This window comes from Cricetulus griseus, chromosome 7, assembly GCF_003668045.3.
Source record: "Cricetulus griseus strain 17A/GY chromosome 7, alternate assembly CriGri-PICRH-1.0, whole genome shotgun sequence".
NCBI lineage: Eukaryota > Metazoa > Chordata > Mammalia > Rodentia > Cricetidae > Cricetulus > Cricetulus griseus.
Window position 1 is genome coordinate 97,055,882 of NC_048600.1, and position 144,179 is coordinate 97,200,060.

The 144,179-nt window shown below is 45.1% G+C and overlaps 2 protein-coding genes and 1 long non-coding RNA gene across 6 annotated transcripts in view; 2 read left to right on the top strand and 1 right to left on the bottom strand.

Moving 5' to 3' along the window:
- Window positions 1-47,277: 47,277 nt before the first annotated feature.
- Window positions 47,278-99,923, top strand: Hnf1b (HNF1 homeobox B). 4 transcript variants are annotated; one of them, XM_027426440.2, is made up of 9 exons: window positions 47,278-47,621; window positions 52,241-52,440; window positions 57,471-57,735; window positions 59,402-59,637; window positions 77,370-77,530; window positions 83,068-83,203; window positions 87,020-87,214; window positions 89,630-89,748; window positions 98,932-99,923. In XM_027426440.2, exons 1-9 carry the CDS (start codon window positions 47,278-47,280, stop codon window positions 98,950-98,952), a joined length of 1,677 nt encoding a protein of 558 aa, XP_027282241.1. In that variant the 3' UTR covers window positions 98,953-99,923. The 4 variants fall into 4 exon arrangements, with proteins under 4 accessions (XP_027282241.1, XP_027282242.1, XP_027282243.1 ...); XM_027426441.2 differs by having other exon boundaries at window positions 83,071-83,203; XM_027426442.2 differs by having other exon boundaries at window positions 57,549-57,735.
- Window positions 82,110-89,001, bottom strand: LOC118239212. Its single transcript, XR_004770885.1, has 3 exons — window positions 88,784-89,001; window positions 83,044-83,229; window positions 82,110-82,231 (listed from the first exon to the last, which is right to left on the bottom strand). It is a non-coding gene; the product is annotated as an uncharacterized LOC118239212 (long non-coding RNA).
- A 33,383-nt stretch (window positions 99,924-133,306) lies between the features above and the next one.
- Ddx52 (DExD-box helicase 52) overlaps window positions 133,307-144,179 on the top strand; it is a 23,838-nt gene continuing 12,965 nt past the window's right edge. Inside the window, exons 1-6 of the mRNA XM_027426439.2 lie at window positions 133,307-133,459; window positions 134,544-134,742; window positions 138,936-139,072; window positions 140,724-140,909; window positions 141,921-142,064; window positions 143,049-143,160. Of these exons, the coding sequence (XP_027282240.1) occupies window positions 133,373-133,459; window positions 134,544-134,742; window positions 138,936-139,072; window positions 140,724-140,909; window positions 141,921-142,064; window positions 143,049-143,160 (865 nt within the window). The 5' untranslated portion in view covers window positions 133,307-133,372. The remainder of the gene's footprint in view (window positions 133,460-134,543; window positions 134,743-138,935; window positions 139,073-140,723; window positions 140,910-141,920; window positions 142,065-143,048; window positions 143,161-144,179) is intronic.

The following is a 144,179-nucleotide window of genomic DNA, read 5'->3' on the forward strand; positions in this document are numbered from 1 at the left end:
CATACAAGATGGCTGAATCTTAAGCAGGACATAAAAAATATAAACCATTAAGAAAAAACTTAATGAGTCAAATTAAATTAAAATTTCAAGTTGATTTAATGACATTAAATGAGTTTAAAGAAGATACCACGTTATATAATATATAGCACAGATACTCATCTTTAAAAAAATACAAAGCATTTTTCACAATAAGAATTAAACAGGCAATGAAGACTTCCCAATAGAGAAGCCAGTAAGGGATTTTAGAAGATATGACACAAGTCAAAGCTATCCACATGAAAATAGTGTTCAAGAGCTGGGGTGGTGGCTCTGTGGTGGAGTACTCGCCTGGCATGTTCAAATCCTGGGTTCAATCTCCAGTATTGCAAAATGAGGGAGGGAAGAATAGAGGGAAGAAAGGAGGGAGAAAGGGAGAAAGGGGTTGATTTCATTTTTATTCAAAAGATGCAAATTTAAAACACAGGACCCTGTCGCTACACATTCACCAGACCAGCTACGGCGAGAAAGACAAATACTGTTCTAGAATTCTTCTGAGCTATGGTAGAATGTATACTTATCAGTCCCTTTGGAAGTACGCATTAAAGTAGAACATATACATATCCTATGGCTTAGCAATTCTGCTCTTGAGTAGACATCCAATAACACATGTGTGCAATGTGTTCACCAAAATATATTTATGAAAAGGATGTTCAGGGGGCTGGAGAGATGGCTCAGCAGGTAAGATCTCTTGAGTTCAAATCCCCAGCACCCACATACAAAATTAGGAGTGGCCACAGGCTCCTATAATCCCAATGTTTGGGAGATGGGAGGGTCACGGGTTTGCTGGCTGCCACCCTATGGAAAAAAAACAGCCAACTCAGGGTTCAGTCAGAGTCCTTGTCTCAATGAAATAAGGCAGAGAGTGAGCAAAAGACCTGACATCCTCCTCTGTGTCACATCTCCACATGTGTCAAAGCACATATACCCACATACGCGTGTGTGCACATACCATGTGCAACGCCCCCAACACACACATGGTTTTTAAGTTGATATTTCCATTGGAATCATACCCATTCTAGACATCACTTTGAGGAGAACAATGTGCTTTGTATATGGAGTCACCCCCAATACAGAAATGACAAAAATGAGGTTTGGAGAGACTATGTAGCTTGTTCAAGGTCATGTGATCAGGGTTTCAACCCAACACAGCACTTTTCTATGTCTGAATTCAGAGCCCTCCGCATTGGCAGACTAATGTATTTTTACTGTTGCTGTCACCCACTGCCACCTGAAGACACATTATATTTTGCACAGTTGTGTCTCCCTAGCTCCTACCAGGTCCTGGGACTAAGAAAGCCCTCAACTTAAATGACTGCTTATTCCAGCCACGGAGTGAGGGAATGAAAAGCCTGATAGATACCACACTGGCAGCTAAAAGCATTGGTATTCCCTAATTAGATGTTGTTCTATGATATTTAACCCCACTAAGAACCTAAGTCTTACTACCTGACTATTTGATGTCCTCTAGGCCTCTATGCAACTCCTTCCTGACCACAGCTGATGTGGGATAGTAGCCATACTTTGCTGCATTTAGACGGACTGTCCTGTGTCCCCTTGCCATCTAATGACATCCTTGGTTGTTTTTTGTTGTTGTTTTTGTTTTTTTAGGTTTTTCGAGACAGGGTTTCTCTGTGTAATTTTGGAGCCTATCCTGGCATTCACTCTGTAGACCAGGCTGGCCTTGAACTCACAGAGATTTACCTGTCTCTGCCTCCCAAGTGCTGGGATTAGAGGCGTGTGCCACCAACGCCTGGCTCCTTGTTTCTTTTTAATTCTGCTGAGTGTGTTTGCACAGGTGTATGTTTGTGCATGTGGGGATGAAGGCCCGAGGTCAATGTCAGTGTCTTCTTCAACTTACCTCCACCTTCTTTTTGTTTTTTAATTTAATTCAATTTTTTTCCTTTTCATTTTATGTGTATGAGTGTCTTGACTATAAATATATATTTGTACCACATGCAAGCCTGATACCCATAGAAGCCAGAAAAAGATATTGGATCCTTTTGGAACTGAGCTACAGACAGTTGAGGGCCTGTGTGTGTGTGTTGGTAACTGAACCTGGGTCCTCTGGGTGAGGGGCGTTATCGCTACTCAACTATCACTCCAGCCCCTTGGCATTAGTTTTTGAGACAAAGTCGATCACTAAACCTGGAGCTCACTCTCAAATTGGCAAGACTAGTTATCCAGCAACCCCCAGAAATCCCCATCTCTGTCTTCCTAGTGTCGGGATTGCATGTTTTTAACATGGGCATTGGGAGTTTGATCTCAGGTCTTCATGTCTGCACATCACTGACTGAGCCTTCTCCCCTATCCTCTTCTTTGTCACCTTTACTGGCTTTTCCTCTTCTGCACCAGGCATGGTCTGGTGGGTCCTACTGAACAATAGGGGAGGTGACAGATCAACCTGATGTTCCTTTCTTGGGTTGGAATCTGAACAAAGAGCAAATAAGCAGGGATTAGCTGTTGCACTCTGGCAAGCACTGACAAGCGAAGGCCCTCCCTGGGTCCATGAGGAGATTTTCCAGCCTCGTCCTCTAGCTTCCTGCTAATGTTTTTAAGCCCCTGGTAGCCTGCCTTGAAATCCATTCATTCATCCTCTCTGTCCGTTTCTGTCTTAGTTAGGGTTTCTATTGCTGTGAAGAGACATCATGACCACAACAATCTTATAAGGGAAAACATTTAATTGGGGCTGACATACAGTTTCAGAGGTTTAGTCCATTATTGTCATGGTGGGAAGCATGGTGGCATGTAGGCAGACATGGTGCTGGAGAGTTAGCTGAGAGTTCTACATCTGACAGGAACAGGAAGAGAGGAGAGAGAGAGAGAGAGAGAGAGAGAGAGAGAGAGAGAGAGAGAGAGAGAGAGAGAGAGAGACACGCAGGCCTGGCTTAAGCATTTGAAACCTCAAAGTTCATCTCCATTGATACACTTCCTCCAACAAGGCCACACCTCTAAATCCTCCCAAATAGTGCCACTCCTTATGAGTCTCTGGAAGCTATTTTTATCCAAATCACCACAGTTTCCTTTTCTCTTTTCTTCCCTCCCCCTCTCCTCTCCTCTCCTTATATTACCCAGGCTGGCCTCAGATTCCTGGACACAAGTAAGCCTCCTCCCTCAGCCATCAGAGCAGCTATACACCATGCCTGTCTAATAAACCTTTTCGCTTAAGTTCATTTGAGTGGCAATCCAAAGGCTTCTGGTTAATACAAGATCTAGTATCAGGAGTAGGGTGTTCCAAAACTAAGCTCTGGCATTTGAGCAGAAAGATAAGATGGATAAGGATAAGAAAATTTCCATCTCAGGAAACAAATGAATTGTCTATCAAGCCTTTCCTGGTTTCCTGGGGCTGTGACTTCGAAGGATATGGTAAGGAAAGTTTTGAATTTTAGAGTGTGCTGAAGAAAGAGAAGGGTAAGAGCAGGCAGAAACAGGCTACCCTGAAAGTGTGAGAGGAAGACATACAGTATCTGGGAGCTGCTTATATGCCAGTGACCTGCAGTCGTCTGGGAGTGGGGGGGAAAGCCATATTCGCTACCTTCAGGTTAAAATGAGCAGAAGGAATTGGAAACAAGGGGCCATGTCATGCAATGTCTGTTTCCTGATTTTTTTCATTGCTTTGTGACTAGTTTTCCTAAACTGCCAGTGCCACCAGTTTCCTATCTCATGGGATTGTTGTGAGGCTTGAGAGAAGGAAAGTCAATATTGAGTGATCAATAAATGCCACCCTCGATATTTTTGTGGTTGTTGTGAAAAATGGGTGAATTTGTAAGCTATTCACTGCCCCCCCAGCCTATTGTTTTACATATTTTTGACTATAGGCCAAGACAGAAACATTGTGCTCAAGGCACAAGGGGATGCCAGGGCACCTGGGCCAATGCTAACAGAGCAACAGAGCCAGGGAGGTTCTTCTTTCAAAGCTGGGATGTGATAAGATCTCTGACTCTGGGGTTCCATTTACAGTGTTGGCCAGAAGCCCCAAAAGCCAGAATCTCATGAATGTTTTAAGAGTGTCATTTGGCCAAAGAAGCCTCAATCCTGGGGTGCAATGGTCTGTGATAATGATTTCAGACCCCCCAACTCACATTCACAGGCAGAGACCTAACAGAACAGTCTGATATTGAGAGGCCACACACTCCCAGGTGTGCACCTTGTATAATCCCATAAAAGACAACCCACAGGAGAGATTTTCCTAGAGAGAAAAACTGGGGCCACAGGGAAAGGGAGCCTTTTACAGGGGAGACTTGGGGAAAGCCATGTCCTCATGCCCAGGGCATGACATCTGTGTGGTTTCTGGCAGAAGCCACAGCAAATGGCTTCGTTTCAAATGAGGTCGGGGTTTGGGGGCATTAGTGTGGTATCTTGGCTGCATGTATGTGGGCACACATGTGGAGATGTTCAAGTATGTTTGTGTTACATGCATGTAGAAGCCGGGGATGACATTGGGTGCCATCCGTGATCACTCTCCACCTTATTTTTTGAGACCAGATCTCTCACTTGAACCCACAGTCTCTGATTCGACTAGTCTAGCTAGCCAGCTGGCTCTGGCCATCCCATCTCGGCCTCCTGCGTGCTGGGAATATAGGTGGACCACTGCACCAACTGGCATTTACATGGATGCTAGAGATCTGAACTCAGGTCCCCGAGATTCATCAACTGAGCCGTCTCCCAGTACCCTTGAGAGTTTTTAATCACAATTTCTTTTTGTCTCCTCCACTTCTGTTAACTGAGTGCATTGGTGGTCACTAGACATAACCATTTAGCCTCCCAGGACCAAGGAGCGCTCCACTGGGGAGGACTGCATATCATCCAGAGAGTCACCATTGGGTGAATTATACCCTACTTCTGGGGAAAGAGGTTGACTACAGAAGGTGGACATTTTTGAAGGGATGTTTCTAGCATGGATCTGGACCAGCTAAATGGGTGGACGGTGTGGGATTCACGTGGATTTTTTTTTTAAAGATTTTATTTATTTATTTATTTATTTATTTATTAGGTATACAACATTCTGCTTCCACTTATATCTGCACACCAGAAGAGGGCACCAGATCTCATAACAGATGGTTGGGAGCCAACATGTGGTTGCTGGGAATTGAACTCAGGACCTCTGGAAGAGCAGTGAGTGCTCCTAACCTCTGAGCCATCTCTCCAGCCCAATACATGTGGATTTTGCCACCCGGAACGACCCTTCTGATGAAGTACCTCCAAATGTAGCCAGGCTAGCATCCCCATCCTGTCTGCAGACCCAGGACCCAGCTTTGACAGCCTAGCGCCCCCCCTCCCGCCCTCCCAGTAAACAGAACTACTGACATCTGAAACAGAAGGTAAGTTTGGAAACCAAGTTTCCCTACTATGAGGAAATCACTAGGGACAGAGAAGACTTCTCCTGAGTGGCGTCCCATGGGGACTCGAGACTTTTGGTCACTATGGGTATTTGTGACAGAGGGTGATAGCACAGAAGGCAGAGCAGGGAGGTGGTGAAAAGACCGTGGGGAAATAGCTTGAGCTTAGTCTCATCTGAATGTCCCATCTCTGCTCTTCTCATTGGTTAAGTCAAAGGATCTCCTTGCAGAAGTCATACTGGCCTCAGATTCCAGACTCAGCACAAGAATTTGTAGCAGGAACAAGAGCAAACTAAGTGCTTTTTTACTTTTAACAATATCTTTTCATAAAACCTGCTATGTATCAAGAGCTTTATAAGACATTGGCACAGACATCTTTTGATCTTACTGCCTCTCTAATAAGACAGGTAGGATTCACACACCTGTCTTCATTTTCTACATGAAATTGGGCTTGGAGAATGTCTACCTTAACCTAAACACTAAGTCAGTAATCACTGAGGGAGAGCCTAAGCCCAGGTCTAGTGAGTTTTTTGTTGTGTTTTGCTTTGTTTTTGAGACAGGGTTTCTCTGTGTAGCCCCAGCTGTCCTGGAACTCACCATGTAGACCAGACTGGTCTTGAACTCACAGAGACCCACCTGCCTCTGCCTCCTGAGTGCTGGAATTAAAGGCAGGGGCCACCACACCCTGCAAACACATCTCTAATGCCAAGCAAGTGTTGCAGTAAAGAAATGTAGCTTCTGCTCTCAGTTCTGCAAGTAAAATGAGATCAACGTGGACTAACCCACCCGATGTCCTCACAGCTTTAGAATCTCTCTCTACACAGTGCCTGGGTTTCAAATCCTGAGCCCTGGAGCAGTCGGGTTTGCGGGAGGGAAAAGGACTGTCTGAGATAGCTGTGGGGCAGTCATGCAGGAGATCATCGTCCTTGCGGTTTCATTGATTTTTGTGGAAAGGGAGTCTGTGATCTTAGTTGGAAATATTTATGCTCCAAGGAGAGAAACTTGGGAGTCTCACTGGTGTCATTAGGCCACTCGCTCCCAGCGACCTTCTTAATTCAGCGAGTCCTCCCCTGTGTCTCCAGCCTCTGTCAGTCTTTCCTTACACAGGGCAGGGCTGCGTGGGGCCCTGTATTTATGAGCACAGCCTCCAAAGCCCGAATGGAGGAGTAAATTATAAGTGATGGCACCTACAAGAGGGGCAGCCTCCCTATCCAGGGAGACACTTCAAAGCTTGCCTCCCGGCCCCCAGTCTCAGCAGGGGGCTTCCTGGGCCCTCTCTTGTCTTCTCAGACACCTGTCCACATAGTCTCCAAGATTTACAGAGCTCAGTTCATGTGTCTGCATTAGCCTTTCCCAGTCAGCAGGGGCCCCTGCTGAAGGAGACACTGAGCGAGACCCAGTGATGCCCAGGTTGCAGATTTAGCCCAGAGGGAGCTGAACCCATACTCCAAAATGCCAATCTGTGGTTCCACTTGCCAAAGTCACCCTCTCCAAAGGTCAAGACTGTGCCTTATATATCTCTGACTACAAATTATAGCCAATAGCTACGGCTGTATACATATTTTTTGTGGCAATAGCTGACTTACTTTGCTGTCTGGGTCTTTAGGCCAAACTTGATTCAAGTCCAAAATTTGAATTTGTAATTCCTTCAGGCCTCTGAGAACAAAGAACATAAGGATGCATACCCACAGACATTGGATAACGTCCAATCTGATTCTCCAGTCCAAATAAAAAATTCTTTATATTAGTAAAATTGCTTGGCAATTCTCAAAGCTCTTCTGTTTGAACCGGCTAGTCATCCCTAAAACCACAAACTAAGCACAGAGACGGGGAATGACACAGAGAGACAGGAAAACAACACAGAGAGACATTGTAATTTACCCAAAGTCACACAGCTGAGTCCAGAGCTCTTCTTTCTGCACCTGCAGCAAAGGCACATTTTCATCCATTTTCTCAGGGCCAAGGGGGGTACTGGAGTTAGAAGAAACTGACACTAGGATGTGATGAATCCAGGGAAGTATTGGAGCAGGAAGATGGTGGTTATCTCTGAGTTACTCCCATTTCCCAAAACCTCCCCCATACCAGGTCCTGCACTGCACTTGCAAGAAGAGGGAGGGTTCCCAAATTTGACAACAACCTCGAAAGCATGTGTGACATGACAGATAATGAGCTGTGACTCTGAGAGATAAGCCCTTAATGGAAACCAAATTTTGATCAACTGTGATAATTAAAATGCAATGACCTTTCTCGACCAAGAATAGAAAATGATACAAATCACTGTCATTTTGGACAGTGCTGAGAAATTATGTAGTGAAAGCTAGACATGGTGGTGTGGTGTGAACTCCTGAAACCCCAGCACTCGGAGGCACAAGCAGTCGGATAAGGAGTTTAAGGCCAGTTCAGCTATACAGAGAGTGAGGCCAACCTGGGTCGTGTAAGGCCCTGTCTCACAGAGACAATATAGGAATTTATTTCAAAGATGTGTACAATTGGTTAATATTTTAAATTGCAATTTCTCTGGATTTTGTGATGTTTGTGCTATTTGGTGACTTTAAAAATATATTCTTTTTCTTTTTGAGACAAGTTGTCACTATGTAGCTCAGGCTAGCCTCCAACTCACAATCTCCCTGGTTCAGCAGAAGCCTGAGTAGCTGCACATTCCTGCTGTCTGTCCAGTTTCCTTTGCCTGAACCAGAGCTGTCAGGCAAGGAATATGTGTGTGTGTGTGTGTGTGTGTGTGTGAGAGAGAGAGAGAGAGAGAGAGAGAGAGAGAGAGAGAGAGAGAGAGAGAAACAGAGACAGAGACAGAGACAGAGACAGAGACAGAGACAGAGAGATCACGTTTTTCAGGACAGCTTTTCAGTAATCAGTTCTCTCCTTCCACTTTGTTTTGAGGCAGGATCTCTCTTGTTTGTGTTATGTACTCCAGGCTAGCTGGCCCTCAAGCTTCCAGCCCATTCTCCAATCCACAGCTCCTTTTCTCCTTAAGAGTGCTGGGATTACAGGTGTGCTCCTCTGGGTCCAGCTTGTGACCTGACTTCCTTGGGTAGAACTCAAGCCATTAGGCTTGCCTAGCAAGCTGAGTCACTCTTAGCCCTTGCTTTTCCCCCTTGTACTCAGCCTCACATGTTATGCAGCCAAGCCTGTTCATTTCACCTATGGAGAGCAGTTGCTAACGGTATTGAAGTTCTTTTGAACCTGTTGAGTCTGAATGGAGTTTCCCCTGTGGTTCTCAGGAAAGGAAGGGTAGGACTTTCTTCTCTGCTGTGCCTGGGAGATGCTCAGGGTTGCAGTGAGAAGCCAAGGCTCCATCCCAGCCAGCAGAGAAGCTGGTTGCTCAGGTTTGGCCTGTGGAAACAACCCCACAGCCTTACAAATCCAGCCTCAAATCTCACACTGCCCATGTGGCTGGGGCTCTCATCTGGCCATGGAACAGATCAACGTGGGCTGCATTCTCTGTGACCAGAAACTTCTCATGCAGCACCCCCACTGGGAGGTCTGAGGACATCACAAATGCGCAAGACCTTTAGGTCCTGAGGAAGTAGATAGACAGCTGTAGATGGCCAACGCAAATGCACCGACAGGAACTTCTGTGTGAAGGGCTGTGTGTTTGCTTGGAGACAAATCTCAGGGCCCCTACCCAGGCAGACAGATTCGGGGAAGCAGCTGGGGTTTGTTGTGGGACCTGGAACCTAACTCAGTCAAAGCAATGACCTTCTTCGGGAATGTGTGAGAGGTGTGGCAGGCCCTTCATATGACCCTGTTAGAGACAGTCCTCTTCTCACCTGCCTCCCACTTCTTCATTAAAGACTAAAGCATTCCCTGCAGGATACCCTGAATTCCGACTCCTCAGGGTCAGGCCTGCCAAACCTAGAAGATGGGGAAAGCAAGGAGACTGATGCCATTTGTCTTTCCACCCTAGACAGTGCCTTCTCCTGATTTCCAAGTAGTGGACACACTTCTCCATCAGTGCTAGCCTCCAACTCACAATCTCCCTGGTTCAGCAGAAGCCTGAGTAGCTGCACATTCCTGCTGTCTGTCCAGTTTCCTTTGCCTGAACCAGAGCTGTCAGGCAAGGAATATGTGTGTGAGAGAGAGAGAGGCTAGGGCCAGCTAGCCTGGAGTACATAACACAAACAAGAGAGATCCTGCCTCAAAACAAAGTGGAAGGAGAGAACTGATTACTGAAAAGCTGTCCTGAAAAACTGTAACACGTGATCTCTCTGTCTCTATCTCCATCAGCACCCCTGGGATTGGCAGGTCCACCTGACTGACAGAGTTGATCCAGGACAGTAGAGGCATCTTAGTTTTCCCAATATTGCCAGGTTTCCCAGGAAGTTAGGTTTTCCATGCTCAAACAGTGGCAATGCCAGGAAAATTGGATACTGTTTACCCTAATGGTATTTAGATCACTGGGAAGTGCAGATTGCTATTTTCAAATAAAAAGCTAATAGGAAAAATCTAAATTTTACCACTCACCTTCAGGAAATCCTGTGTAACAAGAACACAACTCTGCATCTAACTCCCCCTGGGGAAAACAGAAAGGGCAGATTTCTTTACCTTTGCCTCCCTGCCTGCAGGCTCAGCTCTTTGTGGGCATGCTTGCAAGTGACAACTAACCCCGGGACTTGGTTTTCTAGGAAGTCGAGCAGGTGACAGGTACATTGTCCTGTATATAATAAACATGCCTGGTAGGGAGAATAAACAATGCTTAATTTTAAATGTTAGCAAGGCTCCCCTAGGAATATCTGGTTTCCCTTGTCGAATACGAATTTCACACAAAATCGATTGTGCAAAATTGAGTAAATGTTTTGTTTCAAAGGATTAGGAGAGAAGGCTCCAGCATCGTAGGTAAAGTGCTGACCACCTCTTAGTTTGTTTTCCTGTCGCTATGATAAAACTCCCTGACGAAAGCAACTTAAAGGGAAGAGAGTTTATTCTGACTCAGGGTTCAGGGAAGCCAAGGCTGCAGGGACTTGGGACAACTGGTCATGTTGAATCCACCATGGGAAAGTGGAAAGTGATGATGCTTGCCAAGCACCCAGCTTGCTTTCTGCATTTCATACTGTCCAGGATCCCCTGCCAGGGAAGGAGTCTTTCCCCATCTGTTAACATAGAGATAAGCCCTCACCCTCAGGCATGCCTAGAGGTCCACCTCCCAGGTGAGTCTGCACTCACTCAAGTTGGCAACTAACACTAATACATTTCACAAGCATGAGCTCTTGGGTTCAATCTCCAACATCCTCTTTTTAAAAAGTCTGTGAACTCAGCCTTGGGAAGGTGGAACTGTGTGGCTCCTTAGGGGCTCACTGGCCAACCAGCCTACCCTAACCCATGAGCCCCAGGTCCCATTGAAAAATTCAGTCTCAAAAACAAGGTGGACAGATCCTGAGGAATGATACTTGAGATTGGTTTCTGGACTCTATCCACACACAAATATACTCTAACACACACACACACACACACACACACACACACACACACACACACTGTTCTAAAGCCTGAGGAACATTGAGATAGGTAAGCAGATAAAGGTGCCTGCCGCCAAGTCTAAAGGCCTGAGTTCTATTCCTAGAAACCACATGGTAGAAAGAGAGAACCAATGCCTATTAGTTGTCCTCTAACACGTGTGCACCATGACATATGCATTCGTGCATGTACACATGCGTGTGCACACACACACACAATTTTTAAAGGCCTTAACTTAATTTCTATCAGGTCCCCGTTGCGCTATAGTGGAAGCCCCATCTTCTCTTCAAAAGTGACATCTAAACCTGAGTCAAGTATGGGAGGTGCTGGTTCAGGGTGGGGCAGCGACATGGACTGCTAGTAAGAGCACCAAGTGCTCCACATCCATCCACCTTAGTAAGAAGTAGCCCCATTTTTATCCCCATTTTACAGATGAGGCAAAGAGAAAGCAGAGGGTGGCAGAGATAGGAAGAGGCACAGTGAGGTCTAAAATCAAAGACCCAAGGCTAGAGCTGTCACCAAGTATCATTCAGCCACCTAATGTTGACTGATTGCTGTGGCCTGACCTAGGTGGACAGGACAGAGCAGTGAAGGAAGCAGATGGAGGTCCCAAAAGAGCTTTGGTTTGGCTAATTCCAGCCACTTCCTGCTTACAGCAACTATGAGACATGTTCTCCATTTCCTGGTCCCAGACACCACTTCCCCGGGGCTATGTTTTCTTCTGCTCCTGTTGTAAGCTCTAGTAACTGTCATCTTGTTCCACACTTCTAGAAAGATATGTGTTCATTTCACTGGCTGCTGTGTTATGCTAGAGAGAAACTTCTGGGATAAAACAGCCCTCCCTCCTCCCATCTGCTCTCAGACCCACAGCAGCACGCTCTCACCCCTACAAGTTCCCAGAGAACAAACTCTGTGTGCTACTTCAGGCACAACACTCAAGCCAACACTGCTCAGGGTTCTGGCTTACAGAACCCACTGGACACCTAGCTCACATGAGATATAGTCCTTAGAAAGCTAGAAGCCTCCTGGGAAAACATCCCATCTTAGTTTACAGAGAAAAATCATGAGCCCAGAAAGGAGATAGTGTTAATGATCACCTGATTTGTAGGAAAAGGAGGACTCAAAATCAGAGAGAAGGGGATGTTTCGTCGCGTCTTTTGTGTGGCTATTTTTGAGCCTATCCTTTCCATGTACTCCTGACTCACTGATGGACCTTAACCTATACTTACTGTCATATGGAAGAAGTAGAGGCTATAATGCCCAATAGACCAGACCCAGTCCCACCACTTGGCATTGTATGCCCCTGGCTGAGCGAAGACTTACTTTCTTCATTCATGACGTGGGACAACAATGCTGAGTCTGCAGCAATTTTGTGGGGATTCAGTGAACTGATGGGTTCATGCTTTTAGCACACTTGTTTCTCTTCCTTGAATCCCAGTATCACATTAAAAATAAAAAAAAATCCTATTCCTCAAGTTTATAATCAAAGCTATGGCTGTGAATCTGTACAAGATGAAGGGTGGAAGAGATAAGCTAGCTAAAGGGTAAATCAAGAAGGGATGAAAAGGTACTTGGAACACTTTTAGTCAAAGAGGCAATCCATGCTTGGAAGTTGAGAAACAAGGGTGAGTTGCCAGAGTGTATTGGGACAGTTTTCCAGGGAGGTATTCCCCAAGTCCCTTCCTAAGGCTGCCTCCATCTTCACCCTGGGCACCTTTTCTGGCTGTGTTTGCTCACAGGATAACACTAGATACATTTGTCCTGCAGTAGAAGGTAAGCTCTCCCAGGGAGCAAAGAATGTTCCCAATGGGATGAGGGACCACGTCTAACATAGCGAGAGACACAGTGGATAGGCTAATACTCTGGTTTCTAGAGGCAGAAACGAACCTGTTCTACGGTGCTGGGGAGGGACTGCCGTGTCTGGAAGGGCCACATTCCTGACCATTGGCTGGCTTCTTTTGTTTTCATTACAACTATTGAGCCCAAAGATACAACCCTCCACCCACCCTAGACTTTGGGTGCCTGGAAGTTGGCCCTTGACATGGGGATTATCAGAAGTCACCGGGAGCTCTTGGGTGCCATCCAGTTGTGTTGCATATTGGTCCAGCAAATTGTTAGAGAGATGTGTGGCTCAGAGCTTTCGGGGACACCAAGTCTCTTTTGTTTGTGTTGGATAGTGAGATGAAGGATCGGAGCCTTCACCCATAAAACTGACTGCAGCATTAGAAACACGCTTCATAAAAAACTCCCTGGTGACCAGGAATGTACCCCTCTAAGATGGGAGTTGGCTGAAACTGCTTTCAAAAATAAACAAATGATCGGTGCTTGTCCCGTTGCGCGGTTTGGCGGTAGGGGGCGCTGTTGATGCAAAGTCTATCAGTAACCCGTTGACTCCATTACAGGGACTGCAGACTGAATAATTAGCAATTGTGCCTGGAGAAGAATGTGGCTCTCTCAGTTTGAAGGGTGATCTTTTCTGGTTGGCATCCTATTGGCTGGGGCTAGATATCCTTTTACAAAAATGTCTCATTGTTATTTTGAACTTTGCCACACAATAAGCCTTGCTCCCGAAGAAGTTATCGATGTCATTTGTCTCAAGGACAAACATTTGGTGTCCTAAGAATCCTTATGTTGGAATGTTGACCTAACTGGAATGAGGGAACCCAAGTCTCACTCACTAGCTTGAAGGCAATCTAGACAAAGTAGGGTCAAATGCACCCCCTTCCAAAGGACCTCAGAGAGCTGCAAAAGCACATTAAGAAAAGTGCTCTTGGGTTCACCTATAACCCCTGGGAAGAAAGCTCCCCCTAGAAGTGCACAAAAGTGGTTTAGTTTTCATGAGAGCGGAGAGATTGATCTCAGCATTTCATTATCCAGACATAGTAATATTTCCTATAATCTCAGCATTTAGGAGGTGAAGGCAGAGATTATCAGAAGTTCAGGATTATCCTTGGCTACAAAGTGAGTTCAAGGCCAACCTGGCATACACTAGACCATGTCTTAAAAGAGCAAAACAAAACAAAACATTGTTTTTGTTTTCTGTCTTCCATTCTAAAGACTAAAGACTAGCTACCCACACAGGCACAGAATTGTGCATATCCAGATGTTCGATCCTTACAGCCTGAGGGATGAACAGGAATGCCTTTCTTACCTCCAACCCTTCACCCTTTCTTAACCAACCAGCCTCCAAGGCTAGCTCAGCTTCACCAGGTCCTGCATGGGTTACTTTGGGATGCCCAGGTCACCATAAAATACTGACATGGTTGGGGCTATGCCAGTATTCTGATCTTTTCTGGAGTCTAGAACCTTCACTGTCCTGAGCAGTCTTCTAGTCCTTCTGCAAAGGAAGACAATAAGTTCCCAGACAGTTCAGGTACTCTTCACTGTCCAAGGTCCTTGAGACTCAGGGATCCAGGCTGAGTCCATGTCTCAGGACCCTCACCTCCCTGCACACAACAGGATTCGTGGAGGTACCAGAGAGAGGCTGGGAGACAAAGGTGGCTTTCACCCAGAGCCAGCCGAGAGGGGATGGCTGTGGCATGGTCTGTAGCCCCGAAGCAGGGTGCTGTTCTGTGACTCTGAGCTCAAAAATGTGTGAAATTTCTTTTTGCTGGGCATTTTACATCAAGCGGAACCTGTTCTCAGAGAAACATTCCATTTCACAGACCCTAATGGTTTTCCTCTGTGCCGATGCATTAATGAGGCTCCGGCTCATTCTAATCAGAGGGAAGCCATGCAGATAATTGCCTGAATTTTTAATTCAGGGTTATGATAGGAGAATCAAAGTCACACTGCAGTTGCTGAGGCTGTCTTTGGTTCCAGGCCATTGACTTTTGCAATTTTCTTTGATTTCCCCCTCCCTGTCTCTTTCTCCGACTCCCACTCCCCTCTCTCTCTCTCTCTCTCTCTCTCTCTCTCTCTCTCTCTCTCTGTCTCTCTCCCTTCTCTACTCCTGGAGGCAGTTTCGAGTTGGGTGGCATAAAGGAAAAACAGGGGCAGCCCTTCGGATCTTTCTTCCTCCTCCTCTTTTTTTTTTTTTTTTTTAATTCCTCCCTCCCCCAACACTGAAGGAGTTGATCTCTAACACACCTGTCACCCCAGGGCTGGTTCTGGGAGAGTGCCCTGCCACTGGCCTCCCCACTCAGGGTCTCCGTGCTCATAAGTGAAGACAGGAACTCTGCCCCAGGGGAGCACCTCCTTGGCAATTTACTTTTCATTTCATCTCAGATTTTAGGGAAAGAGGGTGAGACTTAAGGGGGAGGGGCAGGGGACAGGTGCTCAGGGAAACTTCTTTGCCAAGACTGTGGGCTCTCGACTGCTGCTGTGAGGGCAAGAGGGATGCTGGGGTCCTTTCTGAACATATTTACCTCCTGATGTGAGTACCATGGAGGGCTAGACCCTTAAGACCTTCCAGAACTCTGGGGAAGCACCGGTGATAGAATGAGGTAAAGGCAAATTGCTTGTACTATATATACCACCACACAACACCCAGAGGTGGTGCACATTGGGGTCCCCTGACATTGACCAGTTGACCCCACTGTCTGGGACCTGGGTCTGATACAAATTTTGCTAGGGAAGAGAGTCAGCCTTCTTGGCTCGCTCCAAAAAAGGCAAGCTGGCTCTTCGAGGACAGTGACTTGAAAAGGGCATGTCTTCCCCCATCATCCCCCACAGTCACATCACCAATAGATGTTGACACTTGAAGCCAATAGCAGCAGAGTGAGTGAGCCTTTCCCTTGCACCTGGGCTCTGAACCAACGCCCACAGCTCACGTGGCCTTAGGTGCAAGTTGTATCTCCACATCAGGCTCTATGATGGACAGGAATCTTTAAGAGACAGATATTTGCACCATGTGTGAGCATCTTCTAGCTGCCAAGGACTTCCCATGCCATGCGGTCATTAACTCCTCACAAATACCTCGTGAAGAAGACATCACCATCTCTACCCACCAGGAAGTGGGTAAATCAGCAGGAGATAGAAGTCTTACTGCCACCTGCCTCTTACTTCCCAAGTAGAAGATGGTGTTTGTTTGCTTTTGTACTTTTGTTTCAGGAGAATACAGAAATACCTTTTAAAAGAATTGCCTTCCCAGGACATAGCAACACCACTGCCAAAAGTTTTTCCCATTGCAAGAAAGAAGACATTGTGAGGTGCAGTTGCCTTTATTATCCCTACGGGGCTTTCTTTTCCTCAATCAAATGTGGCCTCATGCTTGAATAACACCTGTGTCTGGAGAATGCCAAAGCAACTTCAGACATATGCTGTCTTTCTTCAGATGTTAGGGACAAAGGGGAGAAGACTGCCACCTATTTGAGATCAGGGGACTTCTCCCAGGTTCTGATATTATACAAGAGGTATTCACAGCTCTGTTGAAATTTTATTATTGCTGCTGTTAGTTAGGGTCTCACTGTGCCCCCTGCCTGGCCTGGAACTCTCTATATAGACTAGGCTGGCTTTGAACTCAGAGAGATCCTTCTGCCTGTGCCTGAGTGCTAGGATGAAAGGAATGCTCCGCCAGGTCCTGTTCTAATGAAATTTTTAAATAAAATCAGTTGTTTGGCTTAGTGGTACAAACATGTAATCCTAGCACTCAAGAGACTGAGGCAGGAGAATATCGGATTTGAATGCAGCCTGGGCTACATAGTGATACTCTACTTCTAAATAAATAAATAAATAGATAGATAGATAGATAGATAGATAAATAAATAAATAAAATATAAAAACAAGCTATGGTGGTGCTTCATATCTGTACATCCAGTGCTTGGAAGGCTGAAGCCCATGGACTGCTTTGAATTCTGCCTGGGTTGCAGAGTCAGGCTTTATCTCAATAATAATAGGAAAATTAAAAAATTAGTTTCCATTTCTTTTTTAAAAGGGGACATTAAAAAAAAACACTTTTAGGCAGAGTTGGGGCTTCTTTCAATCAGCAAATATCTAATCAGCACTAATTATAATCCCAGTTGTACTGGGCACTGAGGCTGCCGGGAGGGAAGATGGGGTCCTGCTCTCCATGGGCTACATGGAGTGGGGCAAATGGGTGGGTAAATCTTTATCCTATTGGATGAAGGCCATGGCAGACAAAAGTACAAGCTACCATGAACCCTGAAAGGACATCCGGCAATCAAGCTGACAAAACACTATAAACTCCAGCAAAACTGGGTCACAGCCAGAACCCTGGTCCCTGTGCTCAGGGTGTATCCATTCAGGGATGAGCAAGCCCATTCTAAACTTTGCCCCCTTCGCCTGCAGAACCATCTTTCTCCGGCTCCCTAGAGACCAGGCTGCTCCCCAGATCCTGTGTACTCCAGTCCTGTGAACCCGGAGTTAATGATTAACCTTAGCGTCGGTGCTGTGGCTGGAGGCCGAAGCTTCCTTAGGGTGAGCTAGGCAGCTCAGTCTTGGAAACTGCCCGGGTTCCTGGCTCTGCTCCAGCCAGGCACAGGCCGGAGACAGATCCAGCTCCCACACCCACAGGCAGTACCTTCTCAAAGTAGTCTGGAACCTCAACAATGTGCAGTCAGTCTCTGGCCCTTCTGGAGCAAACCTAAGGCTCTGGGGCCCACTTAGGGTGTGTGTGAAGAAAGGAATCTTGGGACAGATTCTAGTTCTGCTACTAATTAGCTGGGTGACCATGGGGGCATTCTCCTTGCTTTTTTGGGGCTTCAAACTCCTCATCCGTAACAAAAGAAGACTGTGACCAGATTGGGTCCTGTTGCGTGCTTTTGCACCAGCTGAGCTGTCACCCTGGCCTGGTACGTTGTATTTCTCCTGTCTTTGCACTCATCCTTCAGGATACAGCTAAGGGGTCACCATCTTCAGAAAGCCATCCTTGGCCCTCTCCCCATGCTCCTCCCCTTAGCCTCAGGGCGCTGCTTCCCTTTCATAACTTAGCCTATATCACTTGTAGTTGTCCCTAGCTAGACTGAGCTTGAAGAAGTTGTTTTCGTGTCTGGCATTGCCAGAACTGTCTCCATTAGTGGTATCCATTTTATTTTTTATTTATCTTATGTATATGAGTGCTTTGCTTTGCAGGCATGTAGGTCTGTGCTCATATTCGTGCCTGCATCCCAAGGAGGCCAGAAGAGGGTGTGGCTGGAGTTAAAGACCTTTGTAAGTCACCTTGTGGATGCTGAGAATCAAACTTTGTCCTCTGAAAGAGCAACCATTGCTCTTAACCACTGAGCCTTCTCTCCAGCCTCTACGTATCGTGTTTTTTTATCTTTTGTTTTTGTTTTTACAGTCTATGTCTCTCTTTCTACCTTAGCAAATGAATCCTATTTCCTTTTGGTTTGGAAACTCTACATTCCATTTCTTGGTTTTATTTTCTAAGGTGGGAGCCCTTGAAATATTAATATAAATGCTTAACGAGTCTGAAGTTTTTATCTCTAACTCTTTTGCCCCAAATATAAAAATCTTAGAATACTTTAGTCATTCTCAAGTCTGTACCATGTCTTGGTTCTTCAGTTTCATCTTATTTGTTATATCCAACAAAATTATTGTATGAAATCATTTTATAGTCGGTATTTAAATATAAATGTATGAGTATATATTCATTTTATTTATTTTTGTTTGTGTTGCTTCTTACAGTGCTACTTCATATAGGTTCAGTGGTCTGAAGCACACCCTTTATTAATCCTTTCATTGAAGGATTATGACAGATGATCTCTTCTTTACCTGAAAAAAACGCCATTATATTATCGTCACTCTTGACTAATATCTTAGCTAGGCATGAATTTGTACATTAATAACAATTCTGCTTGAACATTTTAAGAATCACTCCCACTGGCTTGTAGCATCTTTGATAGTTGATAAACCTGCTGTCACTCTGACACAGCTGCATAAGAAGCTGAGTGTCAGCAAACAGGCAAGTGGACCTCTGTGATTTAAGACCAGCCTGAGACCCTACCTGAAATTATATATATATATATATATATATATATATATATATATATATTCATTCTAGAGGGGTGGTGGTGGCACACACCTTTAATCAGTACTTGGGAGGCAGAGGCAGGTGGTTCTCTGTGAGTTCAAGGCCAGCAAGGTCTACACAGTGAGTTACCCTGTCTCAAAAAACAAAAAGCAAAACCCTAGCTTGAAAAACATATATATGTTCTCTGCATAGCACAAACTGGTCTTGAGCTCAAAGCAATCCTCCTGCCCATACTTCTTAGGTGCTGGGGTTATTTTATTTATTTTTTTTTTTTTTGGTTTTTCGAGACAGGGTTTCCCTGTGGCTTTGGAGGCTGTCCTGGAACTAGCTCTTGTAGACCAGGCTGGTCTCGAACTCACAGAGTTCCACCTGCCTCTGCCTCCCGAATGCTGGGATTAAAGGCGTGCACCACCAACGCCCGGCGGTGCTGGGGTTATAAACATGAGTCATCATTTTTAAGGTTTTTGTTTTGTCTCTGTTGTTTCTGCTGCTTCGTTGTGTTATGTACAACTGTGAAGTTGTTTTCATTTTTCCTGCATGGGACTCAGTTCATTTCTTACCTGAGTTCTCTCACTTCATTTTTCATTGTTTTAGTTTGGAAGCCAGAGTTAGTTTAAAATTGTCACCTGTACATTTTCTCAATGTCGTCTCTTGGAACATCTATCAGAAGCACACTGGGCCTTCTCATTCTGTCCTTCCTATCTCCTAACCCCCTTCTCATAATATCCTCCTCTTTAATCACCCGTGTTTTGACTGAGATGACTTCTTCAGGTTCACACTTTATATCACCAGTTCTTGCAATGGTATTTTATACTTTTTTTTAAGATTAAAAAAAAATATATGTGTATGCTTGTGTGCCAGTGTGTGTATATGTGCATGTGAGTGCAAATGCCAAAAGAGGCCAGAAGGGGGAGTCCAATGGAGTCAGAAGTGATTATAAACCACTCAGATACAGACAGAACTCAGATCCTCTGCAGGAGCTCATCAAGTTGCCTGGGCCTCCTTGAGCTCACTCTGTAGCTCAGGCATGCCTTGAACTTTGAATCCTTCAGCCTTACCCTCTTTAGTTGTTGGCATTACAGACATTCACCATGAGACACACTTTTTAAAAAATCGTTTTGTTGCCAGGCGGTGGTGACACATGTCTTTAACCCCAGCAGTCCGTGGCAGAGGCAGGTGGATCTCTGTGAGTTCAAGACCAGCTTGATCTACATAGTGAGTTCCAGGGCAGCCAAGACTCCACAGAGAAATCCTGTGCTGGAAAAATAAAACAAAACATTTTTTGTTTTGTTTTGTTCTGAGAGAGGGCCTTGTAGCCTAGGTTGGCCTGTGTTGTATAACAGTTTCCTTTGATACAGAAATATTCCATCCTGCAGGGAGGCTCCTTAAACGGAAAGGTAAACAAGTCAAAATAGCTTCAGGAAGTGCCTGAAACTGAACAGATTCACTAGGCCTCTCCCTGTCCAAATAAGCAAGAGAAGTTAGAGAGTCTCTCTTAGAGACTGGGGGAAAGAGCTGCAAGTGAGACCCTCAGACCAGCGGGACTGTGAAGAATCCCAGAGGAGCCCAACAGCAGAGATCAGAGCAGCTGCCTGGGAGAATCGGAAGCCAGCAGAGCTGCCTGGAAGGTTTAGACCAGAGTCACTTAGAAAGGACACTCCAACCTCCTGAGCTGCCTGCAGGCTGTGGTGCTCCAGGTTCCCAGCTTTGTGCTGGGATGGGTCTTGATAATGAAACTGTCTTTAAGTCATTTCTGCTCCTGTAAGTAACCCCAATAAAACTCATGGTTTACCAAATTGGACTTTGATAGTATACATACTTTGGTCTGCTGTGGGTCCCCTATCTGGGGTGTGTGTTGCATCTCCCTAGGAAAAGTGTAGTCACACAAAATCCAGTGTTTGAAACCCTTCAGCATCAACATCCTCAGTGCTAGATTATAGGCACATCTACCACCTCCAACAAAGTCTCACCCACTCTCTATTCATCTGTAGTTATTCATCTTTCTCATCAAAAGGTTGGAATTCCAATAACTATATTTTCACTTTAAAATGTTCCCATTTTCCATGTTTTTCCTTTTTACTATTCTGCTCTTGCCTTGTTTTAAATATTTTTTATGTTCATTTAAATAATTACCTTTTATTTTCAATAGAATCAACAACTGTTATCATTTAAACTACTATGAAACGTTTTTCTTTGTATTGTGACAATAATTTTATTATATTCATTTCTTTTGTGCGTATGTGTAATTTTTTCTTATATATTTGTATATATTTATATAAAAAGAGCAATAATGGCAATATGTTATGCATCAATAGCAGCAACAGCTTTTCCAGGTTCTGTAGTCCTTTGAACAAAATTGTAGAGACATCCAGCACACTCCATTTTAAAAAAACAAAAAACAAACAAAAACAAAAAACAAACAAACAACAACAACAAAAAAGTAAAAAACAAAATCCCAGAAGACAGCACAGAATAGCTGTCTATTTGTAATAGCCAGAAACTGGAAGCAGCCTAGATGCCCCTCAACTGAAGAATGGATAGAGAAATTGTGGTACATTTACACAATGGAGTACTACTCAGCAGAAAAAAAAACAATGGAATCTTGAAATTTGCAGGAAAATGGATGGAACTCAAAGAAACCATTCTGAGCGAGGTAATCCAATCACAAAAAGACAAACATGATATATACTCACTCATATGTAGACCTGCTTTATGATACACAGTAGTGACCATGCTTTATCAGAGCTGTTTTTAATGATGTTGTTCAGAATGGTTTCCTCCCAGATGATGACTGAGAAACTAATTAAAAAAAAAAATGGTGCCAAGTACCACAAGAGTAACAGAAATGTGCTGTCTTCTGGGATTTTGTTTTTTACTCTTTTGTTTTAAATATTTTAAAACATATTTAAAACATATTTTAATACATTTCACAATTTTTCTCAGAATACTCTGTTTTTGCAATTCTGTTGACAATGATGCTCTGTTGACTCAGAGCACTTGTTCCTGGTGTATTTTGAAGTGAGAAGGAGGGAGAGAAGGAGGGAGGGGGAGGGAGGGAGGGAAGGAGGAAGTGAGGGAGGGAGGGAAAATGCTCTATCCCTGAGCTACCCTTCCAGCTCAGCCCAGTTTGTAATTTCCTGTGGGTTCTCCTTCAGCAGGTGTGTTCAGGCTGTTTCACCGACTTTTTGGGCCCTGGGGAGTTTAGACATATGAACTAATTGCTTTACTACCCCTCCTGGCAATTGTGATTCAAATGCCACACCTTCAAATTAGATGGGTCAAGGTGGATTTTTTTGCTCAGTATCTGTTTTTCTACTGAGTCCTGAGCATCAAGGTTTCTTGTATATTCCCCATGCTGGGGCAGCTTTTCAGTCTCAACCCTTGTAATCCAGGCCTCATCTCCACTTCTCTCTGTCCTCAAAGTTTATCTTCTGTGCACAGTTGAGTATTTAAAACTTAACTTCTAGGGCTGGAGGGTGTACATGGCTTGCCCATGAAAACCATCTGTTGGAATCCATTCTCTGGGGAGATGTTTTTGTTGTTGTTTATGGTACTAGAGATTGAATCCAGGCTTCCCACATGCCAGGCAAGCACCCTAACATCAGAGAGCTACATTCCCATCTCAGTTTTGGTCCCATTCTACACATACTGACTGAGTTCTTGCTGGATCCTCCTGTCCTGTGCCACGCCCTGGGGTCATGGAGATGAGCAGGGAGGAGGCCTCTGCCCTCACAGCACCTGTGGGTTGTATGTTATCAAACATGGGTAGAAAGTGAAAGATTTTATGAGCTTTCATTTTTCTTTTTATTTCCATTTACTCACCAGGTTAGAATCTGTGACACAAACCTAAACAATGCTCTTCGATCAGTCCCACAGCCATTTCTGTGGCCCTTAGGACTTCAGGCTGAGCTGGCCGGGGCTCCTCCCTTCCTGAGTCCTGGAGCACCACTGTGGCTCTTCTTCTGGGACACTTCCGTTTTTCATCTTGTATTATCATTGCTGATATATCTCCCTTATCCCTACTCCAGGGTTGTAAAGCTCCCTAAAGGTAGGGCTCATGCTGGTCCATCTTTTATAGATGCTCAAAAAATTGCTTTTGTGTCATTTGGTGCAGTCCAAGCACCTGCTGTCAACATGAAAAATGCAAGGCCTAACGCCATTCAGTGACTTGCTCAGTCTTATGGATAGATAGTGTAGCCGCTGGATGAGCCGTGCCTCTTGCTGAGCTGCTATCCTTTTACACTCACCAAACATCGGTTTCCAAACCAAACATTCTGTGCTTCTCACACTCCCCTGGAGGGCTTGGTGAAACATGGCCCCTCTGGGGTCTAGGTGGGGCCTGGTGATCTGCATGTGTAATCTATAACAAGCTCCCCGATGACTGGTGCCTTGATCGATGGACCAAACCCAGACCAGCTGTGGTCCAATACAAGCCAAACTGTAGTAGGTGCAGAGACAGTGATACGTAGAAAAGAGCAGCAAAATTTAAAAAGACAGATCCAGACTCTGAAGCTTTGAATTCAACAGGCTTTGGGAGATTGCAGGCTGGACACGAGTATGGTGATAACAGAGACCTCTTTTCCACGTATAGTATCCTAACCACCCCCCAAAGGAAGAACAGATCGTTTTTCCTGGGTGAACCACTGAAAAACAGCCTTTGTCTATTCCCCCACCGGTCAGTGACTAACGCTGCGGTTTCCCCCTTACTGAGTCCTCAAGCTGAACTCTACAGAGGCAGCCTTCCTCATCATGTGACCAGGGTCAGGGGCTCCATCTTCACATACACTTAGAAGTGATGGGTTTAACTATACCGCATCATTTAAGCACATGGCAGTGGCCTGGGCCCTCCAAGCACTCTTGCTTGGATAGCTATTCTCTGAAAGTGCCTGAATTCTTGGGCTGGTGTTGAAACGGGGAGGAGTTACAATCTGAGTCATCATGCCTGAAAGCTGTAGTGTCCCAGTGAAGACCTCCCCACCCCCGCTACTCTGACACCATGAACACATTTGTTTTTATCTTAAAAAGTTAAAAAATGTTTTACAATAGTTTCATTTATATTTGACTACATTGCCCCTAGGGATTTTTCTTTCACCAGCAATAAATGTGGTCTTCAGGTTCTGTCTGGGGCTCTCAGTCACTTCCTGATTGGGTCCCTTGAGAGTTCAGAGCTAAGCAGAGCCTGCATGGGTCCCTGGTGGGGTGGGCACACCCAGTCTATCCATGAGATCCCCAAATAGCTCCTGGAAGTTGGTCTAAGAAAGAGAACAAGAATGAGAAGGAAGTTCTCCAGAGGGCTATCCAGCCTAACCTTGTTAGCTTACAGGGTCCTGCTCCCATTCTATGTGTTTAATCCTTCCTTCCTGGAAGATCAGTGGGGTATAAAGCTAAGATAAGTGAAGATCTAACACTACCACAGATCCCAAATACAAGATCAGAAACAGAACCGTGGTCACCGTTTCAGGGGAGGGGAAGGGTACCTTCCTTGCAGATGATACCCACAGAGTACTTAAATACATTTATTTATTTAATTTACTCTCTCTCTCTCTCTCTCTCTCTCTCTCTCTCTCTCTCTGTGTGTGTGTGTGTGTGTGTGTGTGTGTGTGTGTGTTTAGAACAGAGGACAACTTGTGGGAGTCAGTTCTCGCCTTCAATCATGTGGGTTCTGGGGATCCAACTCAGGTCCTCAGGCTTGGTGGCAGATGCCTTTATCCAGTGAACCATCAGCTCTCTGGCATATAAATGCATCTATTGAAAGATGGATTATTTTATTCAAATCTGCCTGGTATATATTACAAGAACTTAAGAACTGATTCATAAAAGCTCAAAAGCTATAAACCATCTGTCACTAGGAACAGGGCCACCCAGCACGGAGTCCCCACTCAGAGGACATCAGAATCTGCAAAAGTAGATCATCCTTTGTTACACATGAAGTGATGAAAGGTCTAGCCCTGAACCTAGATCACTCAAGTCCCCGCCCAGTGCTTCCCTGCCCACCTGCTGAGATGAGCCATGAATACCAATACATATGTGAAAACAATATAGTTCCAACTCCACACCCCAAAGAGGAACATCGGAGTTGTGTACCAAGACTTACTGAGTGACTAAGTAATACATATAAACAAGCAAACTGGAAGACTGGAGAAGCCAAGCTTCAATGTATTATAAGAATCAAGATTAGACCAGCGTGACACACTCAGGAGGCAGAGGTAGCCAGATCTCTGAGAATGCAAGGCCAGCTTAGTCTGCAATGAGTTCCAGGACAGTCAGGGCTATGTAGAGAGACCCTATGTCAGAAAACAAAAATAAAACAAACCAAGAATCAAGGTTAGATGTTTGGAGGACTTGTTTTCAATGCTGGGATTGAATCTGAGCATTCTAGATTCGGGACAAGTGCTTTCCTATAGCATCACACCTTTATTTGTTTGAGACAGGGTCACTTTGTAGCCCACAATAGCTTTGAACTCATGAACCTCCTGCCTCAAATTCCCAAGTGCTGAGGTCACAGGCATGGGCCACACTACATCTGACTAGAAACTTGGTTTTACAGCTTACCAAGAAAAGAACCAAAGATACAAATGAAGGGAGAGAATTTACTATAAACTCAAGACTTGGGCAAATTCCATCATGGGCTAATAGCAGAAGTCAATGTAGGATGAGCTGTGCCTTAGAATCAAACCCATAAAGGCCCAGATGGTGCATATGGATTCACACATACCAGGAAATTTTTCAGTAGCTTCCCCTGTCAAACATCTATCTCTGGTATTTCCCTTCTGTCCCCAAATCCCTGTTTCCACCCACTGCTGCATCCCTGATCCTCAAGACCTTGCTTGTCTTCACAAAGTTTGTATGATAATGGGCCTCCTCTCAAGTCTTCTTGGGTTGCTAACTTTGGATCAAATACTCCATACACTGCCAATGACTAACTGAATTTTTAGATGGCAGAGACAATGCATCCTAAAAACCACAAAAATGTCTATGTCTTTGAGCTCAATAATGCCACTCCTGGTACTCCTTTCCCAAGAAGAATGTCAAAGGAGAAGAAATGTCGTTGAAGGTGCCCACCGTGGTGTTATTAGAGACAGCTCAACTCCAACCGTAGCTACGAGTTACTGACATTCCCAGCCAGTGTGTACAGGGTCAACTTCTAACCCTCTCAACTGTGGTCTCATGTCTGCTTCATAGTGTCCTGACTGAGGCTACAAACACGATGGCACTAACTGTATCAATGTCACATGAACAGCAAATGGCAGACACAGGACTTGAATTCACAGCTTAGTGACCTTTGAGGTCTCTGCTGTTTCCATCTCCCCCAACCCCTGGGATTGCTTGGAGACTGTGGTCTCCACAGGAGCAGCAGTAACAAGCACAGAGGAGACATGGCAGTATCTATATATTTGGGGGCAAATGATGGGTCTGGATTAAACAGTTGCTTGTCATTTTCATGAAAATACCTTTAAGAACTGAAAGTACTCTCAAAGGGAAATTGCTGGGCAAGCATTTTGGAAGGCAGGGGAAGGGTAGGGGCTTTATTATGCTTTTATTTCCTTAAATGTGGCTGTAGTGAAGTCTCAACAGCAAGTCTTTTTAAAAAAAAAAAAAGCAAAGGAAAAAGGCCGGTGTGGTCTGTGCTTGCTAAAACACATGAGTGGTTTTTCTCTCTCCTACCTTTGAGTAACTTCTCTGCTCAGCCACTTCTCTCTCGGTTTCATGATGCCTGCACCTTGGTGAAACCACAACTCCCCCGCTGGGGAGTGCCTAGGAGGGAATCACAGCCAGGTCGTTCTCAGTAGAGGCTAGAGGATATTGAAATAATGAGGTCACAATGCAAATGGTGGAGGATGGGAGGAGTAGGGGGGGCTCACCAGCTAGGAGAAAACCCATGGCTTTGGGGTTCCATGTCGAGGAAGTGCCTGGCTAGTTGAAAGGTCAGGTGCTGACGTGTCCATCAGCCCTGGAGCATTACATGAAATTGTAAAAAATAGAACCTCATAAAAATTCATAAGCTCACAAACACACACTTGACCATATAGGTTAGGGGTACCAAGGTCAGGACTTTTCCAGGCTCTAGACAAAAGAACCTTCTCCTGGTCAAAAATAAATAAACAAAAAAATGATGCTGATACAATTACACATTGAGTGCCTACTATATACACTGTGTGGAGCTCCTCCTGTATCTGCTAACTCAATCCTTATGGATAACCCTGGTAGATACTATTGGCTTGCAGATGAGCAAATTGAGAACTGAAGAGATATTAAACACTTGCCAGGCTCAGGTCTGCAGCCTCCCATGTCAACATGCCCCAAAGGCCAATTCTATCTGCTCCTCTCAGTACCATGTGTGACACTTAGGGCTGCCTTCTTGATGTGGAGGATGTAGCCCATCCAGTGTGTCTAGATGTGAAGGAAAGCTCACTAGGCCTTCTGCCTTTTTAAACGTATAGTAGATGATGGATAGAGAGATGACTGCAGATTAGATAGATAGACAGACAGACAAACAGAAAGATAGATAGATAGATAGATAGATAGATAGATAGATAGATAGATAGATATCAGAGAAAGCTCACTAGGCCTTCTATCTTTTTAAATGAATAGATGGATGATGGATAGATGATAGATAAATAGATGATAGATAGATAGACAGACAGACAGATAGATAGATAGGCTATAGATAGATTGTGTGGGTGCTTGTGTGATGTACATATGGTGACTGCATGTGTATGTGTAACTGTACACACTCTTAGACATATGTACAGAGGCCAGAGTAGGCCATACTATTCCTCTATTGCTCTCAACTTTCTACCTATGGCTTTGAGACAGGGTCTCTCACTGACCTTGCTGCCCCAATGGCTAGGCTGTCTGGAAAGCTAGCTTTTGGGATATCTGCCTGTCTTTGCCTCCAAATGCTGGGGTGACAGACACATGGAGCCATGCTCTGTTTTTTACATGGATGTGGGGGCTTCAAACTCCAAGCATCATATTTTCACACCAAGCACTTCCCCTCCTCAGTTAGCCCTTCCTCACAGCCTTTGTTAGTGGGGAAAAGAGGCACCATGACCTGTGATAGAAGGAATGTGTCCCTTGGAGGTCACGCTAGCCAGGCTTGCATTCTGACTTCTGTACTTAGGAGTTTGTTTGAGTCATGGAAGGCCTTAGCCTCAAGATTCTCACTGGGAAATGGGGACCCACTGTCAAAGGTGATCCAACTGGGATCCAAACTGGGATCCAACACAGTGCTTGGCTCTAACAAGAGCTTTTGCACTTAGTTACACTTGTAGAAGAATCCCTAAGGTCTAATGAAGGGTCTGTGAGAAGCAAAGTAAGAAGAGCAGTCCAGCAACCTCGTGACAACAGGCCCTGGGTACCGGGATGCACCCCAGGCCACTATTCTTGGCCACTTCCTTCCCCTCCATATTGCTACCAGGCTTTGCCTGACCCATTCACCAATGAGGTTTCACTCTCCTTTGAAGGGAGGGCATCATCTGTCTTCTGACCATCCGAATCTTAAGATGTGTCTAAACCCTCATTGTAACCCGTCGCTGATGTCCTGGGTTTGTGTTCCTTTCCAAGTGCACACAATGTGATGGGCTTTGACTCTCCACACTGTCCCTTGTATCTAGGACAACTGACAAGAAAATGCCAGGAGGGTTTTCTACACTTTATAAAGCCACTTCACTTTACTCCCCTTGTTTGCTGCAGAACAAACCGACATAATCCTTAACTGCTTGAGTTCCAAAGGTCCATTCAGTATGGCTGACATACGCTAGGGTGTTCAATAAACAAGTGAATGGAAGAACGGTAACTCAGTGGTTAGGGGTGCTTGGGGCTCTTGAAGAGGACCTGAGTATCGTTCCCAGAACCCGCAGCTCTCACAACCGCTCACACACATTCACAAAAATCTTAAAAATTATTTTTAATGAGTGAGTGAATGCCTGCAGAGATGGCCCTATGGTTAAGAGCACTTACTGCTCTTGCAGAGGACCGGGTTTGGTTCCCAGAATCTACACAGTGACTTACAACAGTTTATAACTCCATTTAGAGGGGATCCTATGCCCTCTTCTGGCCTCCATAGGCACCAGGCACACACACAGTGCACTTACATGCATGCAGACAAAACACCCACACCTAAAGTAAAGTAAACAAATCTTTATTTTAATAGGTAAATGAATGAGTAAATGGTTAGCAAGTAGCTCATGAGGCATGAGTGGAAAGAGGCTCAACCTTACAGAGGAGGCGGGTGGTAAGCCACACTGCCTGGAAGTTTGAGGCTGGGGAGGTGGCTCAGTCATTGAAGGGCTTGGTATGCCAGCATGAGAACATGAGCTTAATGCCCAGAACCCAAATCAAAAGCTGGGGGCGCCCCCCCTCCCCCGCATACCTGTAACCCCATGACTGGGGAAGTAGAAACAGAAGAATCCCAGGGACTTGTTAGTGAACTCCAGGTTCAGCAAGAGACCCTGTCTCAGAAGAACAAGGTGGAGAGTGATGGAGGGTGACGTTTGACATTGACCCCTGATCTCCACACTTATGTACACACAGAAACATGTACAAAACACAAGCACACAGAAGAAAAAAAGAAAAAACAGTGGGATAGGCTCTGTGGGAATAAGTATGAGCTTACTGTGTACAGTCTTTCTGTCACGTGTTTTACAGGCTTCATTTAATACTCAGAAGAACCTAGATGAGCAAGTAGAAGCCTCCATTAAAATTAATTTAATTGATTGCCTCGATAAATGGAAATGCTAACCCCATGACCCAAAGTCACTGTCACTTTGAAATCATCTCCCAGTCTGCTTCTTAAAAACAGTGGGAGCTCTGACAATGCATGGGGTTCTCAAAGTCTTCATCATCTTGTCTGTAAAACAAATGTAATAATGTTTCCAACTTTTAGGTGGTGAGAATTAAGTGGGATAAAGCAACTCAGATGCTGTAAGCCAAGCACACAGTAAGACTTCTGTAGCTGCAGCAGCAGGAGAGGGAGTCATAGTAGTTCCAGGGTGATGATCACCTCTAACCTTTACAGTTTAACATGGACTTTATTCTGGGAGTCTGAGAATGGGAGTAGGGCCTGGATTCAAATCTTGGGATTTACCCAACTTGGCCCCCTGAACATGGTGGCTGCAATTCCCAAACACCACCACAAGGTGGGGCAGGGCTTTGGAGCTCATGGTACCTGAACTCTCCTCCTAGGAAAATGGCTGGGTTGGGACATGGAAAGAGCCCTAAGGAAATAGGCAAGTCCTCCTTGGTCTGTTAGGAAGGGCTGGCTAGCAGATCTTTTGTGGGGGATTTGTCTCTAGCACTCAAAGCGGGCTCAGGAAAGCAAAAAAAGGTGTATGTGTGCTTGTGGCGAGAGAGCTTACTGAACTGGTATTTTGCAGGTTGAACAAGGCAGTAGCGGTGAAGGTCCTGGTGTGTTGCCAGTAGTAACCACAGCAACTGCTCCAAGAAAGGCAAGTGCGGCTGTCACTTGTCGGAGTCCCATGATAATGAAGAGGGTTTGCCACTGCTTTGGCTTCATCAAGGTTAGAGTCTCCTGTGCTGTTCAACATGTGTCGAAGGTGACAGTCCTGGCTTCCTGGTGAAATTTCAAGGCCCTCAGGTCAAAGACTGAAGAACACAAACACGTGTTTTGACTTGTGCACAATTTCAGCTATAACTCTAGACCGACAGTAGCTGGATCAAGACGCCTGACCGTGGGTCTGCAGTGAAATCTATAGCCTACCAGTCTTCCTGCACGGGGTGTGTGACAAAGCGACCAGGCACACATTGGCTGCAGGTAGCTTTGGGGAGGCTGCCCTGGGTGACCCTCTGCTCTCAGTCTAAACCACAGCTCTGGGAGAATGTGTTGACTCTGACCAAACTGACCCTAGCCCTGGACAGAAACACTGGTATGGAACAGAAGGGACAGTACAAGAAATTAACTTGGTTGAGTGCTTTTAGGCCATGTGGGTTTTGTTTTTTTCAAGTTCACAAGACCATTTCCTGAGGGACAGGATGAAACTGATGTATAAGTGACTCTTGACCCTGAGGGAAGATGGAGAGGGAGAACTAGGAGCCCACTAAAGCAGACAGACGCAAGAGAGGCAGAGGGCAAAGGTCTGCTTGAAGTATATTCTCTGGCCTCTGAAGTCCACCTTGGCCTCATTGCCCCTTTGGCCTGATGTATCTCTATTCTCTCATCTGAAACATGAGGGTGACAGAGCAATGGGTCACCAAGGTCTTTTAAGGACCCTGGACATAGCACCTGATAGGGGCTTGAAGTGAGGATTCTGGCTTCTTGTGGGCGGTGACCCCAGAGCCGTGCTTCCTGTCTATGGCTCGGCTTCTCTGAGTGCAGATGGCCTCAAGGTCACTCCATATGATAACCTCTGAGGATGTGTTCATCAGGGACACCCATGCCACTTCTAAAGTTCCCCATCCTGACTCAACATTGTTTGGGGGTAGAGTGGCTGGTGAGTTTCACTTCTCTCTCTTTGTTCCTCAACTATGGGAACTTTCATGATGACATGGTCCTGCAGAGATGATCAGGAAATTCAGTGGATGAAGGTGAACATGACTGTCCCTTATACAAAGGAGAGAATCCATGGGGATGTTGGAAAATCACTGTCTTTCCATGTAGTTGTTTCCTCTATCACAAACAAGAGGGCATGTTTGTTCGTATTCAGCAGTATCACTCTCTGCCCCAAAGAAGTCTCATCTAACTCTATAATTAAATGTCTCAAGGACAACCGGGGATATGGCTCGGTGGGTAAAGACAACTGCTACCAAGGTTGCCACATGGTAGAAGAGAACTGACTCCCTCAAGAAGTCCCCTGATCTCCATAAACATGTGGGCAAAAATACAAACAACAAACAAACAATAAGAATTTTAGATGTCTCCAGAAAAAATAAACAAACAAGAGTCAGCCCTGGCAATGCAGCAAGGAAAAGGGTAGGTGGGGGTCTAATTTTTTAGATTGAGAACACCAGGCTTCAAGTCTCACCTTCCAGCTCGATCTCATCGAGGGATTTGGGGGCAGATTTTGGAATCTAAGGGCTCTGTGCTTCCACCTACTCAACTTCAAACTCTGCATTCTGTGATTTGAAAAATGCAAAACCCAGAAGCAGAGCTGGGGCAGAAAGACCTCAGATCCCAGGACAGAAGCATGGGCCGGCTGGAGTCTCTTGCTAGCGCCATGGTTTCAGGCAAAAACCTCCGCCTCACCAGGCTGTCCTGTGAGCTTCTCACCTCAAGCTTGAGTCCACGATGAGAGTTCAGTACATACAGTGCTTATTATACATAGAGCTCCCGGCTTGATGTGATGTTTATTTAATGTATGTGAACACCTGTACATGAATTCAGGTGCCCAGCAAGCCTGGAGACAGATTTTTTACCAAGCAATGAATGTGACTTCAAAATGTGATTTATTACACGCCTGTCTCTGGCTGCCCTATACTCTGTAGGTTTTGAGCACCCAAGAAGTTTCTCAAAGATGAACACAATTAAGTTTAAACAGCAAACCAAGCGTTCGTGAGACAAGGGACTCCATCTTGTTCTTTTGTTTCAATCTTCCACGGCAAGCCTGTTTTCTTAACCCTGTCTGAGAGGTGCTTAAGGGATAGATAGATCGGATCAAAGAAAAGGACCTTGGAGGTCATTTTTCTCAACTGCCTTCATTAAACCAAGAAAACCAGAGCCCAGAGACAGCGTTTGCATGCCCTAGTGACCCAGTGTTTGGGAAGCAATGGAGAGTTAGTATTTAGTGCTCCTGACTCCTGGGTCAATGGTTCTCCACTGTACCTCTTTGGGTTGAGGAATAAATGAAGCCGGTTAGCGGGGAATCAAGATTTTTGGAGGTGGGGGCTGAGAGTGGAGGAGTGGACTTGGACCCTTTGATGGGCTTGCTGTATCTGACAAGAATCTGAGGGCTTCCTTATGGGGACAGTGGGATAGAGCAGGGGTCTTGAATGGCCCCCTTGAGCTTCTGGGATTTCTCTGGGGCCTGCAATGTTTGCACTGGTCTAGACATTTTCTACCGAACCTCCCGGCAAATATTTGAAGGCCCCGATACAATGCCACACAAATAACCATATCTAAAGCTCTCACGTGTAAACAGCCTGAAGTCCTTGGTCAGCCAGCAGGGATCAGAGAGAAAAAAACAAACTCAAGCTGGCTTCTTCCTCAAAGCAGTTTTTCAAAGAAAAACCTCAAAAACAACCTCAAAAAAAAAAAAAAAAAGTGGTGGATTTTTGTTGTGGCTAAAGTCAGGTGTGTGTGAGGGGGAAGGGTTACTATTTACAGCTGGGAGGGAAGGGTGTGTGGGTGTATGTATGTATGTATGTTTGTGTGAGTGTATTTGTATGTGTGTATGTATGTATTTGTGTGTATGTATGTATTTGTGTATGTATGTGTGTAGTATGTATATTTGTGTGTGAGTGTATTTGAATGTGTATGTATGTATATTTATGTGTATGTATGTATTTGTATGTATGTATGTATTTGTATGTATGTATGTATTTGTGTATGTATGTATGTATTTGTGTGTATGTATGTATTTGTGTGTATGTATGTGTGTATGTATGTATATTTGTGTGTGAGTGTATTTGAGTGTGTATGTATGTATATTTGTGTGTATGTATGTGTGTGTATGTATGTATGTATGTATTTGTGTGTGTATGTATGTATTTGTATGTATGTATGTGTGTAGTATGTATACTTGTGTGTGAGTGTATATGAATGTGTATGTATGTATATTTATGTGTATGTATGTGTGCGTGTGTGTGAGAGACAGAGTTAGAATTCCACTCTCCCTTGAGGCTGACTGATGTCCATCACAGGCATATGTGTCATTTTGTCTGAAGATGCACCACTGGCCTGCTTCCACATTTCAGCTGGTATGAATCAGGCAGCTATGAACATGGGTGAGCAAATATCTCTTCTATACTTTACTACATTTGAATTTTTAAGATTCATATTGAGCTTTCTATGTATGTGTGTATGTCTCTCTCTTTGTGCATGTTTTGTGTATGTGCACATGTGTGTCCATGTGAGTACATTTGCACACTGGCTCACGGAGACCAGAGCTGTCAGATCCGTTGGCGCTGGATATATAGCTGTGAGCTCCCTGACAAGACAGGAATGCTGGAATCTGAACCCTGCACCTGCTCCAGAGGAACAGCAAGAGCTCTTAACCACTGAGCTGTCTCTCTAGCCCTATATTTGTCATTTTTTTAAAGTTTTTTCTTGTTGTTGTTTGGTTTGTTTTTTGTTTTTTTCCGAGGGCTCACATAGTTTAGAGAAGTATCCTGTCATGAGACAAGGAAACAATAGTGACAATGACAGGTTCAGAGCTCGGGGCAGACTCCATAGATTGTGAGTGACCAGAGGGCAGAGGGCAGCCGGGCAGTGGTGGAACATGCCTTTAATCCCAGTACTCAGGAGGCAGAGGCAGGCGGATCTCTGTGAGTTCAAGGCCAGCCTGGTCTCCAGAGTGAGTTCCAAGACAGGCTCCAAAGCTACACAGAGAAGCCCTGTCTCAAAAAAATCAAAAACAGAACACAGGGCAGGGTCTACCCTGTGCCCAGCACCATGGCTGTCTTATTGTAGGCACTTAATGAATACGCACTAGATTCCATCGTCTAAAAGGAGTAACGTCAAAACAACACATAGGCTAGTGACAGAGCTTCCCAAAAGAAACAAAAGGGACACAGAGAAGCAGTGCGGTGGTGACAACAGAGGAGAGGCTAGCACTGCATAGCCCCCTGTGTGACCACAGGTCTTAAATTCTAAAGCCCCATTGCCTCAGTCTCATTTCCTCAGACACTGTCACCTGGAGCCTGTTCGTTTATTATATTTGAGAGTTTCACTAAGTTGCCCAGACTAACCTCGAGTGCATTCTGAAGCCAAGGCAGGCATTGAACTCATGATCCTTCTGCCTCAGCCTCCCAAGTAACTGGTATTACAGGCCTAAGCCACCAGGTCTAGTGACACTGCCTACTCCATATGTCACAATACTGTTGTAAAATTTCACCTTTTCATAATTCAGTCCCCATAATTCAGTTCAGGGTTCCATCAAAACTAAAATAAGAGAATGCCATCCGATGACACCGAGTGTATTTTCATTTCGCTATTTTAAGTATTATTTTCTTTTCTATTTGTAGAGTCATTCTGCAGCGATGGGACATCTCTTATTGTTATTCTGAACAAAGCTCTAATTTCAAAGATCCTAGGAGCCTGGAGCATGACTCTGTCTCAGGACAAGGCTTCTGGGAACCCAGTCCCTGCTCCTCTCTCTGCAGACCGGGAAGCTTCTCGGCTCCATTGTGGCCAGCTCCAGGTGCATGGAGAAATTAATGAGGTGTGGGGGACAAGGATGGGAAAGGTCAAGTTCTCCATTGCTGCTGACACAACTGCCAAGAGAGGCCATGGAGGGGAACTAGCTATAAGAGAAGAGATGCGGACCAGAAAGCAATGGCCATTTCATTAACCGGTGGTTCTGAGTGTGTGGAAAGAGGCCAAGGTCCAGCCTATAGACTGTGACCCGCATTCCTGAAAAGATGAGGGCTCTGAGCAGAGGCTGGCCCTAAAGTGGACAGCTGCCTCTGAATAGTGGCACCTAGGGGCATCTCTCCTCTCCTCTCCTCTCCCCTCCTCTCCTCTCCTCTCCTCTCCCCTCCCCTCCCCCCCTCCCCCCTCCCCTCCCCTCCCCTCTCCTCTCCTCTCCTCTCCTCTCCTCTCCTCTTTCCTCTCTTACTTTCTCCCTCTCTTCCCCTCCCCCTCCACTATCTTTCCCCCTCTTCCTTTCTTCCTTTCTCTTTCCTCCCTTATCTCTCTCGCTTTTGTCTCTTTCTTAGTGTCTTCCTCCCCTCCCTGCTTCTCTTATCCCATATTGCTAAGCAATTCCACACACATACACACTTTTTTTTCCCTTCAAATCTTAACAAGATTCCTGAGAAGTAGCTATCCGATAACTTCTATCTAGGTTTCTGTTTATCTAAAAGTAAAACAAGGGGCTGGAGAGATGGCTCAGTGGTTAAGAGCACCGTCTGCTCTTATTAGAGGACCCAGGCTCAGTTCCCAGAACCGGCATCATGGCTCACAACCTCCTCTAACTACAGTTTCAGGGAATCCGATGCCCTTTTCCGACCTCCTGGAGTACCAAGCACTCAGGTAGTGAACCTACATGCAAACAAACATTTACACATATAAGATATATAAAATAATAATCTTTGAAATTAAAAGAAAATTTGGCAAAATGTGATGACACCTGTGTATGAAAAGGCCACAGTGAAGCCCATTACTTTGCATGCTAGCAGTAAACTTAACCGATCTTGTGCATGAGAACAGGAGTCCCCGAGTTGGGGTGCGCAAGACGGTGTACAGAAGAGATGCGAGTAAGTCTTGTCTCCCTCACGTTTGTCAGCGCCTTTATTTTTATGTTAGTTTCATACATAGAAGAGCAGCGCAGTGACATGTGACATAGGTTAATTTGTAGCAACATCATGTAAGGGTGCCCAGATGGTCTCTCTTTTCTAACTGCAGCTGCTCTGCCAACAGACCTTCGCCACCTCCTGCCTGAGGAAGGGCAGAAGGTCCCTGAATACTTTCCATCTAATAAGTCCCTGGGTCCCTCTGCCTGAACATGTGCCATGCCACCTTTGACAGTTTGGTCAATCTTTAATTTTTTATTTTGACTCTGGGTGTGTGGTGTAAATATGCCTGTGTGCTTGCGGGGGTGGGGTGCGTGCATGGGGGGGGGACACATTAGGGGTTGGTGGCAGGTGACTTCCTCTAGCACTCTCCAACCTACTTGACTTTGAGACAAAGTATCTCATTGGACCTGGAATTCAGCGATTGGCTAGGCTGGCTGGCCCGTGAGCCTCCCTGTGCAGCGATGACAAACGCCTACCTCCATATCCAGTTTTTTACATGGTTGCTGGGTATCAAAACCCAGGCCTTAGGCTTGTGCACTTTACCAACAGAGCCATCGCTACACCCCCATTTTAAAGATGGAAACATTGAGGCCCAGAGAGGTTAAATAACGTTTCCATATGTAGTTAGTGAATCTGAAGTCTGAAGCCTGATATTTTTGACTCCAGAAAAAGAGTCAGAAATCGTTTCCCTAATCTGTCATCCTAATTTTGTAGGAGGGACCACAGGACATCGTAAGACTCGCCTAAGATAATGGTCTAAATCTTAGCACAGTAATGGAAGCCCGTGAAATCACCACTACAGTTACTGATGTTATAAGGGACTTGTGTAACCCAGGCTAGCCTCAAACTCTATGCAGGCAAAGCTGGCCTTGAACTCCTGATCTGCTAGTCTCCACCTCCCAAGTGCTGGAATTACAGGTGTGTGCTGCCATGCCCAGCCCTAATGAGGGAACCACAGGCCTGGCAGCCAGTGTCAGTCAATAGCAGCTCTGCCATGATTTCCTGGTGTCTCCCTGGTCCACACAGACAGCTGGCCCCACACCCATCCCATCCTTACCTGCTTTCCCAGCTAAACCTCAGCTCAGCTTTTCTTTCTCCCCGAAATGCTATAGAGCTTTACTTCAGTACTAGAATCCTGCTTCATCCTTTAGGGTCTTCCAAGAATTCTGCTGCTTCCCCGTGTGTGTGTGTGTGTGTGTGTGTGTGTGTGTGTGTGTGTGTGTGTGTGCATTTACTTGCATGTGTGTGTATGCATACATATGTACACATGTGTATACACATGCATACATGTGTGTGTACATGCATACCTATGTGCGTGCAGTTGCACTCAGGTGTGTGTGTGTGTGTGTGTGTGTGTGTGTGTGTGTGTGTGTAGGACAGAGGCAGATGCCAAAAGAGGATTTTTAATTTATTTTGAAACAGAATCTCTCATTGAACCTAGGGCTCACCCATTAGACAAGACCGACTGCCCAGCAGGCCCTGGCGACCTCCTGGCTCCACCTCCCCAGCATCAGAATTACAGGCAATAACCCAGCTGGGAACTGGATTCAGGGCCTGATGTTGATTTAGCAAGCACTTTACTGACTGAGCCATCTCCCCAGGCCCTGTTTCCCCTATTTTTAATTAAGATTTGCTTCTATTTATTGATTGTGCCAGGCAGTTTATCTATAGCATGTGCCTTACAGATTTTTATAGTGTCTATTTTATAGATGAACAAACCAAGGTTAAGAGTAGCAAGCTGCCCAAAGGCACGTATAGAGGGCAGCAGAGACAGGTGTCAGATCCACATCATCTGGTGCCAACCTGGTTTCCCTGTGGCACCTGCCTCTTGACTGGTATGGAAACTGAAGCCAGGAGGAACTGCTTTTGAATCTCAACTCAGTATGAGAAGTTCCCTGCAACTCAAGCTCTCTGAGCATCAGTTAAGAAAACTAGCCAGGTGGTGGCACACGCCTTTGATCCCAGCATTTGGGGAGGCAGAGGCAGGTGGATCTCTGAGTTTGAGGCCAGCCTGATCTACAGAGTGAGTTCCAAGACAGCCAAGGCTACACAGAGAAACTTTGTCTCAAAAACAAAAACAAATTTAAAATGTAAAAAGAAAGAAAAAGTTGGAGGTGGGGGAGAAGGAATGGGGGTGAGGGGAGGGAGAGGAAGAGGGGAATTACATGTGAAACAAGCCTGTTCCCTAACTTGAATTAATAATAATAATAATAATAATAATAATAATAATAATAATAATAATAATAAAAAGAGAAAAAAAGAAAGAATAAGAAAGACAAAACAACAACAACAAAAATACCAGGTGGTAGTGGCACATGCCTTTAACCCCAGCACTCAGGAGGCAAAGGCAGGCGGATCTCTTGAGTTCTGAGTTCAAGGCCAGCCTGAGCTACACAGAGAAACCTGTCTCAAAAAACAAAACAACCCAAAAATTTAAAAAAGAAAGAAAAAGCAACAATAATACTGTCCCGAAGTCAACTATGAGGAGTAAATGGATGCCTGATACACATTGTAGAGGCAGTAGAGACAGGTGCACACGTGTCTGTATCTCTCATGCCAACTCATTACAGCAGGAATTGAATCCAATTTGTCCCAATAATGCCAGACCCCTAACGCTCTGCCCAGCATGTGACTCATGCTTAGGAAATGCTTGCTTCACTGACTCAGCATACCCAGAAGCTCTTTACCCCCAGGCCTGGGAGCTGAGTCTGCATCTGGTCACGAGGGCACAAAAGGGTACCTTGGTCATCGCTAGCGCAAGGCTGAGTGGCCACATGTGTGCAGGGGACAAACTGTGGCCAGAGCCCTCAAAGGGCACTGTAGGCAGAGTATAGAGGAAGGGCTCACTGCTCAGAACTAAGAACTGCAGGGTTGAAGAGGAAGAAGCTTCATTGAGTGAGGAGGCACAGGGTAATGCTGAATGGGTGGAGATGTCTGGCTCATGGAATGACTCCTTTCAGCCCCAGGAAAGGGAAATAGTTAAGATCTCATGGGTAAACTGGGAAGGAGAGTAGAAGGGAGGGGAATGGGGTTCAAGATGGCTGAGTTGGGGGAGGGCTGGAGCAATGAAAGAGATATCTTGATAGAGGGAGCCATTAAGAAGTTAGGGAGAAACCAGGTGTTAGGGAAATTCCCAGGAATCCATAAGGATGACCCTTGCTAAGACTCCTAGTAATAGAGAGAGTGAGCGAACTGGCCTTCCCCTATAATCAGATTAGTGACTACCCTATTTGTTATCATGGAATCTACATCCAGTAACTGATGGAAACAGATGCAGTGATCCACAGCCAAGCACTGGGCTGAGCACCTGGAGTTCAGTTGAAGAGAAGGAGGAGGGATCATACGAACAAGGGGGTCAAGATCATGATGGAGAAAACCACAGAGACAGATGACCTGAGCTAATGGGAACTCATGGACTCTGGACTAACAGCTGGGGATCCTGCATGGGACTGAACTAAGCCTTCTAAAAATGGTTGGCGGGGGGTGGGGGTGGGGTGGGGTACCTGGCAGTGGGACCAGGATTTATCCTGGGTTCATGAACTGGCTTTTTGGAGCCCATTCCCTATGGCGGGATACCTAGTTCGGCCTGGATGCAGAGGGGAGGGGCTAGTCCTGCCTCAGTTTGCTATGCCAGACTTTGTTGACTACCCAAGGGAGGCTTTACGCCCTCTGAGGAGGGGATAGGGGTGGGATGGGGAGAGGTGGGGGTAGGGAGAAGGTGAGAGAGGGGGAACTGGGGCTAGTATGTAAAATGAAAAAAAATTAAGTTAAAAAAAGAAAGAAAGAAAAAGGAAGCCATAGAAGAAAAAAAGAATGGGCCCTTCCCTGGCACACTCTCTTGGAGAAGAAATAAAGGAGCTATTCTATTTCTAGAGCATGGCATTAGGAGTGAAATGGGCATTTCTTGTGTCTTACTCAGAGACCTTTTTCCTACACCTAAGCTGTGCTTTGTGCTCAACCTGTCATATAGACAATGTCATTAGAAAAAAAAAACAACACAAACAAACAAAACCACTTAACAGGTCACTGGTGGTCCTCAGTTCAAATTGCAGGTCCCAGTCCTTATCCATGTATAGGTTATTGGTCAAATCGTACCCTCTTGGGGCTTCTGTTTCCTTCCTATTAAAGTGAGAATGGTCTGTCCAGCTTTAGAGAAGAAAATTCATCTCATTACAATCTTTTTATTATGTTTTAGTGTGTGTGTGTGTGTGTGTGTGTGTGTGTGTGTGTGTGTGTGTGTGTGTGTGTGTGTTGGGATGTACGTGAGCCACAGCCTGAGTGTGGAGGTCAGTCAGAGGACAACCTGCAGGAGGAAACTTTCTCCTTTCACTCTGTGGGTCCCTGGGGTCAAATTCATGCCATCAGGCTCTGTGGTAGGTGCCTTTACCCACTGAGCCATCTCGCCAGCCCAGAACTTACTTTATTTTCTGTGTGAGTCGGCTTATATGCATTTCAAAAATAAACTTTAATATTAAAAATTTTGTAATGAAAACATATGCAAAATCACATCCCATTTAGTGTGTGGGCCATCTGCCTGTGTCATCTGTCACCCCACTGATCGCCAGGCTTGAGTGGCTGATCTGGCTGACTAGGTAGCTGTCCATTCCTCCCTTAGCACTTCATGTGCTTCCAAGCATCCAGGCTAAAAGAGGACAACTTTCCTCTACTAGGGAATAAGTTGTAGGTCAATCCTCTACTAGGAAACAAGTTGTAGGGGCATTTGCCTGCTAAATCCTCCAAGCAAGCTCTCAGAATTTATTGTAATATTAATCTGAGGACAGATTCCAGGAAACATCAATAGAAGTTACATGTTGTTTTTTTCTGTACACTTTGGTCTATCTAATATCATTTACCCATTAACACTCTGGTCATACCTACTGTACATGAAGCCCTTGATATATTCTATAAGAATCTGAGAACCATCCCTGTGTCCTATGCCCATCACCCTTCTCACTTCTCACAGGTGTTGCAGAGGAAGGAAGAAGTGTGGGCTATTGTTCTGCAAAGAAGGTTCTCAATGCTAGGTGTAGTATTTATTAGTTTAATATCACACTAGGCTTCCGGTTTTCAATTTAATCTTTTACAAGCTGCTGGGAACACCCTATTTCTAAAACTGACCCAGTAGAGGATATGGGTTGTTGAATCAAAAGACGAGAACTATCTGTCCTTAGGAGTTTCCCTAGCTAAGTGATCTCAGCAGCAGGCTTGAGGAATAAGGGCTTGGAGCTGGAAGTGACTTCTAGAAGGCGAGGGTTTGGGATTTGGTGATTCCTTCAAAGGGCTGCACACATTGTGTATACTTACTGAATGTTTGGTATGGAGCTTACCTGTATGCTGGGTGGTTAGAAAGGAGGGAGAAAGTTGGGTGGAGGGAAGAAGAGAGGGAGGGAGGGAAGGAAGGAGGGAGGGAGGTAAATCTTGAGCCATGTGTTATGACTGAGCAAGCACTTGCTTTGGGTCCTGCTCACACTAACCCATTCAAGATATTTTTCTGAATTATGTTATTTAACTCTTCCAACAACCTAATGCAGCATAAATTCCACTGTCATCAATGTTTACACATGCTCGTGATATAAAAACTAAAAGAAAAGGAGCAACTTGTCCAAAGTCAAACTAGGCATTTCCAGAAAGCAGCTGCTCCACTTGATTCCAAAACTGGACTTCCTAATGTCCTGGGTTATATTTCTTGGGAAAGTCATTGCTTCTCTCAAATAAGACATCTGCTTATTTCTTTATTTCTTCCCCATGAGGGAACAAAGGATGTAAGACCACTTCCAAAGTCACTATGTATCTACAGCTTCTTGCCTGCAAAAGTGTTTTACCCAGAGATTGATGAGTGTGGCTCATGGACCAAATATGTTGTCAACCAATTTTTTTTAATAAATAAATTTTTCACGGGACAGCCATGGGTTTTCATTTTTGCATTGTGTGCAATAGAATGGAGTAGTTGTTACAGAGATTTGAGTGACCACAGAGCCTAAAATATTTACTATATAACCCTTTATGGAAAAGGATTGTTGACTATTAGAACATACTAATGTCTAGGGTTTCGTTTGGCTTGGTTCTAAGTTTTGAGACTAAGTAGTGCTGTGTAGTCCTGACTGGCCAGGTGTAGTAGCTCACACCTTTAATCCCAGCACTTGGGAGGCAGATCTCTGAGCTTGAAGCCAGCCTGTCTACAAATCGAGTTTCAGAATAGCCAGAGCTACACAGAGAAACCCTGTCTCAAAAAACAAAAAACAAACAAACAAACAAAACAAAAAAAAGAAAAAATATTCTAGAAGACCACATATCACCTGTAAACAATTGGTGGGTAAGTTAGTGACAACTGTTTACATTTTTATATGCTGGAATTTTTTATATGTTGGAATATACATGATTTATATGTTGAATTGTTGTCATGTTGTTTTTGAGACAGGGAATCATATAGTTCAGGCAAGCCTTGAACTCTTTCAAACTGGCCTTAAATCCCTGATGCTCCTGCTTCTACCTCTAAATTAACACCATACACAACTTTGCTTTTTTGTTTTGTTTTTTGGTTTTGGTTTTGGTTTTTCGAGACAGGGTTTCTCTATGTAGCTTTTACATATAAAGTAAAAATATTTTAGGCTGGAGAGATGGCTCAGAGGTTAAGAGCACTGAACTGCTCTTCCAGAGGTCCTGAGTTCAATTCCCAGCAACCACATGGTGGCTCACAACCATCCGTTATGAGATCTGGTGCCCTCTTCTGGTGTGCAGATATATATGGAAGCAGAATGTTGTATACACAATAAATAAAGAAATTCTTTTTTTAAAAAAAAGTATTTTTTTAATTGGGGACTGGAGAGATGGTTTAGCATTTAAGAGCACCAGCCTATCTTGCAGTGGATCTGAATTCAGTTCTGGCACCCACATGGGGGCTCACACCCACCTGTAACCCCAGCTTCAGTATCAGATGCCCTCTTCTGGCCTCCCTAGACACTGCATGCACATGGTGCACAGACATTTGGGCACACCCATACACATTAAAAATAAACACAGAAAAATGGCTCAGTGATTAAGGGCACTGACTGTTCTTCTAGAGGACCCTCGTTCCCTGTTCTATTCTCAGCACCCACATGGCAGCTCACATCCATCTGTAACTCCAGTTCCAGGGGATCAGTGCCCTGTTCTGCCTTCCACTGGCACCAGGCACACACATGGTACACAGACATACATGTAAGCAAGACACTAGTAGACATAAAATAACAAATAAGTTCATTTTAAATATAAAATAAGAATGAATTATCATTTAAAATAAGTAAATAAGCAAACATTAAAAAAAAATAGAACCTTCCTGCTACACTAGTGTCCTAAAGGACTACGGGTTTGCTTTCCTAGTTGACACAATACAAATGAAACACACAGTACGTACATATCTATCTGTTTGTGCCTAAGAGTGTTATTACTTTGAGTCTACAATTCCATTGCTGATGACCAGGAAAATTTGACAAGTCAGCAAAATCTTCCTTTGTGGTACCATCCAAGGTGCCCACTTGCTCCTTCGTTCCACAGATATCTTACTGAGCAACTGAAAATTTCAGCAGCTCTCCAGGCAATGGCAAGTAAGAGGCGAGAAGGCCCTATTTCTCTGGATCTTATTCTCTGTGATGTAATTTCTCATGGGCCCCTGAAAAATCCCACGTCTCCCACTATACAGAGGACTGGCCTCAGTTCTTTGACCACCTGCCCAAAGATATGGAAGTGGACATCTCAGGAACTTAAGGCCTTTAAGGAATTTCATATCATAGAATTTAGGTGGTCACTCAATTCCCCACCCCACAAGACATAAATAAATCACAATGATGAATCTTCGTCAGGATGCAGTTGCGGTCTGTGACTCCAAAGCCTGTCCTCCATCCCTATGGTGTGTGCTCCATCTCCCTCCTGTAGGACCCTCCCCCACCCCACCCCCCCCAGCCCCACCCCCACCTTCTCATTCATCCTGAAACTCGTCTTCTCTTAGGGAGAAGTTTTTTGTTTTGTTTTGTTTTGTTTTTTGTTTGTTTGTTTGTTTTTCGAGACAGGGTTTCTCTGTAGCTTTGGAGGCTGTCCTGGAACTAGCTCTTGTAGACCAGGCTGGCCTCGAACTCACAGAGATCCGCCTGCCTCTGCATCCTGAGTGCTGGGATTAAAGGCGTGTGCCACCACCGCCCGGCGTAGGGACAAGTTTCACTGTAGAGTGAAACTTTCATGGGGTGGCTCATGTAGTCATGCAGTTCTAATTGTATTTTCCTTTTTTTTTTTTAATTTTCATGACACGGCTGGAGAGATGGCTCAGTGGTTAAGGTCATTTATTGAGCTTACAGAGAGGACCTGGGTTCAATTCCCAGCACCCACAAGCCAGCTCACAATTGTCTGTAACACCAATTCCTCTGACCCAACCGCAACACTCTTCTGGTCTCCAAGGACATCAGGCACACACATGGTGCACATACAAACATACATGCAAGCAAAACACTCCTTCACATAAAAAAAAAAACCAATACATGTTCATGGGTATAAAATCTGCTAGCAAATCTGTAATTGCAATTAACTTGATTTTGACTTATATTGCCTGCCTGGAGTAGTAAATAAACTGTAGGTCTGGGTAGGACAATCTCAGGGCAAGAATAGCCAAGTTACCAGGGAGACCTACCTGCACACACATGGGAACTGTTCCCTGCACTATAGGTGTAGCTTCCTGCATATTTACTGCATATACGGGTGCCTGGTGTGTGTGTGTGGGGGGGGGTGTTAACACTTGAGTTTTGAGAGGGGGGGAGGTTTGGGTGTCTGGTGGCCCACGCTAGTTAGAACTACAAAGTCAAAGCTGTGTTGATAAGTAGACGGTGATGGTGGCTTTTTAATGCTTTTTCCTGGCTTAACACAAACTGATGGGCATTATTCTTATGATATTGAGTGAGAGACAGGGGAAACAAGGCTTTCAGCCAGAGACATTTACTCTGAACACTTCATTATCCTGCCTGAGTGGTGCTGGGAGTCAGAGAGTTCTCCTACAGGGCAGAATCACAAGAGGCAAGAATCTGTCACATGTCACAACAAACTAGAAAGCAAGAAGGTGAAACGAAGGGCCCCACTTCTGTGAACTTGTAACCCCTTTCTTAGATAAACAGTGCTAGGAGTAAACCTTGGGTGGGATTCCACGCATGCACCCACGCCCTTCGGAGCACAGGTGATCCGATACCGGTCACTGCTCTGCGTTTCACAGAGTCTTCCTGACTCAGAATCCCCGAGTCTGCTCACCAGGAGGTCTGACCCCGTGCCTAGCACATGGGGGCTGCGGGCCTCTCTTCTCCCTTGCGAATATTCATCTCTACCTCTGACCCAACCGCAATTTCCTCCCAATCCGTTGCGTTTGAAAGTGCAAGCAGTTAAGAGACTGTACTTAGAAGTTCCTTTGTTCAAAAGTTACGAATCCGTAACTTTTGTCCTTCTTTGCCCAATTCTTCCAACCTGATTCTGAGAACCCTAAGCTTCCAAAGGGCTATATTCTACCCCTGGGAAGTGGCCTCCCATTTTCACTGACTGGAAAGTGTGAACAAAGGTGTCAGCCAGCTTTGCACAGGTGATCTCCCTCAGTGTCTATACCTTTACTGCATCCTGGCTATTAGGAGTATATTTCACCAACGGAGGTTCAAAATGGCCTCTGCCCCGGGAGCTACTACTGTTTGTGGATCTAAGCAGCCTCTACCCCTGCAGGTCAGGTCCAAGCCTGGAGGTCTGGGTGCGGCCTGCACCTCCTTTCTTCCTCTCCGGGTCCCAGGGGAGATGTGGCAGAAACTCCTGCTGCGCCGAAAGGCTCATGGCTTCCTTCCGGGCCAGACCTGGGTGGGAGGAAAAAGTTTCTTCAATGGCTTTGGGGGTGCCTGCTTTAGGTGACAGGCAAGACCACCGCCACAGTGAACTTGAGTTTACTAGAGCGCGTCTCTAACTCCCGGCACCGATACCGAGGACCTCCTAGAACTAAGAACCAGAAAAAGTGGGTAATCCGCAGCTGCAACAGTTGGTACAGCCACAAGCAAAGCTAAGCAATCATCGGGGTCCCTCCAGCCCTAGCGCGTTTATTATGTTCCGGGTTTAGGCTACAGAGCGTGCCCCAGGTGTCCTGCTCCTCCAGGCTTGGCGGGGCTAGTGCAGCCCTGCTGCAGCGGAGCTCCACTTTCGCTACTCCCTCTGGCCATAAATTAGTCGGTGGGCGCCTCCTTTCAAGGGTCCTAAAGGCCTCTAGCACCCTAACTACGCGATATGGGCCAGCTGTCCTGCAAATCCGAACAACCGGGCCTGACTGAGGAGAGCCTGGAGAGCAGAACACAGAGAAAAATAAACGGGGTCCCTCCAATTCGTTCTAACCGTCCCCAGAGCCACTCTCTTCTTCCTGGTGCCCATTCCCAAAGGATCTAACTCTCCACCACCCCGCTGCATTTCCAGGTTTGCTACCTGCGGACACCTTGGAAACTCTCTGCTCTCTTCATCCTCCCCTTACTCCCCTCTTCCAAGGCACCCCAACTTTCTCCAGCTCTCTCACCTGAACCCCCGAAGCGCAGTTTCTTCTTTCTGGACTAAAGTTGAACGCGCTGCCCGTGGAAAAGCCCCCCCACCCCACCCAGCCTAGGCTGCAAACCACTTGCTGAACAAGTCCAAAGGTTAGCTAAAGTTTGGCTGATAAACAGAATCGGTAGAGAAGATTTGGAGCCCCCCCAAGGGTGAGTACAATGGGCTCTGGCAAGTCCCGATCCTGGCCCAAGTCTCCGGCTCCGTTGGGTTGTCCCTTAGGCTCTCCCACTCTCTCGGTTTTCCCCCTCCCCGCCACCATTTGCATCTTGCCGAAAGCCGAGCCCTTCCCACTCATTTGCATATCTTATATGGCCTAATGGTGGCGATCATGGCAAGTTAGAAGTTTTCTGACTCCTCTCGGAGGAGACTCCGGGACCCCAGGGAGTAACAGGTGTCTGGAGGCTAAAGGGTGGAGGGGTTCCAGGACTCGGGGTTCTCTTGTAAAACTCCCCTCCACCCTCCTCTCTCACACCCACCCATCCCCTCACCCCCTTCTTTTTTCGTCCTTGGAAAATGGTGTCCAAGCTCACCTCTCTACAGCAAGAACTCCTGAGCGCCCTGCTGAGCTCTGGAGTTACCAAGGAAGTGCTGATCCAGGCCTTAGAGGAGTTACTGCCGACCCCGAACTTCGGGGTGAAACTGGAGACACTGCCCCTGTCCCCCGGGAGCGGGGCCGATCTGGACACCAAGCCGGTTTTCCATACTCTCACCAATGGCCACGCCAAGGGTCGCTTGTCTGGGGACGAGGGCTCGGAGGATGGGGACGACTATGACACTCCTCCCATCCTCAAGGAGCTGCAAGCACTCAACACCGAAGAGGCCGCGGAGCAGCGGGCAGAGGTAGACCGGATGCTCAGGTAGGCAGCAAGCGAGGTGCTGGGTACGCCCCGGGCCACCCCACCCCCCCATCCCCCCGGGTCCCTGGAGTCAGTTTCTGGCCCGGCGCTGGAGGCGTGTGGTGCAGACTATTCGCCTACGAGCCCCTTTCCTATGGGAAAAATTCCCCGAGGGTGCTCTGCTTCTCTGCTAACAATTGAACCAGTCTCTCAGCCGGGTGACCTGGAAGCCGAGACTTCATCTGCTTCTACCTAGGCCGCTGCCCTGGACGCAAGCACCTTTTTGGTGGTACCCAGGCGCGAGAACCGAAGGTATGAAGCCTCAGGTCACACGACTAGAGGTACAGGTGGGTGCAGTGAAGCAGCTGTGAATTTCCTAGGACCTCAAACTATGCCCCCACCCACTTCTAAAACCTCAAGCCACGCGTTTCTCCCAGAGACCCGCCGCTCTTTGCAGAGAGGCTCTGGAAGCATGGGTGGCTGAGGCCTGGGAGGCAAGTTCTTTGGGTTCTTGCTTCTACAGCTCCAGTGCGAGCGAGCGAGATTCGGGTTTAGATTTGTAAAGCGGCAAGCTTGCTGTAGGGTCACGATGGACCCGTGCTGGGCAAAAGAACCCACGAATGAAAGGAAGAGAGAATAGGTGGGGTCCACGCTCCTAAGGCACCCTCGGCCCACTTTGTGGAGCACCTGGTCCCAGTCTGACTGGGAAAGGTGGGCGTGTATACATCTTACTACAGACACCCCTGCGATCCCGGGGGATCCGGCGGGCTGGCAGTCAGTCGGGTGGCTGGGATCACTTGCCTGTCCTCTCGCACTGGCCTACACTTTGACAGCTAGTTACTAATTATCCAAGGAGCCAAGTGATTTCCCTTAGACCACACGTCGTTCCGGAGCCACTTGGCTTCAGGAAGGAGCCCCTCGCGTGGCCTCTGACTCTTAAGCCCGGAGGCTTTAAAGTTTCAGGATCCAGAGTGAATGCCCGGCCTTGGAGGCTCGACTCTCTCTCCTCTCCCGCAGGGCAGTGCGCGCGCGGGCTGGGATATGACCTTGCATTTGAATTTGCGCTTTGGGGACCCGGCCGCTTGCCCTCTAGTCAAGGCAATCTGAAGGACTTCTAGTTTTGTTTTTTAATCCCCCTAAATATTTTTTCTCTAATTCTCAAGCTTGAGTTTCTTCCCTCGCTGTTTCTCCATGTGGCGGTGATTTCTCTCCGGCCGGGTTTAGGGGCCTGGATGTTATCAGGAGTAGAGGGAACGGACTGGGGAGCGGAGCCCCTCCGAGCGCTTAGGGAGCCAAGGTGATAGGGAGGTTGTCCTGGGCCCGGCTAAGCTACCTAGCACCCCATCGCCAGACCCGTGGGGCCTGGGTCCCTCCTCCTGGCTGCCCTTCCCCGCTGTCTAGTTGGCCTCGGAGCCGACCTAGGGAAGCCGGGGAGGCCTAGTGCATCTCTCTACTGCGATCCCCACACCGTGCTGGACACAGCGGAGATGTAACATAAACTGCAGCACGTGGAGTTAGGGTGTTATTAATTTATTCCTATAAATCATCAACAGAAAGTACACAAAGACCGTGATTAGGTTGAAAAGAGAGGCGGGTTATTCATTGGTGAAGTTGTAAACTCGGCTTAGAAGGGAAGGAAATCAAAACGCAGGAGGGGGTGCTCGCGGGGCGCTGGCACGGCACACGCACTGCGCCGCAGGGCGCGCCCCCAGGTCCCTGTGTCACTCCGGGAAGCCAATACCCGCAGGGCCCCGCAGGCACAGAGCCTGTCCGGGTCGGAGGTCTTAGGACATGGTCCTTCCCTCCCCCAAGCTGGTGGAGAGCAAAAGGAGAGGAGCCCAGACTCCAGCTGGGGTGAGGACCCAGGACACACCCTAAGGTTTTTGTCCCTTTCACAAGCTGGTGCCGCCTTCCCTCCCCCGGGCCTCCTGAAGCTTCCGACGTTATTAAAGTAATTTTTCAAGAAATTGCTAGCGGCTCCCCGGTCGCTACACAGCCGGCTGCAGGGTACCAGGCATCTCCCCCGCCCCAACCCTCCTTGTTCCCCTGTAAGTCAGAAAGAAAAGAAAGGTGAGCGGGGGAGGAGGGTCACACTGTGGTGCGCCTGGACGCCTTCACCCTGGCTGGAGGAGCTTGGCCTGAGAGGAAGGTCGCAAACTGTAGCGTCCTGCAGTCACCGACTGCGGGCCTGGGGGCTGATGTGTCCCGGGCACGTAGGAGAATCAGCCGCTACCTAGGAAGCAGGAACGGAGGCTCCTGGCCCGCGCGGTTGGGGCACAAGGCTTCTCTGTTCTGGGCAACAAAGTCATTGTTGAGGAAGGAGCCGGTCGGGCGGACAATGTGGCCAGCGCGGGTTGGCGTTTGACAACACCTGCTCTGGCTCCCAAAAAGCCAACTTTTACTGGTGATCCCGATTTTATCCCAGAAAGGAAACTATATTTCCCAAAAACTCCTTCTCGGGGCCTCAGAGCTCTCTCCAGGGAACACGCAGGACAGACATTAAGGGGTCTGAGAGGTTAAAAAAAAAAAAAAGAAAAAGAAAAAAAGAAAAAAGAAAAGAAGAAAGAAAGAAAAGAAAAGAAAGTGTAGCTACGCCATCTTACCCCCAATTCAAAACTTGTAATTCCGGGCCTGAAGGTTTTGTCTCAACGGTTTTTGTGCGGGTTTTCTTTTGATTTTTGTTTTGTTTTTCTCTTTCTTTCTTAACTGTTGAGTTAATGTCCCCTTTGCACAGAACCATTCACACTTGGAACACAACCTATTTTGCTAGGTTTCTTAGGCACGCAGAATACAGGTAAAGCAGTTCAACAAAGGAAAAACGCCCAAATAATCTGTTAAAGCGGTACCGTATTAACTTTTAAAACCCAAATACTGTTTTCTCTAACTTTTGGAGCTATTGTTTGTACCTGTTAGAAATGTTTTTCTACTCTAAAAATATCTTTGGAAATGTTAGCCAGCAATGAGTGTTTAGACGATCACTGGTATTTATGTGGTTATGTCTAAAATGTTGATTGCCGTGTTTTTCTCTCGCTCACGGTGAATTCCTCCAGGTATGACACTGGAACGCATTTCCTCTGCTTTTGTTTTTATTATTTCATTAGGTTGTTTTACTTTATGTGCCTTTATAAATGCTTGAGAAATTTGTTAACTTATGTGTAATTCTCAAAAACATCTCTTTTAAAGACTGCCTTCTCACAAATTCAATAGCCAAGGCATGCTGAAATAGTCACAATGCAGATGCCTACAATATCTCCCTTGATTGCTGGAGATTTTTAATACATTAAGCAAATTAATTGATTTTACAGGTACCATTGAAAAATAATTGTTTTACCACTGTGTCTAATTTGGTCTCAGCTTTAACGCCAATTTTTATTGTTTCATCCGAACCCAATTTTTTTTCAGGTTCTATTAAGGTAATATATATCAACAAGTAGTGAAGGACTGTTTCCATAACTGCATTAAATAAATTGTACATACATTTGTATTGTTCCTTTAAGACTCTTGATCTATGCCCTCTGTTTTACTTTCTTGGTCTCTTAATTTAAATGACAGTTCTCATTCTAAGTTTTCCATTTAACAAGCAAGAAAGAATAACAGTGAGGAGGTTGGAAACATTCTAAATAAAAAAGCCTCTGTGCCATCCCTGTGCCTTGTTTATAATGGCAAGCTGTGCCTGTGTTTGCAAGACATAAGAAGCCTGACTACATTCTCAGTCCAAACTTGAAATCCACAGAACTGTCACCTCCCAGGCAGCTTTTCTGTATCAGAGAGATACAATCGCACAGGCAAATGGGGCATTGAGATCATTAATGTCTCACTCCCCAAACTGAAATTACTCTTCTTTAATACGATGTATTTGGGAGGCAGGCCTGTGGATAATTAAGAAACAAAACAAAAACAAAAACAAATACTTTACCTGCTTTGCAATGGTCCTGATTCTTAACCGGAGGGAGTGTTGCCATTGTATTTGAAAACACTTTTCTAAAATTCCACTAACAATGTAATATTTGGCTACAAAAGGAATCACAACTATACAAATGTTTATGAAATATCTCAGTTTGACTGAGGGAGGTTTCTAAACAATTTTTTAAACATCCAGACACTCTTTGGAAGACTCCTTGCCTCCCAGGAAGTGGGCACACAGGCCCACCCCTCCTTTAACAAAACTGGGCCTCCTTTTGAGAAGTAGAAAACCTGCTGGAGAGGTTTAGACTGAAACAGGGTGGGTTGAAAAACTCATTTGGCTCCGTGTCGAATCAGCTTGGCCAACTGGGGCCCTAGCACCTCCACTTTCCTGTGGGGCTCTTGCCTTTTAGTCTCTTGAAACCCAAAGAAAGCAGAATAAAGCAAGAACTTTAGCTTCTGTGGCATGCCGGGTGGGGAGTGTGATGGGGTGGGAGTGGGCTTAAAGATGAGCATTCTTCTGTGCCTGTCTCAGAAGGAAAAGCTAAGTCGTGAGCACACCACTGGGGAAGCGTCTAACCCTCTCCCATTTTGTTTCCTTTTAGCCATACGCCCCTCTCAAGGTTGTCATTTGGACAGGTAGAGAGATATGTTAGGATGAGTTTTGTACTTAGCAGGTGAATATTTTTCCCTGGGCTTTCCCCACCAGCACCCTAATCGTCTGCTTATCTGTCTAGCGAGGACCCTTGGAGAGCTGCCAAAATGATCAAGGGCTACATGCAGCAACACAACATCCCCCAGAGGGAGGTGGTTGATGTCACAGGCCTGAACCAATCCCACCTCTCCCAGCACCTCAACAAGGGCACCCCCATGAAGACCCAGAAGCGAGCTGCACTGTACACCTGGTACGTCAGAAAGCAACGGGAGATCCTCCGACGTAAGTGTTTTAAACCTGCCTCTGCTTCAACCTGCAGTGACTTTTGTCCTCACTCTGACCCCAATGGGCTGCCTCAGTTTCCCCTCCATCCAGAAGGCCTTGTAAAGTAGTTGGAAATATAAGAAGGGGGCAGGTAGCGTGGCCTTACTTACAGTTGCTGCACAGTGGGTTATCTTGTATGTTTCCCTCTCGCACCTCGCTACATAGCTAGTTGCACTGAAAAGTCCTTCAGTATAGACAGTATACCTTTTAGACTTTCTTTCCAACATCCCTTTCTTTGTCTCTGGTTGACACACGGCCACAGGTCTGAGTTACCAAGAAGACATTACATAGTGGTCAACAATATTGATCATCATTATTGTTATTTTCCTCCCCTCTGGGAAAAATACAAATATCTAAGGGTTTGTATTGACAACCAGAACCTGACCCTGATCCTTGGAAGGGGTGGCAGAGGGGTGGGGGTGGGGAGCTAAGTCCAGAGACAATTTAAAGTGCTTGCCCACATTTACCAAGATTAGAAACTGGGGCTCAGCTGTGAGTGACTCCATCTAGTGAAGACGGACTTTCTGTCAGAGGCAGAATACAGTTAGAATGTCTGCACTTGGAACCAGTTTTTTTTTTGGTTTTTTACATACTTAATTTTAATTAAATGTTCTTAGCTTTTGAAAGAAATTATTAAAGAAAAATAGAAAAAGATTCTCATTTTGCAGCAAGTTGCCCACATACTAGGTTATCCCACACGTTTCACAAAACCACCAAATTTACCAGATTACTTTTGAAATGCTACTACCATCTAAAAGTCAGATTTTGTTCCAATGTCATCAGTTATTGCATTAACAATGTTTACGGTGGATTATCTGTGCAGAGTGACATGTGGTGGTTTGCTGATTCAATTCTTATCACTTCAGGGTTTTTGTTTGTTTAGGATTTTGGTTTTATTTTGTGTGTGTGTGTGTGTGTGTGTGTGTGTTTTCAAGACAGGGTTTCTCTGTGTAGCCCTGGCTGTCCTGGAACTCACTCTGTAGACCAGGCTGGCCTCGAACTCAGAGATCTGCCTGCCTCTGTCTCTCAAGTGCTGGGATCAAAGGTGTGCACTAGGCCAGGTTTATTACAGTTCTTAACCCAAGGTCTCTTTTCTGTCCCAAGATTCCTTCCACCCAAGAATGCTGAGGATCCTGGGTCTTTAAGCTGAGAGGGGTTTGAACCTTGAGCTGTTTTTACTGGGGGAGACCATACTTAGCCATTCCACTTGAGCTATTTGGACCCAGTCCTTTATGTAGAACACTTTCAGCTGCTGCCTCTCTATCTTCACTCAGCCCACCACTGTCACTCCCCAACTCACCCCCCCCCCAACTTCCCTCCCTGGGCTAGGAGCCTCTGTGTCTTTTTGCCAACATTTTCATCCCCATCATTTTCTTGATAGGATTTTTCTCTCTTGCTGGACAGTTGTTTTTCAAATTGCTCTTGGATTTGTTTTTTCTTACACACTGCTCCAAAATGATCATGTTTATTGTGCCAGTGTCTGTGGGCAGAAAGGCCATCAGTGGCAGGAAAGGTTTGGGGCAGTTGTCTCCAGCTGAGGTTAACTTTCTGGAGTTGGAACATTGTATGGACAGGAGTAGAAGCCACAGCAAGGCTGTCTGCTGTGTCGAGGACTCAGTCCTTTAAAGTATGGGCTCACTGCCACCCCCACCTCCCACCCTCATATGGGTGATATTTGAGGGATTGACCTCCTGACATGAAGCAGCTCTTCAGTTTCTGCATGGCTCCAAAACATTCTCAGGGGCCACAGTCTCCAAAGGCCAGACAGCCCTAGGACTGGCTCAGCAGTCAGGGTGGTATGCTCTCAGCTCCCCCAGGACAGACAAAGTGACACAGAAGACACTGGACGGTCTAACAAGACAGGAGTCCCAGAAAGAGTCTCGGGATGCTCAAGAAGGGGTCATTGACCAAGTGGACGGCAGTCTGCAAGGGACATTTTGTTCAGTGTTATTGTTTTGTGGGCTTAAAGTTACAGGAGACAGAACTTAGGGACATGTTCCCCCTCCTGTAATTATCATGCACACACCTTGTCATGTCCCAAGTACTATGCTAGCATGTAGGGTACACAGGTCCTTGCCTCCAGGGATTTATACTCCCTTGAAGGAGGTGAGAAGTTTGAGCAATTAATGGCAACTGCTTTCCAAGTGCTCTCTAAAAGGCATGCACTGGGCTGCAGTGATTGCAATATCACCTGGAGAAATCCTGGAGGACTTACTGGAGGAGGTAGCATTTGCATCAATTTTTAAGGATAAAGAAAGGACACACCAGCATGGGACAAAAACTGAGGATAGAAACAAAAGAAAGACCAAGTGAATGGGTTGAATGGAAAGAGAGAGGGGGGAATGAAAATATGATACATAAAAGTTTCGTGAAAAACCAAACTAATAAATGGTACTATTCAAAGGCTTTGTCTATACATATACAACTTTCTGGACTAGCTCCCAAGCCTAGGATGAGTCTGTTGGAACAAGTGCTCCAATGTTGTTTTAATAGGTATCAAACATCTTCTGTTTAGTTTGAAAGAAAGTGGAGGGGAATTGGTGGAAGTGGAGTACCTGTGGGAGTCTAGTTCTTCAAACACTGAGTGTGCCTAGGCCAGGTCCCTGAGGCCTGTAGGCCCTGACTGGCCCACAAATGCTCTGGGTTCAGACCTTGTGCAGACTACTGTCTCCCAAAAGAGCAGCCTCATACGGGGTCTGCCTGCAGCAAAAGCCTCCTCTACCTAAGTCAGATTTGGGGAGCTTGGGGTATTGCTATTTGGATGATTAATAAGCTAGTGGCTAGGAGCAGTCGAGCATTCTAGGCTCCTGTGACTTTGGCTATGTCACTCTGCATTCTGAACTTCAGTTTCTTTATCTGCTATTGGAAATAATGACACTTCTCCTGTAGAAAGGCTTCGAGAATTACACAAAGGGTTACATGTAGACACTGTTGGGCTGTAGAGATGGCCCACTTCCTGTGAACTGTAGTGAAGTCTGTTTGTTTCAAATGAAAAATCTCAAATGAATCCCAGACATTTAGGGTTATCCTCACTGGCTTCTGCCATTACTCATAGGGACTGTACAGATGCCATGCAGGGTCCACAGGGAGCAGGGGAGCCGTTAAATAGTTCCCTCCCCGGCTGCACAGGAGACTTCTGTCTCTACCTTCACCCTCAAGTGACAGCATATTGAGAGCTGCTGTGAAGACTGAGGGATATAAGGACTGAAAACACCTGGAAAAATCTGACTGTGGGAGGAGTTATCGTTTTCCCACATCATCCCAGGGAAGCTCATGGCATTCTGCTTTTGCATTTAGCAGAGTCTGTTTCTGGTGACTAAAAACACAGTGGGCATCAGTGCAAACAGAGCCCTAAAGTGGCTCAAGGACCATCTCAAATCAAAGGCTCCAGTGAGAGAGGCCATCCATCCACCCATGAGGCTACTGCTAAACAGTCACTGGCTAGACAAAGGCAGCCCCATCCACAGCTGGAATCCTAAGTCCAGGCTGGGTGGAAGCCCACCTCTTCCGTGGGACGGCCAAAATGGAAGTAAAGGCTATGACAATCCATAAAATCCCAGGTGTACAGACTGGAGACACTAGGATGGGTTTGTGGAGGGGTTCAAAGTGTTGTAGTAGTGTGGATCTGTGATCCAGTTGTCTGAGATTATGACACACCCAGAGGCATTACCGCAGGGTTCTGGAGGTTGTGGCTGGACACTCTGAGAACTGTGAGTTACCCTGGGAACTGAAAAGGGAAAACATCAAGGTCCGGAACATGGGGAGCAGGGCCTAGGAAATGAATTTGCTCTATGTCCTGCTCCTCTGCGAACCCTGCTCCATGCAGATAGGAGGTAGAGGACAACATAGTTCCCTTCTTAATAAAGTGGACATCAAAACTCATTCCAACCATATCGGCCAGGTTGTCTTCCACCTTCCGTTCATTCGGTGAAGGTAGACTGAAGGTGGCTCAGCCCCAGCTAGGTGTGTCCTTCCACCTTTCTCCAGCCCCTTTCTCAGCCCTTCCAGTCCTCTGTTTTGGACTCTGCATTTCCATCTTTCAAATTGTGTGGGCAGATCTTGAGCCACCTCCCTCATTAAAGGTCCCCTGAGATACACACATGCACCCCCCATACACATGACACATATCACACACACACACACACACACACACACACACACACACACACACACACACACACAGAATAGCGCCATACAGAGACACCTCATAAAACACACACATACACACACTATTGCCTTTGCAGTCATACTAGAAGTCTAAGGAACATCTTTTGTGGATACAAAGCTCCATATTTATTTCAAAGCATGATTTTAAAGGTTTAGGGTTTCACGTTTTTCAAAGAACCTCACATTAGAATACAGGTGCTCAGGATAGATGAAGAGCAAAGAGTGGGAGGGAGGTCTGCACACTGCCTCCAAATGTGGTAGGTAAGTGTAAATTACAGCTTTGAACAATTTTCTTCTGGGGCTGAAACTTGACTGGGTTCATCCCTTGTCATCAAAATACAAGCATTCAGAGCCGGGTGGTGGTGGTGCACGCCTTTAATCCCAGCACTTGGGAAGCAGGGGCAGGTAGATCTCTGAATTCAAGACCAGCCTGGTCTACAGAGTGAGTTCCAGGACAGCCAGGAACACATAGAGAAATTATCTCTTGACACTCAATCCTCAGAGTGTCACTTAATGTCAGAAGGTCAATGAGTCAAAGGAAAAGAATTAATTTTCTCAAAGCACTGACTTGGCTACATCTAAGCTCTATCCATGAAAGGAAAGGGTGGCTTTGTTGGGCACACAAGACAAGCAGAGAGGAGCCTGCCATCAGGTGTCCCTCTCTATCCCTACATGAAATTAGAACAGATTGTAAAGCTTAAGGGAGAGGAATCTTGCCCATTGACCCATCTGTCTGTCTGTCTGTCTGTCTGTCTGTCTGTCTGTCTGTCTGTGGAGTGAAGGCTACAGGCTCTATCAAATCTACTCCTTTCTCTTTTCAGAGTTCAACCAGACAGTCCAGAGCTCTGGAAATATGACAGACAAAAGCAGTCAGGATCAGCTGCTGTTTCTCTTTCCAGAGTTCAATCAACAGAACCAGGGGCCTGGGCAGTCCGAGGACGCCTGCTCTGAGCCCGCCAACAAGAAGATGCGCCGAAACCGGTTCAAATGGGGGCCCGCATCCCAGCAAATTTTGTACCAGGCCTACGACCGGCAAAAGAATCCCAGCAAGGAAGAGAGGGAGGCCTTAGTGGAGGAGTGCAACAGGTAATACCAGGAACCCACTCGAGCAGTCAGGGGAAGGATCCCTCTCAGTCCTGTGACATTGAGATATCGGTTATCCAGCTAAGTGAGGCTAAATCAGGGTCTCCCAAAGTGTGTTCTACAGAACCCCAAATTTATTTTATTAACTAATAGGCTTAAGACGCATCACAAGAGTACTTCTCCAGGAGCCACCGCATATTTTAGTATATTAAAAACTCTGAGGGGGACTGGTAAGATGGCTTAGGGGCTTACGGCATCTGCTGCCAAACCTGACTGCCTGAGTTTGATCCTCAGAATCCACATGGATGGAGAGAGAACCAAATCTTGCAAATTGTCCTCTAAATTCATTCATGCATGCTCATGAACACACACACACACACACACACACACACACACACACACACACACACACACACACACACACAATGTTTAAAAGAAGAATGAGAAAGAGCTAAGACGTCTTGCATTTAAGGAGCCTGTGTAGCATTGTTGTTTGTCAATCGTGGAGTCTCACCTCTGTGAAATACTAAATTATTATTCCCATGAATGATTATTTTAGGGGAGATATTCTGACATGAAATATGATGCTGGAGAGATGTGTTTCTGCTCCAAACAGTCAACACCAAACTGTCCCTTAACTCTGGCCTCCACTAACTGTATCCCCATGTGACTGGAAAGAAACCGGGGCCTGGCCCAGGTTTTATGAGGATTGGCATAGGGGCATGCACCTGTAATGCCAGCACTCAGGAGGCAAAGGCAGGAGGATGGAGAGTCTGAAGACCATCAGGGCTTCGGAGTGGAACCATATCTCAAGCAAACAATTAAGGAAATTTAGCGGGAGAGGAAGAATTGTTTAGATCTGTTTGGTCTGCTCTGTCTACACTGACTCAACAGACTCCGTTCTGTATTTTCACTATGTACAATCTTTTAAAAAGCAAACACTGGAAATCCTTGGAGAATCATTTTGGCTTCATTCTTTCTCTATTCTCTTTCATTCCAATTTTGACTCTAGAGCTTTTGCTCCTTGTTCTGGCAGAGGCCTATGGGGCCTTTGCCGTGTCTCTGAGCTGAGCATAGAACCAGGAAAGCTGAGCAGGGAAGAAGCCTGGGTTTGACACAAGGTCTTCCACTGTGTCCAAGAGCATAGCTCACAGTGGGCTAAGGGTTTCATTAGTGCTCATAATCAGAGACCTGCCCTCTCTGGCTACCCCTTTCCACTAGCTCTTTGCCCCAGAGTATGAATGTGGAATCCATATTCCCTGTACCTTTTGGAGGTATTCAAAACCCCAAAGCCTGGATGTCTCTCAAAGTGCCTGGAAGAGATTGAGATAATGTCAAAAAAGTACTGTACTGCCTTTTGTGAGGCAGTAAATAAGTGTCAGGAAGCCAGTCACTGGGCCTTCTCTTGAAATTGCTGATTCTTGGCTTGTCCTCATCTAATAGGAGCCATATAGGGACCTATGCTCAGCCTTCTAGGTAGCGTGGTTTACCCAGGGCCCACACTTCTCTCCAGCCCTCTCAGATACTGTGAGGATGGCCTTTCTCTGGACAGGCTTCTCCCCAGCCTCTGCTGACCTTCAGCCCCCTACCATGACTGTATGTTTGGGGCCCAGCACACACAATTCCCCCAGCCACCCTCACTCACTATCTTCCCTTCTGTTCTTTGCAGGGCAGAATGTTTGCAACGAGGGGTCTCCCCCTCCAAAGCCCACGGCCTAGGCTCCAACTTGGTCACAGAGGTTCGTGTCTACAACTGGTTTGCAAACCGCCGGAAGGAAGAAGCGTTCCGACAGAAGCTGGCCATGGATGCCTATAGCTCCAACCAGACGCACAATCTGAACCCCCTGCTTACCCACGGCTCCCCTCACCACCAGCCCAGCTCCTCTCCTACCAACAAGCTGTCAGGTAAGTGGAGACCCAGGCCTTGCACTGCCTTGGAACTGGCTGTCGTGGTCCTCGCCAGTCTCACTCTGTTCATGGTGCTTCAGGGGAGCGGATACTTTGAGATGGTGACAGACCTGCTTCCCTCCCATTTCTAGAACATTCTCATGAGAGAGAAGTGTGTGCCTCTGGTCAGGTCTCCTCCCTCTCCTTGCTCAGCTGCTTGGCCCTCAAGGAGCCCTTTGCCCTTTTCTTCTGTCTTCATTCTCCCTGGGTGGTTGCTGACTCGGCCACCCAGATTATCCCCAGAGAAGGCTGCCTTTTCGGGGTGCTAGGTCCAAGCTACAGGTGGGGAGATAACAATGATGTATCACTGGTCACTATGATTGAGAATGGCATTCTGGCCACCCTCTGCCAGGCTGCACCATAGCTTATCTGGCACTGTCTAGTTTCAACAGGAAGAGTCAAGTGGCTATTAGGGAAGGGACTCTTGGGTGGCAGTCTCTGTTGTGCTGAGCAAGGATTAAAATGCTGTCCATCACTTGAATCTTCTGTGATGAGCTGGCTAAGGATCCATGTACTGGATCAGATTATCTCTGCGGTGGGGGTTTGAATGTGTCAGGATAGAAGCCTATATCCTCACGTGGAAAAGGATCCCTATATGCTAAGCACTGTGTCAGCCACGTCTTCTTCTCTGGGCCTTCGTTCTCCCAAGAAAGTCAGCTTAACAGAAACGAGGAGGTGCTTACAGATGGTTGTTTGGTGCTCATGTATACCAAACAACGCTGCTTCCTGATCTGAGAGGAAAGGCTTGAGAAAGGCAAGCCAGTCATTGTTGCAATCTACTGTCCCTTTCTCCCCTCTCTTGCTAGTTACCTTTTTGATGGGAAAGGCCCAAGAGCTGGGAGTTGACCCATGTGTTGGGTAATCCAAATCATCAGGACAGGGACTGAGTTACTAGTTGGGTGATATGCAGACATTTGTTCCATGCCGGCCACTTACAGGAGACACAGCCTAAGACCTGAAATTGGCCATCATGAATCCTGGGACTGGTTTGAGTTTCTCTGGGACCTGCTATGAGCGCAAGGAAGGGCTCAGATACCCCAAAATAAAGTTGGCTTATTCATGAGAAGCTAAGAAGCTGAGGGCAGTGAGGGGAGCATACGTTGGCCTGACCACAAGTTACTTAACCCCTTTACAGCAATACAAAGCAAGGTTTAGTGGGTAGGTAGGTGGTAGGTGGCTTATGGCCAGTACTGAGCAGGGCTGGAGCATTCGCCCACCATGGTGATCCATGGAGCTAAATCTGGAAGCTGTGGGGGGCGTGGTCGGGGCAAGGATCATTGTTGAGAAGACAATGGCCATTGTGCTAGGACCTGTGATCTCCACACCAAAGTCAGGGAGCCCGCAAGCCAAACAAAGACTCAGCAGCTTTCTGACAACCTGGGGTTGTACTGAGGTCACCAAAGGGTCGCTAGCTTAGGTTCTCTGTGCCCTGGCTGCCCTAGCCAGAGAGCTAGGGCAGCAGGACCAGGCATTAGAAACAGCACAGAGGTGGGGACAAGGACAGGAGACAGTCTCAGACGGGCATCTGAGACATGTATGGTCCACTGAAAATGGAGTCTCTTGGATTACCCCAAAAGTCTGGACCTTTATGACAATCGAGAAGGATAGTGCCCAGAAGGACTTCAAAGAAAGAAACAGGGGCTTAGAAACAGATAATCTGTCCAAACTCACACGACGGTGATTAGGCATTGAGTCTGCTGATTCTTGCAACATAAATATGCATTAAGGGCTAACCGGGTCCTGACAATATAAACTGGGAACATAGCTTCTTGATGGAGCACGTTCCTAGCCGGTATATTTAAACAGGGAGAAAAGGGGAAATGCTGGGGACACAGGGCCCCCCATCCTCAGGATTTTCTATCTTGTAGGACGGACCTCTCGCCAGCATGGAGACTCCAGAATCAGCTTGGGTTCAAGGTTATCTCTGGGGGGGCATCGTGGGCTTTTCTAGGGAGAGAAAGAGCCTACAGCTGTCACAGGGAGATTCTTAGGAGACACTGGATATTTTCAGTGGTTGTTTAGGCCTTCGTTTTCACTCAAGGTCCATCAAGGTAATCTTTGATCAACCAGGGACTAGATTCTCTGGTGTCATTTTGAAACAGTTCTAAGTAGACAGATGATACATGTGAGTAACTCACATAAGTTCTGAGTTTCCTGTTCATCAAATGGATGCTGGGTGCATTCGAGGATTAAATGGGTGGACCTGTAAATAACCACTTTTCCCCACAAACCACAGTGAGATCACTCCTGTAGTCTTGGTATTGCAGAGGATAAACGAGGCAGTGGGAACAAGGGCAGGAGACAGGAATCTGTTTTCTTTTTTAATTTCACACACATGGACATTAATCCTAAGAGGCAGTGAGATGAGTTGTCATCCTGGGACTGGCAGAGAAGTGACCACTGTGCTCTGTGATGCTGGAACTAGAACCCTAGATGCCCTTCTGAGGCTGTCAAGATGGCTCTTAGGACTTTCCCCAGGGCTTGTCAGCAGTGCTCAAATTTGGGCTGCAGAGCCTCACTGTACCCTCCCTATCGTGGGGCCTCCCAAGTCCTTGGCTACATCACAAACTTGGAACCTAAAACTTTGAACCAACATCCAGTATCAGCACTAGTTATCTCTATCTATCTATCTATCTATCTATCTATCTATCTATCTATCTATCTCAATCTTGCTCACTCTCTCTTATTCTCCATGTGCATGTATGTGTATGGCATGCATATATGTGTGTGTGCATACTCACATATGTATGGGCACACACCCACTGTGTGTGTCTAAACCATGGGGTTAGACATTCCTGAAAGCCACTGGAGATGCACTGTATGGGCACACACTCTGTGTGTGTGGGGGGGGGGAGGGTTGTGGTTGTGTGGGTGTGTAGATGTGGTGTCTAAGTCATGGGGTTAGATGTTGCTGTAAGCCACAGAAGATACAGTGCAAAGGAGGCTAAGAGAGGAGCAGGAGGTTGTGTCCAGTGTCTTTCTTGATGGCTCTCTGCCTCATGTATTAAAACAGGGTCTCTTACTTGAACACAGAGTTCACTAGATTTACTTGTGAGATTACACTAAATTTACTCTAGGTAGCTTTCTTACTCTGAGGAACCCCTGTTGTATCAATCTCTCAATGTACAGAATGACAGATAAACCCTATGCCCACCCAACATTTACACAGGTGCTGGAGATCCAAACTGTGGTCCTTATGCTTGCATCACAAGCACTTTTACCCTCTGAGCCATCTCCCCAGCCCCTAACCCTCGCAATCTCTAAAGCTCAGCTGGGGAGCAACAAGGCCTCAAGGTCCAAGCCCCCTGCTCTGCACTATCGCTTCTCTGGACCCCAGGACCTGAGCTAGGAGGTCTGGCAGCACCAAAGAGAGGAACCTTCCCCAAGGACCCTCTTTCTGGAGATTTGAGCCTCCTTTCCCTATACAAGCCCCTTCCCTCCCAGCCATGCTTGCTGCATGTGCCCCACTTGCCCAGGATGACCACAGTGTGACCCTGGTCCTGGAATGTCCTACACAATAGGGATGGCAGGAGGAGCACTTTGCCTCTGTCAGCGGCCAGTTGGTTACAAGGTACCCTACAAACACAGTCAGCAGAATCAGCTGTTTTCAGCCTTGCCCCTCTTGGCCTTTACAATCACACACCAGCATGCAGCCAGGGGTTGTCATGGCTTTGTCTCCCTTATGCATGCTTAATTGACAATTAAGCTGGGGCTTTGAAATAGCCTGGCTGCTGCTGCTGGGCCTTCATCCTTCCAGTGAGTGTCACAGGGGCAACCTTTGTCTCTTCTTCTTGGGGGCCTAAAGTTACTGTAGCAGGCTGCAGGCAGCCATTTATCTTCAGACTTTAAGGCCTTTATCTGTTGCCCTCCCCATTCCAGCTCTGGCCAGCAGGAGCTGTCCCTGGTTATAGGGCCCCGTGACAACCCGTTCTGGGGCCATTGAGCAGACCCGGAGTGATGGCCTCTACCTCCATTCTGGAGCTGAATCAAGGAAAAGGCCCCCAAAAGGTCAGAGGGCAGGGCTGTGGCAAGAAAAAGGAGCTGGTTGGAGACTGGTGCTTGTATTGATTGGCTCAGAGGAGGAGGAAGTTGTGGGATGGGAGCTGGGCTAGCCTTGGCCCAAGACTGGTATCTGTAGCCTGATCTGGGTGGCCTTGTTCATTGTACACTTTGCTCTAGTCTAAGTCACCTGGCTACCTTCCCAAGGAGGCAAGGGAGGGTCACTGGGTCCCCATCAGCCTTTGCTCTCCCACACATGTCCTCTCTCTTAAGTGATCTTTTCAAGAAGAAATAGGCACTCGTTCTTCAATGGAGTCAATGAGTCACAGAAGGAAGAAGACACCTCCCTATGATGAGCTTTGGGCCTCTGGGCCACAGCCTATAAGGACATATTGTTTCCGTGGCTGATGTTTTCTCTTGCCTTTGAACTCTATCCCTTCCTCTCCCAGCCCAGCAGACCAGACTTCTCTGACATGTGTCAGAACTTGAAAGCAAAGAGTCCTGCCTCTTGCTTCTGCCTTACCCTCTCGTGGCAGCATCCCCAGTGGATGCAGGAATCTAAGCCTATGGCTTAGATAAAGCAGATTCATTCCTAGTCAAGGTAAAAATGGTCAGGATAGCTGCACTTTTCCATGGCCCAAAAATATACCGTACCCAAGTAGACCTCAAACATACCCAAGAGTAAGATGGACTGGAGATGAGAAATTACAATGTTCTGTGTTGATTCAGCACTTCCTCGGTACAAGGCTCTGGACTGGCATCTGAGCGCTTGATCTCCTTTAACCTTTCCCAAAGGGTGGGAGGATGGGTGCTATCTATATTGATGTCCCTCTTTGTCAGCTAAGGGAAATGAGAATGTTTAGAATGTGAGTAATTTGTCCAAGTTCATAGTTAGTCAGCAGTAGGATAGGGACAGGTTTTAACCTGTAATATACTGTACATGAGAACTAACACACACACACACACACACACACACACACACAGAGAGAGAGAGAGAGAGAGAGAGAGAGAGAGAGAGAGAGAGAGAGAGAGAGAGACTTCTATACTTCTGCTGTTCCAGTCTGAACGACTAAGGTGAGGTGAGGAAACTCAGGGCCTAGCTAGTTCACTGTTTCTTTCCCAGCTGCTGCCCCTGAACAAGGTGAATTCTGTGGAAAGAAACAGGCCTCTCTTTCTGTGTGGGGATTTGAACTGCCCTTGCATCGGCCCTGTCTGGGGCACTAAAAGCTTTAACAACTTAATGGGGCCTGTGAGAAGAGTAGGTACCTCAGCTCACCTCTGGGAGCTCCACCCCCCTCCCTGGGCAGCAGACAAGAGGAGGGGGTTTATGAGGGCAGCTGTAAAAAATATTCATCTCAGCAGCAAAGGTCCCCAGAGTGAATGAGCCAGCCCTATTGTCCCTTAGGAGGAGGAGAGACAGAATCGCTTGGAATCCTGGCTTGCTCTAACAGTACAGAGGTGCACAGGGCTCCAATGTTCTGCTTCTTAGGGACTTAATCTGACTGTCATTTTATCTCCTGAACTTGAAAGTCATTTTTATCTTCTGGGTATCACCCCATCAACTCACACTAGATTGGGGAAGACAATCAGGATATTAATGAGATTAAAAGGCCGAGTCTTAAAGGCATTCTGCTGTCAGCCCCTAGGGGGCCAGTCTTGGCCTGCATACAAAGACACAGGGCAGGGCACCGGTGGGCTCTAGCCTTAGCACAAAGGGACCCCCAGCTGATAACAAACTCCTATCACCTGAGGCAGCCCACTGGCTATGCCTAATCCCTCTGAAGTATCCTTAGAGGATTTGAGAACTCCTTGCTCCCCACCTCCCACCCCTCCTTCCACCCACATAGCCTCTGAAGAGGAAGGAAGCTGCCAGGAAGCATGGAGTCCAGCCTGAGGCTTATGGGAGAAGTGCTCTTGGAATCTGTTTGTAAAATGTTTGTTGGGAAATAACAGAAACTTGGAGAAAGTGAAGCACTAGAGGTAGAGAGAGAGGCAGAGATCTGGGCAAGCCACCTGCTTAATAGAAGGCACAAAAGCTGCCTTATGCCTCTATCCCCTTTTCAACAGGAAGTGAAAACACAATTTCGGAAGCAAGGGGGAAGTGTGTGTGTGTACACACGTCTACACACATAATATGCACACATACATGTGAACATATACGTGTATATTTTGCATATAATATTTATACTATATATTAATATAGTATAATCTATCTTCAAAATAAAGTCAAATGAAGCATCCACTCCTAATTATCCTGGGCTGTTCATCCTCTAAAACACAGTCAGGCAACTTTTTTAGTAAACAGCCAAAAAGTGAATTGTTTCTAAAGCTATGTGGCCTCAGTCGCAGCCATTCAACCCTGCGGGTGTAGCAAAAAGCAGCCTTAGTCTGTGCATGCGATAGTGTGAGCCTGTCTCCCAACACAGCCTTCCTTATGGGATCTGAAATTTGAATTCATGTTATTTTCACATAGCATGACATATTCTTCTTTGGATTTGTTTCCAACTATCTAGAAATATAAAAACCAGGGCCAGAGAGATGGCTCAGTGGTTTAGAGTGAGCACTACTCTTCCAGAGGACCTGAGTTGGGTTCCCTGTAATCATGTCAAGCAACTCATGACCAATTGTAACCTCAGCTCCAGGGCATCCAACACTTCTGGCCTCTGTGGGCAGGTTCACAAACTTACACACAAATTTTTTTAAATGTACATGAATTTGTATGTATATTTATACACACATGCACACATTTATATGCATATATGTACATACACACACACATATATATATATCATTCTTGGTTTACTCATTAAGTAAAAGCAGGCTACTTGGGTCAGCAAAACCCTCAAATACCACTCTGGGGAGCTAGACCAGGCTCCAATGAAACTAAAACTTTCCAGGTGAGCCCAGTGTGCCACCAGGAGTTGAGAGCTAACTCTAACGCTTCTCCACATTAAAGTGCATGCCCATTATTTGGGATGTATCAAAATGCATATTCCGAAGGGGGGATGGAGATGGGGGTGGAAGGAGGGTCCTGAGTTTCTGTATTTTGGTACTGGCAAAGGAACAAAGGAGATGGCTCAGGGGCCTCAGTACCAGTAGTGAGCATCTTGGAGCAACTCCATTAGTAGCTAATCTCCCTCTGTTCCCGACTTTCCTTTGACTGACCACCACCAATCCTGTTTAGCATGTCTTTACAAGTTCTTCTAAATTCAGTGGGCACAACAACAGAACCATGGGTCATGGAGGAGACATGAATTCCAACCTCACCTTAGTCACTTATTTCTGTGTGATCCTAGGCAGGCTTCCGGAATCTGAGCCTCAGTTTCTCCCTATGCAATGGGCTGGAGGAGGAAATGGTATGATGCATATGTATATAGGGAAAGCCTCAAGGACATAGCAGGCTTTTGTAAATATAGGAGACAATAGTTATTCCCCACAGAGGTTGCTTGTGTTGCTATTTTGAAGAGTGTTTGTTTGTTGTTGTCATTTGGGAGGGGTCCCTTATTTCCCTGTCTCTATTGGAGATCTTGTTCAATCTTGATTTTTAGAGAATTTGGGTATTTTCAACTAGATGCTCATCTTGGTGTCTGTAATAGACTCAGACTGGCTTCTTGTCATATAGCGGGTATAAGGCAGTTTCTCATCTTCCCTAGGACTTCTGGGTGACATCTACAAGATGTCTTCAGCGTCATGGGCGTTTAGTACCCATGAGAAGCAGGTGTGATATTCATGGACTGATGTTGGGACAAGGGCTCAGGACCATACATTAGGAGGTCAGGGGCAGCAGAGGACCAAAAGTTTCCTGTACCTAGCAGAGTCTTTTTCTCCTTTATGAAAGTGGGTATGAGTACCCTACTTGTATGCATTGCTTGTGTGTAACTAGGCTATGGAAGCTGCCAACTAAAGGGAGGATGGCACTTTCCTGAGGAAGGCTGCCTCTGAGAAGTTTGCCGTCCTCTGTTCTGAGAAGGGAAGCTGACTCCAACTTCAGGCAGAGGCAGTGCAAGAAAGGGAGGGTGGATGTCAGCCTGCAGTGAGCACAGAAGCCTCAAAGTTCTTGGGAAGCCGCTTTTCTCACCTTCAGCACTGCTTTCTCTTCCCCTGTCTCTGACTCAGCAGCCTCCACAGTAACACAGTGAGTAGCAGCAGGGTGGACTTTATCCTTCTAATACTCTGGGGATAGAGGTCAAGAGCAAAGTTTCTTGGGTAGCGTACACTACATGTTGGAGGCACATCTTGGTGATGGGCTTGGGCACTTAATGGCTTTTCCAAGAGGTGTCTGTCTAATGGGGGATGCCATGAGGTTTGCTGCTTCCAGACAGCCCCTCCTTAGTTAGGGCCACACTGAGATGGACGTACCTGGAAACAAGGTGTAACTCTCAAAACAGTCCATCTGAACTGATTCTGTCATTACTTGGCTGTGTGTTCTCAAATAAGCTCCTTGGTTTCTTGGCCAAGTAGGGATCCTAATACCTACATAGGGCTGTTGCAAGACTTCGTGATAGCACATACCCCAGGTCATCTTATTGCTTGGCCAGGAAGACTGAGGGCCCTTGTAGAGCTCTTGAGCTGACCAAGGAAGGGCTCTGGGTCTCCTTGGGTTCTTGGTAAGGGTGTGGCTCTGCAGTTTCTATGAACTTTGCTCATCACTTTAGACATCCAAAAATCATAAAACAGAAACACTAGCAAAAATCTGGGGTTCTCAAATCCCCTTCTTAGAGCAGATCAGAGTAATCTAGGGAACTCATTAAACATAGACATGGTAGCTCCACACATACCTATAGGATCAAAATTGCTGAGGTGCAGTATTACTTGGATGTAGAACATTGTGACATGTGCCAGAAGACACTTGAATGCACAGCCAGTGGTTGGCTGTCACTCAGCTACACAGAACAGGAGCATTCTGAAGGGTTGACAGCTGGAAGATGAGAGGCAACTGGGGTCAAGAGCCCTGAACTAGGATTCAGGAGACCAGAACTGCTAACAAACAGGAATAATGTTGGGGGGAAAAATCATCAAACTTATTGAGGATTCTGGCCTGTCATGACTTGGAGACTGTGTGTTGCTTCTCGAGGCCCGGACGTGGCTGTTTGAAGTACAGAGAGAGCTTCGCCATTGTGGTGCTTTATTGTTGGGCTCATCATCTGTCTCCCTCCCTCTTTTTCTTTTCTCTCCCTCACTCCATCCCCGTTTCAGGAACTCTGTGCTGTTAGAAGCCTTCCACCTTTATTAGGGACCATTAGGGCTTTACAACATCAGCAGATTGGGTGGGGCCAGTCACAATAGACAGATTTATACTGGGTGTAAACAAGACACCTATAACTGCCAGAGGTTAACACTTCCGGGGCCTGTGAGTGGCAGTCTGTATGCCTGTGCCTTGGAACCCTGTCCATGGCAGGATGCCTCTTCTCAGTCCACACACACCTGTGGAACTCTGATGGCCATGAAGCCTGATTGAGTACTTGTGCATTAAGGATAGGAACTCTCCAAACAACGCCAGGAGTTTAACAGTGGGCTCGAAAAAAGAAACGTGCAGCCTATTTTCTTTGTTGTGTAGAATTTTACTCCAGGGCTCACATCCCTTCCTATCAAAGAAAAACACAGAAGGCTCTGCCTTGATCCTATAGACACAAGGGAGGCCTGAATGGTAGGATCAACCCTGAACTGTGAGCCCTACCTTAGCCCCTGACAGATTCTTCACTGTCTGTCCTGCTAGGCCTCGCACCATGGTATGCTCTACTTAATTATGGAATGAATGTATCTGTTATAGAGAGGCTCCTGATCAAATGCTTAAGGCATAAATACTCTGTATTGTCATTCTTTATTCCACTTTATTGTTAAACTAACCATAACACTCATTTTTCTATGGCATCTGTGAATAGTATTTAAAGCCTACCTACCCTTCTCTGGAAACAATGTCCTGATGCACCATCTCTTATCTCAAGTTTGCAATTCACAAAATAGTGCCAACATTAAGTGCTCCAAGAAACTTCTCAAAAAGCAGAGCCTGGCTTTCTCCCTAATGTTCTCCGAGCTTGATTTCTACTGATCTGGACTACTCATTGGTTTAGTTGTACTAGCTAGTCTCATGGTCTACCGATTTAGATCCCTTTATCATCTCTTACTAACCAATACTCCTTGAACAAGAAAAGTGTGAGACTGGGCCTTTCTGAGTTTCCACTGAGTGACCTGAAACCTAGACTTGGTACATCTGAGGTGCCTGAAGAGACAGGAGAAAATCTGCCAGACTCTGAGCAGCTGTCAGTTCTTTGATGGTGTTCTCCAAGTGCTCCTCTTCTCCTAGCACAGGATAGAAGCCAACCATCATCCATCTGCCAAAGACTCAGTGTCTCTGATACCTGGTGCTCCCTGGATCGAGCATCCACTCATCAGCTTGCTGGGTGATCAACATTGCTCTGTCATGATGATGCTGATGATAATTGGTGTGATGATGCTGATGGAGCTGTCCCAGTGATAGTGATGAAGAGGCTGGGGTTTGACCAGGCAAACCCCCACTTAGGAGGCAACTCTAACACTTGTCAGGCCTCAAAGGATCATGTCCCTGGGTATTCCCTCCTAGCGGGGGGATTGCTTAGGAAAAGGTCACAGTGGAAAAAAACTCTCTTTTCTAAGGCAACTTTATTAGCCCTTTAGTCTCAATACAAATGTCTGTTTATAGGTCCTTACTTTGTGTGGACACCCAGTGGCTCAGTCTTCTGATGGCTTTATAGCCTTCCTCACATTGCCGGCCCTCTAGGAGCATCAGCATTCTCCCTGTCTGCCAAACCTGGGAACCTTTGTTGCAGCCATATTACCCCTGCCTGCAAAGGCAACCTCTCAGAAAAGACAGTGACCCCAGGAGCCAGACTGCAGCAGGATACTGTCTGCCCCTACAGACATTAGATTAGCTAATGATGTCCATCGTTAACCCTTCTTTGGTTTTTAACCTTAGTTTCTTTTTTTTTAAAAAAAGGATATTTAAATTACTCACTCTGCCACAGTAAGAGCCCATTAACCAATCCTTTTCCTTACCTCAAAAACTAACCCAGTGGACACAGATGGGTATCCAACTTGGAAAGTATAAACTTGGGCATCTCACAGCTCCACAAGGCCCGCAAATCTTCCTCAAAAGCAATAAGATGACCTGGGCTATGTGCTATTACTTTTAAGGTTCACTTTAGAAACAGTCAACCTATATTAATATAAGCACTTGCTGTCATCCCCTAGAACAGATGTTGTGCTTGGACTGCAAGATTAGAGAATGACCCACCCATCCACCCCCTACCCCTGCCCCTGCCCACACACACACACACACACACACACACACACACACACACACACACACACACACACTATCCATTTCAGCACAAAATAAAGCACAGGGAGAAGGCGGAAAAGGCCTTACTACATACTACATCCCATACACACCCCTCCATACCCTCCTCTGACACCTACTTTCCTGAAATTGCACAGGCCAGGCACCATGTAAAAGTTGCTGGGAGGAAGCAGGGTAGAGAAGATGGATGGATGACATGGACAGACTAGATGATGACAACCTGCCCTCAGGGTGCATATATTCTCATAAGAGATGCAGCAGCCAAGAAAGGCTGCCAAGAAAGGCTGCAAACCCATACAATTGTTTCAAACTATCTGTGGGTTGTGATAAAGTGACTTAGCATATCAGGAATCCATTTGAGGATTATAAGGAAGAGGTAAGAGGGTCAGCTTTCAGAATGTGAGACTAGATAGGTGACTACCTCAGAACTTCCGCTGTCCACTGTGTCACATGGGCATCTGTGGCCCACTGAGGAGCCCGGTATAAAATGCTCTCCTGGGTGAGGCCTGTGGCAGTTCTCCAGTGCTGGGGAGGCTCTTCTGGCTGTGGCCTTGGACTCCAGGCTGAAGTGATCTTACAAAGCACCTGATGTTTGCTTGTAGACACCAGCTCTCTGGCAAGGACATGAGGACGAAGGCCAGCCTCACAGAAGAAAGGACATAGGGTGTCTGTCCCTCTTCCCCCTTGCCCGTAGGCTATGTCTGAAGGCACCGTGCACATATTTTTAGCTGCTTTCTCCTCTTCCTTCCTTTCCCCGATGTTTGCATTCACTTCGATTCTTTTTATAAGAAAACCAGTTTGTGGGCTTCCCTGAAGTGTCATTCAACATTTTACCCCTTGAGTCAAGAATGTTTGCCGTCCTCACAGGCCTGTCTGTGTTTCTAATGCCATGAATGGGGCTCCTACCTGAGGCCTTTAGGATCTACAACTGAGACCACCCTTGTGTTTAAGTTACTTTCATTTTTCCATCAGTTTCCTCTTCCTAGGCTTTCAGATATTCAGTCTCCTAAACTCTGTGCAAACCCAGGCCTTTATCCTTAGAGAGAAATAGTATTCAGAATGGCAAAAGTCCTGTGCTGTCCACGGAGAAACTGAGGCAGTAGTGCTAATTCATTTAGAAGCTTTGGTTTCTGGAATCCCTGACTTCAAGCCAAGAAATTGTTCACATTCTTTTTAATGACAAATGAGTATCTGAGGAATTAGCCAGACTGCCCATCTCTGTCTCTGTTCTCAAGAAAAGGGAATTAATTGTCCTTAGGTGGGGGTGGTATGAGGACACAGGGCTGAACCACTAAGGCTAGCTTAATACCCCCTCTCCCCTTCCCAGTACAAGGTTGGGGCTTCATAAGAAACACAGTTCTGTCTGTGCATGATTTATGGACATAATGGCTTCATTTTGGAAGAACTTTCTCTCCTTCACATGCTCCCTCCTACCCCAGTTCAAATATCTAGTTTTCAGAGCCAATGGGTTTGGGCTGTGCTCTGCATGAGGTTAGGAACACAGAGGAAGAATGTGTGTGACAGAGCCCTGGCCAGTTGAGTAATGTTTACTCTGTTGGTGGCTGGGGCACTCACCGAGCTGGCATAGGTCCACCAACTGGAGGAACATTCCTGCATTATCACGAATAGGAGCTGGCTTCAAAATGAAATGTCAAGGGTGAAGACATCCCACCAGGTGTTGGGTACAACGTACAGATCCCAGTAAAGGGAACCCCCAGGCTCCAGTGCCAAAGGCCATATGAGGGACAAGATGAGTCCATATTAGCCATATTAGTCCTCACTCTCCTTTCTCTCCTAATACAAGAGAAATTCCAGACATGATTTCCTGGTTGGCGTTGCTCTTTTCATTTTGTCTCCCAGCAAAGCCCAGAGCTTCTCTTACATTGTTTTATTAACCCACCTACCACCAGAGGAAGGAAATTTTTTATGTCCATTTTACAGGAGAAAACAACTAAAAAAAGACCAAGGCCTAAAAATTGATTGATCCAAAAATCATAATGGCGTTAAAGGGGAGACAGACAGACAGAGTTCTAAATGTCTAGAGACTGATGCTTTGTTCATTTCCAGAATTGAAATCTTTTCTGTTTTTTGAGGCTCTTGGAGAGGTGGGCTACATAGCTAGGGATCTACGAGCTATAGGCGGGAGCCCTGAACAGCTCTTCTCTGGAGTCTCTTGAAAGGCAGTCATGGCTGTCTCTGAACACACAAGGCCCAGCGGGCCCTGTATACACTGGCACAGGCATCTAAGAACACAACATGGAGCTAGCTTGCACAAGAACCATTACAGGGCTGGTGGGGAAAAATCACGCCATCAGTGACTCATTTTGAAAAGACAAGCCTTCACTGAAACGTTAGCCGTTTTACAGCCACTAGATGGTTAAAGGAACACGGGTGCCGTCCAACAACAAATGTGACACTTGAGCTTGAACAGGTCCTGAAGTTTGCCTAAGGAAGCAGCAGTCAGGAGGGTTGCAGGTCATTATCATGAAGTGGGGGACATAGGATTGTCCAAAGTCAGGAGGAACTGTGATTCCTGATGGGCATGGACGTGGCTAGCACCTGAGTGGCCGAGGTGGCTGGCAGATGTTCAAGGGGTGTACATGCACACACAGGGCTGTTTATTATATTCCAAGTGGCCACATTCAGCTTTGTGCAAATTTCTGAATTCATCTGGTGCTTCTCAACTGTGAAATTTGTGTGACTTTCCAGTGATGCCCCAGCAATAGACCTGGAATAGACAGATTTACACTATCAATACAGAACTGACCCTACTTTCTCTTTCTGCTTATTCTTTGATCTGGAGCATGGATCCTCAGTGCATCCGAGGTCTCATTTCTTCATTCTGTAAATGTGCCAGGTGCCTGAGGAAGCCACAATGAGTACCGCATCTCTTCCTTTGAGAGGGAGAGAAGTAAACACACGGGAGTACAGAGAGGCCAGCTCCTGATGGCAAATGTCTAGAGCATCAGTTCTGGGTCATGACCCCTTTGGGGGCTGAATGACCCTTCCACAGGGGTCACATATCAGATATCCTGACAATCAGATATTTATATTATGATTCATGGAAGTAGCAAAATTATAGTTATGAAGTAGCGATGACATTAATTTTATGGTTGAGGCCACCACAACATGAGGAACTGTTTTAAAGGGTCACAACGCTAGGAAGGTTGAGAACCACTGCTCTAGAACCTTGGAAACACAGAGGATGGGACCATTACCTAATAGAGTGAAGGAAGAGCATCTCCCCTGAGATGCTACAGGAAAATGAACAGTCTAAACAGAGGGAACAGCATAGGCAAGACACAGAGGTAGTGGCAGAGCCATCTGATCTGAGGCGACCTCATGGAGTGTGGTGAGGGATAATGTATTTCAAATAATGCAGAGTGCAGACTCCAGGGCTCCATTATGCTAGTCACAGGTATTTGGGCTCCTTCAGAAAGCAGCAAGGGGTCATCAGAAGTTTCTGGGAAGAGATGCTAGAGAGGTAACTTGGTCTGTGAAGTACTTGCTGTGCAAGCATGAGAACCTGAGTTTGACCCCCAGTTACCTCACCTAACCCCATGCAAAAGCTGAGCAGGGTGAGACAGGCTTATAATCCCAGTGATCCGGAAGCAAAGACTTGCAGATTCCTGGGACTTGCTGATGGACTATGACAGCATATCTGATGTGATCCAGGCTAGTGGGGAACCTTCTTTTTAAAAAAAGATAATACTAGTAACACAAGAGGGGTACCTAAGGATAAATACTCAGGGTTTTCCTCTGGCTTCCACTTGAATATAAAAAAATCCCAGGGTACAACTGGGTGAAGAGCCATATATATTCTCTCTGCTTTTGACACTTCTAGTCAGTCTTGCTGAATCAAAACTAGGAGATCTGTCTGTTTCGTAGGTTGTTGGGAATTCACCAATAACCCAAAACCCATGATGCCCAGGGAACGGTAGCTTCCAGGACCCCGGGAAAGACTCTAGATTGTATTAAGATACCTTGGCTCTTGGATCTACTTTCTGTGGCTCATAGGGTCCATGATGGTGACATAACTAATTAGTGACTTGAGCCAAGTAGTGAGTACCTCCATGTCACCATGACCTGCCACAGCGGTTTCTCCTATGGGTCTTCTGTGACAGTTAACCTAGTGTCTTCAGTAAATCAAGGTTAACCCAGAGCCTTTGTCATCTATCTCCATCCATGTCAGGGCTAGCAATGGTGATTGAAGAAGAAAAGATCACCCACTACTTAATGAAGTTTCCCAGCACAGTTTTTAAGTGATTAATAGGTTCTCAGTAAAGTTGTGTGACCTCGGTCATCCTACAAATATTTGGATAAAGACAGCTGAGAGTAAAAGGGGAGATACTTGGTGCAACGGTTATATGCCCAGAATGACCTGAGAACTTGCACACTCATTAATTGTGTTCTTTGCCAGGGACCTAAGGAGAGGACACTGTTAACAGTATGGATACTGAAGCCCAGAGAAAGTGCATAATCTCCCCATGGCTATGGCATGGTGGAACCAAGATTTAAGCCCCAGTCACCTAACTCCAGAGCCTCTACACTTTGCATTCCTCATCTGTTGTTATTTCAAGTGTTCTTCCAAATTCATGAAATATATAAAGACTAAGACTCCTTTTTTCCTCTCTCTCTCTCTCTCTCTCTCTCTCTCTCTCTCTCTCTCTCTCTGTCTCTCTCTCTCTCTCTCTGATAAGATCTGTATCTTCCTGGTATGTGGCCTGTGCATAATTGCTTAATATCTGTCCATCCCTGTCCCTTCCCCTGGAAGATAACTCTAGTGACTGTCACGTCTATGAGAAGAGCATCAGTAGGGAAGGGATACAGATGGACCCAGAACTGACAAGCCTCCTTCCTAACTCCCTCCACACTGCACTGACAGTCCCTGCCCCATAGCATGCCACCCTCCATCTTCTAGATAAGGATGCTGGAGCTCATTCAGTAGAGAGATGATAAAGCTGCGATCAAAACAGGGATCCTATAACTCCCAGAGATCTTAAAGGGGAAGTCTGGAAAGCTAGAGATCTTAAAGGTGACCCATCTGTGCTTAGCACAGCTGCTACAACACAACAAAGTTCTTTAGGGCCAATTAAAACTATGAGCTGCAGCCAACTTGGGCTGTGCTGCCTAGCCTCTAATGAGAGGCTCTGGGCTCTTACCATGCCCCCTTGTGAAGGCTTTTGTTTCCCATGGATATCCTTAGTTAATTATTTTTAAATAATCATCGTATGGCCTGTGGTAGGGGAGAAGCCTCCCTGTGACCCATATTTGATCATCAGAGGGTTGGCCCTTTTCCTTCAGCCAAATTAAATAGGCTAAGTCCAGGGACTGTTTGACTTGAGACCGAATCAATGATGGGGACAGGCTGGGAGGTGAGCACACACCTGACTCCCAGGGTTATCGCCACTCTCTCGGGAGCAGGGCATCTTGGGGAGGTAAATAGCTGATCAGAGAATCAAAACATGCAGGTGAAATAGGAGTGAAGTCTGGATGCTTCAGAAGGAAAGGGCAGAAGAGCAGCGGCCAGGCCTCCTGCCAAGTTGCTTCCTGGGCCATACGTCAATCAGTCTGCCAAGGCAGGAGCTGCTACAAGTTGCTCTCTATCAGAACATTCCATCCACGTTTAGAATCTGACCCTAGAATTCAAGAATCTTCTTATCCATGTCCTGAGATCTATCCTACTATCAGCTCACCCTGCCAAGCATCTTTGACCTCGGTCCCACGGTATTTGGCATTATGTTGGGAGCTGGAGAGAAGTTGTCTCCAGTCCTCAAACAGCCCTGGAGAGGAAGCATCCTCTCTATTTCATGAGAGGAGGTAGAGATGCAGAGCCAGACAGGATTTGAACCTACAGGTGTCTGTTTATAAACCTTAAAGTCTTCTCTCTGCCCCTTCTTGCTAGAAAACTTCCTTGTATTGATTAGAAATCTGTCCCACCCTTGTTGGTTGATCTGCCTCTGCCTTCAGAAGGTTCAGCTCTCTTTCTCCTACTTTTCAACCTTCCATCCTCCAACAGAAGTTGACTGAATGACCATCAAGTGCTAAAACACTGGCAATGTAACAAAAAGCAAAACAAAATAGATCAAAGTGGCCTACTCTGGGCTGGAGAGATGACTCGGCTCACAACCCAAAAGACAAACTATCCTACCTTCAGAGACCTTATATTCTACAGTTAAAATAGAGGCCACACCCCCTTACCCCAGAGGAAGATAGCTTGTTCTTGTGAGTGGTCGGGGAGGAGAAAACCATTCTGTTTTCTTGTCACCCACCATTGAAAACAAGAGGCACTGAGTCAGTGTCCAGGGGCCCTGGTGACACTAATGTTTCCTGTTGGGTTCATGTTGTTTTGCAGGAGTGCGCTACAGCCAGCAGGGAAACAATGAGGTCACTTCCTCTTCAACAATCAGTCACCATGGCAACAGTGCCATGGTGACCAGCCAGTCGGTTTTACAGCAAGTCTCCCCAGGCAGCCTGGACCCAGGCCACAGTCTCCTCTCACCTGATGGTAAAATGGTGAGTACACCTGGGCCATTGTAGCCCTGGAGCCGATAAGATAAGAGGCAAAACAAATACAACTTCTCACAAGGCCTACCTCAAACAATGAACCATTGTAGCCCCACAGGGGAAAATGGGGGCTGTCCAGAGCAGGAACGGAAAGGCAGACTGGTGACCCAGCCTTTGGCGGGTAGAAGAGGTGTTCAGTTTGAACCCAGCCAATAAATCTGACAGAGCTCTGCTCTCATTTTATTGATTGAATGCCTCATAAAGGAGCGAGCCGGGTGGGACGCTGTTTGTTTTGGGGCTGCCAGTGACATTTGTGTTGATAAAATGTTCATTCATCCTTCCCTCCAAGGCCTCCAAAACCAGATTTTTTTTTTTTAACCCAGAAAGCACCTCATTTTGAAACAAGCCCCCAGACTCCTTTTGGTCCTGATGAGGACAGTATCAGGTTGTAGCGGATGGCAGGAGATGGCAGACGTTTCCTGAAGGGAGAGGAAGGTCATAATGACAGGTGCAGTGGGGTGGCACCTGGAGTAAGAAACAGTGACTCTGAAGGTACAATTACCTACTCTCAAATCTCAGCTCTGGCACTTCACAGTGGTGCAGCCTTGGGCAAATTACAGAACTACTTTGGTTCTCTTTTCCTCATCTATAAAATGGGGGTAACAGCAATAGTGTTGTGGAGGAAGTGTGATAACGTGTCGGAAAACACACTCAGCATTTCATGAATGGCCGTGCTGTTGCTTCAGCGTCAGCTCCATTTTCACTGAAGTTTTCTCTACCTCTAACCACAGCCCCACACCTGGATGAACCCTATCCTGCCCAGTAAGCCCCACTTGAATTTCCAAGGTTCTAATTCTTCTTCTTCTTCTTCTTCTTCTTCTTCTTCTTCTTCTTCTTCTTCTTCTTCTTCTTCTTCTTCTTCTTTTTTAATACATTTAACTTTTATTGAATTTGTTCTTTGACAACTTCATACGTGTATATGGTGCATTCTGATTCCTGTCACCCTACCTTCTCTAAACCCATCTATATACCCACCCACCCCCACCACCATCCTAGACCCATTCCCCAATTCATGTTTTTGGCAACACAAGGGCACAGGAGAGGGCTTTTGAGACAACAGGAGTATTACGACACCAAGGGTAGGAAATGGAAAACTTTATTCTCTGGGTCATGCTCTGTTTCATGGGAGGGAGGAGCTAGGGTTCCTGACTTCCACGCTGAAGGTGGAGCTGCACACATTCCCGAAAGGTACCCGTCCCCCACCCCCATCTCCTCCCCCCCCCACCGGTGGTCAGTGGGGGCTGGAGGATAACAGGGAGCCCTTGCCATTTTAGTCCTTGGTGTGTGTGCTGTGTAGGCAACACAGGAGTGAGTCACAGCTGACCAAGTCTCCATCCAGTTCTTTGGAAGAAAAACAACATGTAGGTCCTGGGGGGCGGGGTGGGCTGATCTGGACAACTCCAGTTTCAGGAGACCGGAGCTGGCCTCTTGTGGGAGTCTTTGTAAACAAAAATAATGGGGAAACCTGGTGGGAAGCTTTGCTCAGCTCTCTTGTGTTCTTCCCTACCCCCTAAGAGAGACCCTTCCTCCCCACCAACATCTGCCCCCACTACCTTGTAAGAGGCATATATGTCTTTATGGTTTCTTGTTTCCTTTAGTGTTTTTTAACCTTTATTTTATGCGAATGGGTGTTCTGCCTATACATGTGTCTGTGTACCATGTGTGTTGGACCTCCTGGGACTGGAGTTACAGACAGGTGTGAGCTGCCTTGTGGTTGCTGGGAATTGAACCCAGGTCTCCCAGAAGAGTAGTCAATGCTCTTAACCCCTGAGCCATCTCTCCAGCCCCCAGTCTTTTGATTTCTTAACAGTCATGTAAAAACACAAACAAGTTAGGGTTAAAGCATTACGCAGGCTTCCCTGGTAGAAGTTCACTTTACTTCTCAGTGAACTAAGAACTCCTAGGTGGGGCTGGAGAGGTGATTCAGTGGTTAAGAGAACAGGCTATTCTTTGTCCCTTCAGAGAACCTGAGTTCAACTCCTAGCACCCACACAGTGGCTCACAACCGTCTATCCGTCTATAAGCCCAGTTCTATGGGATTTGATGCCATCTTCTAGCTTCCATGGGCACTAGGCACTCTTGTGATGAACAGACATTCATATAGGCAAAGCATTTATACACAGAGAATAATAATAATGATAATAAACTCCTAGGGTTAGAGATGTCTCAGGGGTAGAGGTGTGTTGCCTAGAGGAATGAGATGCCAAGAACTGAAAAAGTAAAATAAAATACAATTCCAAGTCTTATTTCTTATTACTTAAAGGTCCTTGGAATCTGTCTTTGAGTCTCTTGGGCTTCTCTAAAGCAGAGTCAGCATTGCTCTCACTGGGCAATGTGCTATCAGATTGATGATTGACCAAGACAGCACACCTCGATGTTAACAAATATCTGGAAGTTTGTTTGCAGGGACCAGCTTCTCACTTGTCTCCAACACCTTGGTTCCTATGTTACATCACTATTGCCAGGTGCCCAAATTCAAGAGTCTATTCTCTGTTAATGTATAACGAGTGCATCCCAGATTGTGTTCCGCCAACACAAGAGTGGAATATGGCCTAAAAAGAACATGATGGAGCTGGAGAGATGCCTCCGAGGGTAACATACTTGCTGCATAAGCATAAGGACCCAGGTGTGGATTCCCAGAACCCACATAAAACTGGACACAGTAGGAAAGGAGGGAGATGGGATGAGAGGATGAGAGAGTCCCTTAAAGCTTGCAGGTCAGCTAATCTAGATAGCCTGGCGTTAGAATGGCAAGCATCAGGACTAGCCTGTCTCAAACAAGGTTGAAGGCAAGGACCAACATCTAAAGTTGTCCCCTGACCACACACATTATGCTGTGGAGTATGTGCTTGAAGTCACAACAAGTGGCACCACACACACATACACACACACACACACACAGAGAGAGAGAGAGAGAGAGAGAATGAGAGAATGAGAGAATGAGAGGAGCATGGTCCAGGGAATCCAAATATGCAGTCTTGGCTTCTGACATATACCAACAATAGGGTCAAAGAATTGCTTAGCTTCAGTGTCTTCAATTGCAAAATTGGAGAAATGACGTCGTGTGATAGAGTTGGTGTAAAGATTTCTTACAGCTCTCTTTGGGAGTAAACCTTCCCCTATGCCAAAATAGCATAGCTATTAAGGCTGTAATTTGTGTTTGCTGATTTTTTTTTTTTAACTCATGCAATACTTTGGCAGTATTAAGTCAGACCTTGGAGGCAGATCACCTGCATTCAGCTATGGTCTTACCAGTTGAGACCTTTCTTTCTTTTTATTGAAAAAAAAAAAAAAAGGTTAGGGACATTTCTTAAACTCTCTAAATTTTACCTTCTTTCTCTGCAAGATAGGGCTAGTAGCCCAAACCTCACATGTTGTGGGCACATAAAGAAATTACCGTATCAAAGGTATTATATAATCCAGGTTCTACAAATGGTTATGTTAAGGGTCATCATGGTATCTTTGGTAACTCTCTGGCTTCCTTCCATCCTGGAAGCAAGCAGAAAGTAATGGCTACTTCTTAGAGAGGGAAGTCACTTGACCAAGGTTGCCAAGCATAGTAAGTGGATGAGATTGAAAATCTGGCAAAACTTAACTTGAACTTGGGCTCCCTTGCTTACTGTCCAGTGACATACAGTTCATCTGTTATGTCTCTTCAAAGGATCAGTTTCTTAATATGTAACTCAGTGACAAAAAAATCATAATGTTTGCCCTTTTTGTGTCATTATGGACTAATAGCAAAACATTTTTTATCATTGACACCCACTTTTCTGTTGCACCCATCAAACTGAAATGCTGAGGGGGGTGACCTATGCTCCTCCATTGACTTTCCCCACAAGACCCTATTACCCAAGGGATTTGGTCTGAGGGCAGGTCACAGATTTTTTTTTTTTTTTATGACTCTGACATTTTGAAAAACAAGTCCAGCAAACAGGCTGGTTCTCTCTTGTTTGGTGTGGTCAAAATTCCTTATTGGTCATGTGACCTCTAACTCATTTCTTGATGTTCATTTTAAAAACACAAACAAACCTATTCAAGATCCCACCCACCCACCCCCTTCCTTCTTTTTTCAAGTTAACCTTGGAGAGTGTGAGGTTGACCAGAAGGACAGGGTGGGAGCTATCATCTTTCCAGGTACTAGTATGAGACCGAGAATCTGACAGACTCTAGGGAACAGAAAGATATAAATAAGGGAGCTGGTTCTGTGATGGACCCTCTTCAGGTTCCCTAGTGCTCTCAGCAATACCTGGGTCTTTTCTTAAGAAAAACGATTAGAGCCAAGCCATGGTGGCTTTAATCCCAGCACTCAAGAGGCAGAGGCAGGCAGATCTCTGGGAATTTGAGGACAGCCAGAGCAACACAGAAAAACCTTGTCTTGAGAAACCAAAAATTAGAAGTTATTTCAAAACTGTGAATGGTAAACTATTATGAAAAAGTATGTATATAAAACTGATTTTTATATATGATTATAACTAGCAAGAGGATATTAGAAATATTTCTGATTAATATTGGAGTCAAAATAACACATTTTTTAAAATGGTTTTTATTTAGTACTATGGAGAAAGTTCCATCAGTGGGTTTATAAACAACATTTGTTAAAGCAAGAACGAGTCCCTGGCAGGATTTGATGCTTGTTATATAATGATACACCTGGAAAGATGAAAAATAGGAAAGGATATCAGTAGGGACAAATAAAATACAGCAGTTATGTGCAAATTACATATGCAAGAATTGGTCACTTCCACCTATGAATCTGCTGGTAAAATGTGATGGTGAAAAACAATGGCAACTGGGTTAGTTGTCTTGTCATTAGTAGTATCAGCACTTTGAAGATGGAGGAGAAGGAGGAAGGAAGAAGGAAGGAGGGAGAACAGTTTTAAAGTATGGTGAAGATTTGGGGACAAACACCCCCCCCCCCCAGTAATTAGTGTGGGGAAAAGCAGAAGATCCTCCTAGGTCAGACTGAGCTTGACTTGAAGAACAGGTGTACTGTTTCCTAGCTTCAGGATCTCAAACAGGATGCATAGCTACTCTTGGTCTCAGTCTTTCATCTGGGAAATGGGCACATCAGAACTCTCGGGACACAGTGAGCTGATGCATGACAAGGGCTCCGGGAGCACTCTGTACTCCTTCCTGGTTCCTAGTCTAACCTCGCTAGGGCATTGCCTCAGTTTTATTTTTAGCAGACACCTATCTCTAACATCAACAACATAAAGGGTAGGAAATCAGGATGCAGGGCACCTGAAGAGTGAGCATGTGACAGTCATGTAACATATGAACAGGAAAACTTCTGAAGCAAGCTGGCAACTTGCCATGAGGACAGAGCCCTGACTGTCACTGCTCTCCCCTCGGTGTCTAGAATGGAGGCCACCCCACTGTTGAGCTTTCATTGTTATGTGAATGAATAAGTTGCAAAGTCATAGCAGTCTGGAAACGGCCCTTAGTGCTTTAACCCTACTCACGCTGCTCTTCTTTGTCCTCTCCAGCAGATCACTGTCTCAGGAGGAGGACTGCCCCCCGTCAGCACCTTGACAAATATCCACAGCCTCTCCCACCACAATCCCCAGCAATCTCAGAACCTCATCATGACCCCCTTGTCTGGAGTCATGGCCATTGCACAGAGTAAGTTCCACTCTTGGTCAGAAAACCTGAGGGCAGGGAGAAAAATGAAAAGCAAATCAGCGTGACAGGAATAGGCACAAAATGCCCCATGTGAGACATACGCTCCTGCCCCTAGAGGTTTTTCAGGGTAGAGTGGCTGAGACAGGGCATCACTATCAAGCTGGCCTTGAACTTGCAGCTATCTTCCTGCCTATGCCTCATGGCTGGGCTCACAGATATGTTCGGTTGTTCTCAATACACTTTTGATTTGATTTTAGTTCTTTGGCTTTTTCTCTCTCCTCTACAATGTCTATCATACATGTATCCTACAAGAGATCTTTTCTAATGGCTTTGAATCCAGGTCACAATTTACTTATGCACAATTTAGTTATGCAGCCAGTTCAAGTTGCTAAACCCTTCTGGGGTTGGATTTCCTTGTCTATAAAATGAGTTGGTAACGTTATTCGGTGATAAGGAATATAGACATGCTTGTAAATCCAGAAAGCAAGACCTCTCACAACTGTGGTTTATACGCTTGTTTCCTGTTCATTCCTAACCCTGTGTATTCTCTAGGAAATTCTTGGGGTTGGTGAGGATGGAGCAAGGTTTTGATGGGTTTCTGAAGAAGTCCTTTTATGTCATAGGCAAGTCCTGTAAAATTGCAGAGGACCCAGAAAGGGCCCCTGAACTAGCATCTCTGAGCTTTCAAGCTTTTAAAGAGAGGTGGGTTGTTTAACATTGCCTGAAGATGGTGGGGTGGGGTGGATCAGGTCCTTCTAGCTCAAGCAGGCTCTCATTCTGCAGCCAGCCTTGCTCCATCAGAGGGGGGCATTCCCAGCTATGGGAAGGCAAACTGTAAAACAGAGGGTTTGGACTTTTTTCAGCTTCACCATCACCAAACATCTGAGGGTTTGGACATTTTCCTCTTTGCTGTGACCACTAGGCAGTCATTATTTCTCATCTTTGTAACCTGAGGAAATCTTCCTTAGATGGATCCAGAGATACCTGAAGGTGGCATGTCATTCATAATTTTCAACTTTGCACTGCCCATGGTCCTCTTGGCATCCAGGTGTCCAGGGCCCCATGCTGATTGCTTCCTTGTCTTGTTCCTGCGTTTTGCTTCCCTCCCCTCCCATCTCCTAAGAACTAGAATCACATAAGAGAATGCCTTCTTTGAGGGCAGAATAGGGCAGGGGCCATTGAAAGCACATGGATTTATTGAATCATGTGTGTGCAGCTCTTACCCTGTCCTTAGCTGTTAGGATGGAAGCACACTCTGCATTTACTTTTGCAGAAGGGAAATGGGAATAAAGAGATCTTTAGGAGATTCAAAAGTAAAAAATTACCTCAAATTCACTTCTATTTCACTGGCCCTTCTGGTACACAGACTACAGTAGCCAGACTAATACCAGGACTTGGATAAAGAGTGAGATGGCTTAAACCAGCTTGCTTACCTTCCTAAAGTTCATGGGTTTGGGGTGATGGCTCAACGGGTAAAAGTGCTTATGTGCCACCAAGTCTGATGATCTGAGTTTAATCCGAAGAACCCACATAAACATGGAGAGAACTGACTGCTGAAAGTTGCCCTCTGATCTTTGACCTATACATGTTCATGCCTACACACACACACACACACACACACACACACACACACACACACACACACTCACAACCATGGGGTAGGAGGGGGAGGCCTATGGATAAAGTATCTATTTCCTTATTTCTTCAAACAAAGTAGTACACAAATTGTCCCTCTTTCTTCCCAAACCAAGCTTCGACTAAGACACACACTCAACTGTATCAGTTTAGGTGCTGTCTGAGCCAAAGCTTTGCCTGGGGCCATTCTGTATTTTCCACGTTTGTTCTTCCCATCATGTGCACCCGGGCATCTCAGCCTCCTCACAGTGTCTCCTGCAGCATGTGGACAGGGTGCACACTGACCTTAGGCACAGGTGCGCATGTGCACTGGGGTAGACAGAGCATAAAGAAGGGTGAGGATTGCCAGGAAGTTTGGCTGAGACCCAGTGCCCTCCTCTAAGGGAGAGTCAGTTAGAGAGGTTTCTTGTTTTCTTGTGTATGCCAGCTCCCTCCTCAGCTCTGCAGGACTCTGGACAAGTGACTTGTCACTGCCAAATCTTCATTATCTTTGCTTCTTCCGGATAAAAAGGCCACAAGTCATACGCCCTGGAGGAGCTAGGATGACATCAGAGGTTCTCAGACCTGGAACAGACGCACACTGGGATCTCAGACTGTCGAAAATGAGATTCCTGGGCCCCACCTCTGCAGGTTTTGACTCACTGAGTCTTGGGCGGGGCCCAAGAATGTATATTTCTTAAAGAGGTCCCCTGGGTGGCTCAAAAGCTCAGGCATGTTTCCGAACTGTGCCTTTCAGTGTCATCCAGTCTAGATGTGTTCTTTCCTGGACAGAGACTTCCCTATGAGAGTAGTGGGCATGGGCTCCTGGATAAACAGAAAATTCATAAGGTTTTCTGGGAGCCAGAGGCTGTCAGTAAGAGGAAGGAAATTGAAACAGTAACAGGGTGTCAGGTGAGATGCACACTTGGGGAGAAGCTGAGTTCCCCAAGGAAGTAATATTCTAGTGATATTCTGAGGGTGATCAGAAGAACCATCACCCCACCCCACCCCCATCAAGTACCACCTAGGGGAGCCAGGAAGAGGGTTATCTGTTCTTCCTTTCTGCTCAAGGATCTCACCTTTTAACTTTCTGATAACAGTATCTGCTAGAGCTCCAAGTGGGCAATTGTTAAGACTGTGCTGTCTCCCTGGAGGACGTCCCACAATCCTGCTTAAGCTTTCCAAGTGCTCTCCCTTGCAGGAAAGCTCTCCTCCAGACCTCCCCTCTGCAAAAGGCCTTTTTCTGGATTTCCCCTTTTCATCACATCCTCCCACCCCTGACTTCCCAGAAAGCTAGGACTAAGGAGTATTGGCAGCTCTGGAACAGAGACTGGGGGAATGTCTCTGTTCATCCTCTGGCTTCCACTCTGATCCTGTCTCATCTTTCCCAGGGCCACACCAGGGAGCAACTAGATTATGGAGACAAGGAGACCCCAGCCTTGCAGTAGTGGCTGGGATTCAAAAGAGGTCTCTGGATATAGGCCTGATACCAAAGCACAGAGGTTCCCCATGTCCCCAGAACCGAAGACCAGACCTACTGTCACATATTTAACTTATTGCTTCCTCCTCCTCCAATCTAGTTCTTCAGGTACCAAAAGCCCTAGCATATGTCCACGTCACAGACAGGCTGAGGTCTTCTGTTTTCTTCCTCTCTCTGCTACTGACAACAGAGTCAGTCCAGCCTCTTCCAGGGGCCTTGTGGGCTCTACTGTGTATCCTCAGACCTCTTCCTTCCAGGACTGTGGAAGAAGGTTTGGTTTCCTTTGACTTGAGGTAGTGGGGTTAGGGTATGCAGGGCAGAGGGGGCTGCTGCATACTGCTGCCCTCTACTGGAACGACAGATCTGAGTAATAAGCCATACCCTAAAGTGAACACCCTTAACTAGAGGACACCAGGGCAGGCATCTCACAGTCCAGCATGTGCAAAGCTGGCAAACAGAGTTGGCTTTCCCAGAGCTCTGGTGCCTCCAAAGGAGCTGAATTTTGGAGGTCATTGGATGATTTGGAGAGACTCTCAGGCTTTGGAAATTTTTCTCTCCAGGTCTTGGTTTCCTTGTTTGCAATCTTCGGTGCAGTCTCTTCCATAAAAGGCTCAGCCCAATGATATATACACCAAGTAGGGGCTCCATGTATGACAGATGCTGTCCCTGTCACATCTGTTCATCCATGGTACCACTCTGACTTTTCTCTCCTGCTCCCACAGGCCTCAACACCTCCCAAGCCCAGAGTGTTCCAGTCATCAACAGTGTGGCCAGCAGCCTGGCAGCCCTCCAGCCTGTCCAGTTCTCCCAACAGCTACACAGTCCTCACCAGCAGCCCCTTATGCAGCAGAGCCCAGGCAGCCACATGGCCCAGCAGCCCTTCATGGCTGCGGTGACTCAGCTACAGAACTCCCACAGTAAGGATACACACGTGCCAGGGTTGGAAGTTTCTTGGAAGATTACTGGCTTGGTTTTCCCAATCTATTAGCAACCAAGGCGATTTCTCAAGTCAGATCTTGGGATGTTGTTCTTGCTTTTCTATCCTCTTCTCTGGCCCCAAGGCTCCAAGGAGGGAAGTTTGCAGAGGAACATAGAGGCCTACTATCAAAGGGCAAAACACGTGAAACACACAGCAGTTTCTCATCCCAGGCCCTTGAAAAATCTCACCAATTGGCCCCAGCACTCTCCCTCAGCATCACCTTTGCAGCCATCCCCAGGTGGGCAGAATTGGTATGCAGCTTGTGATCTATTTGCCTCTCTAAAACAGAGGAATTTTCTGGAGTCTTAAGTGCCCATAGCCTACACACCCTGGAAATCTCTAATTGAAAACCATGAAGCTTGGGTGGAGATACAGCTCAGTACTAGAATACTTGCCTAACAGGCATGAGGCCCTCAGTTCAATCCCTGGCACTGAGGACAAAACAGACAAGGGCTAGAGAGATACCAAAGTTAGTAAAAGCACTTGTTATGTGAGCATAAGAATCTGAGTTTGAACCTCCAGAACCCACACCAAAAATCTGGGTGTGGTGACATGTGCCTATAATCCCAGCTCTGGGGAGTACGGACAGGTAGATCCCTGGGGCTCACTAGCCAACAGCTTAGCATACGTGGTGAGTTCAGACCAGTGAAAGATCCTGTCTCAAAAAACAACACATACCACACCAGAGGAGCAATAACTGAGGTCATCCTCTGGTCTACCTACACTTGCATGCAGGCAGACACACACACACACACACACACACACACACACACACACACACGCGTGCACCCACACATACATGAACATACACTCAGCATAAAAACCAAACAAATTAAAGCCATCAACCAACATGGAAAATATCACCTGTCCTCTACCAAGCCAAGGAGCACCAGAGTCTCTGCCCCTTGCACAGAAGGTCCCCACATTCGGGTTTTTTTGCCTCCATATCCCTGCCTTCCATCCTGACCTCAGGCCTCCACTATTCTGGCCAAGCCTGGCTATAGCCCCAATTTTCAAGTTAAGAAATTATAGAAGGGAGGATGGATGTCTTGCCTACTTCAGGAAGTATCTGGTCTAGACTAGTCTTGGTAGCTGTATAGCCACCAGCTACTCTGAGTCTCGGTTTCTCCATGCATAAAATAGGAATAGTGTGCTTATGGAGTAATTATGAACATGAAATAAAAATATGGGTGACCTGCCTTTCATCAGCCTAAAGCATTGAAGAAATGCAAGTATGTTTACTAAGTCACTCTTAAGAGGCAAGGAGGGCAAAGGGGATCGGAGTCCTTCCTCCAGCTGCCTTGGACAAATGACAGGTCTGAGGTTGAACTGCCCGGTTCAGCCTTCCCTCCTCAGGGCTCAGTCCTGATTCAGGCCTGCAGGGCTGGTTTCTAAACAGCCCCTCCCATTCCAATCACATATCTTTGGCTTTTAAAACTCTGCTGCAGGCTGTGGGACCCACATGTGCCTCACTATCCTTCCTCTAGAGTCTGGGTCCCCTACTCACCCCACAGGTCTGGGGAGGACAGCATCACAGTGGTCACCATGACCCAGAGGGTTCTCAGACCCAGCAGACCTGACTCTCCATGAAGAGAGAGCCCAGGGGGCTAAACCAGGAAATAACTAGCAGCCAGTGACCTTCACCTCCATTTCATACTGGAGGCCTCCTTGGTAGGGTCCATGTTTTGGGAACATGCTGGTCCCTCCCTCGTGGCCAAGCATCCACATGCTTTCATTAGCTAGTCAGGTGACCTAGGATCTACATGATTCTTATGGATAGCTAACATGAGTCACAAGGTTCCAGATGTGGCAGGCAAGTACTAAAACAACCAAATATTGAGTCACATGCAAGTCTCCTTTTGTTTATTCTTCATTTTTCTGTGACATTTTGAGGCTTTGCTATCATTGTAGTGAAACTGGAATAGCCCAGAATTATATAATTACACATGCATCTAATTACTATTGTTAATCAGTCTGTAACTCTGAGGGGGAAACCTGGAGTTTGAAATGTGGCATAAACAGTAAGCACACACCTGGGCAGCTGTGTTGTGTTGACCAGCAAGGGTACTCTATATGCACAAAGTTGCTTGTTGATGCTTAGGCTCCTAATATTTTACCCAAAGTCAGGGAAACAAAAGTATGCTCAGGTATTTATTTAGTTCAAAGTAGTTTAAATATAATATTTTCCTACAATAGATGTCATCCATATTTTACAAGGGAGGAGACCAAGCCAAGATTGAGTACCTTGATTAAAGAACTAGAATTTTTCCATAGGAGGAATAAGAGCTACAGTTTGGCTTATGGTGGCATTGTGACTGGATATAATGAGTTCATCTTCTCTCTGTCTCTCCAGTGTATGCACATAAACAGGAACCCCCTCAGTATTCCCACACCTCCCGGTTTCCATCTGCGATGGTGGTCACAGATACCAGTAGCATCAATACTCTCACCAGCATGTCTTCCAGTAAACAGGTAATGCCAACTGGAGGGGCCAGGGTGTGCATGTGCATGCATGTATATGCGTGTGTGTGTGTGTGTGTGTGTGTGTGTGTGTGTGTGTGTGTGTGTGTGTGTACGTGTGATGATTCAGAATGTCAAGATACCAAAGGAGTGAGTAAATGCTCATCCACATGGTTTTATTATGAGACTTTCCTTTAGTTACCTGCTAAAGAGAATCCCTGAGGTCAGAGGGCAAAACAGATAGGCCACAGGCCAAAAGGGCTTATTGCTCCCCAGCAAGAGTATTAAATGCAGACTGAAGTTGGATGAGTCACTGGAATCTGGATGGCACAGTGCTGCTGTCAGACACTGGAATTGAGCATTCCTGACTGGGATGGTTGATGGTCCATGGAAAGGGTTTTTCCAGGATGGGATGGGAAGGTCAGGATGTCTGTTGTGTCACCAGCTTTGCAAAGGTGGTCAGTGGGGAAAGAGAAAGGCGAATGAGGGGTCTTTGGACTGATTCTCTTGGTCCAGGACCCATACGGTGCCCAGGCACAATAAGCCCAAGGACCAGCCTAATTGTGCTAACCCTTTGGGGACTCCCCAGCAGGCAGTGTGACTCTTTCAGAGGATTGTGCCCATTTGATGGTTTATTAAGAAACTTAAACTCAACTTCCTGGTGCACACAAAAGTGGGAGGGGGGGTCTAGCAGCTTAGTCACTGCCTCAGAAGGTGAGTAATCCCCTCCTCCCAAAGAGGTGATGGAGTAATAAAGACAACAGGGAGGGCTGTAGCTCAGACAGCCAGACAGGACACCGAGAACTAGAAAACAGGACACAGTGTCTGAATACAGTTGTGGATTCCAGAGTAACACAATAAGACCTTTCAGCAGCCAGGGTCTGTGTACTGTGGGAACTGTTTGGCCCCTATCGATTGCTAGATAAGGAGGCGACAGCCTTGAACTTCATGTCAGAAGCACTCATCAAGGTTTGATCTCGTTGATGTCTCCCCTCCTCCCCTCCCCCCCCATAAGTCACACCTTACCCACTGCTCCGAGCTTCCAATCCGATTCTTTTATGGGCCCAGGAGTCTTAACTCCTTCCTTGACTCATCTTCTGGCCCTAGAGCGGTGGTTCTCAACCTGTGGGTCATGACCCCTTTGGGGACTCATATCAGATATCCTGTGTCTCAGATGTTTACATTATGATTCATAACAGTAGCAAAATGACAGTTATGAAGTAATGAAACAATTTTATGGTTGGGGGTCACCACAGCGTGAGGAATTGTAATAAAAGGTCACAGCAGTAGGAAGGTTGGGAACCACTGCCCTAGAGTGAAGTAGGGCAGCTTCTACTGCTTTCTTTGAGCCTTCATGTCTTCATCTTGAAAATAACAGTTGGACCTTCTACTGGTTCCAAAGATTTGAAGAGTACGTGTATATTAAGAGCCTGGCATATCCTGGATGCTAAACACATAGCTTGGGTTGCTGGGCTCCAAAATTGGAGCTAGAAGGAGAGGTGTGTGGGACCCACTCTACCACTCTTCTCTCACCCAATAGAAGATTAAAAGACAACCCTCCGTTGCCCTGCCCTTCGACTCCTGACTCCTGTGCCATTTCCCACTCTTTGTAACCATCAGGGAAAACATTTATCTGTGCTCACCAATCTCAGTCAGGGGGGCAGCCAGGCGCAGCAGCCCTCCTTGGGAATACCTTCCTCTTTTAAAGGTTTTATCAATCCATCTACCGCTTGGGCAGCCCTAGACAGGGCAGTGATTAATTAGCCCTGTCTTTCCCACATTGACTTTGATGCTTGCCTGTTGAAACGAGTCCTCTGGATTCAGGAAATAGTCTCTTAACCTGCTTCAAGAAGCTCCCAAAGATGCTGCCGTCTGCCCCCACGTGGTTTCTGCCCTCCGCTGGGCAGAGTGGCTAGTCAACCTTGAAGTTGCAAGGGCAGCTTTCTTGACCCATTATGTCTCTATATTCCAGGACATCTCATAAGGGGCCAGATCCTCATCTCTGCAACATTGAAGATGTTCATTATATGAATAAGAATTATTTAAAAACATTCAGGTGGGCATGGTGGTACATGCTTACAATAGCAGGACAAAGGAAACTGAGGCAAGAGGAGCATTGTCTCAAAAGAAAAATGTAATGGCTTTGTAGTGTATACCTCTCTCTGGTGAACATTGTCTCGTCATTTTCATTCAATTGCAGTCTTCTAAATTCAAAGACATAAACCCAGACTGGAAAGTGATCTACCCAAGGTCATGCAGATGAACTTAGCCCCCAGACATCAGTCAGTCTTTGACTCCAAATCCTGAACTCTTTCCATTTAAACACCTATCCTCTCTCTTGAAAATGCCCATGGTAATCATCAATGCTTTTGTTGTTGTCAGTGGTTGGGAACTTGAGTAAAAAATTAAACTTTGTGCTAAGTTCCAAACAGAAAACTTCCTTCAAACCAAAGCAGAAGGAAGAATGGAAAAGAGTAGACTGGAGTGAAGATGGTCTATACACCCCCTGTTCCAGAGGCACCAGGGACATGAGCAGCTTTTGTTCTTTCTTCATTTTAAATTGTTCTCCATGAAGAGACAGTGGTCTCATAAAGAAACTCTGACAGAGAAGGAAGAGAGATGGTTTCAAAACCATTGCTAGGTGTTAGGGCATGTGAGATATACGAGAGAGAATGGGTCCTTGGTCAAATATGTTCTAGGAACTTCTAGGTTAAACAGAGCCTGCTGGGAAGGGCTTCTCATAACAGTCCATGTGCTGATGTGTGTGTGGGGAACCAGCAGCTAGTGCGTGCCATGCCTGGGTCATGGAGATACACCCTGGACAGTGCTATTTTGTAGGCTTTGTATTGTGGTAGGAAAAACCAGGACACCTGAATTAATTCTGACTCCATCAGTTCCTGCTGTGTGAGCTTGGGCTGTTTTCCCCCACTAAGACTGCTGCTTGCTTTATGAATGGGAAAACCCTACTTTGTCTCAAAAGTGCCTAACAGGCTGTCATGGGCATATTCAGGTGCAGTGGGAAGCTCCCTCTACATTCCTTCTTCTGTCTGTGCTCTTTTATGAAGCCATTGTCTCTCCTTCTGCCTTCTTCAGCATCCACCTCAGTGTTTGGTCTATATGTGGTCATAGGAGGCCCTGGCAGCAACATGTCTCAAGATTATGGTCATTTCTCCTGAAGGCTTATCATCTTAGGTCTAGGCTCTAGATCACTGTTCCCCTTGTTGCTTAGCAGACAGGTTCTCTCTCTCTCTCTCTCTCTCTCTCTCTCTCTCTCTCTCTCTCTCTCTCTCTCTCTCTCTCTCCCTTCTAGAAAAAAAAAGCAAGTGGTTCAGGAGTACCCAAGCCTTTTGTGTTTTGCCAAATGCTTGGGCCATTTGTGACTATTCAATGAGTGGATGGGTAGACAATGCATGGATGGATGGATAGATAGATAGATAGATAGATAGATAGATAGATAGATAGATAGAGGAATGGATTCAGAACAGATACTTTTTAGTACCTCCAATTTCCAACAAACATTTAAGCTGCTGTTCTACCATGTATTATCTGGCTAACCCCCCTATTCCTTCTGCTAAAGAGATATTTTTATGCAGAAAACTGAGGCTCAAAGATGAAGAGAGATATGAATAATTTCATACAATTATAAACCCCACAGCAATCACCTCCCAAGAGCTTTCTTTCTCTCTTGTTTGTTTGTTTGTTTGTTTGTTTTGAGATGATGGTTTGAATGCTTTGGGTGGCCTCTGAACCAGTTGCTGTTTTCCTGGAAGACAGGAGGAAGTGTGCTTATGTGTTAACAGGAAGGGAACAGCATTTGGGAACCTAGATCCAAAAGGAAGGATCTTTGACTGGCTTGGAACTCACTATACAAACAAGTCTGGCATCAATTTTGCAATCATCTTCTTTCATCTGCCTCCCAAGTGCTGTTCACAGGCTTCTGATAGCTATGCATGCTTAAACAGCATAATAATGATGCGGGGTTGGGCATGTATAAGGAAGCTAAATCTAGACTGTAGACTTGTAACTGTCTGATTCCAGTACTTACTGTTGCTACTACAGACCTGCCTCAGTATCCTCCAGGATGGAGTTTCAGGAGTCCTTGGCTGCCAAGCTTCCCCCTGTAGCTCCTGCCACCTGTCCTTTCTGGAGAATTTGTCTCTTTCCCCTTCAGCTCTTGGGTATTGTGTGTTACGTTCTGAGAGGTTTGTGTCTGAGCTCCTGTGTAGCAGAGACTACACCAAGCAATGGCTTCAGTCACAACTAAAGTGTGCTGGCTGTGAGCTGAGCCCTGCTTCCCATAGTTCTCTCTACCCACTCTTTCACTTCCTAGTTTATGGAGAGGGCAAGAGAAGCCCCCAGAGGTGCTGGCAAGAGAAGGTGGGCTGCTTCATTGTGAGTCCTCTACAGCTGTCCCTTCTCATCAAGCCTTCTTCATTGTCGAGGGAAGCAAGATGGTCTGATGGCTAGGAGTGCTAAGCCTGGGAGTTGGCCAGATCCAGACTCAAAATTCTACCACCTTCTACTCATGCTCGGGGAATATGTCAAGCCTCAGTTTCCTTCTGTATGCAATGAAATCTCCTGCATGGGATCATTACAAGGACTGACTGCAAGATTGCAGTAGAATGTATCCCTCCATGTTTGACCCAAGAGAACATCAAGTCTATGGAAGCTAGGTCACATCTGGTTTCTGCTGCTAGTGACCCTCAGTGTGTCCAGAGAATGAGAAGGATGTTTATAAATGACTAAGAACATTCATTTCCCCCTATAGTCTCACTCGGATTTTTTTTATAAACATCTATTTTTGTTTTATGTGTGTTAATGTTTTGCCTGCGTGTATCTCTGCACCATGTACATAATAGTGCCCAAGGAGGCCAGAAAGATGTGTTGAATTCCCTGAGACTGGAGTTATAGATGCTTATGAGTGCCATATGGGTGCTGGGAACTGGACTCCAGTTCTTGGTAAGAACAGCAAGTGCTCTTAACCTCTGAGTTATCTCTCTAGCCCCTATCAGATGATCTTACCTCATAACTAAGCATGCAAGCTTTGCCATTGTAAGTCCCTATGCATTTTACTTACAGTTCATGTAGATTGTAGTTCCCACATCTCTAAAATTATAAGTATAATGAATACTTTCAATTAACCGGACAGGAATTAATAATAGAATTGGGCTGTTTGTTCTCACCAATCTTATCTCTTTTCTTACTTTCATTTCAGTCTTGAGGCCACTCCAGGCTGGCTTCCAGCCTCATACTCCACTCTGTCCAGATCACTACCACCTTCATGTTGTGGATCCAGGCTGCTTTCTTATGCCATACCACAGCCCATTATTCCCTCCTTTTCCCTTTGGAATTTTAGACACCAACTCTTCCTGTAGCACTCAATACTCCTTCTCTTACCCTTAGCTGGCAACTCATCTTCTCAATATTGGAGCACTCTTTGGCCTCTTCTCATCAATGCTCACACCACCAATTCCATGACTTTGGGCCAAGCGCATATACTGATGGCACCTGTGATCTGTCTCCAAGGCAGTCCTGCCCTCTGAGAGTTCATTGACAGTGTTATCTTTAGTGAGACACATGTATGCCTAATATGTGCAGCACACCTCTCAAATTGAGCCCATTAAAAATAGGAACTCTTCACCCCCCAATTACTTCCTTGTTTTATAATCCCATTTCTAAAACCCCTGCCCTCCTTTCCTACAAGAGACCTTAATTCTTTTCTCCATACCCCACATCCTGTCCATCAGTTAAGTTCTACTAGGAGTCCTTTAGAATACCTCACCACTCCCATGGGTACTATCTTAGCCCAAGCTCAGGCTTCTCTTGTCTCTAGCTAGTCTCTTTCAGTGGCCCTTGACTCCCACTTCTACTCTTTTTTTAATTAATTAATTAATTTATTTATTTATTTATTTATTTATTTATTTTTGGTTTTTTGAGACAGTGTTTCTCTGTGTAGCTTTGGAGCCTATCCTGGCACTCCCTCTGGAGACCAGGCTGGCCTCGAACTCTCAGAGATTCACCTGCCTCTGCCTCCCAAGTGCTGGGATTAAAGGCGTGTGCCACCAGCGCCCTGCTCTCACTTCTACTCTTACACACAATGCTGTGGTCTGATTGCAGCAGCCCGATTGATCTCTTCAAGAGATAAATCAAGCATGTCCCTCCCCTGTCAAAACTCTCCTGTAGCTTACAAGGCTCTGGGTGATCAGGCTACTGCTACTGCTGCTGCTACTATCTTCATACTTTTTTCTGCTCCTCCTTTGCTCCCTGGGCTTAAGTGGAACCAGGGACTCAACAGCCAGCAAGTGGCCACACTCAGTGTTGTACATTTGGCCTCTTCTGCCTGGAGCACAATTTGTGGGGCTTTCCATGCTTATTCCTTCGTTTGATTCAATTCAAATGTCACAACCTCCCTAAATGAGTCCCTCAAGTTAGCCTAACTTACCAGGCTTGTTTTCTAAGAGTATTCATCTCCTCCTAAAAGCTGGTGACATAGGATATATATGCATGTGATGTTTAGTGGCACATTGTTCAAACTCACTAGAATATAAGCTGTGTGAATTATAGGCTGGTCCTGTTCACAGTTGCACACCCTGGACACATAACAGACACTCAGTAATAGGTTAAATGAATAAATAACAGCCACCTACCTCAAAGGGTGGATGGAGGCCAGCAAGATAGCTCAGTAGGTAAAGGCCAGTGACCTGAGTAGCTCCCCAGCACCGACATGGTGGAAAGGGAGAACTGACTTTTGCAAGGTGTCCTCTGACCTCCATGCACAAGCTGTGGCATGTGAATGTCTGTACACTTGCAATAAATACATGTTCAAAATGATGATAGATAAAAGGCTGTGTAAGCAAAGCCCTAAACATAGTGTCTGCACACGATGGAATTTCGGGATGTGTTAGCTACCACCATTATGAAACAAATACTCTGAGGATGAAGGCCTCAGCTACCACACCCCTCAGACAGAAGGTCATACAATGATCCTCTGGGCCGGGGGGGGGGGGGGGCATGGAACTGGGTGTGCTAGGACCCCAGTGCACACCTTATCAGATGTTTATGTTTAGACTCTGAGGGGAGCAAATAATTCCAGTTCCCTTGACAACATTTAGGGCTCTGCCACCATTTTATTATGTGAGCAAACATCTGATAGCTGGGAAGCCCATCCCTAATGACAGGTCATAGAATCTCACTGGCGTCTCCTTATCTACCCTTCGTGTTTGCTCTTCTATTGAGACCCTCGAGGTCACAAGCCATTTTCTCTCTCTTCCACCTGAAATCTGAAAATTGGAAGGAGAAGGGGAGGGGCTGATTGTGGGAAGTAAAGAGACTTGAGAGTGGGGGTGGGCAGAGGTAAGAAGAGGAGGCAAAGGGTATCAGAGGATCCTGACCAAGGCCTCAAGAATGTAGGAGGACCAGAAAGCCAGCTCCTCACACAAATGCACAGCTCAGGCCCACTCTTAGGAGCCCTCAAGAGCAGCAAGACCAGAGGAAGGAGTCAGTGCTGGGCATTATCAATAATGACCGTGCTCACACCTCTGAGGCAGCTTCAGCTGGGCTAATGCAACCAAGCCCACTGAAGCTCCCCTTCTATAGAGGAAGAACCTGAAGCATGAAGAATAATCTGACTAAAAACAAAGTCTAAATAGAAAGAATGCTCTTAGCCCCTGACTCATGCTGGAGGTCACCCAAAACCAACCTGAGGCTCTGGTTCCAGTCTTCCTGGTTCTGAACCATTGGACCATCCCAGCTCACTCTGAACCTTGCTTTTTAAAATCTGTCATGACGTTGTGATAGCCTCATGGGGTCATAGTTGAGAGCACTGATTAGTAAGAAAATAATGGGATAATAGGCCTGTGTTTAGGCATGTGTTTATACCGGTTCACACCGAATGTGATGTATGTTTGAAAGGAACATCTTGAGAGAACAAGCCACTAGGCCGAAAGGAAAACCTGTAGTGTTAACAAAAGTGAAAGGGTGGGAAGAAAAGAAAGGGGAAAATGACTCTGAGAGTAATGATTTTCTGAAATAATCACAGGGAAGCCCTGGGCTCTGGAAGGTGAGGCTATCTCACATGGGTCCTGTGGCTCCTCCCAGAGGGTGGCTCCAGACACTCTGAGGTCTCCTTCCCTGGCCCACCCAGATGTGTGGCATCAAACACTATCAGCCTTTGGCTTCTTTTCCTAATGGTAACAACCCTTAAAAGTTCTTTTTAAAATTAATTCATGTTTATTTCATGTGCACTCATTTGCCTGCATGTATGTCTGTGTGAAGGGGTCAGACCACCTGAAACTGGAGTTACAGACAGTTGTGGGCTACCATGTGGGTGCTGGGAGTTGAACCTGAGTTCTCTGGAAGAGCAGCCAGAGCTCTTCTTAATGCCTGAGCCATCTCTCCAGCCCCGCCCTTTCCAAAGCCCTCTCCCTTGTGGAAACTTTGAGTAAAAGGGCATTTATTTTTCTCACTGGCTTTATGGCCTTGCTGCTTCTGATAGATCAGCAGCATCAGCAGAACCTGAAGAGTTCTTAGAAATGTACACCCCCGGGGCAGGTAAGGTGGCTCACCTGGTGAAGGAGCTTGCTGCCAAGCCCATCAACCTGAGTTTGACCATGGAACTCACATAGTGGAAGAGGAGAACTGACTCATACAAGTTGTCCTCTGACCTCCACATGTGCACTGTGGGTGCATGCACACACAAATAAATAAATGTAAAGAATTTTTAAACTACAAATGCAAACTCCAGGCCTAAGAACCAGAAATGCATCTGTTTTAGCAGGATCCTTGTCCTGATTGTTCCATCCAAGTTTGGGAAGTAGTGGTCTAGGGCACCGTGCTCTTTGAGGTCTTAGGAAGAGACTTCCACAAGAAGCCCAGAGCAACCCACCCTGCTGTTTGTGTGATCTCCCTGAGCACTATAGGAATGCCATTGTCACAAAACCCCACTTTAGGGGTAAGGTCAGCAAATCAGGGCTATCTCAGGGTCTCCAGCAATGGACTTCTTTCCTCAGAAATGTCAGGGAAAGCTTTCCTACGGGGAATGTGCTTCAGCAAGTGGGATGCAGCTGAGTGCCTACCCATCCCAGCCCCCAGCCTCCCGGTACTTTGCTGGCTGAGCTGTGGGTTCCCTCTCTTGGAGAAGCCGATGGCCTACGTGCACACAGCTAAGCCTTTCTCTCTCTCTCTCTTTCTCTGCAGTGTCCACTGCAAGCCTGGTGATGCCTACATAACCACTCACTTTGTGTGCAGCAACAAGGACCCCATTTTCCACACCATCAAATCTCTCTGGGCAGCTGTCATAGAAAAGCCCAGTGACCCAACGAGGGAGCCCAGGAGAGGTCCCTACTGAGCTGACACCCTGCAGGCACCTTGAACGACCTGCTCTCTTGAGGTGCAGCTTGAAGCCTAGCTTCCCTTCTCTGCAGTATTGTCATGATGCCTCTCCGGAGAAGCCAAGTGCTCTTGTTTCTCCCAGAGGTGGCCGGTGCCAAGTGGTGCAACAGGAAGTGAGAAAACCATGGAGTCTACGCTGCAATCCTTCATTGAACAAACTGATGCAAAAACTTGAATCTGTTACTGAAATGACCAGGAGGACCTAGGAGGACGTGTGCTATTGAACTGAGCCAGACACTGTAAATACTGACAGACTCCCTCTCCCATCCCAGATGATCTCAAGATTTCTTCTAAAGAAGTAAATTTGTCCAATGGGTGTAAACTATAAACTATTGTAATTAAGTGCAATTTCCCTTCCAGGTATCCACCCCAACCCTGTATATCATACTGAAGTGTCTATCACTTTTCTTTGTAAAGGTCAGAGTTGAAATTCCAAGAGTAACTTGTTCCCTCCCCGCTCCCAATGGAAAAACACCCAGAGTGGGAAATGAATCTCTTTACCTCCCCTGCGGCCACAGGGATGGCATACTTTGACAGAGTGCCAGCTATCTCTGTTCTCCTGATGTTAAGACACACCTCTGGATCTCTAGAGGGGTGGGGCATAGTGGCAGCATGATGCCCTAGCTTCGTGCGGGCCTGGGGCTCAGCAAGTGAATCCTCCAATAAATCCCAGGGCAGGGATACTGACTGGCTGACAGCCATCTCAGGAAGCCTCCCATTAAAGCAATTTATTTTGTCACTGCGCAGAGTCTCCTGTTTCTCATACCTCCTCCCCTGTTATGGTTTCACCAAGAACCCTTGGCCTGGTCTCTGAGATTTCCCAGTGAGTCCATTGAAGATGGCTGGCACCCGTGTAGTCTTCTTCAAGTGTTAGCTTTCTCATGCTTTGATGTGGGAAACAGTCATTGAACCATCAGACATCACATGGACAAGGTCATAGAGCCAATTCTATTCTTAAAGAAAAAAAGTATAAGGGAGAAAGATGTAGTGGAGAACTTCTAAAATCTCATTTTAAGCATTGATTCTAGGCTTTTTCATGCCTTCTTGGCCTCCCTTAGGACTGTTTGGGGCCCAGGAAAAGGGGCTCTTGCAGATGCCAACACATCCTTGGTCCATTCTCTGTTGAGGATACTAACGAATTCAATGCTGATTTGGGAGGAAGGACCCTGCCCTGACCTAGTTCTGCCTCCTCTTCTATAGCAAATCCTGCTGGCCTGTGTTTTTTCTACTTTCCAACAAGTATTTTCCAGAGAAAGTAGACACAAGAGAACTATAGTGACACTCCCTGGGTGGCAGGGTTTTCATATATCCCACTATAGTGGAAGATGGCCATTCTCAGAGAGCTGGGAAATTTTGCTGAGGACCTACTGTGTGCTCAAAACAGGAACAGATAAATATAAAATACTGGTCCCTACTGGCTCCTGGGTTGCCTGGACTGTAATTTGGGGTTGAAGTGGTGAAGAGCATTCATAATTAGGTTGAGATGAAGCCAGGGCAGGGGCAAGCACTACACACACATAGATAGCAAAGATCTCCTTGCACTACTCAGGGTGACCTAAAAGGACAAGTTCAGGGTCTGGAGAGATGGCTCAGTTGTTAACAGCAATTGCTCATGTGGAGGGCACAGCTTTAGTTCCTAGCACCCATGTTAAGCTCCTCACCTGTAACTATAACTCCAGAGGACCCAGCACCCTCTCCTTGCTCTCTCGCTTGCTTCAGAGGGCATGGCATACACAGACAAGCAGGTACATGCACATAAATAAAATCTGTTTTAAAAGTTTTTAGAGGGCATGTCCAGTTCCAGAAAAGCATGAAGCCTCAACCTTGGCTGGAACCCTATGTATAGCCAGATCACACTGTTTGGGGACCAGCAAGCATGTGCATTGACAGATTGTTTGGCATTGTTGCAATAACTGAGGACCAGAGGTCCTATTGATCCACAGGGTCATCTGTACAAGGAGAGGGAGGAAGTGTAGTTAGGTACAGCTGGCCTTGAACTCACAGACATCCACCTGTCTCTGCCTCCTGAGTACTAGAACTAAAGTGTACCACCACCACCTGGCTGTCTTAATTTTTCTTAGCCAAACCCTATTTGAACCAAGTTATACAGAAGGGAGAACCAGGCAGGCCCTTCCTAATACCCCTTCAGCTAAAAGAGGGAGAAAGGTACCTACTAATGGGGGGTTGAGGTGGAAACTGCCAATTCTGAAGATTTGAAGAAGCCTCATCCATTCCTCCCTTAATCACCGGCATTCTCTAAGCTCCTTCTTTACCCACCAAACACAAACTAACAGATGGCTTTTTCTCCCAGGACCACTCGTGTTCTAGGCAGCATCCTGGGTTAGACCCTCTTCATTTTAACACCCATGGGTAGCAAATGAAATCCTTAATGAAAACCTGCACTAAACTATTCTGAGCCCAGTGGTGGTGGCGCCTCCCCTCCCAAGGTACAGATAGCTTGTTCTGTTTGCTGTGGAATTCAGGTGGATAAGAATACAATGCAGCTGAGAGTCGGAGCCCTCCACTCACAGTTGGGGGCAGGCCTTTGATAGACTTCTTGGAGTCCAGCTACTTTGATTAGGATCAGCACGGAGGTCATATGGAAAACTGCAATGGTAATAACCGTACTGATTTTTAAGGTCCTTTGAGGAGTGACAGGGTTAATGTCAATGGCTTGGATCTCTGAAACCTGCACACGCTGTAGGGGTATGCATTCTTTCCTGAGCTGGGTTGATGCTTCCAGATGTTAATCAAGATTTCCTTATCACCTGTGTGGTGCTGGGCATTTGGTCAAATGCTTTTGTTTCTATGGTACATGGCAAATGAAGTGGTAAACTGAGGCTTAGGAAGAGCAAATCCAAGGAGAGAGGGCTTGCCTTGGGAGACTTCCCAAGGGAAAGAAGATAGAATGGGACACTTGGGAGGCTATGGAGAGCCCCAGGAAGCTGGAACTTGTCCTTGTTTCTTAAATGAGGTGGGGGCAGGGAACAGGGGTCCCAGGAAGACTCTGGGAGCCAGGAAAGGACAAAGTCAGGAGGAGGCAGGAGCCAGCTGTGCTAGAGGTAAAGCTGGCTGATAGCTCCCTTTGAATAGGGAATTAAATGCATCAAAAGCCACTCTGGATAACAAGCAATTGTCGGACAGCAGACTACGTGGCAGGGATGATGACAGAGATACAGTTTTCCCCAACTCATCACAGGGTTGCCATTCATAACAAACAGCAATCAGATGCACTAATGCCTCTTAGTCTCCTCCTTCCCCCTTTCTGTCTCTCCCTCTCTCTTCCTCTCCTCAGACTCCTCCATGCAGGGGTCATTCCACTGTGCAAATACTGAATTGTCTACTGAGACTTATAGCCTGGCTGTTTTATAACTGAATCCTTGGCGTGTACAGTACTACACACACACACACACACACACACACACACACACACACACACACACACCCCTGGGTGAACTCTTTTTCCTGAGTGTAGAGAGAAAAAACACTTTTTAAGGAGCAGCAAGCAGAGGAAATACAGAGGGAACTGTGTCAAAAGCAGAGTCACCCAAGCTAGTCTCTTAAGACTTGCATGTGTGTATATATGCCAACACACCACAGAAGAAAGTCTTTAGTATTTGCTTTTCTCACAATATATGCACTGTTAAATTCCCAAAGAAGAGTTCTTTCCTATGTCCTATTGTCTTGACATCTGTAATAAAATAATACAAGTTATTCCAAATTCATTATGAAAAGGATATACAAAGTTGGGGATTTTTTTGTTTTGTTTTGTTTTTCTGTTGTTTGTGTGTGTGTGTGTGTGTGTGTGTGTGTGTGTGTGTGTGTGTGTGGTTTTTGCTTTGTCTTTTTTGTTGTTGTTTTGTTTTGTTTTTTTGTAGTTGTTTTTGGTTTTTGAGACTGGGTTTCTCTGTGCAGCCCTGGCTGTCCTGTAACTTGCTCTGTAGACTAGGCTAGCCTCAAACTTAGAAATCTGCCTGCCTCTGCCTCCTATGTGCTGGGATTAAATGTGTGCACTACCACTGCCCAGCTGTATCACTGCAAGCTCTCTGCACTGATTTATATTCCCAGCTCCTGCAGTTTGGGGGATTTGTTATTGTTGTTTGTTGCTGAGATGAAGTCTTGCTATATTCCCTAACATGGCCCAAATTAGTGATCTTATTATTGCCTCCACCTCCTGAGCAGCTGGGATTACAAACTGTACCACATGCCCACATCTCTCAGTGAGTGAGCCCTGTGGAGGCAGAAAAAGCCTAACGTTAGTGTTGCTGAGCCCGCATCAGGATTAGAACCTCTAGAGGCTCTCACAGCAAACTGCCCTTCCATGCTCTCCCAGGACCTAGTGGCTTGTGGGCATTCCTTGGCTTGTGGCCACATAACTCCAATCTCCCACTGTGACTATCTTCCCTTCCCTTCTGTGTTGAATCTCCCTCTTTCCATATTTTAAATATTATATATGATATTTGGGGTCCATAGTATTACCTGAGATTAGGTTCCTTGATCACATTTGCAAAGACCCTTTTTCTTCTTAGCACTTAAAGATACCAAGGTTTACTTGGTTTACAAGTCACTGCTTTTGGGAGTCACCACTCAGCCTCATTCAAAGACTTTAATTCCAAACTCAGAAATAGAATCTAAGGTGCTCATTACTTTTGTAGAACATTTTGGGATTCATCTCTTTTGAGGGGGGGCTTTATCAGCATGGTTGATAATGAGAAAAATGCTTGTTTCTTAATCTTTATAAAATCTTTCAGGAGCTAAAAATACTTGAGAATGGCTCAAATCAGTAAGTAAATGGAAAACTCAAGGGCGTTGCTCATGCTTGTATCATGGATACAGAACAACAGGTAGCCGCAGTAGTTAGGTTTAACCATTCATCTCATTTGTTCCTCTAGTAACAAATTTACTTCTGCAACATAGAGCTGAGTCTTGTTCTGGGGTAGCTCAGTGGTTGTTGCTGGCCTAATGTGCACTAGACCCTGGGTGCACTTCCAAAGGGAGTTACCCAGTCTTAGCTCTACCACTTATCAGCTGAGGGATCATTGGACAGCAGTTGAAAATGGAGTTGGCCACAGATTAAACGAGATACAAGAGCACAAAACTCACTTCCAGGCTCATAGAAGAGTGCCCTATAAAATAAGCTCTTGCCTCTTATTGCACTTGGAGGACCAAGAGAGGTATCATGATAGCTAGGCCCAATTTGCCACCACCAACACCACCCACCCACCCACCCAGTGTCTTTCCCTGCTGGAACGCAAGCTCAGTGAGGCAGAGACATGGTGTTTTGTTCATTTTTGTCACCAGTATCTGGCACCTCGAGCATAGTAGGTACTCAGCAATAATCTTTTGAATGTGTGCATGTAAGTAGGTTGTGGAGTTGGAGTCAAATACACATATGTTGTCACCATCATCAACCCTAATCCCTGGAGGCTTCTGAGAGTCAAACCAAGGAGCCTGTCACTGACTACCTCTGTAGATGGGGATGAGGAGACAGGAAAGAGGAAATGGTGGCTCTGGGTGATGCTTAATGGCTACTGTGGTACTGTGACAAATAACAACTGTGACTTTTTAAAAAACACTCCAAAAGTGAAAGTCAAAACCATGGAGAGAAGAGAAAAATGGGCCTCTTTCAGATCCATATCAGCTTCTAAGCCTGAGGTTCAGGCATTCAGAGGAGGAGAAGGGGGAGGAGGGGGAAAGGGAGGAGGGAGAAGAGGAGGGGAGGATCCCACCTATTCTCAGGTCTACTCTCTGAATTCCACCTTCCAGGATTGCTACCATTTACAGAAAAATGATTGGGTATCAGATTTCTTTAAATTTTTGAAGATATTTATTTTATTTGATCTATATATGACTATTTTGTCTGCATGTATAAATGTGCATTGGAAGGTGAGCCCCCATGTGGGTGCTGGGAACCAAACTCAGGTCCTCTGGAAGAGCGCCAAGTACTCTTAATTACTTCATTTCTTCAGCCCCTAGATCTCAGACTTCTTAAAGACAGAGAACCTATTATGCCTTGTTGACAAGCTTAACCCAGGTCTTAATTCCCTGACTACAGCATATTCTCCATACCTTCTCAATATGCAAATTACCTAGGTGGGGGGGTTGCAGTAGGTGTTCATTTACACACTTGTTCAGTGACCCTGTTGTGCCCACTCACTTTGAGCCAGGTAGGCACTGTGGTAGAAGCAGGGGATTCCAAGATGCTCTGAAGGAGATCCCAGGCTGGCTGGAAAGACAGACAAATCAGCAAATGTGTAGACTTCAGAAAGTACAGTGGCAGCATACTGGAGGAAGCCCTGCCTAGGTGGAAGTAGAAAATGTTCCTTGGCAGATTAAGGACTTTGTCAGGAAGAATGAGTGACAGTCCATCAGGAAGACAAAGGATGGCAGAGACATTCCAGGTTGAGAAATCAGCCTACAAAGTGCATGTCCAAACCAAAGGGCTCCTGAAATTGTTTTGACCTGTTTTCTTATGTCCATTATTGACACCCACCCCCATGGACCTGGTACCCCTACATGAACTTCTCTTGTAAATCATGATCTGACACGGTAAAATGTGTTGTCCCAGCTGTGGGGTCCTCAGGTCAAGGTAATGAATGGGTCACTAGGCAGCCGGTGCCTTGGTGGAGTGAACCCAAGGGCTGAGAATCAAACCCATGGGCCCCACATCTCAAATGAGCAGAGGCAGGGCATGGGGTAAGGCGCATGATGTTTACATTCAGAAACTGCAGAGCCACTCACTTGCAAAGTGTCATTACTTGTGCAGATGGAGAGGTAATTTTCCTGCTACTCAAGGACTCTTGATCAAGCTCCGATTGGTTTGAGGGGAATTGTTTTATGACCCTGAGCCAGGCAGTGATAGATAGGAGATGTGGTTTGGTGGGCAGAAGTTTACAAGGCAGGAAATTGCTTCACTGGGCACAGCCATTCATAAGAAACACCTCTGGGAAAAGTAGAACCCGACCCTGGGTGAGCCTGCCCTGCTCACTTGTTTACATCAGCAACAGCCAGTGTTCCTGGTTGCACAATGTGGCAGCGTCATTTTGAGTGGGGGAATCTTTGCCCCTTGGAAGAACAAACACATTCCTTGCTTGCAGTAGAATTGACAGACCTCATGGATTGCAGTGGCCCTCCTGGAGGCCATAATGTCGTAGGAAGGTGACTCTCCACATAAGTAGCCACACAACCAAACCCAGTTCAAATTCAGCCATATTTTCCTTTAGTGCAGTGGGGGTTTAGATGAAAGTAAAATGTGCCAGAGTGGGAAATCCTTGGGCAGGCAGATACCAGTCCCTGGTTTGGAGGTCATTGGTCAGCTTGGTAGTTGCAGGGAAAGGGGGGACAGGGTGTGACTTGTTTGGAAATATTCCAAAGCCCCCATTTCCATTGTTCTATTGGCCTTGCAAGTCTATAGCTGAGTTCCAGAGTCCAGAGGTTTCACCACCTGAAGATGTCCAATCTGCACACGCTACAGGGAGGAGAGATAAGAGATGGTGGCTGGAGTCTCGAAACCATAGGGGTCTGTCTGGCAAGTCCTTGGAAGCCTGAAGCCCTGCAATCTCTGGAGAATCAAAACTCATGTCCTCATCCTTTCCTCCTCACCTTGTTTGCAGACCCCATCTCTGTCCTATGTAGGCCCTGAGCCACAGCAGTGAGCCTCATGTCTCTCAGACTCTGCCTTCTGTATGTATGATGTATAGGGCACTGTGAGGCTTCCCAGCTCTTACGGATAATGAAATGGAAAGACAAGTCTCGTTTGTAGGGGTGTAGATACACTGAGGGTCTCTGGAGTGGCAGAGGAACTTGAAGGGGAACTTTACTTTTTTAAATCTTTGTATGGTTAATCATGGACAACTTTTACTACCTCTGACTTAGTATGGGACCTACTATCTGTACACTCATGCTATTAAGCAGGATACCCAGGGGCAGGAACAGTTGCCCGAAGAAGGCCTTGAGTTTGTCCCAACTGAAGTTTTGTCTATTTCTCTAGAGACCAACCATTCCATTGTGTCTCTCCCTTGTAAGGTGTAAGGGACTACAAGCCATACCATTTTTTTTAGATTTACTTATTTTTATGTGTATGAGTGTTTTGCATGAGTCACCTGTGTGCCTGGTATCTACAGAAGTCAGAAGGCATTAGATCCCCTGGAACTGGAATTAGGGATGGTTATGAGCCACCGTGTGGGTACTGGGAATTGAACCTGGATCCTCTACAAGAGGAACAAGTGCTCTAACTGCTGAGCCATCTCTCCAACCCCACAGCATGCTGTTTTTACTACCTCTTCAACCTCATGGTGCCTGCTGCATAGTAGGTTCTCTGTGAAGACATGTTGAGCAGATAAGCATATTTATTAATGCATGATTATATAAATGAATGGGTTATATGACCATATGTATATTTAATATTTTAAAGCACTGTTATACTAAATTCATAGCAAACTTCTACAGTACCAAACAAGCAAGTTGTTTGCATTCCCAGTTTCCTCCTATATATAAAGATGTCATGTCAGGAAAAACAAGCTGGTACATTAAGAAGCCTACCAAGAAGCCAGGCATGGTGGCAACATGCCTCTAATCCCAGAACTGGAGATGTAGAGGCAACAAGGGGAAACCCTCCCACAAAAATCAAAACAACATAAAACATAACAACAATAAAAAGAAGCCCAGCAAGGTAGCTATAGGGACAATCCCTAGCCCAGGACCCTTTTGATAATTATCCCATTCAGAATCTATCTGCTTCAACTCTCCTCTGGATCTCATATTTGCTGTTGACCTGCTCTGTTCATGCCCTGTAAGGACCCCACAAAAGGTCCATTCATTCATTCATTCATTCATTCATTCATTCATTATGTATTGAGGCAGTCCCGTAATGTTGCCTAAGTTGGTGTTGAACTCTTGAGCTCAAGGGATCCTCCTGCCTCAGCTTCCAGGATAGATAGAAATATGGACATGTGCCACCATAACCAGCCAGCCAAAAGGATTAGAGCCACTGTCCCAGGCATTTGGAGAACAGAATTCCTGGCCACATTATTCCTCTACCCTGCTAAAAACATGCCAGGATAAGCTCACAGGTAGAGGGACAATCTTGTAGTTTTTAGCTGGAGGTGTGTGTGGCCATGATGACACAGGCCAAGCTGCAGAGTGGTTTGAGAGTAAAGGTGTCGACCATGCAATGCAAGTTGTTAGATGCCCATGTGAGAGTGCCATTCCAGCATGTAGTACATGTGACTTGGCCTAATGTCACTAATGGCAAGGTTCTCAAGCTAGGGTACAGGGCAGTGAGCCAAGGGCTCCAAGGAATTGATCAAGCCACAGGAATTGATCCCAGCTTGCCTCAGGAGGCAGAGGCAGGCAGATCTCTTGAGTTCAAGGCCAGCCTGGTCTACAGAGCAAGTTCCAGGACAGCTAGAGCTACACAGAGAAACCCTGTCTTGAAACAAAACAAACAAACAAGAAGACACAGAAAAAGCAACTTTTCTTCCTGGACCTTCCATTTGATCCAGAGCAAAGTAATCATTAACTGTATTTTTAAGTAGAAGCAAACTGATAGATTATGAGAGAAGACACAAAGTTTAAATTCATGTCTCAGTGGTTAAGAGTGGCGGCTCCCCATCATCTGAGCTGACTGATGCTTTCCTTTTCCTCCCAGGTCTCAGGTATAATGTCACAAGCACGCTTGCATTAGTCCCTGCTCTCAGTGGCCACAGTAACTTTCCACATGGATGAGACACTGGGTAAGAGTACCTTGGGCTCCACATGGACACCTCCTCTATCCTTCTTCCTGAGGCCTCCAAGTGACAGGAAGCACAAACAAAGCAGCATGGGCATAGATGACAGGGACAGTGGCAACCATGGCCTGGGGAGCAAATTTCACTTATTTAGGGTTTTTTGTTTGTGTGTATGTGTGTATGGGGGGGGTGTTGTTCAAGGTTTTTGTTGTTGTTGTTACTGATGTTTGAGACAAGGTCCCACTCACTATATAGGCCTGGCTGGCCTGGAACTCACTATCTAGACCAGGATGTCACTTATTTTGTTCCCTGGATGGAAAGACTGGACAATTTCTTCCCAAGTAGAGACATTAGAAGACAGAAAGTACATGCAGAAGACTGAGGAGGGTGTTGAGTATCTTCCTGTCACCCTCCACTGTCTTCCCTTGAAACACTGTCTCTCACTAAACCTGGGGTGTTTTATCCAGGCTATCTAGGGAACTCCAGGATCTGTGTGTCTCTGCTGGCCAGTACTGAGAATACCAACACACACAGCCTTGTCCCAGCTTTTACATGGGTACTGGGGATTCAAACTCAGGTCCTCATGTTTGCAGAGAAAGTACTCTTACCACAGAGCCATTTTCCTATTCCCAGAAATTATGTTTATGCACACTTTTGAGAAGATGATATTAACATCAACTCTACTCTAGAATGTTCTGAGGTTGGGGACAGGGCGTCTTCTCTAAGTTACTTCACTCTAAGGCAAATGTTCTCAAGTCTCCAGGTTTCTGACCATCAAAGCAGAGTTGCTGGGTCCCCAGCCCCAGGCAGCTCCCTCCTCCCCAGGCAGGTACAACTGGGTTTCCCTAACTTGTGTGCCCCTACTGTCTAGTGGAGTCACAGAAACTGCCTTCAGCAAATATTTGCAGGTAACAAGACAACCACATTCACCTGGTCATAGATATTTATTATATTCTATGTAGTCCACTGGGCAGAGGGAGTCAGTGATGAATAAGAAATAGTCTAAGGCTGGGAGAATACGGCTCAGTGGTAGAACACTTGCTTAGCATGCTCAAAACCCTGGGTTTGATCTCAGCAACACACACACTGGACTTTCTGTCTTCAGGGAACTTGTAGCTTAGTAGGAAAGGCTAATGCAGAAAACATGCACCATAGTGGGCACTACCCAGTGCCCATTTCAGAAGTGGCACAGCAGAGGTGCTTCTGAAACAGACAGCACAGTAGCTGTCTGCTCACTCAGATTAAGTAGCCAAAGTGAGGATCCTTAAATCTATTGAGGTGGGCTCAGTCTCCTGTAGCTAAAGATATCGGGAGGAGGAGGGGTCATACTCAAAGATAGGTCATCACAATCACAGGAATGCCCGTGGTGGGTGGGCTGAGGATGAACCTCCCATCACCCTGTAGGAAAGTGAGGCCCAGATGACACCTGTTGAGACAGGTAACTCCCATTTGCCCATTGTCCTGTGTTTGCAGAGGAGCTGCAGGGAGCTTGGATGGGTGGTGGGGGGTACGGTAACAGGGAATGGGTCACAAGCAGGTGAGCCTCCTTTCGGCACAACTTAGTACAGAGATAGGGCAGCTGTCCCGGACAGGATTTATAACTCCTGATTTCAAGGCCTTATGGTAAACAAGCCTTTCTCAATTACAGCATCTGGGTAAAGGGGTTGGCAGGTAGGAGCAGCCTGGAAACGGGGCGGGAGGGAGAATCTGGTGGCAGTGTGTCTGGTAGGGTGCACAGTTGGGGGAGGGGGTTGGGGGTAGAGCGGAGATATTCCTGGCTAAATTGTTGTATGGGACATTGAACTCGTTAATAACAACGCTTTCCTTCTTGCCGCATTCCCACAAGCAAAGGTGGTAAACATGCTTGAGCACCTGGTGAAATCCTAGGACAAGCCCTGAGAGCCAGCTGTGCGAGCATAGGCCTGGCCTGGCTCCTACTCATTGTTGATTTAAATGCTGTTGGCTGTGCTTCTGGTCATTATCTAGCACTTCTGAGGCAGAAATACAGCAGACAGATCCTGGAAAATAGTGAACTTCCCACTCATGCTATACCAATGATGGCAGAGAGGGAGAGAGACCCTCACTATATTCAGAGAGGCTGGTGGTAGAGGGTGGGGAAGGAGAGGAAGTTGCAAGTGGGGACCCCCAAGCAAAGTGGGTATACCTGTCTGTCCCCTGACTGCCCCAGCTACTGCCTGAGGCCTCCCTGCTTTCAGGTCTTCCCTTAGTTCTCATCCTCACTTCATGCCTCCAGAGCCTAAGGAAAGCAGCCATTCACCCTGAACCACACCTTTACAGACTAGCTTGAAGGAAGGGAACAATTCCTCTTTTTAGTAAAAGTCTGCCATTAACCCTCTGGACTTGGGCCTCCTCTGTGTCCCACTCCTAGGTGGGACTGCAGGCTCAGCACAAGGGGGAAGAGTCCTGGAAGAGGACCCCCAGGGTGTACCTCTCTCCTCCTGCTCTTTGGAGACATCAAACACAGTAGGCCTCACGTGTTGTTGGAGTTAACAAACACAGCAAGGCCTCTCCTTCAGATTCCCAGCTCCAGCCTGAGCAAATCCCCCCTGAGACTTCAAAGCCAGCAATATGTTTGCCTGGCCACAGTACAGCAACAATGCTTTCCCTTTTGACCTGAGAAAGCATCCCTGGCATCATTGCTGGAGGACTGCTGGCCAGGAGGCCAGACCTGAGCATGGAATCCGGCCCTGAGGTAGGCATTCCCTGCAGCCTGCACTGCTGACACAAGGACAGGGGAATGTGTGAGACAGGCCTGATGGGATATGGGACTCCACACCTTAGTGAAGACTACTCTAGTCAGAGCTCAGGACAGAGAGAACAGGCTGCTCCTAACTCCAAAGCAAGGTGGGACTGGTCTTGCCAATACACCCAGATATGGGGCTGCAGCATACACTTGCTGGTCCCTTGCAGGGACTCCCCAGAACATGACAATGTGTCTGTGAGTTCTATAAGTGAGCATGCATGAGAACCTGCATATTCCAGAAGCCAACACTACGCTCTTCTATTCTGAAAGGAAATCTTAATGCTTGATCTGAAAGCAAAGGCCAGAGAAAGGCGTGGCAGAGCAGCACAGGTCCTGGAGAGATGGCACTTACTGCTTTTCCAGAGGATCTGGGTTCTACTGCCAGGCAGCTTACAACTACCTATGCCTCCAGTTCCTGAGCTCATATGGCACATATGGTACTCATACAGCCACACACACATAATAAATCTTTGAGAGGGGCAGGGAAAGGGAGAGAGAGCAGCATGCCTGTCAGTGTTGGAAATGGAGAAACATGTTTTAGGGCAGGCGGGAGCATACTTAGCCTCCAGCTACTTCTCCTGAGCAGCTGGTGAAACACATATCCTTTCAGGAACTCTTACTTTAAGGACTGAAAAGCAGCCCTAAGGGCTGGAGAGATGGCTCAGCAGTTAAGAGCTCTTGCTGATCTTCCGTAGGACCTGAGTTTAGTTCCCAGCACTCACATTGGAGGGCTCACAACTGCTTTTAAGTTCCAGGGAATCACACACACACACACACACACACACACACACACACACACACACACACACACACACACAAGAAAAAGAAGCAAAACAGTCCCAGACTTAACATTCAGCTACATGACTCTAATGATGTAATTTTTCCCTAAAGAAGGACACTCACTTTCTGTGCCCAAGCAAAAAGACAGCACTAAGACTGTCCCCGGCCCTTTGTAAAGATGTGCTCAGGAGAGAGGACGTGTGTGAGAGGAAGTATGAAGTGTATGGTCACAGGGTCACTCAAAAGTTTCTGCTTTGACATGGTCACTTCCCCAATATGCCAACAGTATCAGCATTCTAAGCCTGTGTCTTCGAACTTTCTACAAGTTCCTGCCTTAAGAAAAAACTGTTCTTAACCAGGGCACAGTTATGGTCCTAGCACTGGGAGGTAGAGGCAGAAAAATTAGGAGTTTAAGGTCAATCACACCTACATGGTAAATTCAAAGCCAGTGTGGATTACATGAGACCCTCTCTCAAAAAATAAGCAACAGTAAAAACAAAAATGCTGGCTCTGATAATTATAAGATGACAATTTTTGTTTGAGACAGGATTTCTCTGCATAACCCTGACTGTCCTGGAACTCATTATGTAGACCAGGCTGTTCTCAAACCCGGAGATGTGCCTGCCTTTGCCTCCCAAGTGCTGGGATTAAAGGCATGCCATACCACCACCTGTTGAGATAACATAATTATAAGATGATAAAGAATATCTCTTAGAATCCCCAGGTCTAGGGCTGCAGACCTCACGCAGAGGACTTCCCACATAGAGGTAGCATGGCATAATGGCTGAGAGCCCAGGCGCTGAAGCTGGACTCACTGCAGTCCTGCCCCACCCTGGACTTTTAGCTTATGCCCTTCACTAAGCACTATCAATGTACCTCATTTTCCTTAGACACAGCTCTCTGACTTCTATGGTCCCTTCTTAGGGCTCTTCCATCATCAATTAAGGTTTGAAAAGATCGTGAGACATGTTATTATTTCATGGGGAAAAAAACTGAATTTCAACTCCGCAGTAAAAATTCCCAGAGAATCAATCGGTGCTCTGAGACTGGAAGATGGTTTACGACGCAGTCCCGAGACAGCAATCCCAACCTCATCTGCCCCTGGCCAAGTGGGTGAGCCGGTGATTCCTGGTAAACTGCTGTCAGCCTGTGGGTTCTAGATGCTGTAGATTTCTGTTCAGAACCAGAGTTATAGCCAAACTATCAAAACTATTAAAATAGTTGTGCAAGGTTGTTGAAGTGAGGAACAGCATCCCCCCCCAAAAAAATCCAAAGGATTCTTTTTAAAATTTAATTTATTTTTTAAGATTTATTTTTATTTCATTGCATTGGTATCTCCCCTGTTTGTGTGAGAGTGTTGGATCCCTTGGAATTAGAGTTACAGTCAGTTGCAAGCTGCCATGTGGGTACTGATAATTGAACCTGAGTCCTCTGGAAGAGCAGCCAGTGCTCTTAACCGCTGAGCCTTCTCTCCAGCCCCCAAAGGATTCTTAAGCACTGCAAAAGAAGCAGAAAATGTCATCTTTACAAGTTCCTGCCACTATATACACAAACACTAAGAGTTATTAACTCTTCTACTAATTCTTCTACTAAATTCTTCTACTAATTCTTCTACTAATTCTACTTAATTCTTCTACTAAAAGAAGAATTCACCAAAATTGAGAAAATTATAAAACTTGACTGAAGGACATTTTTTTAAAAGCTCTCTAAAAGGGGAACAATCCATCATTATAAAAACTAATTAATTTATAAATTCAATGTAATTCTAATAGAAATCTCATCTTGGAGATTTCAGTATATAGGAAACTTACAAGTTAATCTTAAAATATGAAATAGAAAAGGGAACAAGAATTTCAAAGACAAGCCAGGCATTAATCCCAGCATTTGGGAGGCAGAGAGGCAGAGGCAGGCTGATCTCTTGAGTTTGAGGCTAGCCTGGTCTACATTATGAGTTGCAGGACAGCTAGCTACATAGTGAGACTCTGTCTCAAACGACAAGAAAAGAATTACAAAGACAATTTTGGAAAGGGAGGGGGGTGACATTTGCCTTATGATGTCAAAAGTAAAATTACCTAAAACACAGGGGCTGGAAAGACGGTTCGGTGGTTAAGAGCACTCACTGCTCTTGCCTGATGTCCTGAGTTCAATCCCTGGATCCCACAAGGTGTCAGGAGAGAACCAACTCAAAAGAATTGACCACCACCATAAAACCAGTCAGCACCCTAGTATGGAAAGAGGTGAGGGGATCCTCACCAGTCCCAGCTCCTGAGGAACGAGTGACAGTTGATGGCTTCTCGAGGAGGCAGAATCAGCTTTCTTTAAGGGTGTAGCCCATAAAGAAAAGGTCAGCCACACTCCAGTGTGTAGCACTATAAGCATGAATACAGGGACAGAGTAAATTGGACTCAGTGAGTTATTAAACAGAGGAGGACATGGAAATTGGGAAGGGATGGAGAGGTGAAGGGGTGACTCTAGAGGCTAGAAGGAAACACAGGGGATGAATATGATGAAAATGTATTGTATGGAATTCTCAAAGAATTAATAAAAAATTATATATTTTTTAAAAAAGTATAAAGAGGGCTGGAGAGATGACCCAGCAGTTAAGAGGACTTGCTACTCTTACAGAGGACCCAGCACCCACATGGTGGTTCACAACTGTCTATAACTCCAGTTCCAGGCGATCCAACACTTTCTTGGTCTCCATAGGTCCCAGAACACACATGCAGGCAAAACATTCACACACATGAATACATAAACAAATAAATAAATAAATAAATAAACAAATAATATTTTTAAAGTAAAAAGAAGTTAGAAATCAAGAATAAATGAATGAGTGATGAGTAAATGGTTAAGTAGATGAAAGGAAGAGGGAAGAACTTGTGGCAAAAAGAAACTTCCAAATTAAATGTTAGGTAGGAATCAGGGTTTCCACTCTGTGAGCCTATGATGTCTGTGATGGAGGATAACGAGGTGGGAGATCCATGTTCACGGCCATGCTGACATGTCTCTATAGTTATCTCTCTGTGTTCCAGAGTTGATGGCAGTAGTTCTCGAGTGATGACTGCTTATAGGCTCTGTGAAGAGATGGATAGTTTGTTTGTTTTTTTTTTTTTAAGTCACGAAGCAGCTAGAAAGTTCTCAGGCCCAGACCTCATCTTGTCTAACCTCTATATGGCCTATGTATATCTCACCATCCCTAGCTAAATGTAAGCTGACCTTATGCTTGAGTCGCTACCATGGTGAAGGACTCCTCACCAGTCCTCATCGATACCTATGCACCCGGCCCAGTTTTAAGTTCTTGGCTTGTAACAATTCAATATATATATATATATATATATATATATATATATATATATATATATGTTCCAAGTGGCTAGGTCTATATGAAGTTCAGATAAAACCCTAGAAAGGACTCTGAGGTGTTCCTCCTCATCTCAGGAGTCTTATGATCGAGGAATGGAGATCTTGTCTTGGGACAGGCAGTTCATAGACAATATAAGACAAGACAATGGGTAGTCCTTGTGCCACATGTTTATCCCATTGGGCTCTAAAGCAACAGGGAGGGGTGGCATGTATTGAAGTGTGTTCTAATTTGACATGCACTTACCTCACTTAATGCACAAACATTTACTGTTTTTTAAACAGTAAAAAAAAAAACACTGGCATTTGAAAAATTAAAATTAAAGCACTATTCTGAGGCCACAGAGATAACCACTGGCATTCTAGCTCAGGCTCTTTCAGTTAGAGGCTGACCACACCAGCCTGCACATACAAAATCAGTATGTTTTACCTCTGGTAATCTAGAGTCCATGTCAAAAAGATCAATACCCCCATCTGGTATGTACTGCTACAACATTCCTAGGGACATCCAATGGGCATATGGAGATAGTGATGATGATGATGATGAGTGGTTGGATGAAGGAAGTGGGGTATTAGCGTCTCCCTCTCAGAAGAGCATGTGCTGAGAGGAGGAAGTGGCTTCCTGCCTCCCTTTCCATTTCGGTTGCTCAGCACCTGTTGAGTTGGCCTCACATCTGGAGCATAAATAAATAAAGCCAGCTTCTCCCTGGCCTTTCTCTCAGGACCCAGCTGTAGGTTAGAAGCAGAAAGTGAATATGCAGAGTGGCCAATTAGTTCTCTGCGGTGCCCTCATGACCTCTGACCCCTGCTGGGACACCTCATCCATTAGCTGTCCCCTTCCCTTTCCACCCTCCTCTCTCACAGTTTGAGCCGTTGTCCTTCCATTCTCTTGCAGCAAAGAAACATGCTCTGGCATTGGTCCCACAGCTTCTACTCTCTGCTCTTTTGTCCCCTCCCTCTGTTGTCCTTGTTGCTAACCTGGTCACCACTCCTTGACCCTATGCTTGACCCTCCTGGGGTTGAGGAGAGGCTGTATCCCAAAGAGGACTTGCTGGGAGGATGAGAGCCAGCTCTTGCTTTTCCTTGTTCCTTGGGTTTCTTTCCACAAACAAGTTTTGATCCTATTCCTTGTAATGCTGTAATGCTGTTCCTGGGGCGATGATTTCTTTGAAAAGCAAATGTTCTGAAGTGTCTATCTAGGTGAAGTCAGTAGTATTGTTCCTTTACAATCTTCTATGAAGAAGCCTTCTATGAAGCTTGGGTATGTTTTTTATATATAATGTTCATATATGTATTAAAAAGTTCAAGATTTTATGCACATATACAGATAGCTTGTGAATAAGCACAAAGCAATCATCAGAACAAGAAAGTCAACTCACTTTATTACACTTGCTAAGACCTTTCAAGAGTTCACAGCATCTACTGACCCTCAGACTTGTAGCTTGGTATGAAAAGATGCTGATTGTGTCATCCAAGCTGAAAACAGCAAGTGCTTGACACTTTAGATCCAAATCCTGGTCCTGGCTAATAGAGTGACTGCCTATATTCAGAAAGGGTTCTGTGCAGAGCACTTCCCACGTGCCATCTTCTCCTCAGCCTCTCAAAATAAACAGTGAGGTGATGTCATGATTAGTGATCATTCCCTCTCACAAGAAACAAAGGTCAAGAAAAATGAAACTGCTGCTTCAGAATTGTATTTTAAGACTTATTCTTTATTTATGTGCTTGTGTGTATCTATGCAGATGAATCTATGCTGGAATTCAGGTGTTTGTGAGCTGCCTGATGTGTAACTGGGAGTGAACTCATGTCCTATGGAAGAGCAGGAAGTGCTCCAAACCACGGAGCCATCTCTCCAGCTCCCTGGATCAGGCCTGTGTAAGCAGTTAAGGGTAGGAAAGGGCCAGGTGGTGGTGGCACACGCCTTTAATCCCAGCACTCTGGAGGCAGAGGCAGGTGGATCACATAGTTCGAGGACAGCCTGGTCTACAGAGTGAGTTCGGGAGTTTAAGACAGGCTCCAAAGCTACACAGAGAAACCCTGTCTTGAAAAACCAAAAAGAAAAATTGAGTAGGAAAGGAACATGGATGCAGCAGGCATGGCTCCAGCATTCTGAAGCCTAGTGCAATACTTCCTCCAATTTACAAAGTACTTAAGATATTTAACCCTGACGAACACTGTTTTTTTTCCCCCTTTGAAACAATGTCCTGGTAAAAAATAAAATAAAATAATAATGCCCCGGTACAGCAGCAAATAACAATGACTAACAAAGCAACTGACATACCTTATTACAGTTAACCCTCACAACTTCCCCATACATGGGAGCTATGATCCCCAGTTTACAGAGAAGGAAACTGAGACCTAGAGAGGTTAAGAAACTAACCTAGGTGGGTGGAGAGAGGGCTCAACCTGAAGTGCTCATACTGTTCTTGCAGAGACCTGAGTTCTGTTTACAAAGCCCATATCTGGCTGTTCACAGCAGCATGCAACAATCTGATGCCCTCTTCTGGCCTCCATAAGCACTGCACTCACATGCACAAACCCGTACAAAGATAGGTGTACATAATAATAATAAAAATACATAATAATAAAATAAAAATAAAAACTTTAAAAGTGACTAACACAGACCACACATAGATAATCTAAATCTGTTTAACCCCCCCAAATCCTTTGTTTCTTCCAATTTCTACTCCATAAAAAATTGCCTCAAAAAGGCCTGTGGAAAATATAGCACATACACATAGGGAAACAGTAACAGAGGGACAAAGAAGGTAAATCCCACCAAGGGTAGGTAGCAAGGTCAGCTTTATGAAAAAGAGAGATCCATTTACTTGATGGAAATCCACCTTAATGCTGGAAGGACTTAGCAATGCATCTGTTCCTTGAAGTTAAGGATGGACATCCTACTGAGTATTTGTGTCAATGCTGGAGAAACAAGCTGGGTCTTTGTCATAGCCATGCCTAAGCACAGTGAGGCAGGAACCATATCTGATTTACCATGATCTACCTTATCCATCACACTCCAGTAGCTCCAGAATAGAGCCATCCACGAACAAGACTCTTGATAAGTATTTCTAAAACCAAACAAGTGAAGGGTACCTTGAGAAGGAGTTGATTAGTGGCCTCACTGGCTTGGGTGGTGCTTCCACCTCAAAGCTTGAAGGCCCCTTTCTTTCTCCATCATCTCTCTCTCTTCCTCCCTGCAGCTCCTCTGACAAGCCCACAGGCTGAGTGATGGGGGGTCCCACTGTACCAGAGATGATTTATGGTGCTTTGTTATGCAAATCTTTTCATATTCCTTCCCATCCATTCTGCAGCCAATTCATCAATGCTATTTCAACACAGCTTTGGATGGTGCACTGTGGTTCACAGTCCTGAGGACAATTGTTCACACCACTCTGGTATTCAGGTCTAAAAGAGAGAAAGACCACCTCTCTGTTGGGGTTGTCTTAAACTGCTCTGCTTTTCCAAGACCCAGTGCACAGCCAGAGCAGTAAAAAGAAAAAGAGTAGCATGTAGCTAACGGGCACAGAAGCTGAAGTCTGCAGCTGCCTTGTAATTTCAACAGTGGAGTCCGTGTGAGGATACAATCGAGTTGTCTCAGGGAGGCTACAAAACCACTTTGCAAAGAAAATCCCAGAGATATATTTTACTCAGAGCTCTGGGAACTCCAGATCTGTTGGGTCAATTTTATTTTCAATACTAGAGATCAAATTTGAGCCTCCTGCGTGCTAAGCAAGCTCTCTTCTACTGAGTTACAACTTACCTCCCAAAGCCACTGAGACATTTGAGGCTTCCTTCTATTATATAAACAGACATTAAAATGATCAAAATAACATTTGTCATACCTATATGAGTAAAACAGAAATAAACATTTCCTTCCATCGCTTTTGCTGTGTGTGTGTATACATCTCTCTCTATGTGTGTGTGTACATCTCTACATGGGAACAAGGTCATGTTCCTGCCACAGTGTGTGTATGGAGGTCAGAAGAACCATCTCAGGTACCACTCCTTGTCTTCTACCTATTTCAGACTGAGCTGTTTGTTGCTGTTTCACTGTGTTCTACAGACTGGCTGTCCCTGGCTTCTGGGGAGCCTCCTGTCTCGGCCTCCCATCTCCCTATAGGAGCACAGGGATTACAGATACTTAAAATACTGTGTCCAGCCTTTGTTTGCCTGTTTTTTGTTTTTTGAGACAGGGTTTCTCTGGGTAACAGTTCTCGGCTGTCCTGGAACTCACGCTGTAGACCAGACTGGCCTGGAACTCACAGAGGCCATCTGCCTCCACCCCCGAGTGCTGGGATTAAAGGACCACCACTGCCTGGCACATGTCCAGCTTTTATGTGGGTCAGGGAGCCAAACTCGGGTCTTCAGGCTTTTGCACAGTGAGGCTTTCACCCATGGAGGCATCTCCTAAGCCCTTCTTCCTATTTCAGTCACGTCACTCATCCGATACTGTTATCTGCTGCCATTATCTTGCTATGCGGGTTTAAATTCTCAGGCAAAAGTCACATCTGCTGAATGCTAATATAAAAGCATGTCAAAAAGGATACTTTGACTTTGCTTTTTGATTACTGCATGTCATCACCTTATTGCAAAGAGATCTATAGTTGTTAGAAATTAATTACCTGAATTTTCATAATCCAGGGAAGTAGATGATACATCCTTGTTTCCTGCCGAGTGATGCTGTGAGAACTCACTGCTTCCCTCCATCCTCGTTTTCCCTTCATACGCATACAGAGGGAACGTTTACTTCCTAGTTTAAAAGATAACAAGCAAGACTTCTCCTTCTTCTCCCTCCTCCTCCTCTTTCTTTTTCTTAATCTTCTTTAACTGGGTCTCTCTATGTTTACCCAAGTGGTCCTCAAATTCATCACTGTAAGCTAAGCTGGTCTTGAACTTGTAATCTTCCTGACTCAGCCTCCCAGGTGGACTGCCACGACCATATATGGTCACATGTGTTTGCACATGTGTGCACATGAATGTATCTGTGCATGCAGAGGTGTGTGTGTGTGTGTGTGTGTGTGTGTGTGTGTGTGTGTGTGTTCAAGTGCACATATATGGTCACTTGTGTTTGCACATGTGTGCACATGAATGTATCTGTGCATGCACATGTGTGCACCTGCATGTGTCTATGTACACGTGAATGCCAATCATCAATGTTAAGTGTCTTCCGCAATCAATGTCCACCTTATTTTCTGAGCAGGGTGTCTAACTGGACCTTGAGCTCATCACAGCCTAGGATGGCTGACCAATAAGCTCTAAGGTTCTGCCTGTCTCCACCCTACTTTGGTGTTATAGACTGGTTCTGCCAGGGACCACTTTTCACATGGACAATGAAGATCCAAGCTTAGTAAGCATTTTAGTGACTGAGCCAGTGCCAAGGCTCTTAAAAAGAGATATTTTGTAAAACAATGAGTTCAAAACATATGCAGGCATTTACCTTTAACCTACAGGATGCTAACATTTTATTGTTCCTTCCAAATTTTTCCACTTCTGTTTTGTTGTAATAAAATAGAAGGCTATCCAAAAGTAATTAGATGCAACAAAGACATGCATGTAAAAGATTTTACAAGCATTAAGTCATTTGTTAACACTAATTATTATGTAACATCAAATATGACAATCTGTTTTGGATTTTTCTGCTGAGAATTTTGTCCCTAGGAATTGTACAGTCATGGTCCCCAAATACCCTGGGGTGGCACAGCAATATGTCCACTGTGGCAACACAAAATATTTAAATCTGTCAGTGATGCCACAGTAAAAGTCAACTAGGAATGGTATAAATCATTAGTTGAGAAAACAGATCATGTTTCCATTTTTTAAAAATTGGTTGGTTGGTTGGTTGGTTGGCTTTGTTTTGAGACAGTATCTCTCTATATAGCCCTGGCTGCCCTATCACTCACTATGAGGACAGACTGGCTTCACAGACAGTCACCTGCCTCTGCCTCCTGAGTGCTGCCATTAAAGCTGTGTGCCACCATGCCCAGCAACCGCTCTCTACTTAATAAGTTTAGTTCTTTGTGTATCTGTGTTCTCTGAATCTGTGTAATGAAAAAAAGAACTATATGGATTATAATGCGGAATGAGAAGTAAGTATGGCATTCTCCAGCTGGTTGTGCAATAGTCAAGACACACATACATCTCACTAGCAAGTAAGTATATTTTAAAATGAAATTAAGATGTGTTTTCTTTGTAATGGTGTATTATGTCTTCAAATGGCTACTAAGCTATGAAATCATAAACATGTATTGAAGTATTTGGATCTAATAACTTAATGTATGGAATTTAAATTTTTTTCATTTACGTATTCATTCATTCATTTATTCTGAGAGGACGCATGTGTGCATCTCAGGGAATACATATAGAGATTATGGACCAACTTGGAGGAGTCAGTTCTCTCTTTCTACTATGTGGACCCCAGGGATTGAACTTAGGTCATCAGGCTTGGCTTCTTGCCTGCTAAGCTGGTAAGTTTACCAGCCCAATATATGGAATTTTAAGGATATTTCTTTTAGTCTGAATTGCTATAAAAATAAAATGGCTGAGGTAGCACAGACATGGATGTTTGTGAACCTTGATTTCTCCACTGTATGCTGGGTCTGAGAATGATATGGCATTTGTTGTCTGTGATGTTGAGTAAAGCTGAGTTTTCAGAATAGCACCAGGAAGCTGGGCATTGCTGCTTCTTTGCTTAGGGCAAGTCTCTTCAATAATCCTACTCTCATTTTTGTGTGAGACTACAAAGATTTCAGAGTATGTCTGCATGAATAGCAATAAAACTTTATAGCTGTTGTTAAAATCAGACATTTGGGGTTAAATCTTCTGTCTACTACTTATTCCATGTCTTTCCTATTACTTTAACTCTTAGGTCTTCTAAGACTGAAATCCTCAACTACTTTTCTACAATTAGACACACAAGATTCATGTCTGGTACACAGTAGAGGTTTTAAGACTATCTGTTAAAACTGTGTTGCAACAAGTTTACATCATTTGAAAGTCAAGGTATGTTTTTAGATCGTCTTTAAGGAGACAAATCTTTTCCTCTTCTTCCAACTCCCAAAGTCCAATTGTGGCTTCCATAGCTGCTGGGTGGAGCAAGTGGGCAGAAGTAACTTCCTATAGTATAGCTTTTGTCTTGCCATGGCTTAGCAATGTCTTCTGAGGTGCCTCAAACTTGTATAAAAATGGTACCCCAACCTAGAGTTTTTTATTATTGTTATATCATTATTATTTTGGTTTTGGGAGACAAGGTTTCTCTGTGTAGCTTTAGAACCTGTCCTGGAACTCACTCTGTAGACTAGGCTGACCTCAAACTCACAGAGATCCACCTGCCTCTGCCTCCCAAGTGCTGGGATTAAAGGTGCTGCACCACAGCCCAAACAGTTTTAAAATATTAGTACCATATTTGTTTTCACATTTGTACTTTGATCATTTCATTAACATGGTGTCTGATGGCTAGTTCCACTATAAGCATAATTTTCTTCTTTGTAATGAATGAAAATCTTGTAGGGACAGACTTTGTGACAATGTGTATATTCTGGTTTTAATCTGAATCTCACCCACCAGTTCTCCCATCACAGATGACTATATTATTGCTGATTAGTGCTAGAAAATTATTTTCCAATTCTAATTTCATAATAATTTTTTTACATTTTATATATTTTCTGTTCTTTGGAGACAGGGTTTTGCTATGTATCCCATGCTGACCTAGAACTAATGATCCTCCTGCCTCAATCTTCTAAGGACTGGGATTCCAGTTGTGTGCTATAATGCCCAGCGTATTCTACATGTACTAATTAATATTGTTTGTTATTATTGTTACATTGTGTCTGTTTGTCTGTCTGCCTGTCTGAGAACAATTTGCTAGAGTTGTTTCTCTCTTCCCTCCATGTGGATCCTTTAGGATCAAATTCAGGCCATCCAGCTTGCTGGCAAGCCCAGTTACCTATCACTACTCTTCTTGACAATCTACCAAAATGGCTCACTTGCCTTCTTCCACATTTGTTTACTTGATTGTTTGTATAGCTACATATCTTATTCAATGGATTGTGATCCATTATTATCACTACTTTTATAATAATTACCTCGGCTTTGGCAAGTCAGAATCTCTTCAGGAGGACTCTCTTGGTCACCTTGAATTTTTTCTGAGTGCTTCCTAACTTAGTGGCTTAATCAATTGTTCAAAGGTCATATTTTCCTATCCAAGCTGTAGTCACTTTGCCAAGTAGCTATGATTCCTTTCAGTATCACATGGAATTTAGAAGACAAAATTCGTGGGGTGGGAAAGGTTTGAGTATTGTTTCTAAGAGCAAGGAAACACACACACACACACACACACACACACACACACACACACACACACACACACACTGGGGGGGGCTTGGGAGAAGGCTAAATTGGTAAAGTGACTATATAAGTTTGAGGACCTGCATTCATATTCCCAGCGCCAACAAGAGTGGTGGCATGAGGGTGGTGGTAATGACAAGTAAGTCCCCAGAAAGAGACCCTGTCTCAAAAGAACAAGGTGAAGAGCAATTGAGAAAAAGATCTGACATCATCCCTTGACAGCCACATTCTTAAACCCCCCCCACACACACACACAGTGGTAGTTTGAATGTCATTAGCTCCCATAATCTCATGGGGGAGTGGCATTATTACACTATTAGGAAGTGTGGCTTTGTTGGAGTGTGTATGGCCTTGTTGGAGGACGTGCACCACTGTAGGGGTGGGCTTTGAGGTCTTCTATACTCAGAATACCACCCAGTGTCTCAGTCAACTTCCTGTTGCCTGCAAGATGTAGGACTCTCAGCTCCTCCTCCAGCACCATGCTGCCTGCATGATGATAATGGACTGGACCTCTGAAATTGTAAACTACCGCCTCCATGAAATGTTTTCCTTTATTAGAGTCGCCATGGTCGTGGTGTCTCTTTTACAGCAATAAAAACTCTAAGACACACACAAACACACATACACTTACATATGCACATAGACTACACACACACACATGCACATAGGTACACACACATAGACACATAAACATGCACACTACACACGTACATACACACATGTATACACACATCACAATTTTTAATTCATGAATTAAACTGTCTGTCCTGCCCAATGCTAACTACCATTATAGAACTCATTCCATTATTCTCCCTTCCCAGAGCAGTGACTTTCTTTTCTCTCTTTTAGGAAACGAAGCCTTATTATTTATAGCATATTACTTATTTACCGAATCCCAGAATACCCAGAATGAATCACTGCCAAAAATAAGAGTCACACAGCTACAAGAAAACACATTAGAGTTTAACATTAATTTGTAGTTTCCTTTTATTTATTCTAAGAGTATTTAGTGAAACATTATCTATAAAATCTCTTAGGCTACACCCAATGCTGCTTCTCCATGTGATCATTGTGTTATCCACTTCTATTCTATTTAGTAATTTTTTTGGTATCATATGAACAGGGCTCTAAAACTCAGAGCTACACAAAAAGAGATATTCATAAACCACGAACAGTAACACATACCTGTAGTACCAACTACTCATGAGACTGAGGCAGGAAAATTACATTGGCACAGAGAATTGGGCACCATAGCAAGACTCTATTGAGACCTGGGTTGGGGAGGGAGCAAGGGGTAAGGGGAGTGAAGAAGGGAGAAACGTGATATCCAAGCGCCCCCACCCCCGCCCCCGGTTCTTTTTACTCCCTTCCCACTCACTTCTTACAAGTAATCAATCTTACTCATTTCTGGTTCACCTCCAAGATTTTCATTTTTGGTTGCAAAAGCAGACACATGCTTGCTTTCTCACTTTGTTTTTTTGTCTGCTTGTTTTGCCCCAATGGAAGCATACTAGAAATATTCTTTTACACTTTGTTTTTTTTCATTAAATCATATATCCTGGAAATGATTCCCTATTGGCTTACACATCTCTTCCTGATTCTTTTCTACAGAAGTATAGAATGTGCTTATAGAATCATTTATTCAACCGCCTTTCTCACACACACCTTCACGTGGCTATTTAGGTTGGCTTTATTATTCTGCAACTGTAAATACAAGCACTGCAACAAATAACCTTGTGTGTGTGTGTATTTTCATGTTGTCGGAGGCTCATGATCAGGGTAAGTTCTTAGAAGGATTGCTGTCTTGAAAGTCACCATGTTTCAAGTATGTTTAGATATACAATGAGATTTTAAATAAAGTTTTATAATCGTGTTCATTATATATTTGTCCAGATGGGTACTTTTGTTTTAGATTTTGAGCCACTGGACTTTATATAACATATTTTGTTTTGAAAGGTCTTCACTATATTACCCAGGTTAGCCTGGAATTCATTATATAGCCCAGGCTATTCTAGAGATTGTGATGCACTGGCCCCAGCCTCCTGAGTACTGGGTGTAGAAGGTTCACCAAGACACCCAGACACTTTGTCTTTCACACAGCACAGACACACCCTAACAAAGGTGTTATGATGATGATTGACTGACAAACCCTTCCTAAGCAGATTTAGGCTCATGTGTATTCATTTAGTTTAACTCCAAGAATAATAGTACATAAAAAGACTGGGGGAGGTTCCTTAGATCAGAGAAATAGTAGCAGGTATGGACAGGTGGTGTCTGCCTGTGGGAATGGGCTGAGTCAGGATAGTTCTGCCTCTTCAAGGAAAAGGTATTTCATCTGCACAGAGCTGGAGTCTCGTGATGAATAGTGAATGGAGCTGAAGGGAGGGTGCTATAGAGCCAGCAAGTTGTACTGTAAATCAGGCAAAACACAGACATGGCTGAACAAAAAGCTTCTCTATACATCTCCTTTCTCATTACAAGAATGTATGTATGTATGTTTGTATGTTTGTATGTATGTATACACACAGAGATTGGTAATTATCTTAGGCTGATATTACCACAGCTTTCAAATTGTAAGCATTTTAAAATGCTTTATAATTATGATTGGACACTCTTGATTGGACATCCAAGGAGCAAGGGCATTTCCATCTCAGCCTGACTGTGCTCAGTACAGCGACATTATTCTGAGTTGTATTATTTGTGTCTTCCTTTTGGATAGATTCCCTTATGCAGGGTGGAGATGCTCTGCTGACCACACAGCCTGAAGGAGACAGATTCCATTTGGAAATCTCTGGAATTTGAGGCTTTCACAGCTGGAGAGCATAGACAGGAATCACCCATCTCTTCCATTGCTTACCAACAATGGCAAAAAGAAAAAAAAAAAGTCCTCCTTTGTCTTTCCCACTGCAAAAAAGAAAAAGAAATCTCCCTATGGTACAACTTTACCATATTTTCTTAGCCACTTTATACTTCAGTCATTTACTTCACATGGTTGTCTACCATGCTCCTCCAGTGTAAATTCCCTTATTTTTCACTCTGTAAGTAACAAATACGCCTAGGGGATATTCTCTGTGACTGTGTAAATATTCCCTTCTCGTTTGAGACAAAGTTTCATGAAGAGATAACAACAGGAACTTCACAAGACCCCATAAATTCCATTCTATGCAAATGAACTCATGCCAAGTCCTGCAACCAAGAAGCTGTGCTTTATTAATTATTGTTGCCATTGTGAAATAATTAACCAACTGTGTTCTAGGAGCTCAAGCCCTGAAATCATACAAATGGGGTTCAATATCCAGTGTGGCTATTTACTGTGTATGGGAATGAGAGACAGGCTACGTTATAGTTCTGAGCCCTAGTTTCTTGGAGTGGGGAGCAGGGTAAGAGCTGTTATAATAATTTGGAGAACTCAGATAATCTGAAAAGTGTCCAGGACTGCAGCAAATGAGAGATGCTCAATAGGCGATAGGTGTTATGAAGAGATTTGTTTTAGTTTTGAGCTCTGATGCACTCTCTCTTCCAGACATGCATTCTGCCATACTACACACTGTATTATTATAGCTCAAAGCTGGTCTGAAAGCAGCACAAGCCATGCATGTAATTTCATTCCAGAAAATTAGGCTGTGGGGTCTATGGACCCAGAGTTAAAGTCAGCTCTTCACTGTGGACAGTTCACTTAGGAAGGCTAGAGTCTGTATTCCAACAAGACTGGAGTGCCACCATGAGGTCAGCTTTGGTGCAGGTGCTATTTCTTTGAATTCTTTCCTAATGACAGGAATGCCAGAGTAGTCAAAGTTCCATTGTGTCTTGTTTACAGTGAAACCGGCAGAGTGATTTCTGTTGACTCTTATGACAAAGAAAAGAAAAAAATAGGAAAAAAAAACAAACACTTTATCTGGATCCTGAAGTCTTGGTGTATCTTGAGAATTTGGAATTAAGAGCTTAGCTTCAAAAAAAAAAAGTGAGGAGTGGTCTCACTGTGCTAATGGCTGCTGACTTTGTCATCTATAGCTTACTGTCCTCTGTATAAACTAGATTTTAATTGAGGCCCAGAGCTTTGGTCCAGGTGTCTCTGTTGTCCTTAGCGATATTTAACAGTTCCACTCTCCAAATTACTATTAGAAAAACCACCCAGTCTGGGAGGTGATGTCACACACCTTTAATCCTAGCGCTTGGGAGGCAGAAGTAGGCAGATTTCAGTGAGTTCGAGGTTAGCCTGGTCTACAGAGTGAGATCCTGGACAGCCAGAACTGTTATACAGAGAAGCCCTGTCTCAAGCAACAACAAACCCTCCACACAGGACTGAGGTGTTGGCCTAGTAAGTAAAGTGCTTGCCCTGAAAGCATGTGGACCTTCATTGAAATCCCCAGAACTCACATCAAGCCAGCTGTGGTAGTGTGGATCTCTAATCCAAGTGCACCTCTGTTGAGATAGGGGGTGGAGACAGGAGAATCTCTAGAAGCTCCAAGGCCAGCAAAGAAACCCTGTCTCAAACAGGGTGGAAGGCAAAGACTGACAACAAAGTTGTCCTATGACTTCCATACAAGTGCTGTGCTCTCAATCTGTAGCTTAAGCTGGCCTTGAACTCACAGCGATCCTCCTGCCTTAGCATCCCTAGTGCTGGGATTACAGGCATGAGCTGCCACATTTGGTATTTAATGTGCTTTGAATACATTCCTTTCCTTGGGGTCCATCTTTAGTTTCCTTGGTTCTGGGCTTGCCTCCCTTTTGCACCACTGTGATCTTAAAATTTCAGTTTCTATCATTGGCTTAACACCCTCAGATGGCTTTCAGTACGTCCAAGCGTGCAGAAGGCTCTTGCTTCCAGCTTTTGGAACCATTAATAGACCCTCAGACACACCAGGCTGTTTTCATAACTCTACACTCATTGCAGCTGTTTGCTGCACTGCGCCTTTACCTGCTGCGTCTTTTGGAGAACGTGGTGTCCAGGGTAGTTTTCAACTGGATATATAGCCAAGGGTGGCCTTGAATTTAGTTTTTAGAAATGTATTTATTGTGAATGTGGACACGCCACAGCATGCATGTGGAGGTCAGAGAACAACTTGTGGGAATCCGCCATGTGCGTTCTCAGGAATGAACTGAGACCATCAGGTTTGGCAACAAGTGCCTTGGCATGCTGAACTGTCTCACCAGCTCCATGACCTTGAACTTCTGACCCTTCTGCCTCTACTCCTCATGTTCTAGAATTATAGCCATGTGCCACCATGCCCAGTTTACTAGTTAATGGGGACTTAACCTAGGGCTTTATGAATCCTAGGCAACCACTTTTCCAACTGAGATACATCCCCAGCCTGCTGTGTCAAATTCATCTTCTTTACAAAACCTATCCTAATGTTCTACAATGCCCATGCCATCACTCCCCCCCCCCAACTCCCAAAGACAACTCCTTCACTCCCTATGTCTTCTACTGCTGGTCCTAGAACATTTTTCTTACTCTGAGCTCTTCATCCCTAGAAGACTCTACTCCTTGAGACAAAAGACAGTCTAATTCATCTCCACAGCATGTGGAGGCTGTGGTCTAAAGTGGACATGGTAAAAACAACACTCATGCTGAAGCTGGTTGAGTGATAAGCAGGGAGTATAAGAGAAAAAAATTACAAAACACACCTTCAGGCCATGGAGTGGTCACTCTGTTCATAACAACAAACTGTCCCAAGCAGCTGCCACCTTGGTGTTGCACAGACTTTGTGTTCACTGGCTACAGTTGAGAAGCCATGTGTGTCCAACAATCGCACCACACTAGTTTTTGGAGAAATTCCAGTTCTACAGAGCCCATGATTCAATTTCCTCTCCACTTTGATTGACGACACTTTCAAATAGTTTTGTTTTGTTTTTCCCCAAGAGGAAGTGCTCTCTTAATGAGTCAGCTGGATATTGTCGAGGCAGGCAATGGTGTAAGTCTGCTTCCTTTTGACTTCATTCTTCAGACTGCCAAAATGTATTAATCCAAAGCACCAATCTAGAGAAATAGGTCCATTGCTAAGCTCATAGAGATCCTTGTGTGTTTCATCCCATCTCCTTAGCTCAGTAAGATTTACTGGGCTCTGGAGGTGGCTCAGTTTGCAAGTGACTAGCCATGCAAGCAAGAGGACCCGAGTTCAGAATCAGAGAACCCACACACAAAGCCAGGTACAGTGGCATGTGCCCATAGCCCTAGCACTGCAGAGGTGGCAGATGGCTTTGGAGACAGATGGATTCCAGAAGCTCATTGGACATTAAGCCTAGCCAATTGGATGGGCTTCAGGTTTAACAAGAGGCCTTGTTTAATAAATAAATGTGGGGGTTGGAAAGATGGCTTAGGAGTTAAGAGCACTTACTGCTCTTATGGAGGACCCAGGTTCAGTTCTCAATAGCCACATACTGGCTCACAACCACGTATAACTCCAGTTTCAGGGGATTCAGTGCCTTCTTCTGACCTCGGGGGAACCAGGCACACATGTGGTGCCCACACATGCTAGCAAGACACTCAAACATTAAAAAAAATAAATCTAAAAAAGGATGTGGAGGGTCAGAGGGGTGGCTCAGCAAATAAAGGTAGTTGCTGCCAAGTCTAAAGTCCTGAGTTTGACTCCTGGTGTCTACAAGGTGGAAAGAAAACATCAACTCCTGCAAGTTATTTTGTAACCTTCACACATGTGCTGTAGCATGTGCATACACACACAAAAATTAATCTAACAAAATTAATAAAAATAGGGCTGGAGAGATGGCTCAGAGGTTAAGAACACTAACTACTTTTCCAGAGGTCCTGAGTTCAATTCCCAGCAACCACATGGTGGCTCACAACCATCTGTAATGAGATATGGTGCCCTCTTCTGCTGTGTAGGCATACATGGAGTCAGAATATTGTAAATAAATAAATAAATAAATAAATAAATAAATCTTTAAAAAAATTAATAAAAATAAAGGTGATGTCTGTCTCTGGCCACATACATTATGTGCAATCACATGCATGCATGCAAGCATACATACATCCACACAAACCTGGACATAGACCACACAGACACACTACAACACACACAGAGCAAAACACACACACACACACACACACACACACACACACACACACTTATTGACATCTTAATGTGAAGCAGACTACATGCTCAGCAAATGTATTAAAAGGAGGCATAACACATGGTCTCAGCTTCAGAAACTGCAAAGACCGTGGACAAATGTGGAGATAAAAATGCAGTGCAGTAAGAAAAGAGCTAAAATAGAGGAACATGGGCCAGGCATGGTGGTGCATACTACTGACCCCAGCACTCGGAAGGCAGAGGCACATGGATCTCTGTGAGATTCAGACTGAACTCCAAGCCCATGCTTTTAAAGCAATGGATCTACAGCACAAATTTAATGAGCAATGAAACTCTATTCTCTGAAAGGATGGACAGGAGTTGAGTCATTGGTGCAATGTTGAACATTTCCTAGTAAGCAAGGCCGTCCACAGAGCTTTCCTCTCAGCTCCTGAGAGGTTATTTCTTTAGTGAACCATCAATACCGAGTGGCTATAACTGGAGGGGGAGAAACCATAACCACCACTGTATCTACCTGGATAAACTTTGGCCCTGACTAAGCCAAAGGCTACAAACTTTTTCACTGCTTTATCTGGTCTTTTACGTGGGTTCCCATGATCAAAGTAGAATCATTAAGTTTGCAGAGTTAGCGTCTTTGTTTGTTCAGTCATCTCCCTAGTCCCCTCCTTTGAGAGGGGACTATTTTTTGGGAGTAAAAATACTTAAAACATTAAGATATCCCCACTGTAAGCTATAAGAAGGAATCAGAGAAAAAAATTTCCAGTCTCATCTCATGCTCACTCCATACCTACTCTACTTAAGTGTAAAAGTCTCACCACAACCTATTTTTCACTCTGTCCTGCCATATATATTACATACATGATATATATTTATCTCTATGTGATATAGATATATGAACCTTGAGTATATGTACTGTACTATTTATATGTTAATGGCTCCCAATTTTGCTTCTTCAGCCTTCACCTTCATTCCTGAGCTTCAGACTCTTAGGTCCAGGTACCTACTTGGATGGCTTCACTTAATCAACTAAAAATCTTCATATCTATAAAACATAACAATTCCATGTTTTATGCCTCCAACCAAAAAAGCTGTTCTTCCTTTATTCTTAGTTCAGTAAATGGCATGCCATCAACCCAGCCCAAACCCTAGTACTTAGTTATCTTTTATTCTTTTTCCTCATCCCAGGTACATTAAACTCTACCACCAAACTATATGCCAAATCTATCCACACTTGCATAGATATCAACCCAGACAAAGGCAACACCATTTCTACTTTAGTGTCCATTTCCACTCTTATTCATTGTATGTCTTTTCTTCAAATAACTAGAGGAATTATGTATGATACTTTCACACATTCATTCATCAAACATTTATTGAGAGCATACAGAACCAGGGATACAACAGTAAAGCAAAGTAGATCTTCATGTTCGTGGACTTACACTCCAGGAGAGAAACACTACAAAGGGGGAAAAAAAGTTGTGTATTTCAAATACAGTGAGGATGAAACTAAGATACTTGCCCCTTCCATAAACATTTTCAGTTTTGTAGCATGTCTACATCAAAATCCAAATACTTCACAATGCCCTTGTTTTGAGTTCAGGTTTGTTTGCCCCCTCCATCTGTAAGCCTGTAAACTTAGCTCCAGCCACTTCCTTCCTCATCCCCCCTTTTATTTTCCTTTTTCTCTTTCCTTTTTTGTGTGGTACTGGAGAGCAACTCAGATCCTGGCTTCTGTTCTAACAATGTCTCAGACCGTTTCCCTTCTTCAGAATGGTTTCCCCTAATCTGGAATGCTGCTCTCGTGTTTGGAAAAGCAGCCCCTTCTCAGTTCAAACATTTGATTGAACCGACCAATCTAACTAAAAGTAGCCTCTACCCCTTCTCTATCCATCAAACCTTTAACTATGCTTCACAGCACTTTTCATTTTCCTAAGTTACAGTAGCTGATTAACTGTATCTCGTCCCCGCTGGACTGTAACAGTAAGTGCAGAATCTTGGCGTGTTGTTCACCACACTATCCATACAAGTCTAGAACACTCCCTCGCCCAAGAAGCGTCTGTTTTGTGAACGAAATCTACAGCTCAAACTACACCACGCCTGTCACACACAGGCTCCGCCTCCTGGAGCTACTTCCGCCTACGGCCTCTCCGGAAGCAGTCGCGGAGAGGAAGTCGTATACACAGGCGCTGTGAGGCTGCGGGGCATTGTGGGTAAAGATGGATGCCTATGATCTGTTTCGCCGGCTCGGAGCCGGCGCCAAGTTCGACGTGAAGCGGTTCTCGGCCGACGCTGCTCGATTCCAGGTGCTTACTGTACACGGGGAGCCGAGTGTCCGGGAAGGGGCGGGGTCCGTGGGGTGATTGCTGGCTGCGGGGCAGCGGGCACGCGGGATTCCGGAGCCGGCTCCGACCGCCCCCGGGGCAGCATTCCCCTTCTTTAGGGTTCAGTTTGACCCCAGACTTCTGGACCACTGTCTTCTGAGCCCCGGTCGGCTCAGTTAAGCCTGGCACCGACACTTTTGTTTCCCGACTTCTTCTTCTTCTTCTTCTTCTTCTTCTTCTTCTTCTTCTTCTTCTTCTTCTTCTTCTTCTTCTTCTTCTTTTTGTTTTTTTGTTTTTTCGAGACAGGGTTTCTCTGTGTAGCTTTGGAGCCTATCCTGGCACTCGCTCTGGAGACCAGGCTGGCCTCGAACTCACAGAGATCCTCCTGCCTCTGCCTCCCAGTACTGTGATTAAAGGCGTGCGCCACCAATGCCCGGCTTACTTTACTTTCAAAGTTAGAATCCTTTCAAAGGCCTCTTCTCAGAAACTAGAGGAAAGGAATTTGGAGAACAGTCTTTTCACGGTAGCCTACCGAGGTTTGACTTAAGTGTGCAGATAGCTGGAATTTACTGGACATGGTTCTTTTCAACGTTCCAACCAGCGGCGTTTTAAGTAACCAACCAGAAGAGTGATGTTGAAATGCGGGGAGGGGCGTGTCTTAGAAAAGTAGTGAGCATGCAGGGAAGTCAGCAGGGGCTCATTTGTGAACATTTCGATCATAAACCTTACCGTAAGAGAACAGAACCTTTGTGGGGGGCAATGTCTGTTTCTTCGTCTTGACTGCAGTGCTATTGTTAAACTGTTGGTGTGAGGATGAAGTAATTTAGTATCTAATAAACATGCTTGACATGTAGTAAAATGTAAGTATTCATTGCTGCCAGTGTAAGGAGGCCAGAGAGGGGTGTGTTTGTTTGCATCCCATTTGCCTAAACACACAACAGATTCCTGGTTAAAAGGGTTAAAATGATGAATTACTGAATTCTTGTCCTCCATAGTGATAGTCGTGTTTGGATGAAAACAGCACTATTCTGGCAGCAGATCTCATTTGAAATTTTGGGGGTTTTAGGTAGGAAAAAGGAAATGCAATCCTGATTCTTCGGAGGTGCTGCAAGGGCTAGACTTCTTCGGAAACAAGAAGTCTGTCTCAGATGAGTGTGGAGCATTACAAACACACCAGGAGCTCCAAAAGGAGGAGAAAACAGAAGGGGGCCTGTTGGAAGGGAGTAAGGAGCCCAAGAAGAAAAAAAGAAAGAAGATGATTTCAGGTTAGTGTTGGCTTTCTGTTTAATTTTTTTTTCCAGCTGCAAAATAGTGCAAGCTGGTAAATCAGACAACACATACCCATTCCTCTGTTGATGGCATTTGGATTATATCTAGGTACTGGCTATTAATTGCTACCACAGTGATACTCAGGCATACCCTTTTTGTGCAGGTGTTGCTATCTCTATAGGCTAATAATCCCAAAGTGTAGACACTCTGTGAAAGGGTATGCACACTCCCTTTGAATAGATACCACAAAATGACTTCCCACACCTTTGTCAGGCCTGGGCTTTTGATTTGAGACAAGGATTCCCAAGTGCTGGGATTACAGGTGGGACAACAGATAAAGGTATTGCCACTGAAGCCTGGTGACCTGAGTTTGATCCCCAGAACCCACATAAAGGTGGAAGGATAGAACTGACTCCACAATGTTTCCCTCTGACCTCTACACGCATGCTGTGCCACAATCCCCCCACCCCCAGTAATAACGCATTTCATTAAACCAAGTGCTGGGGTTAATTAAATGCTGGGATTACAGACATGAGCTACACATCTGACCTAGCACTATTATTGGTCTTAATTTTTTCTTTGCCAATCTACTTACTGAAACTTTTAATTTAGATACTGGTATTATTTTGAGACAAGTCTGTACCCTAGGCTGCCCTTTAACCTTCTGAACACTTGCTCATTTTGCTTCCATTTCCCAAGTGCTGGTTTTTTTTTGTTTTGTTTTGTTTTTGTTTTTGTTTTGTTTTTTTAGATATATGTCATCACTTGGTTTTATGCTATGCTGGGGATTGAACCTAGGGCTTCATGCACACTAGACAAGTTCTCTGCTCACTGAGCTGTACCCCCCCCCCTTTAATTTTGTGTTTTCTTGATAATTGAGGTGGAACATCTACTTACTGTTTATTTATTTTGAGCAAGTTTCTCTGTAGGTCTGGCTGTCTTGGAACTCACTGTGTAGACTAGGCTGCCCTCAAATTCACAGAGATCTATCTTCATCTGCCTTCTGAGTCCTGGGATTAAAGACCCACAGCAGTACATTGGCTTTGAACATCTTTTTATATGCTTTATGGATACTTCATTTCAGCTTTTGTGAATTATCTCTCTCTTTTCATAGTTTCTCTCTTTTTTTCTCCTGTATAAAAATGCATTATAAGAGAATTTATGTTTTATGTCTATTAAATTTCCTAGCCATTTACCTTTTTTACAAAATAAATTCATAAATTATACAATGATGCTGAGTACTTTTCTTTTTCAATCTTTATCTCCTGTTACCTAGTTTTACTATATTTTTCTAGAGCTACTGTATTTGTACTCATTTATGTTTTTCTTCAAAAAACATGGGCATGCTGTTTTCATGTGCTTACATGTTTTCTTTTGTGAACCTTTCCCCTCCTCTCTGCTCCTACCTCCTCCCTTTTTTGAGAAGGTCTTGCGTGGTGCTGGCTGCATTGGAACTGGCTATTTAGATGGAGATGACCTTAAATTAAGGCAATCCTTTTGGAAATGTTTGGAATCAATAGGCAGTTCACTGACCTGTTCTCTTTAACCCAGCACAGTATGTCTTCATATGATGCCACACATGTGGAAGTGAGAGAGCATCTGCAGGAGTCTAGTCTCTCCTTATGTCGTGTACATTCTGGGGGTCAATCTCATGTGGTCAGGACTGAGGGTTAGGACCTTAACATGCTGAGCCATCTCGACAGCCCCTAAGATTGATTTTACAAGGTCATCCATGATTGGCATTTAGTTCGTTTCCATACTTTTACTCTTGGTGTTACAAAAATGTCAGTGTACTTATCTTGTGTGCTTGTATGCCTGTATCTGCCCAACAGATACTTAGAATTGCAAGTGAAGTTAAATTTCGATATTATAGGATGATCTACCAGAAACATTGTGTCACTCAGAAGCCCGGTGTCTTCTTTTTAACACAGTGTAGTATGCTGTTGTACTCTGTAGGACTAGCTCATACCTCATTTGACTAGTGTCTGTGTCAGGGACATTTACTATGTTTCCATGTTTCTGCTATTACATTGTAAGAGTTTTCTCTTTCCCTAGCTTCAAGGTAGATGGTGAAACCTTTGCCTACTGTTTAAAAAAAAAAAAAAAAATGCCACAAATATAGAGATAGGATTCAAATGTTGGGCAATCAGAAATACATAGATGTGTACTGTAACCATTCAGTAATAAATGTATGTAGGCTGTAGATACATGATATGTGTATTTATTTTCAATTAGAAATGTTAAGATTTTGGATTAGTGGTGATTGGGGCTTATTAGTGCTGCTGTCTGTGTTACCTAGGAATACCTTAGACTGTTAGGCACAAGGGATTCTCCTCCACAAGCTGAACACAGATGTGCACCACTGCCTGCAGGAGTCTTCTCTCTCCCTTCCCCCATTTCGCTCTCAAGTTATTCTTCCCTGCAATGCCTACTGAAAATACAGGGAGTTTTCTCTTTCTGTAAATTTGTCTCTTCATATTTCAGTTTCCTTGTGTGGTAGATTATTCATCCTTTTTGTGTAGTTTAATAAACTTCATATATTATGTTAAATTAGCTCAGAGTAAAGGATCCTTTTATGTTTTCCTACCTGTTGCTTCATTTGATAACATTGATATCTTCAATTCTGTTGGTTTATTTGTTATAAAGAGTGAATGGGATGGGGTGGTACAGGCCTTTAATCCCAGTGTTTGGGAGGCAGAGGCCTGCAGATCTCTGAGTTCATGGTCAGCCTGGTCTATATATCAAGTTCTGAGTCAGCCAGAACAAAAAATAGAGCAACAAATAGACTGGCAAGGCATATTACCACACAAACCTATATAGTGTACTGGAGACCACCTAGGATCACATACAAGCTAGATAAGTACGCTACTGCTGAGCTGCCTCTGATCCCCAATATATACTTTAAAATATATGCAGTTTTATTGAATGTCAGTTATGTCTCCGTGAAGTTAAAAATTGTGTTTTTAAAATTCGATGGAGGAGCTGGAGATTTGACTTAGTAGTTAAAAGCACTGACTGCTCTTTTAGAGGACCCAGGTTCAATTCCTAGCGCCTACAAGGCACCTTATACTGCCTGTAACTTCAGTTCCAGGGGATCTGATGCCCTCGTTTGACACATGGTACACAGACAAAACACCCATATACATTTTTAAAAAATTAGAAATCCAGGCATAGATTATAGGTATTCGCCTATAATCTCATCACTTAGGAGATGGAGGTAGGAAGATCAGATGAGGAAGGTGAGTCTTACCTACATAGCAAGTTCAAGATCAGGCTGGGCTATATGAGACTGTAAACAAACATAAAACATTCAGTAAAGATCTTTGCTCACTACTCAGAATTTTTTACATTATTCCCACCTGTTTATTCTACCATGCAAACATTACAGCTAATCTGGTCTCTAAAACAATCATGTCTGTTGTATAGATACAGAGAGAATCGCTGCCTTTATAATGTTGGATGGCCCTACACATTATGGCTTTATTGCTGTTGCCCATGAAATCTTTTTTTCATCACAATACTTTCTAGCTTGATTTTTGGTAAACAGATGCTGGCTGCTGTATTGTGTAATTTTCAGTTTATCTCTTGTTTGAAGCATATAGTTGTCTTGATGTTCACAACTAAAACAACCGGCAAAAGGAAGAGAGAGAGAGCTTCAGAGCTCTGACTGTACCACCAGTATACCTCTCCCATTTCCAGCCTTTAAGAAAGCAGTGCAGGGGGAAAAGACACCATGTGACAGGGTTCAAGCAGACGGTTTTGTTTTTGTTTTTTGAGTTTTTTTGTGGGGGGTGGGGTGGGGAGGACTGGCCTTCGGGGACAGGAGCATGCTGAAAGAGGGGCAGAGAGAGGGGGAAGAGGGAAGGGGGACGGACGGAGGGACAGACAGAGAGGGAGAGAGGAGAGAGGAGGATGGGAGGTTGGCAAAGCCCTTTTAAAAGGGAACATCGTGAATGGGCACAGTTGGTGCTCTTAGTAGCTTCAGGAGCTCTTAGTGGCTGCAGCTGAGGGGATATTCTGTCAGAACCCGAAGGACAGGCCAGTACAGATGCCTGAATACTAACAGCTATTATTTCCTTCCCCAATTGAATCTGCTAATGATTTTTCTGGTTTAGTGTGAAGTGTAGCCAGTTTAGCACACCTAACACTGTTGCACTTGGTAACTTAGGATTCTAAAAATATATTATAGAAATTACTGCTCAAGAAGACTTTGATGGTACTATACAGTGGACATCCTCTGTGGAAGCAAAGATTCAAGAAGAGAAAAAAGGCAAAGGAGAGAAGAAACTAACTTCAGGAAAGTTGGAACATCTCAGAAAAGAAAAGGTTTGAAAAATATTTTGATCTTAATGAAGTCTTTCAGTAGCCATCTATCTGTGCAGTGCTGGAAGTGTTTGGTTGTGATTGTAGATAGATCAGATAGAAAGAATTTAGTTCCAGTTGTTTATAGGTATGGAGTGTTTGTATATAACAGTTCTTGACCTCCTCGAGTTTCAAGAGTAGAATTAAAATTTTCAAGTTTCTTTGGCTAGAGAGATGGCTCAGTGGTTAAGAGCACTGGCTACTCTTTCAGAGGACCCAGGTTTGGTTCCCGACACCCACATGGCAGCTCACAACCTGTAACTCCAGTTCCAGGGGTCCAATGCCCTGTTCTGGCCTCTATAGGGATCTCTTGCACATAAGGTGCTTATATACACATACAGGCAAAAACATTCATATACATAAATTAATTTTTTAAAAGATTTTATTTATTATGTATACAACATTCTGCTTCCATGTATATCTGCACACCAGAAGAGGGCACCAAATCTCATAAGGGATGGTTTTGAGCCACCATGTGGTTGTTGGGAATTGAACTCAGGACCTCTTGAAAAACGGCCAGTGCTCTTAACCTCTGAGCCATCTCTCTAGCCCCATAAATTAATTTTTAATTCAAATATTTAAACTCCTTTTGATAAACATAAAATCTGGATCTTTTTCTCTTTGGTGTTGAACTTACTGGTTTAAAAGTATTTTCTCCTGCAGGGATTACAGGGTCAGAATTCATTTTGTTGTTTGTTTGTTTAAGATCGCATGGATCTCTTGATTCTCCTGCCTCTGCCTCCCAACTGTCAGGATTACTATACCTGTGGAGGGTACTTTGTGATTAGGGTATAGGACACGAGAAAACAGTAACTAGCACCGTTGCCTCCTGTGCCCTTTCACTTTGCTAGTGGAGATTGTAGTGCTTCCTTCAGGGGTTATTGTGCTGTGCTTCAGTAACCCAGAGGCCAAAATGTGGCTGGCTGTGGACTGAAAGATGAAGAAGTTGCCCAGTCACTACCACTAAACTCTACACTTGGCACTCAGTTTTAAAAAATACAGGGGCTGATTGGCTTGTTTTTTCCTTGCTTTTGTTTTGTTTTGTTTTTAAAGGCTTATTTATTATGTATACAGTGTTCTGTCTGCATGCATGCCTGCATGCCTGCATGCCAGAAGAGGGCACCAGATCTCATTATAGGTGATTGTGAGCCACCATGTGGTTGCTGGGTATTGAACTCAGGACTTGTGGAAGAGCAGCCAGTGCTCTTAACCTCTGAGCCATCTCTCCAGCCCCCTCATTTTTTTGTTTTTAAATATTAAAAAGCACTGGCATTTGTATGCTGAGATTGAAAACATAATTTCAGTGCTTGCCTTCTAGAAATTTATAAAGTCATGTAAGTTACAGGTGTGATAAACACATTTCAGTGTGCCACACATCTCTAACTTCAATTTGAAAGCACAGACAGGTGGGTCCCATCATCTGTGAGGGTCTTCCGGCTGTGAATAACATGAAATGTTATTGTGTTGATTAGGGGCTTGAATTTAAACAGAAAGTTTCATGTGTCACCATAGCTTATCCCAGAGCTATTACTGCTGTTTTAAAACATCTGAGATTGCTGTTGTTGCTGTTGCTGTTTGGCCATATCCATGGTGGCTCCTTTGTCTCAATTTATAGGTCAACTTCTTTCGAAACAAACACAAGATTCATGTCCAAGGAACTGATCTTCCTGACCCAATTGCTACATTTCAGCAACTTGACCAAGAATATAAAATCAGTTCTCGATTGCTGCAGAACATTCTAGATGCAGGCTTCCAAGTGCCCACGCCAATTCAGATGCAAGCCATTCCAGTCATGCTGCATGTGAGTTCAAAGATCTAGGACGCCTGTAACATTCCACTTGTCTCATTCTCTTCCTGTCCCCTTGAAATCCTTTCCACCTTTGGTCCCATTAAATCCTTCATTTGCTTTGAAAGTCTCAAGTACTTGTGCCCCATAAAACCTGCTCACCACAAGAAGATGTGATTATTTCCTTTCTCAGTACTCCTGTGTGTAGGCATGGCCTGAATCTTTGGTCCTACTATCTTAGCATTTTAAGTGCTAGGACTTTGGGAATGTGCTACTGGGCCTGACAGTCAACTATTCTTTTTCAAGAAGCATTTAAACCCTCTGAGCATGCGGATTGTGTTTTGTCTTCTCATTCCTAGTTTTTTAACATTCTTGTATATAATCCACCTCTGTCTCCCCTCCCCAGTATTCTTTATTATTGAAATATCCCTTACATACAGTAAAGCACACAGACTTAAAGCATAGTTTAGTAAGTCTGAACAGTGTGTAACCTACATAATGCAATCTCTCTCTAATGGAGATGTACACTTCTCAGAAAATTCTGTTATACCCTGCTTGTTCATTCTTTACCGTATCCTACCCAGGAAAAAAAACAAAAAATGAAAGAAGTTTGCTTCCTGTAAATACTCTTGTCGCCTAGATCATTAGCCACTGTTTAATTCTAATCTTCACACATTGTGTTATTCAACAAAATCTTCCCAAGGGGATTGAACAGTACAGGTACTGGGATAAAAAGTCAGTTGTGTTATGTGCTTTGGTAACAGAGTTTAAAGGGAAAGAAAACTTAAATGATTCTCTTTGGGTTTTAGCTGTTCATGTTGCTTGCCATCCAAATATACATAGTAGCAGTGCTCAGAAACACTGTTAGGGCAGCAGTGGCAAGGCTGAGGTGTTAAAAAAGAATAGATGGGGAGTTAGAGAGGTGGGTGGGGTGTGAATAGTTATTTCCATGGCTGTTCACATTGGTTTAACTATGCTCTGAAAACTTGATGAACTTGTCCTGTGCTTACTGTGTTCTGTTGTTAGGGACGGGAACTTCTGGCTTCTGCTCCTACTGGATCTGGGAAGACTTTGGCTTTTAGCATTCCCATTTTAATGCAGCTGAAACAACCTGCAAATAAAGGCTTTCGAGCCCTGGTTATATCCCCAACTCGAGAACTTGCCAGCCAGGTATGACTATGACTTAGAGTTTTGAGAGAATGCATTCATGCTTGCTTTGATACCTTTCTTGCTTAAGTTGGTAAAGCTCTCAGAAGAGTGTCTTCCAGCCAGGTGGTGGTGGGTACTCCTTTAATCCCAGCACTCAGGAGGCAGAGACAGGTGAATCTCTGTGAATTTGAGTCCAGCCTGATCTACAGAGCAAGTTCCAGGACAGGCTCCAAAACTACAGAGAAACCCTGTCTTGAAAAACTGAAAAAGAAAAAAGGATGTCTTCCATCATGGTCCGGTGTCCTGTAGAAAATATTCTATATATTACAGCATATGGGCTGCTCTTTGAAAAGTTTATAATATTCTGAAACGTGATTTTGACAAGTTTTCTTTGTAAGGGCTCCAAGATCTTTGAGGTTGAATATTCATTGTTGAAATTTTGGGTTTTTGTTTTGTTTTCATCTAGAAAAGTGAAATATTGCTGTGCATGGTAGCTCACACCTCTAATCCAGCACTGGGAGGAGGAAGAAAGGGGATCAATATTTCAGAGTCATTTTCAGCTTTAGTTACACAAGTCTCAGTCTTTAGTCCCAGCACTGTGGAGGCAGAGGCAGATGGATCTCTGTGAGCTTTAAACCAGCCAGGGCCACATAGTGAGACCTTGTCTGAAGAAAAGAAGAAAATAAAAGAAACTACCTCATTCTCTGAGAAAGTAGGAGCTCTCCATTGATGAGTTCTATGATCCCAGTGTGTAGTCTGAGCACATGCTGTGCAGGAAGGTGTCTCAGCAATGCACTCTGAAAACTGCAGCGAATGGAAGGAGTTTGCTTTTGTTTCATGGACTAGCTTATGATCTTGAGGAAGCTATAGAGTCTTTTCAACATTACAGATCAGCCCACAGAGCACTGCAGGTTTCACCTGTAGGTTGATGATAGATGTGTTAAATGAAGCTGTGCATCCTGACCTAGTGTCTTAACCACTTTGGTTTTCTACTTTTTATTTTAGATTCACAGAGAATTAATTAAAATATCTGAGGGTACGGGATTCAGGATACATATGATCCACAAAGCTGCAATAGCAGCTAAGAGATTCGGGCCTAAATCATCCAAGAAGTTTGGTAAGAACTTCCTGCTTAGTGTATCTAAAGGATTTGGAAATAATAAAGGTGGTCCTAATTGCAATGTAAGAGTTGTTACAGTGCAAGTCAGGAGAGAAAGAAAAAAAAAAAACTTTTAAGTCAGGATCTCATGTAATTCATGCTGGCTTCAGATCTAGTTGAGAATGACCTTGAACTTCTAACACTCCTGCTTCAAGTCCTAGGATGTATACCACCACCTAGTTTATGTGGTGCTGGAAATGGATTCTAGATCTTTGTGAATGGTACCAACTCAGGCACATCTCTAAGTTCCTAAGTAGTTATTTTATTGAGACAGGGTTTATCTCTGTATTCCTTGCTGTCTAGGAATTAGCTCTGTAGACCTGGGTGGCCTCAAACTCAGTGATCCACCTGCCTCCTGAGTTCTGAGACTAATTAGCTTTGTTTTTGTTTTTTTGTTATTGTTTTTCAAAACAGGGTTTCTCTATGTAACAGCTCTGGCTGTCCTGGAACTAGCTCTGTAGATCAAGCTAGCCTCAAGCTCACAGAGATCCACCTGCCTCTGCTTCCTGAATGCTGGGATCAAAGGCATGCACCACTACCTCTGGCTAATTAGTTATTTTTGAAGAAGCCAAACATAGATTCCCCCTGTCCCCGGGCCCCCCCTCTGCCGTTTCACCCAGGAAATTTGTGCCTATATCTCCACAGATTCTCCCCACTAGTCACTGTTAATAGTCAGGTGTCTGTACTGGCCTGTGCTTGGGGTTCTGACAGGATACACCCTCAGCTGCAGCCACTAAGAGCACCACCTGTGCATATTCACTGTGTTCCCTTTTAAAAGGGCCCTGCCTACCTCCCATCCTTTTCTTTCTCTCCCTCTCTCTGTTCTTCTCTTTCTCCCCGACTTTCCTCTCTCTCCCTCTTTCCTCTCTCCTGCTGCTCCTGTTTCCAGAAACTGGGATCCCTTTCCCTCATAAAAAAAACCCCTCTGCTTGAACTGTGGTGCATGGTCTCTTTCTTAAATTACAACAGTCACCACA

Bases quoted from the DNA above. Each gene is read 5' to 3' on its own strand.
- Hnf1b (XM_027426440.2), top strand. From the start codon at position 47,278: ATGGTGTCCAAGCTCACCTCTCTACAGCAAGAACTCCTGAGCGCCCTG. The intron at 77,531-83,067 runs GTGAGTACACCT...TGTCCTCTCCAG, and splicing joins TCTCACCTGATGGTAAAATG to CAGATCACTGTCTCAGGAGG. The intron at 87,215-89,629 runs GTAAGGATACAC...CTGTCTCTCCAG, and splicing joins TCAGCTACAGAACTCCCACA to TGTATGCACATAAACAGGAA.